This window comes from Cyprinus carpio, chromosome A21 (assembly GCF_018340385.1).
Source record: "Cyprinus carpio isolate SPL01 chromosome A21, ASM1834038v1, whole genome shotgun sequence".
NCBI classification, from domain to species: domain Eukaryota; kingdom Metazoa; phylum Chordata; class Actinopteri; order Cypriniformes; family Cyprinidae; genus Cyprinus; species Cyprinus carpio.
In genome coordinates this window covers 4,190,962-4,319,476 of record NC_056592.1, presented here as the reverse complement: position 1 = coordinate 4,319,476, position 128,515 = coordinate 4,190,962, and the positions used below count along the sequence as shown (strand labels likewise).

Below are 128,515 nucleotides of genomic sequence, written 5' to 3'. Positions count from 1 at the left end.
AATTTTTTAATATATTTAAGAAGAAAACACATTTTAAATTTTAACAATATTTTACAATATTGGTGTTTTCCTGTATTTTTAAACAAATAAATGCAGCCTTGGTGAGCTTAAGAGACTTCTTTCAAAAACATTAAAAAATCTTACCACCACAAACTTTTGAATGATGTTGTATTTAAGACAAAAGTTGAATCTGTTATAGGCTATGTCTTAGTCACCGTCGTTAAATCTGAAATTGTATTTGAATCTACATTTGACAGCAAACAAGGCTTGGGAGTTTTATGGTGCTTTTTATTATTTAAAATTGTAGATTAGAAGATTAATATTTATTTCCAATGTATTTTGTATCAAATAAATGCAGCCTTGGTGAGCATAGGAAGCATAAATACTACATGATGACCTCTAAAATTTTGGGAGATGTGAATTAAGCCACACTTACTGCAAACTTGATTGAATTTGATAAAATATCAAACCAAGTGGCACTTATCTTAAAACATTTAACACAAATAAGTTTAAGGTTTCTAAATAAGACATCATATATTGTGTTCCTCTAAAAACTAAAGTTTATAAGTCACTGAGCAAAAATGAAGAAAATTAATTCCAACTTAAATTGATGTTTTATCATCTTTGCAATAACGCCCAGACATTTTAAGAATCCAAATATAATATATTTTGTGGCCACTTTATTTGTGTGTGTTGAGAAAGTTGAGGTCAGTTAAGTTTGCAAGATTTATATTATCAATTGCAGCATTATTCCAGTCCTATGCATTATTGATTGGTGTCTGTGGAAACCATTATTGCAAGTTTATATGCCTTTATTTAACTGCAGTGTGTTCAGCCCGGATAAGACATTCAGGCTAACAACTGTGTAGATAATATAGCAAGGTATTTAAAAATATAATTAAATATTAGCATGATTCATATCAGCAGCACAGTGCTTATGAAAAGGCTACAATTTATGATTCAGTATAAACATTAATGATTGAGTTGGGTTTAAACATTTCTGCTTTTTTTATGCTGAACACATCAATATGATGATAAGTTCTTCCACAGAAATGTTTTATGATATCACTCCAGTATCTTTTAAAAAGATTTTTCTTCCTAGTGGGCTGATAAAAACCTATTGACCTTGCATCGGACGGGCCGTTCCAGACTGAGACTAGGAGCCAAGAAAATCACTGTCCTTATAATTCATTATAAACTCTGGTAAAATATATCCAGTATAGTTTATAGACCTTCCACATGAATTATCAGTGATTTAGTGTGAAGGTTTAAAAGATTAGTCGCCCAAAATTATTGGCTGAAAATGTCATCAGCTCATCCCAAATCTATATGAGTTTATTTCTTCAGCCGATTTGGAGAAATTTAGCAATACATCAGTTGCTCACCAATGGATCCTCTGCAGTGCACAATTATCATCATGTGAAACAAAAAGCTGTGTGTTTGTATGAAACAAATCCATCATTAAGACATTTTAACTTTAAACTGTTGCTTCTGGTCAAAATACGAGTCCATAAAATTATTATAACGCTTCCTCCAGTGAAAAACTCCATCCTCTGTAGTTCTCTCACATTAAAATACTCTGACATAGTTGTTTACAACTGCTTGTGAATGGTGCTTGATCTGTTCATATTCCTCTGCTAAATCAGAGAAGATGACTTTTTCACTTGCAAAAGCAATATTGTGCATAGAAGACTCATAATATAGTCGGAAGCAATGGTTTGACGTAAAAAAAAAAAAAAAAAAACTCCTTAATGATTTATTTCTTACAAACACTTGGCTATTTACTTCACAAGACATTAACTGATTGATTTGTGGATTTTTGTGATGTTTTTTTCAGCTGTTTGGACTCTCATTCTGACGGCACCCATTCACTGCAGAGGATTCACTGATGATCAAGTGATGAAATGCTGAATTTCTTTTCAAATGATGTAACAGACTACATCTTAGATGGTCTGAGGGGTGAGTAAATGTTCAGCAAACTTTCATTTTTGGGTGAAGTATTCCTTTCATCACTTTAGATTTGCACAGAGATCTATCTGATTTCTGCTTGTAAAGGCCAGCTGAAATTCATCTGCAATTTATGGAGTATGAATGCAACTTCATGTCACAGAAGGGTTGGGTTCGGCTAGATATCATTACCTTATTCATTAAAACACCCTTGTGCAGTTTTATTCATGCCATTTAACATTTAGAGCAGTTATAATGCTAGAAAGCATGACTTTGAAGCACTTTTTGTTGTATAAATGGGAGTGTTAACCAGGGTACTTTTATTATTTTATTCATTTTCAGCCCCGATGTCTCTCCGTGATATAGAAAATCTGTAATGATCTGTCTCTGTGGCTGTGAAAGATTTACTAAAACCGATTTTTCCCTGCAGAAATGTCGATTTAAACTCTGTGTACAGAAAACCTCAGATCCTCCTGCGTCGCTGCAGTTTATTCTGTCCTGGCAGGAAACTAGACACAGGGAACAGGGCTTGTCTGGGTGCTTTTATATTTATACGACTCTCTGCGTGTATGTGGCGATCTCCTCACTGAGAATGTTTCTCATGGGAACACAACCTAATTGGTTTCATCTCAGCCGGCTGTTTTATGAACATTAGCGCTCGTAAAATATCTTTATGCGTGTGTGTTTTTGCACGTCGTGTTTGGAGCATTGATCAAGCTGAGAAACTGCATATAGGAATCTTTAATGGAGTGAAATAAAGGCGGCACAAATGCGTGTTCTATTTTCTCTCACATCTATGTGTTTATGTGTGCATGTGTGTTAGCAAATGCTTTATATAACGCCATTGAGTTGCGTGTGTGTGTGTGTGCATGTGTGTTGCATGCTCTGTTTCACATATTGTTTATAGGCTTTCTGCTCTTCTCTCTGATTCTTATTTAGACTCACTGTGATTTACTTAGACTGTAGCTGCCAGACATTATGTAACTTGAGTGTTTTGATGCCATCCTGGATTGGTCACACAGATAAAGACAAACATGTCACTCTGCTGCTTCTCAAAGAGGTCTGAACATTCATTTTCAGCTTTAACCAGAGGCAAAAAGAGAGAAAATCTGCTTCAAAATCTTGAGCTTACATGATGTTTGCTGTTTTCATAGGCAAGCTTGTCTAATTGTGTAAGATTTTTATAGGATTTCTCTGCATTAGAGTTCAAAAGTTCAGCCACCATAGACTTTGCTGCTGGCATGACAATCAGTGTTGTTTATTGTGAGCTTCTTAATGTCTCTTCTGCTCACCAAGGCTGCATTTATTTGATCAAAAGAATAGTGAATACAAAAATACAAAAATTACAAAAATAGCTATATTCAATATATTTAAAAATGTAATTTATTCCTGTGATGGAAGGCTGAATTACTCCAGTCTTCAGTGTCACATGATTCTTCAGAAATCATTCTAATATGCACATTTTCTGATCAAGAAACATTTCTTATTATTGGTAATATTGAAAACAGTTGTACTGCTTATTTTCTTTTTTTTTTTGTGGATTTTTTTCAGAATTCTTTAATGTTCAGAAGAACAGCATTTATTTGAAATAGAAATGTTTTGTAACATTACAAATGTCTTTACTGACACTTTTAATCAGTGTAATACTTCTTGCTAATCTTGCTAATCTTGCTATAAAAGCATTAATTATTAAATAAATAAATAAATAAATAAATAAATCCTACCAATCCCATAGTTATAAATGATAGTTTGTGTTTTAAACTATCAGTATTTTGTTTGATTATTTATTTATTTGTATATTTATTTTTATTTATTATTTTCTTTTTACGTCAAATTGGTTTACAGTGCAAAATGCTATCGTTTGAGAGGGTCTGTGAGTTTGAAGCATCACTGAGGTGTTCATCTAGAAATAAGGGATGATGTAAGACCCAATATGCATTTAGAAATGTTTGCAATCCGTACTGACTTCCTTCTTCTGTGAAACACAAAAGAAGATATTTTAAAGAATGTTTCAGATGTTTTTGTCAATGCAGTGAAAGTCAGTGGGGTCCAAAACTACACTGGACTCCATGGACTTTCATTTTATGGATGAACAAAATTTATTTCAACATATCTCTCTCTCTTTTGTGTGTGTGTGTGTTCCACAGAAGAATGAAGGTCATATAGGTTTGGAATGACATGAGGGTGAGTAAATGACGACAGAATTTTCATTTTTTTGGGTGAGCTATCCATTCACATTTACTTTACTCAATCCTAATTTGATTACATCAGTGCTAGAGATCAAAAGTTTTTTGGTACATTTGGGAAGCGTTTTCCCTGTAGAGATCCATTACGGATTCAGCGGTGTCTGTCAGGGGCTTAATTTACTTCCTCAGATTTAAAAATATCTCTAATTATGGTTTGACAGACATCATGAAATGGGGTGACCTAGTTAGTGTTAACATCTGCATATTAAACGAGCCGCAAGAGGAAAAAAAATCTGTTTCGGACAGACGAACAAGGAACAGAAGAATCATTGTGTAAGAGGAAGAAATGTTTCCTCGCTTGTGAAAGAGAATGAAAAAACTGAATAATTGCATCAAGTGCGCGCTGTGTTTTGAGTCCTGACCTTTTAGAGAGGATCAGTCCTGCCTGTTAGAACTAATCTCAGCACTCATCTCACACACACACATACACACACGCGTGCACCCCAGAGCTTATCACTCACAATAAACAGATCAATACAGAGATCAATATACAAACATCCACACACAAGTGAACAAACACTCCCACACACAGGACAAAGTCTGTATAACAAACAAAACACAGGCCTAATTACATCCAGAAGGCTGTTCAGATACTAGCATGGCATCACTGGATAAAAGCTGCAATGCTACTAACTTTACATGTTTCATGCAGTAGCAAGAACTTTATTGTATAATGTTTTTAACTATTATTAATTAACTAACCTAATCAATAATTATCATTTTTTATATGATTTAATCTTGAATAATTAAATGCATTCTAAATTGCCGTCTCACTGGCATTTGAAGCACAAAGCTAAGTAGAAATAATAATATATTTAAATAATAAATATTTTTCTTAAAAACATTTAATGCCTTTTCCTAAAATAGCATTTGTAGCACACAGTGTTAATCACTAATTTTTAATCAATTAAATTAAATTAATTATTATATTTGATATAAAATGTTTAATAATTATTATTAAGAATCAATAATAATTATTTAGTTTAATTATTAATTATACTTAATATTATTTTGTGTGAATATTTAAATGTCATTGCAATGGCATTTGTAGCATACAGCATTAATATTTATTATTGATTATTAATCAATAATAATTATTAAAGCTAATTATTAATTATTATGTCCATATATTTTGTTACCATCATGCAACAGGAAAGACAGGAGTGGAGATGATGTGTGATTTGGCTGCTCAAACCATTGTTGTGTAATTCTCAACTTTACCGTGTGATTAAGAGCTCTCTGCGTTCTGACATTTACACTTCCTTTCCGAGTCCTGATATTCTTGTTAAAACCAGTGAAACATGAAGGTGTAGATAATAACTCCAATAAAAGTTGGTTAGCTTTGAACTTAGAAAAGATTTTCAGTATGCTGAGCTTTATGGATTCACAGCCTGTCAGATAGTGTTTTAATCATTTCATACAAGCTCCTCCTGACTTCCATAGCATCACTATTACTATCGCTCATGTATGGTTAGTTATTTGAACAAACCACCAACCCTAAGTAGCCTACTAAAATTTGGTGCGTTGCTAATCCTGCACGGATTTTTATTTTGAGTTAATCAGATTTGGTTATTTTTTTTTTTTTTTTTTTTTTTTTGTACTTTGTTTTGATGAGTGATGAGAGAGAATTTTTTTTTTTTATTAAGAAAATTTCTTTTCTTGTTCTTAAAAGAAAACATTATTTTCTTTGCGTGAAGAATATTTTAAGAACCTTAAAAAAAAACATGGAACTGAAAGGCTCACCATGGCAATGAAGAGTGTATGATTTCTTTGTCCTTTTCTAAAAAATGCAACTCAAATTTATGTGAATTCACCACAGTTCTCCAGAAATTGATGTGAATTCACCACAGTTTTCTAGAGTATTGTTGTTTTTTGTAGGTTTTCGAGATATTTTTTTTTTTTTTTTTCTAAGGTTGTAATTTGTTATTTTCTTTTTCTTAAGATTGGAATTAGAATGTTGGAATTGAAAAGAATGTTCTTAAAAAGAATTGTAAAATTCTTAAAGTTTGAAAAACCTTCCACTTGTCCTAAACATCCACAACACTCTCTATTACGGCAAGTTTTTGCACTGACAACCACCACCCACATCTCCACCAGAATTTAGATGTATTTATGATTTAGCGGATGATAAATATTACAGCGTACACTGCTGGAGCTGTCAGTCACAGATCAGTCCGGTGGGCAGGAGCTTGTGTGCTTCAGGTTGCTCTTGATTGGCCTCCAGAGCTGTCAGTCATCAGCGGACATTACACAGTCTGAGCGTAGAGCACTTGACCTTGCTGATTAGAAGAGGCTGTGTCTGCCTCGGGGGAGCTGAACACATCTGACGAGATCTTAATGAGGCCGTTCACCTCGTCAGGATCCCTGTAATGTGAACCTTGACAGCCCTGGGAAAACACTCAGACATACTGTACACGCACACAGTTAGTGAGATCTGTTATTTAGAGATGAAAACGGGCCAGTCACTGACGGCTATATGCCAACATGACACCCACATCATGCTGCATGTGGCCCTCATGCATATTCGTAATGATCCAGAATGTTCCACATTTATTTTTTGCCAAACTTTCGCTGTCAGCCCCTCGTCAAACTAGACGGATGCAGGCCAAGGCATCCGTGAGAAATGATGCATCTGTGTTTCTCAAAAATATAAGCATCAGGTTTGAAAGTGCAAAAAAATAAAATAAAAAAAAATGTAATTATGAGATCTTGGTTCTGGATTCCGGAATCTTCTTTATCTCATTTTCAATTGTCAATCTTGTCCTACATACCACACTCTCTTCCTTTTCTCTCGCTCTATTTTTAGCTGTTCTCGTTTCTGGTGGAAAGAGGAAGAGTGAAAGATGGGGAGGACAAATTGGGAGAAACAAAGAGTTTCCTCTTCATATTCATTTTCTTTTTCTTTTTCAGTTTCTTTTCTCTGCCATCTTTCTTTCCTCCCGTCTGTTCCAAATGGAACCCAAATGTAAAACATACTTTATATTTTTTATTCATTTATAATGTTATAAAAGATTTCTATTTCAGCATGAATGCTGTTCTTTTGAACTTCCTATTCAACAAAGATTTATGCGAAAAAGTCTATAACAGTTTTCACAGAAATATAAGCAGAACAAAAGCTTTTAATATTGATATTAATGATAAATGCTTCATGAGCAGCAAATCAGCATATTAGAATGATTTCTGAAGGATCATGTGAAACTGAAGATGCTGAAAATTCAAAGGAATAAATAGCATTTTACAATAAATTACATTTATTGCATAAATTACAACAATTTTTACATTTTACTGTATTTTTGATATATTATTTCAAACAAAGGAATTATTTTGTTTTAATGTAGCTCTCCGTTTTTCTTTTTTTTTTTTTTTTTTTTTTTTTTTTTTTTCTCTCCAGTTTCTCAGTCACAAATATATCCAGACTCATCCCAGTGTACTTGCTCATATTTCTGTTTTGGTGCCACAAATGTGTCAGCACATGGTGCTCTGTGGTTAGGGCAATAAGAAAGAAAAATGCTGGGCTTGCTGCTTTACTGCTGATGGTAAATTTTCACCTGTCCAGTAACTAGCCAAAAACAGATTTTTCTTGCATTTGGTGCTTGGTGAGTGTTATTTTTAGACATTATGTGGGAATGATTTTAGGAGGAAAAATGTTAGTTTCAGATATAACTCTTTCGCTAATGTTTTGTTAATGCTCAATCATTAAAAAGGGTTAGTTACAGTTAATTTTTATTGGTGAATCTCAAATAAACATCATGATGAGCATGTCTGGGTTTTTCTGCAGCCGATTCCCGGTCATAATCAGAGTCGATTGTCTGTAAATCAACAAACCCATGTCTGCACTATTTATGTAACAAATGTAACTTCAGAACATGAACAAAAACCAATGATTGCTGTTCTTTCTGTTAGGAACTGATTTGCAATGTCTCACATTGAACCACAGCTAATTAGCCTCTTTAACATCAATAAGCTCTGCTTTAGAACCCCACAACTGCAAATTTGCCATGTCTTGTAAAAGTTTCTCACATTCTCTTCATTCCGTTGGTGGAAACATGCTATATGGAGAGTCTCTGCTATTAAATCCCTTGTTTAAAGCAGTAAAGGCTGTAATGTTCTGGGTGGCTCTGAACTCTAGTACACCTTTATAATTGTTCATTCGTGTTGGACAGAGGCTGGGACTGCACTCGGTCACAGGCTAGAAATCTCTCGCCTGTAATTTATTCGATGTTGGTGTTCAATAGTCATTAAAGAAACTAATTGGGAGAGCTCCAGCAAGTAAAGATTGAGTCTCTATTACACAGAACGAGCGGAAGGGAGGAGCTGGAAAAGATGAATATGTGATTAGTTTCTAGATGAAAACAGAGGAGGTGCTACAATTATACTGCTACAGTATAATTCTCTTCTGGTTTTAGCATTATTGTCATAAATATATCATGATGCAAAAAATCCTAATAATTCTAAAAGTGTTCTGTTTTTTTTTTTTTTATGGAATATTATTTGCTATTTTCCTTTAGATTTGAGTGATTTGATTTTAGGGCGAAGTGTGAAACAAGCAGCTCTCTCATTTGCAGTATCCGTCTTTGTTGATTGATAACGTGTGTGTTCCAGTTTTGTCTTGCAGATGGAGTGCGTGTGTGTTCAATAATTGATGTTGAACAAAATGAGCAAATGGTTTGTCGAAGTCTGTGTGGAATATGTCATTGTGTTCGTGTCTGTGACGCTTTCGATTACTACGATTTTTTCAGCTGTTGCCATGGGCAACACAGATCGGACAAATGCGAGGAAAAACATGAGGGTTCATACTCGACCCCATTCCACCACACACACACACATTATTCCTTTCATTCCCCTTGGAATATACTGGAAATTAAATTTTCAGTGTTTTTTTTGTCGGTATGTGCAATAAACAAAGACTCAGACAGAGAAAAGAGGCATTAAAAACCTGAACCGAAATGACAGGACAATATAAACACTGCAGACTCAGTCACAGTGTATGTGTGTGTGTGTGTGTGTGTGTGTGTGTTCGGCATTCTTATTTGTGATAGTGATTTCGTAAAGATTTTCTCTTTCTCTTTGTTTGGGGATCCGAATGTCTTCTGTTTTCTGTCTCTATAAATAAATAAATAATATGTTGGCTGCGGTGAAAAACAGGCATGCAGAAGGAAATAATGCATTCAAAACTCTCAATCAATGACTGTTTACTGAACATATTGACCTCGATCTCTCTCTCTAATTTGGGACAAGTACAAAGATAAACAGTGATAAACTACCTCTGTTCCCGTCCCTAGTGAGTTCCCTAACTAGAGAACATTTTAGGGCATCATAGGCACAAAAGCTGTTCCAAATTAGTAATAAATGATAAAATACAATGATTTTGGATGTATGTGTACAGATATGGCAATCCCAGAATGCAACAAGCTAAGTGAAAATATAGTATTAATCCATAATGCCTTACGTAAATGTTCAATTCAATGACGAATATGCATAAAATAGATCAAACTATTAAAAATGACTATCTATTCTTATGCTTATTAGAGTAACGCATTAGCTGGTCGTGATTTTAACAGACTGGAGTCTCATGTAAAGTGCATGTCATTTTAAACAGATTTTTGATTTGTTCACAGAAGCATTAAATGTATTTCATAATTATTGCTGTATAAAATCACCTTGTTTAAGAGATGTACCTAATGAGCCGCTGTGCAGTTGTAAAATGTCCATGTTAGTTTATATTCTCACTGGAGCTGAAGAAGTGTGTTTTGTGTCAAATGAAGTGTGGGACAGTTAATCTCTGACCCATGATGCATTCATCCTGCTTGGTATTGATTTGTTTTGGATAGTCAGAAACACACACACACACACTCACACCAACAAGCTGACTGAGCAATGGCTGAGATCGATATGAGTTCAGTCATTCAGTCTGGAAGGAACCAGATCAATACAACACAGGACATATTAGTCATGTGGAAACAGAACAACACAACACACACACATACACACACACACACAGCCAGGAACACACACACACACACACACACACACACACACAACATCATATCCCTAACCAGTTCCCTTCAACATGAACTAAGACTTTAGTTCTTTCATTAACATCAAACTGGCTTCTACAGCTGCTGCTACTACGACTGTAAAATCAAATGAATCTAGGATATTTTATACATTTCTTACATTCTTAACAGAGTTCTGAAAGTTTGTAATACAGTTCAAAGTTGATCCCATAGTCATTTAGTGAGAAAATTTTAATTTGGAGAATATAAACATGCATTATTGTTATTATTGTTATTATTATTGTTATTATTATTCACATGAGATCCCATATTCATTTAAGGGATGCACCGAAATGAAAATTCTGGTCCGAAACCGAAAAGTCTGGATGCACTTGGCCAAAAAAACGAAACCGAAAATGCTTTGTAATGGTTATTTATTATTTTATTAAATAATATAAAGTAATTTTGGTAGACTTTTTAATTTAACTCAATAATTTGAATGATACTGAATAATAAAAAAAAAAAACACAAGCCACTAAAATAACCACACTTTTACTGGAAGTAATAAAACTGGACAGAATTTATATTAATGTTGGTAACACCTTACTATAAGGTTCGTTAGTTAAAATTAGTTAACTACTTTAGTTAACATGAACTAAGAATGAACAATAGTTCTTCACCATTCATTAATCTTAGTTAATGTTAATTTCAACATTTACTAATGCATTATAAAAATCAATAGTTATGCTTGTTAACAGTTAATGCACTCTGCATTAACATGAACTAACAGTGAACAACTTTATTATCATTAACTGGCATTAAGAAAGATGAATAAATACTGTAATAAATGTATTGTTCATTGTTCGTTCATTAGGTTACTAATAGAACCTTACAGTAAAGTGTTACCTTAATATTAAATATCAATATAATATTTTTATTCACTTCTATGTAACAGAATCAGATTTTTTTGTTGTTGTTGTTTTTTTTTTTTTCCAAATAATGTAAAGTTTTTTTTATTATGGTAATTATGGTATGTGCAATACTTGCAGAACTAATGTAAAAAGTCCTGTTTTAGCCGTTTAGTATAGATTTAAAATTTTAATGCTTATATAAGGCTCTGCATGGTACAGTATATGTATAATTTTACACGTCGCAATTTACGCTCTTCTCAGACCGAAAATTCAGGGGTGACAGGGCATCCCAAAATTCATTTTGAGAGAATTCTTTAGCTGTTTTAAAATCTTTTAAAAACATTCTTTTTTAGGGAAGCTTTTATTTGATTGTTTTGTACTCTATCCTTTTGCATTATCGCTTTGTATAATATTATTTATGTTTTTTCTTTTATTATAATAATTAAAAGTAATTTTTAGGACTACAAAATAAAAATTATTAAACCATAATTCGTCCGAAAACCGAAAATACCATCAGTCTTTTGCCGAAAATTCGGTGCATCCCTAATTCAGAATATTTTTTTTTTTTTTTTTGATGAAGTTTTAATTTAGATTTTTTAGTTCTTAATTATGTCATTCTGTTCACCTGAGTTTTCATTAATTATCTCGTTAGTCCCAGTGTTTAAATACCCTTAATTCCTTCTAGCCTCAGTCTGTCTTGGTTTGCATTTATGTTTGGTTGTGTTTTAATAGTTCTCCTGTGTATTCTTTTTGTGACAACCGAACCGTGACAACAGCAGCATTATTATTACTAATCAAAGTGGATCCTATATTCATTTAAAAATAATAGTTTAATTTGGAAAATATGAATGTGAGTCATTATGAATATTTGAATATAACACGCATTATTATTATTCATAATGTAAGTTCAAAATATTCTCTAAATGAATATGGGACTTTAAATAACAATAATAATGCTGGATGGAGGGTGTGAATATTTATTCAGTCTGTTTCCTCTGGATTCCATTGGGATTCACCTCCGTTAACACATCAGCATTACACTATTCCACACACACACACACACACACACACACACACACACACACACACACACACACAGAGCTGCCCATAAGAGCTCATACAGTGATCCTGTGACCGTGTGAATTTATTCTAAGATTTTTTGACCAAACATGAGCAGCGTCGAACACAAACTCTCTAATGAGGCCTGTGTAAGAACAGCTGGTTCTTACACACACATACACACACACACACGCGCACACACACTCACACAGACCCTCTCTAATGAGTCCTGTCTCAGAACTGTCACCCTGAACTCTGAAACGCCAGCTGAGGAATCGCAGCAGACGGGAATGAACCATTTTTAACTCTGTATTATTCCGCTGTTCCTTTTCCCTTTTGTTTAAATAAGAAATAGTATTTCTTTTAGTCTGTAGTGTGGAGTTCAGTCACTTTTTTCAGGGCTTCTGAATATTTTATTAAGGTAAATTTAAGAGTTTTTAAGACAATTTAAAGAACACAATGTATTAGCAACACTGAAACTTTCAACCAATCTCCATTCATTTTTAATTCATTTTACAAAAGAAACATATACTCGTTTTGCCATAATTCCAATGTGAAACATCACTTTTAGTGAGGTGAGATGGAAGAAGTGAAACATTTAATATTTCACAACTGTTTAACTATAGATCCAAACTAGTCAAAATTATTCTCAGTTGAAAATATGGTATAATTTATGTGATTCATATAATTCCTAACTGAATGTGATACAAAATGTTTTCGATTTTTCACATATTAGGCATACAAATAAGAGTGCATATTTTAAAATATTATTGCTAAATATCTCGAAATGATTACTTGCCAACTAGAATAACACCTAATTTCTTTCACTATTCCATTTCTTTATGCTTTTATTAAAAAAATAAATAAATAAAAAAGGTTGAGAGTCTAGATTAAGGAGTGTATGGTTAGGGTTAGTGTTACATAAGCACATATTATGCAGCACAGAGTACATGAAGGTAAATGCGTAGGTAATTTGAAGGGTTTAGGGTCCAGGGTTGAAATGACACAACTGATACTCTCTCATTTCAGTCTGATCTCAGAACTGTATCCTTGATCTTTTGCATCAAAATACAAACCAGAAATAGCTGTTGTATATCATCATGTCACATATGATGTTTGTACCACACGTCACTTTCTAAAAAACAGCAAACAAAGATCAAGACTGAAAGATGGAGAAAAGCGCCACGGGCAAGATTGTTTTGCTTTTAAACTTTTCTGTAGTTGTGAGCTCCTTGAGCTGAGACTATTTTCAACAGCATCTTTTTATCATTTCACAGGCTCATATGACTGATAAAACGGAGGAGTGACAAAGAGAGCGAAGAGGCAGAAAGAAAACTTGAGAAATGACTGGGAGAACGACACTCTGAAGGTAAGAAATTCATCTGACAGATAGAGAGGCGCTGAGACTGTGTTGATAAGGTGATGGAGGGATTGTTTTTGGAGGAGTGCGGGTGGAATGCTTGGAAGGGAAACATTGTGGAGTGCTGATCATGACTGTCAGGATTCTGTGTGTTTGTGTCTGTGTGTGTGGGACTCTTGCTCATTAGTATAGAGGTTTAAGTTTAAACCTGTCAGTACAGGGTGACGGCACACTCACCCACCCGCCCACAATCACACTGTCAGTTTAACGAAGAGAATGAAAATATTCCTTACAAGAAAAATATGAAAATAGAGAAAGAGATACTAGATAAAAAAATAAGAGCTCATCATGGAGGAATATTAGCTAACACTACCTGTATGACAGGAGAATTCTGATGTAATTCTAGTTTAAACATTGTGTGTGTGTGTGTGTGTGTGTGTGTGTGTGTGTGTGTGTGTGTGTGTGTGTGTGTGTGTGTGTGTGTGTATTATTGTATTATATATTATATAGTATTATTAAATATTTCATGTATAATTATAATAAAAAAAAAATATTACAATTACAATGTTCCATAATTATGTAGTGTTATAAAGTATCTTTGTTTTAAGGCGTTTAATTTATTTCTTAGCAAAATATTAATATATATTTAATTAACGACCTTATAATCATGACATTATATACATTATAAATTTTATATATTAAATGTTTAATTATTTATTAATTATAAATTATATAAATGATAAAGGTAATATTTAATATAGAAAATATTTAAATTATAATGTACCACAATAATGAAGTGTCATACATTATTTATTTATTTTTCAGCAAAAATTAATTTATATTTAATTAATTGTGACCAGCATATCATATAATTAAATTAAAATGTTATCAATTAACAGCATAGTTCAAATCCATCCTCTTGTAATTGTTTTGGAATATTTTTGTTCTGTGTTGCATTTGTTTCTTGTCTGTTCTTAGTTTGCTTGTTTCTTAATTCATGTATGATTTTTATTTTGACATGCCATGGATTTTTTAGGTCTATTGTGTCTTCATTTGAAAGGTAGAGCTCTTGAGTTTTCTGACAAAAAACAAGATACAAGACAAGAAACTTAAAACTTGGAAGATGACATGACTAAACCTGACTTGACTACTATTAAAAGCTCATTAAAAGCTCATTCATTTAAAGGGGTCATATGATTTTGCTAAAAATAACATTATTTTGTGTATTTGGTGTAATGAAATGTTTATGCGGTTTAAGGTTCAAAAAACACATTATTTTCCACATACTGTACTGTACATTATTGTTGCTCCTCTATGCCCCACCTTCTGAAACGCATCGATTTTCACAAGGCTCATCTCTCTGAAAAGCGAGGTGTGCTGTGATTGGTCAGCTATTCAGTGCATTGTGATTGGCCGAATACCTCAAGCGTGTGACAGAAATGTTACGCCCCTTACCATACTGTGATGCCCTGTCCGGCCGGAGTGACGAGACATAAACATAAAACCTATTATAAATGTGATATAAACATGATTTCTAGTCGTATCCTCTTTTGGAAGGCCAAACAAAGTAGTTTTGCTTTCACAGTGAAACACACAGCGTCTATATGAGATGACGGTGGAGGCAACAACAATACTACAACGAGAATAAAAGGTACGCCTTCATTCTTTGCGTGAACATCTGGGTGGTGTTATGCAAATCTTCCTACATAGTGATGTAGAGATGTGGGGCTGTGTTAGAATGAGCCGTTTCAGGGGGTGTGGACGAGTCTTAACTTTAATAAAGAATATCTCTTTGGATTTGAGTCTTTGTAACTTTACAGATCTTCTTTATGCACCAAGAGCTTGTAACACTCCAAAGAGAAAGGAAAAATTGAAATCGCATCATATGACTCCTTTAACACTCTGCAATATGTAATTTTGTTCATGACACTGAGGAGAGAGAGAGAGCAGAGGTGAAGGTTTGTTGACCTCATGGTACATGCATAACTCTTCTCTGTCCTGCTTTCTACTAAAGCTAGTGTGTCTCATTTCAGGAGTTCAGTGCTATAAAGATCCATTTAATCTGTCTATCTGCTGCTGCGGCCTCTTTCTGTCCTCATTCACTCTCGTGCTGAAGTGGAAAACATGGTCAGCATTACCATCTGTGTTTGCTGAGGATCAGGTGGGCTGTTTGCTGCGATAAAACGTCTTCTAATCCTCCGGCTGCTCTTCTCAGAGCAAACAAACTGAGAGGAAGAGAGGAAGAGGAAGGGAACAGGAGGAAGAGTGTGTAGCTTTTTCGAGTAGTGATGGTCAATAAATAGTTGGTTAATGATAAATCAGTTTGGAAATCGAATTTATGAATGTGCAGCCCAACAAAATAAACTTTACCTGCAGTGGAATATAATATCATATATTTTATAATATAACAATACAGTAGTTTAAATGATGTTTTGAAGCTTCCATTAATTCGAAACATGTTAGTATCGAGAGCTTGGGTGTCTCTTAGAAATTAAAGACTTTGAGTGATTTTGCTTCTATACAACAGTTCAGTGAACAAGAAGATTATTTTGAGTAACTTTACATGAAATATTTCCAATTACTTTGTCTCTTTTTGCTCTGTCAACAAAGCCACAGCTGTACTGTTGCAACACACAGTAATAGAGTTTTGTTTTTAAATGATTCAGTGCTTTTGAACAAATGAAAGACTCAAAGGTTAAGTTATAAAAAACAGTCTTGTTTTGAATCTGTGACTTATAAATACAGTCTCTTGTTGCAATCCTGAGCAAATTTGTGTTTTTGAACAAATCAGTTGAGTGAATCATTTAATGACTCATAGAGGCAGTCACTTGTTACATTTTTGAATGAATTGATGTTTTTGAATAAATCGGTTGAATGAGTGATAAAGACAGTCCTTTGCTGCCACCTATATCGATGTTACTTGCAGAAAGAGTCACTGACAATGTGATACAAATAGAAAAAAATCATCAAATGATAATCTAGCATCTAGTATAGCATACTTGACAAAGTGGACCTGACCGAACAGTATCTCATCCAAAAATATAGTAAAAACAGTAATATTAGGAAATATTTTTTAATTCAATTCAAAGTAACTGTTTGTCTATTTGAATATGTTTTAAATGTAATTTATTCCTGTGATTAAATCTATATTTTCAGGATCACTACTCCAGACTTCAGTGTCACATGATGCTTCAGAATTCATTTTAATATGCTGATTTACTGATCAAGAAACATTTGTGATTATTATCAGTGTTGAAAACAGTTGTGCTGCCTATAGTTTTTGTGGAAAGGGTGAAGCATTGTTTAAGTATTTTTTGAATAATAGAAAGTTCAAAAGAATAGAATTTATTTGAAATAGAAATCTTTTGTAACATGTCGTAATGTCTTTACTGTCACTTTTGATCAATGCATCCTTCATTAATAAAAGTATTCATATCAGGGTTTTACGAGAACAATTATGCCATGACTGTGACCAGCTTCTTTGACTTGTTTCAATTTTTAACTGTCAGAACTCACTCAAACCCCTTGACCTGCCTCGTCGGGTTAATTCAGGATTGTTCAGCAGTTTTTTGCCTTGTTTCAGAGCTGTGATCAAGACAAACTTTCCTTCGTCTCTCATCTTCTGATGATGCAATTTCTCCATGACACAAAGAGCCTTCAGTTTTCATCAAGAGATCTTTCACTCCGTGAGGAGCAATTGTTGTACGACATGACAGGAACAGGAGAAGGAAGAGGAGATGACACCTCATCTGCAGATGAATAATTAAAAAACAGATTGATCAAAGTGGGGCCAAATGCACCCTTTCATTCATCTGTCATTAACGCCAGGTTTGGCTTCTGTAATAATTCATCTTTTTGTTCTCTGGCTGCGTAACATGGACGTTGATATTCTTGCTCCAGGGCTCATCAGAATGTCGTATTAGGATCCTTAAAAGCGAACTGAACCTCTTGACAGCGGCCGCGTCTCTCCCAGTGAGATCACATCCCTCTGCTTCATCTCACGTTGTTTCCTGCCTTCGCAGACTTTGACTTTGAAAGTTCAGAAATGCAGCATTAGGAATATCAGCCCATCAGCTTCACTCTACTTTAAGGAGAGGAAGAGTGTGATTCAGTGTTAAGGAATGAGACGAAAGCATGTGCATGCATAAGTGGAAATGTGTGTGTGAATTGGTTTTTACTGTTCTCAAGGTCCAGAAAATATGTATTTATTAATAACTTCTAAATGTACTTCCAGTGGACCCTAAATTAAAATTCAAGGTGACTTTTAACATGAAGATATTTTTGATGCACTTTTTCACATGCAGATAGATTATTAAGTTATTTTGTTGGCCTTGTTTACTTTTTAATGCAAGTAAAGGGACATGGAATGACAGACACACGGGCTTTATTTACAAGTGACAGGTGAGTGTTTTATTATTTGACTAGTATTGTTATGCAGGTGTAGGTGGTGCGTTGATAATACTATGGTGTGTAGTTGTCCAGCATTTTTACAGTTTTGCTGCTGTTGACGCGTGAATGTCAGTAGTAGGCCGCACCACCTAGTATTCAGGTGTGAAAAAAAAACGTTTTCTGTGAGGGGTAGGTTTAGGTGTAGGGCGATAGAAAATACAGTTCCTACAGTATAAAAACCATTACGCTTATAGGGAGTCCCCACAAGGATAGTGAACCAGACTATGTGTGTGTGTGTGTGTGTGTGTGTGTGTGTGTGTGTGTGTGTGTGTGTGTGTGTGTGTGTGTGTGTGTGTGTGTGTGTCCGGAGCATCACGAACTCACTCGCTAGCTACTCACTACCAGAATCAGCCCATTACCCCGTAGTAATGAAATAACGACATAAAGAGCCATATGTTAATCATCCTTGTGTTGTCATAATCAGTGCAGATAATTCACTTAACACTATTTCATGTCACAAACACGGTCACGGTCCGGATGAGGTGTGTGATACTAGTTAACACATTTTCTTTATTGAATCTGAGTTTTGGTTTGCTGTGATGTCTCAAAGCTTACACTTATGTAAGTGTCACTGCTTCACTACTGTGTGATAGATAGATAGATAGATAGATAGATAGATAGATAGATAGATAGATAGATAGATAGATAGATAGATAGATAGATAGATAGATAGATAGATAGATAGATAGATAGATAGATAGATAGATGAGCTTAATCATGTGTGGTTTGATTGTAAATGAGTCTCTGAGTCTCCAGAGATGAACATCACACAGAGACTCAGTTGAATTTACACATCAGACGCGTATCTCCTCCTGCACCTCTCTCGCTCTCTCTCTCTTCTGTGAGTTCATCCCTCCTTCCACGGGCTGTGATAGAGAAATGTTCTCTGGCTTCTCACAATGTGAAGCACATTCCTTCAGTTCACTTCCACAGGTACTCCTGGCTGTAATATCGTCAAAGGTGCACTTTTCATTTCAAAGCTTTCCTCTCTCTCTCTGTGAGAGTGATCACACCCCAGTGTCCTCGCTGTGTGCCTTCATTTCAAACACTCCTAAAGGCCATGTTGCTGTTACAGCTCTATTCTTTCATTCATGCTGTAGCCTACATAAATTATAGCAACCTGTATTTCTGTCCTTCATGATCATGACGTCCTCTCTGCTTAGATCACTGGCGTTTATTATTCTCAAGAATAGAGTATTAACAGAGTATTAACAGGAGCTTAAAAATGAACTAATACTGGCATACTGTCTACTATTTTTATTACATTTAAGTGAAAACGTATGCAACAATAAACATCTCAATAATGCTGTCATTACTTTGAATATAATTCAGTTATAATTCATTTTACAGTTTTGTGTAAAATGCCACAATTTTTTTTTTTTTTTTTTTTGTAAAATACATTAACTACATTTTTTTTTTTTTGTGAACTGACGAGATACGAGATTGACTTTCCTTATATAACATCATGTTTTTCACAAGTTATTTATTTACGTCTTTCTGCAATAAAAACGCCGTTTTAGGTATTTTAATATTATTATAATTTTTTTTTAAATGCCTTAACTATAATATATTTTTCTAGCAAAGTGAGATATGCACTATGAGTGACTTTCCTGAAGTAACAACCTGCATTTGAGTAAACATTGCAAGAGTATGAATATTATGACCCAACAATAACACCTTGGCCTTTTTCATTAAAGACAAACTAAATGAACAAGACTTGTGACCCATAAGAAGAATTAGATGAAGTTTCCTACTAACTGTTAAACTGTTAGGATCAGTAACAGCGAGCTGTGTGATTCTGCTCTCTCAGAGCTGAGGCACACTGATGATGACGTGCCGGATATGTTAATATTCCCTGCTTCAGCGCTCCGTCCTGCAGTCGGGGCTGTTTGAGATGGATCTAGGCCAGTGACACTGGGCTCTTGAGAAAAAGACTCCAGTCACTGAGCTGTGGGTTATTACAGCTGTCTGTGTGCACTATACTATCTTCAGTTATAGAGAAAGATCTTGATTCGATTTAGATTTAATATTGGGCAGATAAGAAAAAAACTGTATAAATCATTTTTCATCCAGAGACTGAAGTTACAGCATGTTGTACTTTGGTTAGGCACAAGCTGTACTACCAGTTAAATGTTTGGACACACTTGCTCATTCTTATTTTTTTTTTTTATTTTTATTATAACAATAGTATAGTTTATTGGTTATTTTTTTTTATTTTTTTTCTCTATATATATATATATATATATATATATATATATATATATATATGTATGTATATTTTTTTTATTATTATTATTATATATATATGTTTATGTTTATGTTTATATATTTTGTGTTTAATATTTTCATGAAAAAAAATCTGGTCTTAAAAATAAAAATCTAAATGTGATTTGATGGTTGTTGGCTAACAATTTATTTTGCAGTTTTAAAACAAAAAATATTTCTCAATTTTTTTTAAAGATATGGTGAATTCAGTTACATTGTAAATTTGAGATGACTGGGAAAAAAAATGTTCCAGTTAACCTGAATAATTAATATATTTAGATGTATCACAGCTATAAAAAAATATCAATGACTTGTCAGAACTCTATTTTTATTATTATTATTATTATTGTTTGCAGTTTTTACATCCTTGGTTTGTTCTTCAATGGTGGTGTCCAAAACTCTTAAGATGATTGTTTTATAATGTAAGACTAAGATATAAAATAAGAAATATTTCAGTGTGACTAATCAAGTAAATGTGTTTTTCTGTGCAGGCGGTCAGATGTTCTTGTTCCAGTGAAGCACAGGATCCTCACTGGATCATCTCAAATGCTGCAGGACATGATCATCAGGTTTGTTCGTGTCAAAATACTCACCAAAATAATCTCATACAAGGATCGTTCCAGCTTAATGGAAGTCACTTTTGGTTTGTTTCAGTATGCATCTCATATGTTAAGAAAAGCTTTTTCAGGCTTTGTTCCAGATAACCAGTGATATGCTTAAAATTTCATTTCACTCGAGTATGTCACATGTCCATGCGCCTCCTCTTCTGCATCTCTACATAATATATCACAGTGATAACAGTTATCAGATATAAAAATGTATATCTGATATCAGATATATATATTTATCAGATATCAAGAACACTACTGGTATCAATTAACATTTATTATTTTTAAATAATACAATAAATATACTACAGAGAACATGGGCTTTGGTAGAGAGTTACAACAAACATCGCTCTCTCTCCATTTCACAATGAAGGACAGGCCTGTTTTCATCGGAGCACTGAGAGGATGTATCATACGGCTGATAAAAAAAAATGTGGCTGTGGGAAGAAACATCAAGAGAAAGCTTAACAATTTCATGCATACAGGAAAGTTTTAATGCTTCAAAAGACATACAAGGGTGGGTGGACACAGTAAACCTGAATTTATTGACACAAAACCAATATCTCTTCTATCTTCTCGTACACAGGTTTGACACGACCGCAAAAACAAACAAACATTACAAAAAAAAAAAAAAAAAAAACAGAATAAACTTTATTGGCAGCATTACTGCTGGTTTTGAAATTTACAGAAGAATCGGTTGAATTTGTTTTGTACTGAAAAAGTTGTGTCAAAACTGCATATTCCATGTTGAATCCTCTTAAAAGAAACAGTTCAAGTCATATTTAATTAAAAATTAGAGCAAGATTTTGCAGTAGCAGGACTAGTGTTCAAAAAGCAGAACAAACGAGTGCAGGAAAAGGTCTAGTGGCAAAAGATGATAGATGAATAAAAAGATGGCTCTAGTCAATGACAACAAATTCTGACAGGTGAAGGAATATACGCTAGCACAATTTTGTAATGTACAACATACTTGAATTATCACACAAGACAATCTGATTCTTGGTCTTCAAGTCTCTTAAATGAAGAGAAATCTCTTTGGAAGGAAAGCTGAAATAGGCAGTCAAGTTAACTATTCATTCCTCTAAGCGTTTTGGTTAAAATATTCACAGAACCCTCCAAAAAGATCTAATGAAAAGGTCCCAAGACTAATTCTCCGGAGCGGTTTTAGTACGTGAAAAGGCGTTTTATTTCCAATGCAACAGCTCTCGCTTCTGTTAACTAGAGTAACACTTTACATTACAGGGTCCATGTTAATCACAACAGCATTAACAGTAATTGTGCTCTGTTTAACCATTTCAGATCATGGAAATAGACATTGTAATGTAAACTTTGAGCTAAAGCCTTTGGAGGACCATAAAAGTACATAAATTATCTCCATGTAATACTAATAATCTGGACATTGTCAAACGTGGTGAGGAATGATAACAGAAGAAAAACGTGTTCTCATCTATAAATGAATATGATTTTACGGCATGCATAAAAACACTTCCCCACCTCGGGAAGCAAAGCTAGGACTTTGACAGAAGACGTGGAACCGCTTGGGCATCACTGCAGAGCCGTTTTCAATTACAACAAACAAGTACAGGAAAAAAGGTATATATTTGTAGCACCACAGACAGAAGGAAATAGCACCTAGTTTACCGATATTGTGTTTCCTCAGTGTGATGTGTGCTCTTCTGATACAGGGAAGCACAAATTCATGAACGTCAGATCAAAGATTCCCCTCATGCACACAGGTCGCGATCTCACAGACCCATGGAAGCCACTTCAACACGACAGGTAGCAAATTAATGCTCACATTACGGCTGTTTCTTACTTTTATTGTTGTTCTTTAAATTACAAAAAGATGTTGTTCACATCTGGAATAAGACATTTAGTTGCTGTTGCAGTTGCTTTTTTGTCGCATTTTAATCATTTCCTTTATTTTCTCTTCTTTAGATTCACTGGAAATTTCCTCAGGCTCTTATTTGGGGGGTTATTTTATTTTTTTTTAAAAGTGTTTTCCAATAACCAGCAGCTCTGTCCTTATCGCTCAATGGGTTCACATGCATGTTTTGAAGCCAGAACCAAAAAAAAAAAAAATCACTTCACCAGAAAAAAATATACAGAAAGTACTTACAAACATAGAAAAAAAATATTTATATATATTTATATATATAATCACCATTCCAGGGAATGGAAGACAAGTATGCACAAAAAAAAACAAAGCTTAGAAGTAGAAAGAGGAACAACATAAAACCCAAGCAAACAAACCAATGGAAAAGTTTTCTCGTACGAGAAATGCCGAGCCGGACGTGCAAAGAGCTACAAGTCCATGAACAGGCGGGAAATAAAAGGATGGATCTAATCTGTCTATACAGCCTGTGGGAGGATGAGTGTAAAGTGGGCGGGGCTGGGAGAGACATCCAGTTTCAAAACTTGCATGTGATGCAGAGGGTACACTGAGGTTAAAAAGGTTGCTCTGTTATAAGAACCCATTGCTTAGACATCCATTCTTTCTTCAAAATTCTTTTATCCTTACTTTGGTATCTGTTGGGTTTGTTTGGAAACACAAAACTTTACAAATAAGTCGTCCTATTTCTTTCTTGTGTTTTGTTTTTCGGAGAAAATGAATATGTTTTGTTCTCGCGTGTGCTCGCTGAGCAGTCTTAGCCGATGAAGCAGGCCGGTCCGACCTCAAAGCCGAACTTCTGCGTCGCTCCGCCGAAATCGTTGAACATAATGTCAACAAATGGTACCTGCTCCACTTTTGGTGTGTTGATCTCAAGAATAGTCTTTTCATAACCCTTTTTCAACTGCGGGAGGAAAGAAACGGAGCATTACGAACATCGCTTGTGAGAGTTTTCAGTTTAAACTGAAGACTTTAGAATTCGGAAACACATACTATTACTAATTTTACAATGACTTTTAATGGCAGAAACATTAAGTTAGTATGCACTTCCGAATTCAGCAATATTTCTGGCTCTTACCGCACATCCGTCGACGGCGGCTCTGATGTGTGGGTTGTTATCATAAGACATCTCCTCATCATTGGAGCCCAGGAAGCGGATGGCTTTATCGTAAGAGTCCAGTTCCTGGTCGTACCAAACCACTGATTGGTAACAGTTGTAAGTCAGGTTCTGCCGAGCCGTGGCACTGAGTAAACGCAGGAATGTCATCTGGACCACTCCGATCGGATTGCCCTCCGCATCCACGTACGAGAGCTGTGCAGACAAACAGACAGCAGTGCTGTATAGATAAAAGCTGGACAAACGCCCCCTAGAGGTTCTGCTGAAAACTACACATCACACCCCTCTGGTGCTACACTATTTTATGATCACTGACTATTTTGTTTTTAATTTGAGTTTAAAAATCTACAATAGCAATATATATATATATATATATATATAATAATAAATAATAATAATAATAATAATAATAAAAACAGTTTTAAAAGTGGTGGTATGATGTGTTTTCCCTGATGAGACCTAATATTTTTTTTTGCATCTTATTTAGTTTATTGTTTTTTTTTTTTTTTTTGATGAATAATAAGAAAAAAGGAGGAATTGTTTTTTTTGTGGTGAAATTGTCAATAATTTTTAATAAATACTTAAGTATAACAATTATGTATATCAGTGTTGCCAAGTCCATTGGGCTACTTTATCACTGTTGCCGCGGGTTAAAGCAACCCCGATAACGTGATATTTAGCCCCAGGAGTGTGAATTTTACCAGGGGAACCCCGCCAAAAACGGAACATGATTTTTAATGGGGAGCTCCCCTCGAAATGCAATTTGGCTAGTTTTGAGTAACGATTGGGCAGGTTTTGTTGTGAACACCTGGCAACCCTGATGTATATACACTTTTGTTCAAAAGTTTAGGGTCATCAAGGCTGCATTTATCTGGTCAACAGTAATATTTTGAAATATTATTACGATTTCAAATAACTTCAGTCTTCCATGTCACATGATCCTTCAGAAATCATTTTAATATGCTGATCTGGTACCCAAGAAACATTTCTTATTATTATCAATGTTAAAAACAGTTGTGCTGCTTTGGGATTCTTTAATAAATATTAGGTTCAAAAAACAGTATTTATTTGAAATATAAATCTTTGTAACATAAATGTTTTTACTGTTACTTCTGATCAATCCAATGTATTCCTGCTAAAAGCAGATTAACGTTTATATATGGTTAAAACTTTGTCTCTAAACACAGGCAAGAGCACAAAGCTCTTTTCCCAGTTCAGTTCTGCTCTGCATGTATCAAACACCAAAATTCATTTACACATTCAAAAATGCAAGATAAACTTATTTTGTTACAGACTCCACTGAAAAATATCACTAATATATTCAAAAGAGTTGTGCTGGTTTATATGCAAATTCTCCCCTTGTGGTGTGATGCAACATTTGCATTACGGAAATATGCAAATGTTTTGTTTTCATTCTTGAATATACCAACCCATGTTTAGAAGAAAACTCCTTCTCCTCTGATCCACAAACACACACATGTGACTGACTGAGAGAGTGAGCGCATGCTCCATGCACACACACACACACATACACACATCATTATATACTTACGATTAGGAGGTCCTCTGACACACTTATACGCATTGACTCTGCATGCATGCATGCAACCCACCATGAGCACCTGCCCAAGATCACATTACCTCATGATCACAGCTGAATGTCAAGAGAGACTGAACCCAGAAGCTCAGTGACTGAGAGCCACCATGGACACAACGGCTCTGTTCCAAACACTAGTGAACGTCTCTGTCTACCTTCTAAGGCAGCAACTTATGTGAAACAGAACCCACAGCAGGGTTATTATAGTTAACAAAAGGTATTAACTAAAATGAAAACCATAAAAACATTTTTGTTACTTGAAATAAATAAATTACTAAAATGAATAACAACTATGTAGACATGTTAAAGTGAAAAAATAAAAAACTATTTTAAATATTAACAAACACTATAATAGTTTATCAATTATGTCAAAATAACATATAGTGGCTGATTTGAAACGTTCTTCTCTGGCAGCAATTTAAATATAATCAAAATAATCTTTGTGAAGTGTGACGCAAGGACTTCTTGTAGTCTTTTTCATCAAGTTTACTTGTACTTTTTACCTCTGAAAAAATTATTTTAATATTTTATGGTTAAGTAGCGTTATGTTAAATACAACATAGATTTGCACAATAAATAATGTTAAGTTTTCACATTATTTTACCTTAAAATAATTGTATTGTTTTGTTATATCTTATGATTTATGCTGTAAATGGAAACTTAGTCCAATTAAAATGTTAATGTTAATTAAATGCTGCATTTGGACTTTTTTCTATTGACAATGCATTACTCACTTGCCTAATGCCTACAGTTGATTCCAATACAGCATGTTCCTAGGCTAATGACTTGATACTCTACATGCATTATGCTAAATAGTGTTTTTAAAACTGAACTACCTTTTCAATACTGAAAAAAAAAAAAAATCCCTCAAATCTATCCACATAATTTTGACTAAGCTCATCACAATGCAATCATCTTCTCTGCCAAGGATTCATGCAATCCTATAACAAGGTATCAGGAAGCTGTTTGATACAGCCTTTGCTTGTCCATTAATGTTATTTACCTGTAGGTGAGCATCTCACTAGCATTTGGAGCAGAACAACAATCGTGTGTTAACAGACTCAGTCACTTCAACGTGATTTTCTCACAGAAGATGGGTTGGATTCATCAGTCAGGCCTTTCACATCAACAAATCTAAAAATTCTAGGGTAAGTTAGGGTTTATGTCAATCACTTTTTTGAGTGTTTTTTGCTATGGAAACAGACTGACTGACGTCTCCATCCAAAGACCTCAGATTACCCATAAGTCTGAGCAAACACACTTTTTGCTGCTGTTCTGATGATGACCATGCTCAGCCACGAAGGGATCTGAAAAGCATGCAGAAGCACGGGCCGTCAAGAGACCGATGGTCCGGAAACACTGAGGATCCGTGGACCCTCGGTACCGAGCCCGTTCACACATGCATTCCTACTTACCATGGACCCTCTCTTGTAGCGACTATACCATGTGCCTGGACTGTCTTTGGGCCAACGAGCCATTTTGCTCTGTAAAATAGGAGACTATTTCAGGAGGACAAGAAAGAGGAGTCACTCTTACCAGTTTACCACGTTTGAATTCACTGAACCATGACCCTGGACTCTCCTTCCCCCAAGAGGTGAGTCTGGCCTGTGAGAGAGAGAGTCAGCTAGAGTCAATACTGCAGACAGACAGACAGACAGACAGGAAGAAGCAGGTAGCCTATGGGAATTATTTTGATCTGTTTTGCAGTGTAGTTGTCAATCTGCCCAAGGCAGAGGCTTTCACATAAGACACGATCCTGCAGACAGTTCGCAACTATAATCCAATTATAATTATATTAGATATATTAATATAGAATAATTAATTTTTTTGCTGAGCACATGAAAAAATGCCACTTAAAAACCTAAAAAAAAAAAATTTGCAAATGAAAAAAAATTTAACAAAAAAAAATCATATTATTATAATTATTATATAATTGTTTTTTTCTTTGTAAATACAAAAAATGTCACCTAAATTTTATTTTTTTAACAAAAAAAATATAATAATAATATAATAGAATTTTAATATATGAACAAAAAACAATTGACTGAAAAAAATACAATGTGATTTAAAAAAAAAAGTAAAATAAAAATCAGAAAAAGTACTACTACTACTGTTAATATAATCAAAACACTAAAATTTACTTGAAACCTAAGTGTTTAAAAAATATGAAATGAAAACTTGAGCAAAAAATTCGAAAAATGAGCAAACGACAAAAATGTCACTTATAAACCTAAATAATAATAATAATAATAATAATAAATTAAAGTACTTTTTTGCAGGATGAAGGGTCCAGTAGTGTTCACATAATTTAATGCAAATGCAAAACAAAAATTTTATGATACATTATGATACAGGTTTTGCTGTCATCCTGAATCACCAAAAAACCCCAAAACTCAAATATGACCAACAAAAATCATTTTTGAGGGAATTTTTGCATCTGGTGTGAAACGGTCCGTCGGAATGCAAGGGTTGGTTTGAATTTAAAGCTTGCACTGGTAAATATTTGTGTTAGGTGAGAATACGCCTGAGGAAGTTGTTTGTTGATGTCTGCATCTGCTGGTATGAAGAGTGAACCTGTGGAAGAACTGAAGTTAGTGCTGAGAGTCACCTTCACACCCCACTGAGTGATTTTCCATCAGTGACGCTTCTGAGACTCATTAAGGCAAATAACTCGTCACATTGTGTGCAGAATCTAATGCACAAACATCATTAAAGACTATGATACAAGAACCATCATTATATTCAAGAATGATAATTCTGACTCGTTTTGAGTTGAATAGCTGGTATAGACCTTATTCTGATTGAGGGGAAAAAAGTACAGGTCATTCAATAAGCCATTCTGATGTGCATGGTATGTCTTTCCATAGATTTCCAGTGGAAAAAACCTGAAGACAGTGTGACATTGAACAGACTGTACCACTATTCCTCTCTGCATGTTAAGCTGAACAATTTCTCTCTGGAGGTTTTTCAGGAATCCATGGACTACTAACTGTGAGTTGAATCTAGTGTGTGTTTGTCTTAAGTTTGATATGTGATGGTTTTTAAATTGTTGTTGTGCTTTGTGATTCATAGATCAAAACTGTTTTACCCTAGATCTGGACTTGTGGGAAGGGAAGCCGTCCCAAAGTGTTTTGCTTTGTGGCTGTCAGGAGAACATTTCTTACCCCTTCACTCTTTTTATCGGGGAAGATGCAGCTCTCTCCACCTGCTGTGAAGTTACAGTACACTTTGAAAGAGTCTCTGGAGCAGCCCTGGTTCGGATCAATCCAGTATTCACCTGAAAACAGAGAAACAAGGGCCATCATAAGCTTTATGTATTATTTTTTAATCAATGTTTTAATCTTGTGATTTGGCACTTGATATGCCAGTTAATTGTAAATATTTGTATATGTCACAGTTACGGAGCCCCGCACATGACATGCAAGAAAAAAATAAATAAAAAATGTGGGCATGATTTTTTAATTTGTTACCTTGATTTACAGTGCGCACAATTTAATAATTTGTTCCCTCATGTTAAGTAAATCATGCACTCTATATAATAATTTGTGCCCTCATTCTAGGTAAATCATGCACGCGTTTTAATCATTACCTCTTAACAAGTGCTGGTGCTTTATTCATCTTCAGTAGGCTACGTATCGTATCTGCATTCTTTATGAACAGGCTAAACTTAAAATTAAACCCTATTAAAGTGCCTCTGTCCAAAACATGACAACATAACATCAACATTTTTATGAGAATGCACACGCAGACAGGAAGTACAACTAATTATTTAGTGCACGCAATTTACCTAAAGTGAAGGCACAAATTATTATATCGAGCACACGATTTACTTAAAACAAGGAAACAAATTATTAAATCATGCGCACGATCAAGTAAATCAAGGTGACAAATTAATAAATCGTGCCCACCATTTTTTTTCTTTTATGTCATGTGCGGGGCTCCGTACACAATACATGTAACTAACGCCCCCAAATTAAGATAACGTTAAATTATGAAGACAATTTTTAATTAGGGTTGCAAAGAGTTAGAAAAAATATGGTACATTTTTGGGAATCAGTTAAGAATTTTTGGAAATTTTTCCAGAAATTTACCAGATTTTTTGCTGCTTTGCTACCCTAATTTTAATTAAATTTATATTTGTAAACAGGTTTTATGCTATATCAGTATTGCTAGATTTTTTTTTTTATAAGCATCATCACTTTGGGTGTTGCGAGAATGTTTTGGATAGTTGCTAGAGTGTTGCAAAGCGGTTGCCAGTTTACTACTGTAAACTGCAAAACTCACCATCTCAAAGTTTGGACGGTTACTTGAGTATTGTTAGGCTGTTCTAGGTGGTTGCTAGGAGGTTGCTTGGCCGTGCAAAATGCATCACCACAATGTTTGAATGGTTGCTAGGATGTAGTTTGGTTACTAAGGTGTTCTAATTATTTGATAGGCTTTAACTAGGGTGTTGTGGACGGTTGCTAGTGCTTCACATTTTCTCTTTATGTAATTTTTCATTTGCATCATAGGTACCTTCTGTCTATCTCTGTTATCTCTTTGTTTTTACTGATGCTTTGTTTAAAACGGTCATTAACATGTTTGGAAATGTGTGTGTGTGAGTGAGTGATACACACCATCTGGGAAATCAGGGTGGCACAGCTGCAGGTCTTTGCAGGTGCGGGCGGGGTTACTCTGTGTGCCCAGCGGGTTTTTCATCTGTTCAATCTCCAGTTTGAGAGAGTTCAGAGAGCCGAATATCTCCTCCATGCCGTCCTCATAGTCTTTGTAGTTGGCGTCTCCAGCGTCATCCATCATCTGGCTGGCGTCAATGTTCCTCTTTGCCCGTTTGGGGCTGGACTGGATAGGCAGAGGGTGGATGACATCACCAGGTGGACCCTAGACGAGAAGACATCGGTCAATATTCACATAACATGCATTATTTAGAGCACATGTTAGTGCTGCTTGCTCATGCAAAATTCACCATAAAAATGTTTGGGTGGTTGTTAGGGTGTTGTAAAGCAGATGCTAAGGTGTTCTTAATGACTGCTAGGGTTTCCTGGGTGGTTTCTAAGGTGTTGCAAAGAGGTTTCTAGGCTGTTACTAAATAACTTTAAAATGTGAGTGTAGGTTTGTCATGCAAACCTTGTTACTTCAATGTTAGGGTGGTTACTAGGGTGTTGTTAAGCAGTGACTAAGATTTTCTGAGTGAGTGTTGTTTTTTTTTAGCTGGTTGCTAGGGTGTTGAAAGGATGTTTTGGGTGCTTGTTAGGTTGCTGTTAAGTAGTTGCTAGGCTGTTACTGGAAAATGTGAGTGTAACCCACTAGGGTTAATATAGTGTTGATAAGCAGTTGCTAAGGTAAGAGATTTACAGTATTGCTAAGATGTTTTAGGTGGTAGCTAGGGAGTCACTAAATTGTTGGAAATTTTTTGCATTGCTTGGCCATACAAAATTCAGACAATGATTTTGATTACTATGATTTTGCAAGTGGTTGCTAGGGTGTCGTGGGTGGTTGTTAGGGCATTACATTCTCAAAGCTTCTAATCGTTTCCTATTTTATGTCTCACTCTATAAATAAAAATCCCTGATAATAAAAACTACTGTAATAAACTTGAAAAATAACCGTATCTAAGATTATCCATCTAAACAATTTACACTTTTACACTGACATTAAACACAGGCATTTCTCTCTGTGTCCTGAAGCTGGGTTACTCGGTGTGTGGGAACCGCAGCTGACACAGTCTGTAGATGTGAAATATCAGGTTTTCTCAAGGAAGCAATATGCACTGGATCTCTCAGAGGAACCTTAACAGATTCGCTTTACACCTCAACTATACTTACGTAACATCTACTGCAGAATCACCTGTTTAAATATGCGCTCATCTCACAGAGGAACAACTCGTTTGTGTGTTTAGTTTCGCTTTGTTTTATAGTTTGGTTTAGTGCAGTTACGTACTGGAGGTCCAGGAACTCCCGGCTGTCCAGCTTCTCCCTTCGGTCCAGTCTGACCCTACAGAGACAGAACCAAAAGAAGGTTTAGGCAAATCAGAGCTACTTAAAGAGGATAAATGAATCTGCTAATTAAAATACTAATTAAATGAACAAGAATGATTATATAAGAACATGACTAACTTACAGATGATCCTTTAGCACCTTTAGGACCAGGAGGACCCTGAACAGAAGTGAAACATACATATGAATCACAATTATGAATTATATTTGTATATAATCTCCTCTAAAAAAAAATAAAGATTATAATTAGAACCAAAAAGATGGAGAAACTTTTTAAAGTTTTCTCTCTTTTTTTTTTCTTTTTTTAGAAAACCATTATGTAGAAACCAAAATACTGATTTTAAGAATCCAAAGATTTGCAACTCAAGAACCTTATACAGGCAATAAAGAAAAAAAAAATTTGCTGCACCACTGAAAAACTTTTATTTTTCATAGTGTACATAATAAAGGATTAAATAAAAAATGGTACCGGGAGACCAGGAGGTCCAATGGGTCCAATAGGTCCAGCAGGCCCTGAAATACCCTGTAGAGAAATACTTAAATATTGAAGACTGCTTTATGAAAATCTATTAAATTAAGCAAGTTTATACTAGTTTTTATTGCTGTATGTCTGTGAACATGTTCCATACAGTGTCTCCTTTAGGTCCTGCAGTTCCCTGTGGACCCGGCAGCCCTCTGTCTCCCTTCTCTCCCTGTTCTCCTGGAGGTCCGATGAGTCCAATGAGACCAGGATGACCCTGAAACGAGCCGCTTGATTATTAAACTAATTAGTAATGAACATACTGCTTCATAATCACTAGCAAGAGTTCAATTAATGTACTTGACATGTAAAGTCATTACTACAGCTGTGTTCCAAACACTAGTGAGTCACCTACCAATTAATTAAGAGTATCAAAGATGAATTTGCTTCTCTCACCTTTTCACCTTTAATACCAGTATCTCCCTTCAGTCCTGGCAGTCCAGGAGGACCCTGAAAGAGAGAAAGATAAGAAGAGCGAGGACTGTAGATTGTCTTTTACGACTATAATGAACTCATTCTCAGAGGAATATCATGTCGGTACCATCGGTCCAGGAGGTCCATCGGGTCCAGGAGCACCGGGCAGTCCTTGTTCTCCCTACATCAGGAACAAACAGATCCATTTATTAACACAAAATCACGCCTTAGACAGAACTGTATATGAGATCTGGTGATATAGTCTTGTGGTTGAAAGAGCGATTTTTACTCTATTTCAAGAAAAAGAAAAAATATGAAATGTTATTATTATATTATTATGAATGAGATACATAAAGGTTTTCCCACTGTGACATTATTTGTCGAGGCAGTGGCCATTGTTTTTAAAGCAGCATGAATTAAAATGCTAGGATGTATATAAACTTTACAACTTATAAATAAATGTTAAAGTATATATATATATATATATATACAGTATATAATATAATTTTTTGGCATCATAAAGAGCATAAATATCAATGCTATTTATGTATATAAACTTTACAACTTATAAAATCATTAAAACTACACAAATTTTTATTTTTTTATTTTTTTTGCATTGCATTGCATTGCAAAAATTGGATTTGTTTTTTTATTTTAATTTTAAAACTTTTTAAATCTCAAATCTACAGGTCCAGTTTCTTTACTTGCATGTGTATATGTGTATATAGATATATGATATAATAATAATAATAATACAAATACTAATAGTAATTTATTCATTTAAAATACTAACAAACAGTAATTAAATAGTATTTACTAAATAGTAGATTACTAATAGTAATTTAAATAATATCAAATATTTGTCACATTGTAGAATTTTTTTTAAATATTTTGTTATCTTGAAATAAAAATTTTAAATTTACAGCTCCAAATTCTTTATGCCCTATATATATATACAGTACTATATATATATATATATATATATATATATATACACAGAAATTTTAGAATTTGTTTTGATTTTGTAGTGAACTATGACCCGGGTATATTATTTACAAGGCTTTGTGAGATTCAGCAAATACATCTAGTTAAACTCTGACATTAGGACCTAATGAGCTGTGTACGGTTGTCAGGCTGGTCCAGTATCACTCACCACTGGTCCAGGAACACCTCTCAGACCCTCGGGACCAGGCTTTCCAGGGCTTCCCTGAGGACCAACTGGACCTGTCTTTCCAGGTGGACCCAGGAGACCAGATTCACCCTGATTCAGACACACAAAACCATTCAAACCATTGCTGTAATGTATTTGTGACTGTAATAGCGCTCCAGTGCATGATTGTGTGAACATCTGCATATTACCTTGGCACCCTTCTCCCCCTGTCTTCCTTCAGGTCCAGCAGGTCCATGAGGTCCCTGAAGAGAAAAAATGAAAATTGAGAGCCATATATAGGTATTTTTAGTTTAATCCTATTAATATTAATGGCTAGTCAGAAATATTTTTGGCTGCTAATTATATATATATATATACATATTTAATGCAAATGATATAAGCATTGCTCACTCTCTTTCCTGGAGGGCCAGTGGGGCCAGTTTCACCAGTAGGTCCAGGGGATCCCTGAAAGAAACAAATAAACAACATTATAAAAGCAGCAAACATTATAAAACACACACATATGCATGCAGCCGACACCAGAGATGTCAAATGGTTGTGTTTAATCATACTCACCGGCTGACCAGGCTCTCCATCATCACCCTTATCTCCAGAAGCACCATCCAAACCCTGTAGAGCAAAAAAAAGGATGCTCCTTCCTTAAACAATCTGAAAATATATTTGCAATACATACATTTAAACATTAATAATACTTACATGTGGACCAGGCTCTCCAGGAGGACCAGGATCACCAGGGAAACCACTTGGACCCTGAAAATCAAAGCATTTCATGCACATTTCATACAAAATGGTAATCACACTTAAAAATTCAAAGGATTAATAATAATAGCAAAATCACAACAGAGGCATAAAAAATAAAAATAACATGCATAAGAAACAATAAAAGCAAAGAATAAAAATTATTACTTTTTTTTTTTTAATGTATTAAAATTGTAAAAAAGAAAAGAAAAAAGAGGATAGAGAAATAAGATACAGTACAATATTAAAAAGGTTTGGGCACCTCTGTTCAATAGCATATAGCAAATGACATACTATTTTGCATACATAAATGTCCAAAATTAAAAATGTTTTGTCCAAAATTTTAATTCTGTATTATTTTGTCTAATTAAAAATAGTTAAATAAATACATAAAACAACTAAGGGAATTTATGCTTCATACTGGTGTAGTATGAAATATTAATTTTGAGGTTTGCTAAAGACTACATTTAAGAGTGTTATTAAATTATTAGTGTTTTTAAAGAATAACTTTGATTGAGCATTAGATTTTAAACAAAATATTTTTCAGACACCAAATAAAGCATTGATGATAAGAACGTACAGGACTTCCTTTGGGACCATCATCTCCTGGTGGTCCTTTTGGTCCGGGGGGACCAGCAGAACCAGCGGGTCCGGCTTCTCCCTTTTCACCGCGCTCTCCTCTTGGACCCTAAAACACACACACATACACACCAGATATGAGATATGTGTGTTGTTCTGAGAATTTTAGCAGTGAAGTTTTAGAGTTTTGCATGTGCAAGTTTGGTTTTTTTGCCGTACTGGAGGGCCGACGTCTCCTTGCAGACCTGGTTCTCCTGGTTCACCGGCGTCTCCCTAGAGAACAACAGAGAGAGATGTAAGTAAAGCATGGCAGGGCTCTTTTTTGTCCTCAACACTGCAGAGATTTTGTCCACTGGACAGAAGAGCATGTCTCGTCAGCAAATCTGTTTTCCTCTGCAGAGCAACACATTCTAGCGTGAAAATCTGCACAACATCGATATTCAGACAAACAAACGTCCTTGATGATGACCAGTTCCATCAGACATCAGATGAGAATGGAATTATACTGTATGTTTCCAGACACTTCTGTACGGAAGAGGATTAAGACCAAGCAATAATTAAAAAAATTCCATCTCGAGATTAAAGCCATTGTAATGCGAGATTAAACTTGTTAAATTTCAAGAAAAATTTCGAAATAAAATGTTAAGGATAAAGTCGTTGTATTTTGAGATAAATTTTTTTATATTTCAAGAAAAAAAGTCAAAATAATATGTTGAGAATAAACTCATAAAATTACGAGAATAAAGTCGAAATAAAATGCTGATAACCAATAAATGACTGATATTAAAATTCTATACTATTTAGTGTAAATTAATATTTTTAAAATTAAATTACTAAATAATAAATTAAATGATTAAATAAATGGCCATAATTAAACAAATAGTCTAAAAAAAGAAAATAAAAACAAACTGAATTAAAAATTAAATTATTATTAATTATACTATTTTTTCTAAAAATAATAATAATTAATAATACAAATAAAGAACCATGTAAATAAATGTCTAAAATGAATAGTCTATATTAATATGTCTATTTGTCTAACATTTTATGTTATTGTTCTTTTTTGCTTGATATCAATAATGAAATTAAAATGCTTTACTATTTTGTCTAAATAAAAAAATAAATAGTTGAAAATAAATAAATAAGTAAATAAATAAATTATGTACTATTTAGTCTAAACAAACAAATAATTAAATACATATATAAAAGGCTGAAATTAAAATTCTCTACTATTTTGTCTGAATTAAAAAAGAAACAATAACAATAAAAAAGAAACATCTAAATAAATAAATGACCATAATTAAAATTCAATATTATTTTATCTAAATAAAAATAAATAAATACAAACAAAACAATTGTTTTATGCTATTAATGTATTTTAGACTTTGAGATTTGTTAATAAATTATAGCGTTATTCAATTAATCATGCTTTTTACAGTGTTATTAAATTATTAGTGCTTTCAAAGAATAATCTAATGGTAAAATTAACCTTAGTTAGCACAATTAAATATCCCAATTTCCACTGATACTGATTCAAAAAGTAATAACAGTGCTGCTTAGCAAACCACTAATAAAACATTATTAAATCAGTCAGTTTGTGACATTAAACATTCAATATAGTTCATCCTCCCCCTCAGATGCGGATATGAAAGACCAACATCAGTTTAACCATAAATGTGCTTTCTCTCATGCTGATAAACACGAATATGAGTTATTCTCTCTGCTCTTAGAGGCTGTTTAAATGTGTGTGGATACTTCTGCACGTCTGCCATACTGAGGGATTAAGAGTCTCTCAGATGCTCTGAACTGCATCATTCATGTGAGTGTGTGTGTGTGTGTGTGTGTGTGTGTGTCAGACTGAGGTATCTTTCTCTCTGTAGTGGGATGAGAGGTCTGTCAGAGTGAAGTGCAAAGGTAAATCTTCCAGACTAACAGCAAACAGCCTTGTCTCCAGGTCTCATTCTATCATCTTTATCTGTTTTCTTTAAGTCCTCCCCTCGTCTGTGTTTTTCTGGGTCATTTCTCTGGGCGAAACTCCTCTCTAAGCAGAACTGAAATGGGTCCTTGGTTCCGTGGGAGAACAATAGTGCTGTAGTGCCATATTAAATAATACTGACAGTGGCCAGGGCTGAGGTGATGGAGCGCAGTCATGTGAACACACGGCCTGTTCGCTCTGCTGAGACATACACAGAGATACAGACACTCACAGCTCACTGTCACACTCCATAAACACACACACACACACACAACCAGAACTCAGGATAAAACCTCAAGATCACTGCACTGGAGGTAAAGCATAGCACAGAACTGAATGCTCTTTTGTAAAGTAAAGCAATGCGCTACTTTGGAATTTATACCATAATACCTTACCTTTTCCAAGTAAGTAAATCATGTTTAATTCTTTAATGGAGAATACAATCTCTCGTCACACAGGCAGAGTATTATTTCACACTGATTAGATACTGATGCAAATTTGCTGGTCGTGAAGCTCAAACCAAAGCATCAGAGAAAGCGTGTTACACTTTTTGAGGATATTCATATATGAATGGCTTATTTACAGTCTACACATTTATCTTTCAAAAACACTCACAGACACACAGGCAAACACATACACGTACACCGCTTTAACTCTAGAGAGAAGCTACAGGAAAACCTCAGTCACGAGAGACAGATCCTGAACTGACTGAGCACACAATCACACACACACACACACACACACACACACTGGGGTAATTACTGGCGTATTCTCCCTCAGATCAATAAGGCACCGGTTTCTAAATTCAAATAAAATGTTAGTGTTTTGTTCATGACGCGGATGCGGATCACCTTTTCTCCCACGGCTCCTGGGTTGCCGATTCCTCCTGGAGGTCCCTGTGGTCCATCGGCTCCTGGGGGTCCGGAGGGGCCTCTGGGGCCAGGAGGGCCTGGTGGACCCTGAGAGAAAAGTCAAGAAAATACAGAAAGAAAACTCAGTTTCTATTGGAGCACATTTACGTTTTACCAAACTGACTGTATAGATGAAGAACTGTACCATCTGACCGACGTCACCAGTCTCTCCCTTCTCACCGGGGGGTCCAGGCAAACCCTGCACACAAACACAACCAGTTAAAACCAACTGCAACTCATATTATCCAGTCAGATCCTGCCCAAACTACATAAACAACACAACCAGTTAAAATTTTCTGTCATTGATGAACAAATTTGTTGATGAATTGAAAAATGTATTATATTATGGACTGTGGTGCAATAATTGTTTCAGATGGTGATAGATCTAATCACAAAAAAAATAAAAAATAAAAAAAAAATAAAAAAGATTTAAAATTGTTTTTTTATTATTTGTTTATTAGTTTAAATTGGTTTAATTTGATGTATAAAAATAAATTTAAATGAAAATCAATAAAACTATATAGACATAAAAAATAATAAAAATGAAATTGAAAAATGAAAAAATCTAAATAAAATTATGAAATAGAAACTACTGTATAATAGTACATCAAATATTTTGTTTTGTACCAAAGTAACAAAAACTATAATAAAAATTTATAAAATATGTATAGACATTAAAAAATAATAAAAATGATAAAAACAGCTTTATGACTAAAATATTATTAAAATTTAAAATGAATTAAAATATACAGTATGAGTGGTAATTGTTTAGATAAAATCAATACATCAGTTTAATTAATAAATAAAATGAATTAATACAAATTAATAAAACTATGAAAGTACAGTAAAGATACTAAAATAACCCTGTTTTACACGTTGACGTTCTGACCTGAAGGCCAACGGGGCCGGGTGGTCCTGGGAAGCCTCGTGAGCCCTCATCTCCCTTCTGTCCAAACAGACCCTGCTGACCTCTGGGACCTGGCTCTCCATCAGCACCCTGCAGGGAGGAAGTGACATCACTAGCACCACTTATACCACAGCAAGACACGCCATATGAGAAATGGCTGATTTCAGTACTTACAGCCGGACCCGGCTGACCCGGAGGACCTTGGCTACCCACTGGACCTGGAGGACCCTGAAGAATGTCAAAAAGAAGGAGAAAAAAATAAATGAGAAGAAAGAAAAAAGCAAGCAAGCACAACTCATTGATTTTCATAACAAAGACAACATCTATATTCATAACCGCACAGTGGTAATAACAGAATGAATGACTGCCATGGGAGAACAACACAAACAAACAGACAAATCCAAACAGGACTCATTGAATAAATTATGTTCTTGGACTGAATTGTAATGGAAATGTAAACAGTAAATTCAGAGTGACTCACCTGCTCGCCCTTGTCACCTTTGCTTCCCTTCTGTCCCGGCTCTCCAATCTCACCCTGCCACAAAAACACAGCATTTACATATGCAAATATGTCATATCTAAAACAATATCTAGAAAATATCTAAAAAGGTGACATGATACGATTATACAAAAGCAGTATCTGTTTTCAGTTTCTGAAAAAAAAAAAAAAAAAATTCTTCTGCTCACCAAGATTATTTGACAAAAAACAGTAAAATTGTGGAAAATTACAATTTCAAATAGCTGTTTTCTATTTGAATATGTTTTAAAATGTAATTTATTCCTGTGATCAAAGCTGAATTTTCAGCATCATTACTCCGTTTTCAGTGTCACATGATCCTTCAGAAATCATTCTGACACTCTGATTCGCTGCTCAAGAAACATTTCTATTACTATCAGTGTTAACAAGAGCTGTGCTGCTTCATTTTTATGAAAATCATGATTTTGTCAGGATTCTTTGATGAATATAAAGTTTAAAAAAAAAACAGAATTTATTTGAAACAAAAAATGTTGTGACATCATAAATGTCTTACTGTCATTTCTGATCTATTGAATGTATCCTTTCTGAATAAAAGTATGAATTATTTCGTACAAAAAAAATCATATAAATTTTGAATGGTAATGTATTCATATTCATATGGTAGTTACATTAAAATTCCAAGGAAAATCAAATAACACAATGAGATCACCATTGTATATGTTGGGAAAAAAACAACAACATTGTATTAACATAGTACATGCCTAAAAACATGGTATTGCCAGGCTAATTAATAACACTCTACAATATATTTTTTAGACTTTTTTTGTTGGTGAAGTCAGTTATTAGGAATCTAACATTGTTATTTATTCCTCTGACTATATTTCCCAGAAGGCTTTGCACCTGTCACACATGGCAGAGCTGACACGCATATCCTTCAAATATCGCTCACACCTTAAAACTGCCAATGCTAACACATGTTGGTGTCACACACACCAACACACACACAGATCTGTGTGTGACACCAACATGTGTTAGCATTGGCAGTTTTTGTGTTAGCATTGAGAGGTGTGTGTAGGTGTGTGTGAGTGTGTCACGGTGATGTCATTTCCCTGACACGTTCACCTACTGTAAGTGTTAAATTAGATCAGTTCCAATAAGGCAAACTGCATATTTGATTCCCTGCGCTGTTATATCACTTATATTTCAGTATCACACATATTTCTTATTTGAATGTGACATTGCTAAGTTGCTATTCCACCGGTTTGATACTCTAATATACACAAACACAGAAAACACCTGGTATTTACTTTTCTTAAAAAAGAACGAAATTTAATAACATGCTAACTTTGGATAAATTATGAGTTTAATAGTGATTAAATATTAAAATAAAATTTAAAAGTGTAGTATTTCCAGTACCTGTCAAAAGTTTGGAAACATCATGATTTTCAAATGTTTTACTGATGTTCAGAATGATTTCTGAAGATCATGTGACACTGAAGACTGGAGTAATGATGCTGAAATTTCAGCTTTACATCACAGGAATAAATTACATTTTACAATGTATTCAATTAGAAAGCATATATTTAAATTGTAATAATATTTCACAATATTACGTTTTTCACTGTATTTTTGAGCACATAAACACAGCCTTGACTTCATTAATGTATACCGTATTATCAAAGCGTCATTTATTTTTTTTAATTTGGTCATGCATCAAGCAAATATCGAACCATCCATTCATTCCTCTAGAGAAAATATTGATCAGACAGCTGAGCGGTTTGATCTATGTGTGTGTGTGTGATGTGACCTTCACTTTTCTTCATCCTGATCTAATCATCAAACAAACCCACCAGATTCAACCATGATCATCAATTACATGCCATGTCTCTGTCCTTAATTCATTCATGTCACTTCTCAAACCTTCTTCTACCACTTCTCTTTCTTCTGTACCTTATCACCATCCTCTCCCGGGGATCCGATGGGTCCGGCCGGGCCTGGAAGTCCCACAGGTCCCTGAATACCATCTCTACCAGCTGGGCCTTGAGGTCCTTTCTCGCCCTAATATGAGAGGTTGTAGTTGGATATTTATAAATATGGAGCTAAACAGGTCTCAGAAATGATGATGGAGCATGTTTGAGGAAGTACTCACAGGTCCACCTTTCTCTCCAGCGGGGCCCGGGGGTCCTTGAGGTCCGGGTCGGCCAGGGAGGCCAGTAGGTCCAGCTGGGCCAGCAGCACCACGTTCACCAGGAGAGCCCTATGAATATGCAAACATGAAATTTCATCACTGATTTACTTGCAACAACTGCCATTTGCTACTGAACTCTTGATGATCTGTTTGATTAATTATGCATTTGTTCTTCGTACAGAAATCGTACAGAGGTGTTGACAGCTGGCATGCATATATGATTTTTAATGCAGAAATAAATGCTGTGTTTTCAAGATATTGATTATATAACTATGCATATTGCGACATTATATAAGATATCAGTAAATCTGAATATTCACAATCCTGCTGTGAAGTCTGCATGAAAAGAGAGAGAAAAGAGGAATAGATAAACCTTTTGATCATCTTTAATCATTTATAAATATGCACTAGTCAGACATTTGGACACAACTACTTATTATTTGACTTTTTTATTTACATTTTATTTGAATGGTAAATATAAAAATCTATTTATGATCATATATAAAAATATTTTTTTACAATATTTAATATAAATATTAATATTTGAGCATCTTCTTTCAACCAACCTCATTAAAAACACAGTTTAAGATGTTCACATGTACACTGCCAATCAAAAATTTAAGGTCAGTAAGATTTTGTAATGTTTTTGAAAGAAGACCTTGCTCACCAAGGCTTTATTTATTTGATCGAAATACAGTAAGAATAGTAATATTATTAAATAAAATAACAGTTTTCTGTTGTAATACATTTCTTTAACAATTTTTTGATGAATAGAAAGTTTAAAAAACAATGATTATTTGAAATAGTAATCTTTTGCAACATTACAAATGTCTTTGCTGTCACTTTTGATGTATTTAATGCATCCATATTATTGCAAAAGTATTATTTTCTTACTCATCTCAGACTTTTGAATGGTAGTGTACAGTATGTTGAACACTTGTTGATGCTTTTTCTGCACTATTCACACTAAAGCATAAATTAAATAGTTTACAAAACTCATTTCTATCATTCGTATGTATAAATAAACATGCATTCAGTCAAGTAAGTCCTAATGTTTGACTGGTACTGTAGATAATACTGTAAATCATCCATGTCATACAAACACTGTACTCACTGAAAACCCAGTGCGTGGAGTAAAAGGATAAAAGAGAAAGAGAAAACAAGGTAAACAAGCAAAATACAAAGCAGTTGGAGAAAAGACAGGCAAATAGAGAGAGCATGTCTACTTACAGCGGGTCCAGGTGGCCCTGGAGGTCCTTCATTCCCTTTCAAACCTGCTGATCCCTGCAGAGAGACACATAAAACTGCTGAACGTACACAAACACATCCAACTCGTTTGATGGGTAGAGGTGACACGGGGATGTACTATTCATACTGAACAACAAACTAAAAAGCTCAAAGCATAAAAAGAGAGATGCTCGCCTGCGCAGAATTTACGAGCGAGTTACACAAAGTTGAATAATTATGGATAGGCATATTTCATTCGTGAGACTCACCACAGGTCCTGGTAAGCCTCTCTCGCCTGGGAACCCTCTGAGTCCTGGAGGTCCATCTTTACCTGTGGGTCCTGCAGGACCTGGATCTCCCTATAAAGACCAGATATGATGTAAACCGGTTTTGACCAATAGATACTGAATTTGGATCTGTGTATATGTAACTTTATTGTGTGTAAATGTTGACGTGTTTGGCCTGAATTTGCTGGCACCTTTGCTCCTTCTTTCCCAGCAGCTCCAGGTAGACCCTGTTCACCGGGTGGTCCTGGGGGTCCAGGGTGGCCTCGCTCTCCCATTGGTCCTGTCTCACCTGTTGGTCCCTGAAAAGAAAGAGAGATGGATTATGGGTAAGGTAGTGAGCTACTGTAGATGAATCTTTGGGTCGACAGTGAATCGATTCAATTGACGATTAATAATGAATTAATTCACAAGAGATTTGCAAATTCCCGAGTTTTCAACATGATTTATTTATGCATATTGCTACTTTAACACATTATTATTAATTCAAATTATAAAACTGACCTATGGTTTTTAATGCAATAATAAATATGAATGTATATTATATATCTTATATATTGTATAAGATATCTGTAAAATCTGAAAATTAAAAAATGCTGGTGTCAAGACTGCATGAAAAGAGAGAGAAAATGTCAAATAAACATTAAAGATAAATCTACAATAATTTTCCTTGACAATTATACACTAGTCAAACTACTTATTATAATAAAATAATAACCAAAGAAAGCAAAGTACGGTATAACCAAAAAAAGTGATCAAAAATCCTGGAAAACATACATTAATAAAGATTCAACAGGTGTTTCAAAAAAATCAGTGCATATGCAAATTATGTGAAAATCAGATTATATGCATCCATTTGCATGGCAGAGCATGTGTACTATGTGTACGTCTATATGTGTGTGCGTGGCACTGTTGAAACCTGTGCCCACCTCAACATTTGCATAAAAAGTAGAATATCATGATTGCTTATGAATAATTTATTACCCAGTCAGTGCCAACATCTAACCGCATAAACAAAAGCATGTCAGGAGACAAAGCACAGACAGGCCAACAAACGGCCCGTATGTAACCTAATGGAGCCATTGTGATTCCCCGGTGACAACCTTAGGACACCTTTAAGATAATCTAATGAGCGAGTGATGGCTGGTGACAGCCTCATGAATATGTAGCACGTGTGTTTTGTGTCTTCCTGTGTTTGGTATGCTTGATGGAAAGATGGGTGTGTTTGTGGTGATGCTTTTTTGTGTGTGGTGCTTTATAATGTTTTATTCTTCTGCAGAAGGTACAGTAGATGCAGCATAGTGATGCAGCCCTTTTATTTTATCATTTTCATGTTTCGAGGTTTCCTTTTTTTCAAGTTTTAGTGTTTATGTGCTTTTGTTATGTCACTAAGTCATTTTTATTTCAGTTTTTTCATTTTAATAATTCAGCTTAAACATTTATTTCAGGATTTTTATTTAAGTTTTTGTCATTTTAATAATTCAGCTTAAACATTTATTTCAGTTCTTTTATTTCAAGGCAACATTTCTTATTTTTAAAAAAGTTTTTCATCTAATATTTATATTTTATTTTATTAAGTTTATTTTAATTCCAGAAAATTTTAATAGTTTTAGTTAACAATAACAACACTGTCTGAGTTTTAGTAATTTTTGTAATTCAGCTTAACATAGTCATTTCAGTTATTTCATTTCAAGGCTACATTTCAAATATATTTCATCCCAAAATCTAATAATAAAAAATATATATATATATTATTTAGCATGTATATATATATATATATATATATATATAATATATAGACAGATAGGTAGATAGATAGATAGTTTTTTCAATGGGCCAAACATTTTATGATATTATTCATGAGATTCAGCCTTTTTTCACCCATGTTACTAACCCATTTTATTGGAATCTTACTAAAGGCACTATTGATTGCGTAATTCTAGAATCATTTCGAAAATTTGAACTTCAAAATTCTGTATTCCACTTACCTGAGGTCCGACAACACCTGGGGGTCCGGGAGGTCCGGTTTTACCTTGGAAACCCTGTCAGAAGAAAATACAAGAGTTTATTGCCGTAAGTGTGTGAATGACAGTGTGTGTGTGGTCATATCAGATCCCACTCACAGTCTCTCCTCTCTGGCCAGGGTGTCCGGGCAGCCCGTCCTTTCCGGCAGGACCCTGAAAACGAGAGAGAGGGACAGAATCAGGACAGATGATTGGATGAAAGAGGGATTTCTATAGTTATTTCTACAGAGTTAACGTCACTTACCGGTGGACCCTTAGGGCCGGGGAATCCAGTAGGTCCCGCTGCGCCTAACGGACCCTGTAAGGAAGGAAAAAAAGAGAGTGTTCCGTCTCTCTCTGAAGCAATAATCAATACTTTGGAAGGATTCAATTATTATTTATACTGTACCCGTTCACCGGGTGGTCCTGGGGGGCCGTCGCTTCCTGAGTTGCCCTGTGAAGGTGGCGAGGAGAAGCAAATGAGAAAAAGCAAGTTAAACAGAACGTTTTAATATTTCAGAATGTTTGTATAAATGTCCACACAAATGGGATTAATTATTAATAACGTAAAACTTATGCTTATTGCCTGATGTAAAGAGTGCCATTAAAGATTTTTTGACTGATAAGTAGATTGGTAAAATCCCTGTTGCATTTGAATTCGTTCCAGCTAAACCATGGAGACAAACCTTGCATTTTGAAATGTAATAAGAGCAGCATTTGCCCCTGTTAACACATTTAACTTTCAGAGCACCACAAATGATGAAAGAGGTTTAACATATCCTGAAGCCTGAGATGTTTTCTTTCAGTCAGTCAGGGTGTGGGGTGCTTTTTCCTATTTGTTTTATTTTGTTGTGAAAAATTGTTTTTTTATTGATTGTTTGATTGATGGATGAGATTTTCTTTGTGTTTTTAAATTTGAATGTTATATTATTTATTTACTAAGGCAGAAGACCCCTGAAAAGGGCTTTGCCTTAATACATCATCATTATCTCATTTAATTATAGAGTTTCACGAATACAAAACAGAGGTAAAAAAGGACAGCCTCACCTTTGGTCCTGCTTTCCCAGTTGGTCCCCTCGGCCCTCTTTCACCACGGGGTCCCTATAGAAAAGATCACATGAAGTATGAGAAAGCAGTTTGTGAAATAAGTCCTAAACTGATCACAAGAGGGTACGTATCATTTGTTTTTGTCCTAACGTTGTTGTCTTACCGTAGGTCCTCTCTGTCCTCGGGGTCCTGGCTTCCCTGCTGTCCCCTGTTTGTGAGAGAGAATAATATATGAAATAATAAAAAATAAAAAAAAATCCTATTATTAGTTCAGTTCCCTATTATTACTTTTCTTATTTTATTTTTAAAAGATATTATGTTATAATGAATAAATTATAATAAAATAAATGTTATAATAATTAAACTGTGCATTTTGTTAATAAATATTAATTTAATATATTTAAAAAAAATATTTATTTAATAAGTTCTAATAAAATAAATATATACATATGTATATATATATATTTTTTAAGTTAACAATAATATATAATAATTAAACTGCATTGTATGAACAATTATAAATGTAATACTATTTTTGTTTTAATAATAACATTTATTATTTCAATTCAGAAGTAGAGATAACTAAATAAATGTAAGCTTTTCAATTTTCACGCTTCACGTACCGTTCAAATGATCTTTTCAGCAAATTCAGTCATTAAAAAGAATAAAATCATTATTTGTGTCATTTCAACAAAACCATAAGCAATAATTCTTTCAGCCTAGTAGAACATTGTGATTAATTTGATTATCTGTAGATTATATTAGCATCTCTCCATCTCATGAATACTTCATGCAGATAGTAATGGCAGAACACAGAAAGTTTTACATCAACAAATGAATGCAGTCTGAGATTGTGTGTGTGTATTTAATGGCTTGAGAGAATAAGAGGTTTTTGGATTATAATGTGTTTATGGGAGACTGCTTTGTCTTCCTAATGGCAGCCGGCTGCTGTTCTCAGCTTAAATGTGATGATATACAGCCAATAAAGCATGGGTGCAGAGAGCTGGGGGTTTACTCAGGGCCTTTCCCAGCTTTTCTATCGGATAGTACACACACTACAGCTCAGAGACTGTTAGCTTCCATAAACTGAGATAAAACCCCTGATTTTACTTCTAATTTACTGTAGAAAGCATAAGTTGAAATGATCAGTTTTATTATGTACTTTATTTTATTTTCTATTTTTTTGCCATTTTTATTTATTCTGCCTGAAATATGGTATGACATCATGGTGAGTAAAAGATGATAATTATAATTTTTTTGGGGCAGTGTTATGTAAGTTTTATTCATATACTTATTATATTTTTATTGTTATTTTGAATTAACTTTTTTCTTTATATTTTCAGTTTTCTTTTTAATTTTAGTTAAATGTTTGATTTTAGTTTAAATATGACTATTTTGGCTAAGTTTTTTGTTTATTTTTATATTTTCCATTTTTAATTTTAGTTTAATGTTTAGTGGTTTTTTTGTTAGTTTTTTTTGTTAGGATTTTCAGTTTTAGTTTTTATTAATGTTTTTCTTTTTTTTGTCATTTTTATTAGCTTTTATATTAAAATTTAGGCTAAATTTATTTTTTATTTCAGTTTTAGTTTTAGTTATTAATAATAACCCTGTTTGGGGTCAAATGTTCCCTTATCGGTGATTATGAATTTCTGAATTGCATTGTATTGTATAACTTGATATCACATGACAGAGAATAAAAATCTAATTGGAATAGAGGTAAGCTGATTTTCTGGCTCACTTTATAAGATTAATCAAATTGCATTTATTAAAATGGTTTATATTACATCTGACATACATGTTATATTATATCTTTTGTATTATATTAGCCTAAATGATCACCCTGCGTTTCTTTCTCAAAATTCGAGAGAGAAAAAGTGGTGAGAGTTTTTTTTTTTACTACTAAAAAAAAAAAAATAATTAATATAATAAGAGGAGAAAAGTGTGGGCTTGGGGGAAAAAAAAGAGAGAGAGAAAATCATATAATTACAGATGTCTTTTTTACACACCCTCGTGCCTTTCTCTCCACTGGTTCCTTGGAATCCCTGGAATCCTTGAGAACCCTGAAAAGGGAAAAGAGAGAGAGATTAATTCACAGGTCCATCAAAGTGAGGAGGGAGAGAGGGATAAAAGCAGGAGAAGAGAAGAAAAGTGCTGTTGCAGCAGTGCATGCTGGGTCACGGTCAAATGGAAAGCTGACACCAGATGGCATTATGGGTAAATCCACTTAGCTTTGATCAAGAAGTTCAAACATGTCTGCCTTCCAATCCCACTCTAATGCATGCACGCACACACAACCTTGTCCTTCTATCAATACATGCACACACTCGAACACGGCTGCTGTGGATGCTGGGTAATCACAGGCAGACCGGATGTATTTACCTTGGGGCCTTGTCTTCCTGGATAACCGGGCAACCCGGGTACACCAAGCTTACCCTAAAATCAAAGTACACAGAAGAAACATAACTAATCAGTGGTGACAAAACACTGACAAACTTCACGATGCATATATAGATATACACTCACCTTCTCTCCGGTCGGCCCGAGTGGTCCAGCATCTCCAGGTAAACCAGATCTTCCTTTGGGCCCTTCAGGCCCATCTTCACCTCTGGGTCCGGCGGCACCAAGTTCTCCCTGAATACATTTGGAGTATATAAATGAGACCGTGTAGATTTCTAGATTTCCCTTTTTTTTACAGGCCTGTCCCGATGAATGACAGTAAATCACAGCTCTATGCCAGCCAATCATATCAGAGCTCATTTACATTATTTTAAGTTTACATTAACATTGACTAATATAATAACTGGATGTATAAATAATAAAAGTGGCTTTCAGGGGAAAAATACATTAAAAAGCATAGAAGAAATTCCTCAGTAAACTTCGAAGTGGGGCTCAAGATGACTTTAAATGTTATAAAATAATACAAAACAAGCTTTAAAATGAGCTAAAACAACCAAAGATTACAATATTGTCTTTATTTACCTCACCCCCATTTTTCTGGAATGCTAAAATTTAATTATTTGAAATAATTAAATTATTTAAAGCAAACTTCCAAGGGTGTTTCATGATGTCTTAATATAAGACAACAAGCTTTAAAATGAGCTAAAACAACTAAAAAGTAAGATATTTATTCAAATAATTCACCCCCAAAACCTTCTGAAATATATTAATTAATGAAATTTATTATTTTAAATAAAGAAATTATTCAGAGCAAACTTCCAAGATGGTGTCAAGGTTACTTAAAATGATTTAAAGTAAGACAAAACAAGCTTTAAAATAAGCTAAAACAACTAAAAAAAATAAAATAAAAATAAAAAAAAAAGCAACAACCAAAAAAAAAAAAAAAAAAAAAAAAAAAAAAGAAGATATTTCTAATTTAATTCAACCCCAAATTTCAGGAATTTTACAATTTAATAATTGTTAATATTTAAATTGTTTGAAGCAAACAAGGACACCAATATTACTTAAAATGTTTTAAAATAAGACAAAACAAGCTTTAAAATAAGCTAAAATTACAGTTGTATTATATTTTAATTAAGTTGTTTTAAGCAAACAAGGACACCAATATTTAGATATTATTATATATATATATATACTATAATATATATTTAAATTTAAAATTTAAATTATGCATTTAGCAGACGCTTTTATCCAAAGCGACTTACAGTGCATTCAGGCTATCCATTTTTACCTATCATGTGTTCCCGGGGAATCGACCCCCAACCTTGAGCTTTGTAACGCAATGCTCTACCACTTGAGCTACAGGAGCACTATACACACACATTTATATATATATATACACACACAAAACAACTTAAAACCATTTCTTCTACAATTTAACTTTTTTATTTATTTTACTTATTTTAATCTCCTAATTTCTGTCAATTAAAAAAGGAGGCGCCTTTGAATATTATTGTGACATTACAGTCAAAAAGACTGAGAACCACTTCTATAAATGTATATATCATATATGTATGTACAGCCTTTTTAGGATGGACATCTTTGAATAAAAGACCCTAGAATTTAATCATGAAACAAGTTTGTGTGTTCAGTTTGTGTTTGATGTTTTTGCCACTTTAGAGATATAATGGGCAAAGATGGGCACGTGAGCAGCATGGGAATAGTGAAGTGTGTGCATGGCATTAAACAAAAGTAAATGGTAATTTGGGACAATGGCAAAGATGGGCACGTGAGCAGCATGGGAATAGTGAAGTGTGTGCGTGGCATTAAACAAAAGTTTGCTTAGTACAGACAATAGTGAAGTGTGTGCGTGGCATTAAACAAAAATAAATGGTAATTTGGGACAATTTACCCAGCATCGCAGCTGAGTCAGCAGACTTTATAACGATTTATGGAGTCTTCAATGACAACAATTCTTGGCATTTTGTTTAAAAAACGTCTTTGAAATAGACTCAGCAGCGTGTCGTCTGGGGATATGTGATCACTAAGGTGTTTTTAGCACATTTCTATGTGGCTGAATTCACAAGTTATAGTCCTTGGGGTCTTTTTTTCTGTGTATGTCTATATCTGTTCAAATCCCAAAGCAAGTATGAGCAAAAGTAATAGTGATGCACCACTAAATATAGACCCACTGTGATATATGTGCTTCCTCAGAGATGCTCTGAGAATTAAAGATCGACCCAAGTGAAAAGAGAAATCAAATCCCATAATTCTCCAGAGATAAAGCCAAATACAAATAACCTCTTCAACCAGTGAATAAGTCTCTTACCCTGTCGCCTTTGATGCCCATATCTCCCTTAAATCCCGGAAATCCGTCTTCTCCCTGAGAAAGAAAGAGATGAAGATATGACACTGAGAGCGTTGCAAACTTCCTTTTGCACATAATACCCCATTTTTGACAAATGCGAAAGGACCGATCTCCATGGCAACTGCTATTTGCCGAGGCCTGATCTTATTTTCCTGCTGCACTCTTGCAGGATAAAACATGTTAATAGCCAAAGTGAGAAGGTCAGAAATGCATCTTGGAGTACACTGGTTTCCATATTCAGAAGCAGAAATGAAACATTAATGATACAGGAGCAGTGCATTAGCTGTCGGCACACACTTATGTCACAACAGCTCGTATCCAAACGGACACAGTCACACAAACACACTCTGAAATTACCTTTTCACCCTTGTTTCCTTTCAGCCCACGGACTCCATCAGCACCCTGTAGATAGAAAGAGCGAAAGAACAAAAGAAAAAAGATCAGCGGAGTCCATCAAAACTTCAAACCCCTGCGACTGACTCACTGTCTCACTGTCTGTTTTGAGCCTGGTAAGCCACTGGACTCTCTACTGTCTATGTAATTACAGTATAATAAACAATGGATTACAATAGTGCATTTTAATTGAATTGCACATTTTTTAATCTATGCATTTTGGCATGAAATATAGGTATATTTATATTAAACAATTATCTTGTTTCATCTGCCATTTTGGCAGACTCTTCACAATGCATTCTGTTATTAAATTTTCCGTGAAGACTGACTTCTTATTATATTTTAAGAGAGAATTGTATTTTATTTCTAAAATCAAATAAAATAAAATAAAATAAGAAATAGAGAAATGTATTCTCATAATATTCAAATTGTCTATATGGAATATATTTTTTATAACTAAATGGACACAAAAAATAGTGTCAGATCATCTGCACTGCCTTACATTTTATCCAAAAGAAGTTATCTTAGTAGTTGTCTTTGATGCCTAAAATGCTGTCTAGGTAGTCAACTTTTGGAAGTTTTGGAAGATGGCTATAAAGTTCAGATGATGATGCCTCAGGGAAGTATCAGAAACATTAGCAGGGTGCCGTCTCTGTTTCACTATAAGGAAAAAGCTACTACTAAAAAAAACTTACTAATACAGAACTACAATATCCACTGACCAATGAGAGATCATTATGAGTGCTGCTATGACCAATGAGGATAAAGAAACACCTACCTTTACACCTCGAGGGCCAGGATACCCGATCGGCCCCTGAGGACCAGGAGGTCCCTGTCAAACACAACCAGTCATCGATGGAGTTATTGATCACATCTGAAGCTAGATTTGTACAAGAGAGCTGTCTGTAAAGAAACTCGTCGGATAGAGGAATGAAGGATAAACATGTACCAAGTTTCCTTTCTCTCCGGATGGTCCTTCTTTTCCTGGATGGCCCTGTGTTTGTGACACAAAGATAAAGAGAAATGACAAGTTATGCTGAAATAATTAGATATAAAGCCATGAAATGTGTAGAGAATAGGCCTCGCGATCAGATGTGAACAATGTGTGTCTCTGAAGAACTGCCAGGCAGATCACTGTACTGTAATTATTAATACAATGAAATCTCTCTGAAACGATGCAGCTTGAGATGATCAGACGTGAAGCGTGTGTGTGAGTGTGTGTGAGTGTGTGTGTGTGTGTTTCCCGGACTCACCGGAGGTCCGTCGGCTCCTGGCACTCCTGATAAGCCTGGTTTTCCAGTGGGACCCTGAAGAAAGGAAAACCAGCATAAGCACTCAATCCATTAACACTCAGCACACATTTCCTGTTTCAACACACATCCATAAAGATTATCCAGTAGAGTGATCAATATGTTAAAGTGGGCAGTGTGTACTGTAGTAGTGTTCATTTTGTCAGCTAATTTAGTCTTAGTCCTGTGTCAAATGTAACTTTTAGTTTTTATCATATTTAGTAAAATTGTTTTAGTTTTAGTCAAGTTTCAGTCGACTAAATGACTAAGAACAATTTTTTTTTGGTCACATTTTCGTCTTACTGTACAGTATAATGGTTAAAATTCTGAATATATATATATATTGCTAAATTTTAATTGCAATGATTGTTGTCATTTGGGAAATTTCTTTTTACATTTCATCAGAAGTTGCTCTTTCACTGATAAGCACAAATCAATAGAATATCGACTCTTATGTATGGTTTATTCGACCTCATCTAACGTTAGTATAAAAATTTATAAAGGCTAAATAAACACCAGACTTCAGATATACCCTGTCTACGTTATAAAAACTGTATGTAACAAAATCTTACTCTTAAATATTATAACAGAGAAATTCCTAATAGTAATCCCAATAATTACATACTGCATTAATGTTTCTCTTTTTAAACAATGGCAAAAAGACTCATTGCTGCACAGAGGTTGCGTAAGTAACATTATAATCGCAACCACTATCACAAACAATACAGTCGAGATCCATGACAGAACACAGACTGCTGAATGACGCTTTCATTTAAGTAGAATCGCTCAAAAGAAGATTGCAGAACTCCAGATTATTTGTACAGTACTATATGTCTGTGTTTTCAGATCACGGCGCCACTACTGAGAGAGAGCGAGTAAATGCATAAAGCAAAGAGTTGGGCAGAGTATGTATCCGTTTAACAGAAAAGGTCTGATCGGGGGATTTGAGGTCTTGATATCTGGCAACCGCAAACATGAACGCTCGCATAATAGAGTCTTGTAAACAAACAAAATTTTTCAACAAAAATAAAAAGGTTTTTGTAAAGTTTTTGTTCTTTTAACTACATTTTTGTCTTGTCTTTTTTCGTCAACGATATTGCATGTTCATTTAGTCTGAGTTATCATTTAATGACCTTATTATTGTCTCGTCATCTCGTTTTCTTCAGGGGAAAAAAACTCATTGACGAACATTTTTTGCCATAGTTTTCGTTAATGAAATTAACACTAGTGTGTAAAAGGGTTAATGACAAATATTAATGTCCAGAATGATGAAAATCAAACGTGTCAAATTCTTAGATATGTAAGCTTTGTATTCATACAGGGTTGAAAAAACTGTGTATACTATTTTCAGCAAATATTTTACATTAATCACTATAAAAATATCAAGTGGTGTAAGTAAGAAGTAATAAAATGTTCACATCTTTATCATTATTTTCAAATCACATAATTTCTTGTTTTATGGTTTTCTTGTCACATAACAGCAAAATGGCTTTAATTTGGTGGTCAAATATTTTTCAGTTTTATAATAATAAATATTTTTCAGTTATATAATAATAATAGTAATATTTATATTATCATTTTTTTAGTTTTTTTTTTTTCATTAATAATAGACAAAAATAAACATTATCAATAGACACGCACACACATGCACACACACACAAACTCTATATAAAGGCTTTTAATCCATTAACCAGAGAAGCATCCATTGATCATCCACTCATGCGATCTCACCTTCTCTCCTGGAGGCCCGATCGCTCCCTGAGGACCTGGAAGTCCCTGTGGAAGAGGACAGAATTAGAGGACATTAACTGGTTAATAAGTCAATGACGGGTGGGTTAGACAGTGTCTAAGTGGGCGTGGCTTGATGAATACCTGAGCTCCGGGGTTGCCTTGTTGTCCTGGAGGTCCTGGCTCACCCTGAGGACCCTGATGAGTGAAAACAGAAGCATAATAAAGTGAATATGTGTGTGTACAAGCATGTTTGTAAATGCACAAGTGTGTGTGTGTGTGTGTGTGTGTGTGTGTGTGTGTGTGTGTGTGTGTGTGGTGTGTGTGTGTGTGTGTGTGTGTGTGTGTGTGTGTGTGTGTGTGGGTGTGAGTGTGCGCGCAGACTGTGAGTGTGCGCGCTTGCGTGTGTGTGTGTGATGTCCGTCCATACCAGTCACACCCTAAAATGATAAAAGAAGGATCGAAATAAATGAAAACTAGTTTAACACATTAAAAAAATATTCACACATTTTTATATTCTCACATTTTAAAAAAATATTAGGACATTAATAATTAAGCTGTATTTTCTTACATAAGTGAATAAATACCATGAAGGTTGGTGACTTGACTCATGAGGTCATTGACTCTTTATTGTTGTTATTAGTATTGTTATTACTTTATACACACACAAATATATATATATTCCTCTTGTATTTTTTTTTATGTGTGTAAAATATCTAAAATAGAAATAAATCATTAAAAAAAAAGATGAAGTTTGTACTTACAGGAGGTCCTGGAGGCCCTTGGGGACCTTTGGGGCCCAACAAACCACGAGGACCCTGAATAAGAGAAGACGGAGAAACAGAGAGTTGTGTTCAGCTGAAAGTGTCTGATAAGTGGGTAGCATTCGCCCGGTCATGTGACCTCAACATAATTAAAACAGCTTTTTCTATGGCACTGATATGACTCCTCATGTGCCTTATTTTAAACATACTTGCCTAAAGTACTATGTATTTCTTATTTACATTAAATAAAAATAAAATAATGTATTAAATAAATAAATAATTTTTGTTCAAATAAAGCATTTAAAAAATGAAATAGCTATAAATGTTCCATTTACGCACAATATACGCACAAAAAAAGCATTCACCCAGTCATATAATCTCAACATCAATAAAACTGACTTTTTTGTACCACTTAATTTTTTGTTCATCTTAATCTGCTTTTTTTTTTAATTTGTTTTATTTTGTACTTATTTGTTAATAAGTAAAATAAAATACTTTTTTTAAATAAATATTTTTACTTAATATAATAATATATATTACAAATATATATTTAAAAATAAAATAAAATAGCTATAAACTGTTCCAATTATTTTAAAATTTTCAATAAATGTTCAAATAAAATAAAATAAAACAAAAAGGTATATTGTGATCACAACGTGAATAAAACAGCTTTTCTACGCCACTAATATGACTCCTCATCTCATGTGCTTCATTTTAAACATGAGTACTATTTATTTCTTATTTACATAAACTAAAAATAAAATAAGAAAATAAATAAATAAATAAAAAATAGAAAAAAGAAAATAATGTATTTAGAAACAAAATAAAATTGATATAATCAATAAATGTTCAATCAATGTTAAAATAAAATAGTGTTAGCCCAGTCATATGATATCAACATGAATAAAACCTTTTTCTATGTCACTTAAATGACTCTTCATCTCATGTGCTTCATTTTAAACACACAAGCATACCTGTCAACACTCCCGTCTTCCCCGGGAGTCTCCTGTATTTCACACCCATCTCCCAATTTTAATATCGGACACAGTGGGAAAAAATGATGTTACTCAGCACATTAAATCATAACGGCACAATCGCATAGTGGAGGCACAGGGCACAAACTGCCATTACCAGGGAAACCACTACATTTCTGCAGTTCCGAAAGCGCCACCTGCTGGCAGTGAATGAATGTGCAGTTTTCAATAGGTCTTCTGCTATATTTGTTCAGACCAAAGCAGAAATCTGCCCATATTTTTATGACCCATATATTTATATGTTAATAAATTAATAAGATTGTTTGATAATTAATAAGATTATTTTTTCATGAATATAATAATTGTGCAGGTTTTAAAAAAGTCCTTAAAGTCTTAAATTTGATTTGAAAAATCCTGCAGATACCCTGACCGTACCTCCACCCCCAGAGGTCAGATTTTGGTACCCAAATGTTGACAGGTATGCACATGAGCCTAAAACACTATTTTTTTTTTAGGTATAAAACTTTTTTAATGTTGAAAAACATACTTTGTGCATTTTCTCAGACATAACTGATTGTGTTTATGTGTATATGCAAGAGCAGATAAAGTCCCTCTCAATCTAAATGGTGAACATGGAGCGCCCCCTGCTGGACAGAGTCTTAAACTGTTATATTAACTACTGCTTAACTGTCTGAACATTTTCATCTCCACTACATTTTCTGTTTTTTAATGTTTCTCTCACTTCACATCCACAACAAGCAAAATGCAGTGGACACCTCAAAAAAATGTGTGGCGTGGATTTGTTGTTTCACTCCATGCTGTGTTACGTAACACTATGATCTAGTGGAGAATAACAGAGGATAAGAGGATAAAAGAGCATGCTGGGATACGGGAGGAAATATGAACTCACCGATTCTCCGGGCAGACCTCTGGGTCCGACCTCACCATCATCACCCTGAGATACAGGAAATGATGTCATCATTGTGATCCATTTAGAACAATAACACAGATGATGAAGGGAACGGGAAGGGATTAAAAGAACAAGCTCTTACTCTTTCTCCATCCTCTCCTGGAGGCCCAGGAGGCCCCTGAGGACCCGTCTCACCCTACAACAACCACAAAGACACACTCATTAGTTTTCATAGAATGAATCACCTTCCTTTTTACATGAGTACTGCCAAATAAATAAACAAATGGATTTTCAATTTGATCGCATTTAAAATTATTTTATTAAAATTGGCCAATCTGAATCATGTATTGCAGAAAGCCATTTAATAATAAAATAAAACTCTAAAGTGTTCCACCTATTTTATTTTTAAATGTTCAATATATGTTAAAATAAAAAATGTATTTGAAAATAAAATATGTTATAAAATAGCTGTTCACCTAAAGTGTTTAACCTATTTTAAAATGTTTTTTTTTTTTTTTTTAAATGCTTTTACTGCCAAATAAATACACAACTGGACATTAAATGTTGATCTCAAGAACAGGGCTATTATAGTAAACTGAAACTAAAATCAACCATAAAAAAAAAAATATATCGCTAACCAGAAAAAAACAAAATATAAAAAAATCTTTTCAGATCATTGCTCATTTTAATTTCGTTCAATTTGACGTATTAAAAAAAATAAAAACTGAATTTTTTTTAAATAAAAACAATATAGACACATTAAAAAATACAAAAAATGACAAACAAAATTACTAAAACTATAAAATATAAAAATAAAAACTGTTTTTAAAAAAACTAAAAAGTATCTTAATTATACTAAAATAAGATTGGATAAGAAGCTGTAAAATAAAATAAAATAAAATAAAATAAAATAAAATAAAATAAAATAAAATAAAATAAAATAATAGTATTCCACTTATTTTAAAATGTGTTTACCCTGTGACCCTTTTCTCCAGGCAAACCAGCGAGCCCATCGAATCCTCGGTCACCCTGTGAAGCACACAGACAGGAAACAGTTCAGAATGGCAGGATATTAACACTTCATAAATAAGAAACAATTATTCACTACTGTAATTTGTCTACATGAAATCAAAGTTGACCCTTTTTACTTTCTGTCATCTTACTGTGCACAGTTCATTATTGTATGTTATGCTAAAAGATATTTGTCTAATGTTAATCTCATCAGTTTTACCTTTGGTCCCGTCTGTCCAGGCATCCCTCTAGCTCCGTCTGAGCCGGGTCGACCCTAAGCCACAGAAAACATTATTCACGTTCATAAATCTATTTATACAGAATGATCAGGTCAATAATAATAACAACAAAACCCAAACTTACCCTTCTGCCAGGCTTTCCAGGTGGGCCATGGGATCCCAATGGACCACGAGGACCCTAAAAACACACACACAGGTCTCAGAACAGCTCTATCCTGCATTAAACTGTCTTCAAATACTCTCAAAAAGCTGAGGATTGTGGGTAATCTGTGACGCCTACCTGAGGTCCTGATTCTCCAGACTCTCCTTTCAGTCCAGGCACACCAGGAGGCCCCTGGGAAGATCAAATCATGCATGAAACACTATCAGACTCATCATAATATCATAGATATCATCATTTCGACAGACTGAAAACAGATCTACAGACATACCAGAGGACCAGGACGGCCTGTCAAACCCATCGGTCCAGTAGGACCCCTCATCGCCAGCTATATATTAATGACACAGAGCGATTAGTTTGCATAGAGATGCATGTGTGTGTGTGTGATAGATATAGTGTGTATTAATGTAAGTGTGTGTTTTTACCCTGGCCTGCTGCATGATGGCTTGCATCTGAGCCTCTTGGGCAGAAACTGCAGGACCTTTATGTCCGCTGTCCCCTCCTGTACTCATGCGGAACTACAGAAACAGAACGGTACCAAACTATCAGCATTCAGACTGAAAGAAATATGTTAGACATGATAGCATGAGTGAAAAGTGTACCATCTGTTTAAGAATGTACTATATATGTTCAAATAAAACTAAGTAAAATGTACTTGAAAATAAAATGTTTAAATACAAATGTAAAATAAATATATGCATTTATTTTATCTTAATATTAGCTGGATGATTTGTTTTGGATGCTGGAATAAGTTGCATGCTACACTCAATGAGTGGCATTTATTTATGGCAATAAATACAGTTCATTTGCATAAAATACTATTTTTTTAAAAAAATCTGAAAAATTTTCATTATAAGTTCAAATAAAACAAAATAGTTCAAAAGTATTCCACCTATTTTAAAATTTTCATTATATGTTCAAATAAAATAAAATAATGCATTTAAAAATAAAATTGTTCCAAAGTTTTAAAAAAGTTCATTATATGTTAAAAAACTAAAACAAAAGAATATAAAATAGATATAAAGTGTTTCACCTATTTGAAAATGTTCAGTATATTTTCAAATAAAATAAAATAAGATAAAACTTTTGAACACTGCAGTAGTGTACTGTACGTACTACATAAATAAATAAATAAATAAGTAAATAAATAAAAATAAGTGTGATAGTATGTAATTCCAAATGTTCCCTATAGCTGAATTCAGACTAGAATACCACACTTATGCAGTTATGTGTTTCTGTGCCCTCCTCTCTGTGCATGAGTCAAATTGATCAGCACTGCCATCTGGTGGCTGAACTCAATCACTACACTTCCAAGAGTAAGAACACCAGTTTCTAAGTGAACCTTTGCTTCATGACCCTGAATTGATTTTCATGGGTATTACTGGGGCGGTGAGGAGAGGTAGTGTTTAGGGTGAGGTTTAATTACAATCACATGTTGACTGTAAACACATATGCAACATGGACAACATCATTTTTAATGTGGTGTTCAGAACATCTGGATTTGCCATGGAAGCATTCCAGAACCCTTGACTTAAAGACATTGTGAAGTCGATACACGTTCCGAAAAAAGAAAAAAAAAGCTGTATTGGAGTAACAGCTGGGAAAGAGGAAATTTGGAATAGTTGAGAGTATGTGGAATTTGCAAAATGTCTCACTGCATTAACCAGAGTGTGATTGATGGGGGATCACAGCAGCAAAGGGAGCATTATGTTTCTGATATCTCTTGGACATAATTACCACTGTTAAACCACTCTGAAAATAAATCAAGCCAGTGCAAGAACTAAAGGCTCTAAACATTCATAATGACGCACTGCAGATCTTGTCAACAGGCTCAAACTGATCTCAGTACAACGCAACGGGGCTTTAATTCTAAAAGCTAAAAGATGTGCAAACGTGTATGAATCAGTTGTCTGTGTGTCATTTTAATGTGTCGTTTTTGTAAGTGTGTATCCAGTAATTGTGCTCAGATTTACATACAGGCAACATCAGGACAGTCCCTGGAGGTCCTGGAAGACCATCAGCTCCAGGCAGACCAGAGCGACCAGGAGGACCCTGTCAAAAGAGCAAAAGATTATGGGTAATTCATTAAACATCACTGTGATCATTAATAAAACCTCTTTCAATCAGTGCAATCAGGCTCTCTAAAGCTAAAATTAAAATGTAATTTTGTACAGTATGGTGAAATGCATGAAGAAATGTTCAGGTCATATTTCACCCTAAAATAAAAACAATTAAAATTAAAAATTTTAAATATCTTTCTTTTTTCATATATATATAAATATATATATATATATATATTTATATTTATATATATATAATATATTACTATAAAATATATATATATTATATTTTTTTTTTTTTTTTTTTTTTGTTTTTTTTACACAATCATTACTTTAAAATAAATATTAATTAGTTATAATGATTTATGCTTATAATTGTAGTATACAAATGTAATTTAAAATTTTTAAATATTTATTTTAAAAAGATATATATATATATATATATATGTATATATAGATTTTATTTATTTTTTTATTTTTTTGAATATATGACCTGGACATTTCTTAGACATTGACACTGTTCACAATTTTACAAACTTGGACATGTTGCAGAACACAATTTTAAGTGCTGCTGAATGTGTTCAATATCTTGTTTTTGTTGTCATGGTTACTTACCCTCTCTCCGGGATCTCCAGGGCTACCTGGGGATCCCGTTGAACCTGGAGGACCTGGGAGACCCTAAAACAACACAACGGTACTGTCAGAAACACATATAAAGCCATCGCAAACACACAAACACACATGGGTGTTGGTCCGGTGAGGTAAGACTCTGGATCACTGCTGGACTCTTTCCATTGCTCTATTTCTCAAACTCATGTTGTTATAGTCCCTAAAGAGCCATCAGATCCATCAATGCTCCAGCTGAGAGAAGAGTTGCTTTATAAAGAAGTAGGTCAAGAATGAAACTGAAGAAACAAAACAGACATACAGCTGTTTAGCATTGTCAGCAATAGTCACTGGGCCTAGAAAACAGTTCAGCTTTCCTAGTTACTAGCTCACTTTTCCATCAAATAGTCGTGTACATTACTATTTTTTATGGTGCAATGTATAGCACAGTCTTGCTCTGAAGTAGCTTTGGTAAGTACAACTCATTTTAGTGAACCAGCGAATCAGTTGATTCAGTTCAAGTGATTGGTTTGGAAGAAGGTTAGTTTTTTTATGAATCAGTTGACTCAGATGATTCAGTTTAAGGAATCAGGTTCAGAGGTTTGGAGGTTAGTTTTTTTATGAATCAGTTGACTCAGATGATTCAGCTTAGACTTACTGTGGGACCCTCTGGACCAGGTGGGCCTTCAACCAGCATTCCCTACAAGAACAGAAAAACACAAACACATTAGAGTAACAGCGTAAACACAAGCTGCAACATCAGTATACACAGCTTTGGTGAAAATCATTTACATTTGTGTGGACTGTGTGTGTATGTGTGATCTGCACCAAACAGCAGCATCAGGAAATCTGTTAAAGCACTGTTTCGTGCCAGAAAAATACTTATTTTTTTTTAATTAGACTACATTACCGTAATCTTATATTTAGTAATAGAAATTGTCGACTAAAATAAATAAATAAATAAATAAAAACTTAAAAAGCAATGTTTTTTAAGTATTTTAAAATTTACAATTTTTTTATTTTAGTTTAGGTTTTAGTAATTTTGTTATGTTTTTGCATTTTTATTATAATTTTTTTATATTTCTATAGCTTTTTTTGTAATTTTAGTACTGCAGATTAAAGTTTATTTATTTCAGTTAGTTGCCAAGGCATTCCTAATTTTTACATTTTAAAAAAAAAAGCTTTTTCATCTAATATTTCAATTTTACTGTGTATTCTTCATAAGGAATCGATTCTAAAGTCCAAGAGGATTTAAAACCATCACAGTCCGTTAAATCATGCCTCAAAAATATTAGACTCTGACATAAAAGCACAAAGTAGAATTTTCATCCATGAAAAAATCTTGTGAGTGACAAAACTGTTGTAAAACAGGCAATAAAGAGGATACAGTTATACTAATGAACTATTTTAGTTTTCGAAAGAATTGTATGTTGTTAGTCGCTTTGAATAATAGCGTCTACTAAACGCATAAATGTATTCATTAAACACTGTTTATTAAACATGGTGTAATATATTGCTGCCTTTAAAAGGTAAAAGTCTGAGAGTGTTTTAGACACTGTGTATTGTTTAAACATGCAAAGATTTCCATCATGGCACATATGTTTGGGAAAATCATATTAAATCGGATCAGCTGTAACCAAATATACTGCGATAAGTATCAGGACATGCGAGCTATTTTGTCTGGAAGTCATCAGTCATGATCAATTACTTATCAAAATGTGCTTGCATGAGTTGCGTCATAACCACAACAGCGCAACTATCTCAAAAAGCATATGAAGATTGAATTATAGTCACTGAGAGGTCCAGAGCCCAACGTGCAGGATCATTACATATGCAGAGCTCAGCCTCACTTAAGTTCCAGAGAACTTTCAGATATAAAAGAACAAACAGCATTTGTTTGTTATAACATCTTGGTCTAATCTGGTGCTTTTTAAAGATGCTGTGGGTCTTAGCTCTGTCCCGAAGGCATCGTCCGAGTGTGCTGTCGTGGCAGTGGGCATGTTCGCTTTGTTTTGGTGCGTTTCTTACATGCCAAAAAACACAGAGTGGACAAAGTGAGTGTGTGTGTGTGAGCCGAAACGAGAGAGAATGTGGGCGCTTGCAGAAAGAAGCATATGATTTGAGCATTTTTCTCTCTGCACATGGTCATCCTTCATTTAAACCAGCTGTCCTGGTCTGCATGTTTGTGCTTTTCCTGGACTCTGATCTTCTCATTGATCTGTTCTTGCATCTCTGTAACAGCACACTAAAAAAAGTCAAACCACCGTGTCATTTATTTGAAGTGCATTTTTATATTGGTCTAACTGAAAAATCATGGTTTCATGTTCCGTTTGTCTTCGAGTAAATAACACTCCCATAAAAGCTAGCATTAGATTCTGGCATATACACCAACTAAATAGTAAGACTGTAGAAGTAACCTGTGCTTCACTGCGACACTTTCATTTCCATCAAACAAAAATGTAAGATATAGAGGATATTTTATGCAAAATGATTTTCTTTCATTCCTTTGTCCATTGTAATGTAGATCTGTTTATGTTTTTTGTTTTAACCTGTCAAATTTGAGTATTATTGTTTATTTGGGTTCTGAATTCGTTTTTATTATTTTTATTATTATTATTTGTAACTGGTATTTGAACTTTTTTCTGTGTTGTGTTGAAATTATTGTGGGTTTTGTTAATTTTTTGTACATAACAGAAAATATTATGCATAAAAAGACATCACAATAAACATAAAGGTCTTTTGAAGTTGTCTAAACTAAATTAAACATTGACTAAAAAATGTTTTTAGTTGTATCTACTTTCATATTACAGCTAATTTAGTTTTGTTTTGGTGAAAATAAGTTTTAAAAAGTCAAACTAATTTTATATGGACATAATAACTTTAAGTAACATAACATGTCTTTATAATAATTAAATTTTTAGTACTTTATAAAAATAAATATTGTTGATTAGTATAATTAGTTGATAATAAACCAAGATGTGGTTGTCTCCCGCTGAGATTGCAATGACATTTGTTTGAAGTCTCACAGCTGTTAGACATCAAGAGCCACCTGAGCAATAGAGACTGTATACAAAGACAGACAATCATTCCCAACATGCACATTTAATTGCATGGTGAACACATCTGTGAATCTGAAAGACTGTAGAGTCTGAAACAGGAGTGACTTGTTCCTTTAGAACTAAAAATGCAAATCAGGTGTAAATCTAAATTAATCCGGGACAGGCAACTGATCCACGTGTCTCAGTCTAAGCTGTTGAACATGTGCATGAATGCAAAATTGGACGGATGTGAAAGTGAGCAGAAGATGCAATAAATGCAAGACCACACTTGGAAACCTTCCTTTGGTTTGTGTCTATAAAGGTTTGTCAATATGCCAACCACCTCAGGAAAAAAACTTCTATATTGTCATTCATCTTGTGCTCTTTATATATACATTTATATTAGAGAAGAAAACATGAGGTCATAGAAGACATTTTGTTGATTGCTTGGTTTCTATTTACATCATGAAATCTCACTAGTTCAAAATCCTGCTATACGTGTATATATATAGATGCTGCTCTTTTGAAATTTCTATTCGTCAGAGAATTCTGAAAAAAAATACATATCATGGTTTCCACAAAAATATGAAGCAGCACAACTGTCTTTAACATTGATAATAATAAAAAATGTTTCTTGAGCAGCATATTAGAATGATCCTGAAAATTCAACTTTGCATCACAGGAATAAATTACATGTTAAAAATCTTACAAACCCCAAACTTTTGATCAGTATGTATCATATAGTAAGTGACACTTACGGGTTCAATGATTGCAGGCTCTCCTTTTTGCCCTTTCTCTCCTCTCAGTCCATCCACTTCAGAAACACAAACTCATTTTAACTCCATCCAGATCAATGTATATCAGTGTAAACACGATACGGATTATAACAGGTAATAAATGCAGTTCATAAGGTAATTGCAGGTAATAAATAAAACAAACAATTCTGACAACTTGCTATGGTAGATCAGCCAAAAATGAACTATACTTCACCCTCATGTTGTTCAAAGCCTGTCTGACTTCTGTGAAACACAAAGTGAGGAATTATATTGAAAAGAGAGGGAAGTACATTCTCCTTTTGTGTTAAACAGGAGAAAAGTAAGGCATACAGGTTTGGAACAACATGAAGACGGGTAAGTGAATTATACCTATACGTTTGCACAGAGGTAGGCGGAGCTATAGGTCACCTGTCCGTAGATCTCGTCAGTCTCGGCGGGCAGCGCTTTGTCGCCATCAGGGTACAGTTGGTCATAATCATACATCTTCTCCAGGTCTGCATCGGTGTAATCCGTGATGGACTCCTCCTTAAAGCTGTCGATATCGATGGAGTCTGTCTCTCCACCGATTCCCCCCTGTCCTCCCGTGGCAACAGACCCCGCCCCCACGCTGGCCCCAGCACTGCTGGATCCTCCCCCAACTGAGCCACTCGAAGAAACAGATCCGCCCCCTACAGAAACAGATCCGCCCCCTACAGAAACAGATCCGCCCCCTACAGAAACAGATCCGCCCCCTACGGACACTGAAGTGCTGGTGCTGCCGCCGCCTCCTTCCACGGTATACTCTCCCTCTCCGTATCCTTCTCCATATCCCTCTCCATAGGTCAGATCCTCACCGTACAGGTTATCATCATAACCACCATCAACCTACACATTAGACAAACACAAGGCTTCAGATATCATAACCCTTCATAACTCGATGTTAGTGCACTGGATGTAGTATTCTAGTATTTTCAGTGGTGATTCTCATTAGATTCTCAATCCCGTAGTACAATAATATTACAGTTCTAAAACAGGCTTTATTTTCTTTAAACAAAATTTTAAGACTTTTTTCAATTTACAATATAATTGTTTTTATTAACTGGAATGAAATATAACCTGGACATGTTCCTGACATGCTCTAATGAAAGAGAATGTTGCAGTGATTGCAATAATAAGCAAAACTTGCAAAACATTTTAAAGACATTTAAAACACAGAAAATTCTTGAAATAATAAAACAAAATTAAATTAAATTAAATGAGACTTTATTCCTGAGTTTAGTAAACTCCACCTCTGTAAAATAGGATATTTATGCATTATTATACTAAACAATGCAGTAACTGCAGTAAAACTTGCAAAACATAAGAAAGATATTTAAAACATAGTTTTAGTTGTATATTTTTTATTTATTATTAAAAATTATATACTATATTTAATAAAATCAAATCAAATAAAAAGTTATTACTAAATGTTACCAATAAAATCTATTATATCTGAATTAGACTGGAGTTTCCACCTCAGCAAAATAGGACCTTAATACATTATACTAAACACTAAATATTATATATGACTGAATTAATTCTCACTTAAAAGTGAAACTGTTTTGGATAACTAGTTCCAATAAAACTCACCGAGGTAGAGCTGGAGCTGGAGCCAGTACTGACTCTAGAGCTGGAGCTGGAGCTGGAGCTGGAGCCAGTATTGACTCCAGAGCTGGAGCTGGAGCTAGTAATGATTCTGGTGCTAGAGCCGGTGCCGGAACCGGAGCTGGAGGTTCCATTGTGAATGACTGTGGTGGCTGAATGTACTCTTCCACTTCCTCCTCCTCCTGATGATGATGATGTGATGATCCGCCTGTCCAGGTCTCCCAGTCCCATATCCACCTCACTTCCCAGTCCCATATCCACTTCTCCGCCGGCACCTGTGTCTGTGCTAGTGATGGTGATGGTCCGGGAGCCATCAGGCCGTGAGGTCGTCTCGTCATAATATGTTTCGTATCCGGTCTCGTATCCGTCGTAGCCGTCATACGTTTCGTCGCCAGTAGTCGTGGTAGAGCTGGATGATGAAGATGATGAAGAGGAGGATGACGAGGAGCTACTTGATGAACTGCTGGAGCCTCCTGTTCCACTAGTGATAACTGACGAAACCACACGACCGCTATCCGGAACAGACACCTGGTAAACACAGTAAACAGACACTGTTTTAGAATAAACAGTTGAAAATGAATGATCAGATGAATGCACTGATTTCTTGATTCCATTTCAATCCAGCTGATCCCATTTAGGAATATTTCTGTTACAGTGTTTTTTTTTTTTAAGATGTAAAAAAAATGTATCTGCAAATTAATGCTGGGAACTGAACTACTGATGGTAATCTTGAGTAATAGTGCCGCTCCACATTTTTATTTATTTATTTTTTTTTACTTGCAAATATGAAAAATTATAGAAGAACACAGTTTAATGTTGAGTTTAGAAATCAATATGAAATTGTAATTACTTACTTCACCCACTCCTAACTACTATGAATTATTTTGTAATAATTAAATTCCATTTTCGGTAATTAAAAAAAATAAAGCTGACATAAAATAATAATAAAATAATAGATAAAACATAAAACTTACAACTAACTGAAATAAATCAAGTTTAAAGTGAAGTATTGAAAGTAGTGAAAATTTGTAAAACTACAATAATTAATGAATTAAAAACTACAATAAAATAAATGAACTAACTTTAAACAGAAAAAAAAAATCAAAGGCACATAACAAAATGGCTAAAACTTGAACTAAAATTAAAATGAAAACTTAAAAAAAAAAAAAAATCATTCAAAATATATACAAAACACTACAACAGTACACTAAACAAAAGTACTTAAATAAGGCTGACCGTTAGGTCTTCAGTTTCGGTTCCAGTCGTTTCATCGGTTGTCGTTTCTGCGTCCATGTCCTCATAGTATGGATATTCGTAATAGAAGTTATCCTCTGTGTTCTAAAGATAAATGTTGAATATTGAGTGTTAATAAATTAAAAAAATACTGTACTATCACCAGTGTTCAAGAAAAAAAAAAGCTGCCTAAAATTTGTTACTATTATGAATAGTATCTATAGTGTGTTAAGAGTACATTTATTCATTTTTAGCTTTCTTAGTTCTTTTGCAAGTGCATATGGGTAGTTGGCAATCTTCCATGTAGTCTCATGGAATGAGATCATACACACTGCATGCATAATAATTATGTTTGAAAAATGCTTTTTAAACTCGTTTCAGATGGAAAACAGCACATCCTACCACATACTACCCACAAAGACACAAAGCTGCACATGGATCCATTTTGCCAATATGAGAAATACAAAAAAAAACGAATGATTTCTGAGCCTGTGGACATGAACATGAGTTGAGTAGAGTCTCTCAAGAGTCTCTCAAGCATAGACATCTTGTTATTATGGTAATTATGACAGGATGTGAATGCATCATATGTTAACATAACTTGTTTTCTTTAACAACCTCAACAAAAAAAGCACAGCCATCATTTTATCTTCAAATTTATATTTGAGTGAGAGCAAATATACAGTATATAAATATATATTTGAATATAAATTGTTTCATATTTTCTATATACTGTATATATGTGTGTGTGTAATGTCAAGTAGGGATATGCCGGTATCAAATTTTCCTGTTGCGATTAATTGATAATGTTTTGTCACGGTATGCGGTATTATCACGGTATTGAAATTAAGTTTCAAAAAAGTGGTCATAATACAGTGAAACAGGTTAAATAACTTTTTTCTTATAACAAAAATAACTGAACATTTAAATACAATAAAGCAATACAAAAAATATATTTAAAGTTAAAAGTTTTACACTGATTAAAGTGCAAAAGAACTTTAAAGACCCATAGGTATCACTTTACAATAAGACCTCTTTAGTTAACCTTAGTTAATGCATTGACATTCACAATGAGCAATAGCTACATTTGCTACAGAAGTTATTAATCTTTGTTAAAAAATACAAGTCTTAGTTCATGTTAGCTCATTAAATAACAAAGTTGCAACTTTTGATTTTAACAATGTGTTATTAAATATTGGAATACCTAAGATTAATGAATGTTCAGAAGAATTTTTCATTGGCAGTTTGTTAACTAATGAAGCACTAATGTGAGGTGTGAATGAACAATAGAGAATCAAAACACTTTCAAACAATATGTAGGGCATGTTGTAGTCCAGATTAAAATGGAAAAATTTTATGAAAATATGTAAATATTATTTTATATTATTTAAATGTTTAGAAAGTAGCAGCTGCTTTTATTTATGGAGTTTCCAGGGTAATGGCTGCATTTTCTGCAGTTTAGCGCCATCTGCTGTCAGAGAGTGAATGTGCTTTCATTCAGCACGTCTCTCACGTGTTCCTCCATGTGCTCCTCATGCGTGCTTGTTTACATCAGAGCTCACAAGCATACAGCAGTATTGTGCATTTTGACCAGTTGATGGGAAAAGTATTCTTAAAATGCATTCCAAATTCTGAATATTTTGTAATATATAATTATTCTCGGTATTTAGAAGTGCCCACGATAACAATATCGTGCATATTCATTACCGCGATATATCGCATTACAGAATATCGGCACATATGTAATGTCAAGTATATGATATGATATGTAGGACATTTCATTTGTATTTATTAATTTTTTTATTTTACTGTACTGTTTTTTCATTCAGACAGGTCTTCATACTCTCATTCATGAGTTACTCATGGGATGCTAATTAAGCAATTCGAGCAGCACTCTTCATTTAATAGACTGAAATTCCCTGAGAAGAAAGAAGAAAGGAAAGGAGGGATTTCCTCCGACTGAGTCCAGTGGAAATCCATGTTCTGGATCTAGCGAGAAAGAGAAGAACGTGAAGAATTCCAACCACTCGCCGACCTCTAGCTCGGATTCACCGTTCTGCCTCTCTCTTCCTAATTCCCACACATTAGCAATGGATAACTCATCACGTTTTCATCTGTAAAGATGTTTCTCTGATACTGAAGTGATGGACTGGTCAAAGGTGCATGGGGTTTTCTTTCATATTGCCCCCTACTAATACCCCACACTCAGATTTACAGCTCCTGGCACACACAAAACTGAAAAAGGTGAATGTGAGGTCAGCAGAGGGTTATTTCCGTGCCAACATGCTGACATCAAATCCCTGAAAGATGTAAAAGTCCATGCATGGCTGAAGACGCACCACATGCTGCAGTCACATGAATATCATTTCGTTTTACAGGCATAGCTCAGAGATAACTTTACCATATATTGGCCACAACAGTTTTTCAATAGAAAGCTTAATTTTCTGAAGATTACTGAGAGCTGTGTTTTAATTGTTGATTTTTTTATTATTTTTTTTTCATGTTCATGTTCCTGAATATCAAATGTGACCCTGTACAACAAAACCAGTCTTAAGTCACTGGGGTATATTTGTAGCAATAGCCAAAAATACATTGTATGGGTCAAAATTATAGATTTTTCTCTTATGCCAAAAATTATTAGGATATTAAGTAAAGATTTTGTTCCATGAAGATATTTAGTAAATTTCTTACTGTATATATATATATTAAAACTTAATTGTTGATTAGTAATATGCATTGCTAAGTACTTCGTTTGGACAACTTTAAAGGTGATTTTGTCAATATTTTGAGTTTTTTGCACCTTCAGATTCCAGATTTTCAAATAGTTGTATCTCTGCCAAATGTTGTCTTAGCACAACAAACCATACAGTACATCAATGGAAAGCTTATTTATTCCCTTTTCATATGATGTATAAATCTCAATTTTACCCTTATGACTGGTTTTGTGGTCCAGGGTCACAAATGGTCGAGCATGATCATGAACGGCAAGGTCCTGGGTTCAATTCTCAGGGTACATGCATATATGCAGGATTAAAGTTGGAAAAACATTATTTCCAAACACAGTCAAATACACATTTATTTGACAGGGTCAAATAATTAACAGGCTTCACCATTCTTCTCCAGTTGATTGATTACATTAAGAATAGCAAATGTTTTTTGTATTACATGTTTTCTGAAATGTCATATTTAAATATGCACATGAGGTGTTATTTAATTAAATATGAAATTATATACAGAGTTTATACAGAGGGAATTTTAGATCTATAAATCAGAAAATACTGTCAACAGCCAGAAAAAAAAACATGTTTTCAGGAATAAAATGTTTTATAAAACCAGACGAATGATATATGAACAAACCCTTCAGTAAAAACCTTCATAATAGAGATAGGAATAAAACTGTAAAACTTGGTGTGTGTAAGTGCTGCTGAAGTGGAGAAAGAAACTCTCTGCCTTTAAAGATATGCATTTTTACTATGTTTTTTAAGAATAAAATGTTGCATAAATCCAGGCAAATGATATATGATCAAACCTTTCAGTAAAAACCTTCAGAATATGGTTAGTAATAAAACTGTAAATTTTGGTACATGCAAGTGCTGCTGAAGTGGAGAAAAAACTCAACAACCTTTAAACATATGCATTTTTTACCATGTTTTTAGGAATAAAATGTTGTATAAAATCAAGCAAATTATATACTGTAAGAACAAATCCCTCAGTAAAAACCTTCAGAATATGGTTAGTAATAAAACTGTAAATTTTGGTACATGCAAGTGCTGCTGAAGTGGAAAAAAACTCAACAGCCTTTAAAAATGTGCATTTTTACCATGTTTTTGAGAATAAAACCAGTCAAACGATATATGAACAAACCTTTTAGTAAAAAACTTCAGAATTTAGAAATGAATAAAACTGTAAAGTTTGGTGTATTTGCTGCTGAAGTGGGATTTTTTTTTTTTGTTTGTTTTTTTGAGAACTTTTAAATTGTGTGAAAACGACCTTAAAAGATATGTATTGTAATTGAGATCTAAAAGACACAAATAGATAAAATGCAATAAAATAAAAACTTTAAAGTATTTTGAATGTTTTCTTTCTAAAACAACACATGCCTGAAAAACAATGTTTTTGCCTGTAATGTCTTGCCGTAAACATTGAATCCACCAGAAACTCCAACACTATTGACAATATTTCAGTTTTATTTGTCACATAAATGTGAAGTGTGATTTTTCGCCTGTCATTTGCATTAAATTCAGCATTTCTCCACTTTTTGACATTCTCACCATTCGTTTTGCCCCGTGGTCTATCCCACAATTCCCTCAAGCCCACAGTTTGCTCAGCTCCCACAGAGAATCAATTGCAAACATTTGGCCATCTCAAACATTATTCAGCTTAAACTATTTTCTCATCTGTTTTACATGCTAAATCTCTCAGTCTTTCATTTAATGCCTTCTCTTCCTCTCTCTGTAGTGCTCAGAGGATATTGGCATCCGAGTGAACCCAGATGGACGGAGACTGAATATGAAGTCAACTGACCCCATGAAATAAAGATGGGACTTTTGTGGTTTTTAGTCCATGTCTGCTCATATATATTTTGGTATACTCATAAATGTTAACATAATAATCATTTTACACACTTAAAGGGATGCTCCATTCCAAAATGAAAATGTTGTCATTAATCACTTACCCCCATATCGTTCCAAACCTGTAAAAGCTCCGTTCATCTTCGGAACACAATTTAAGATACTTTTCGATGAAAACAAATTCCTTTGTCAACGGTCTCCTCTGTGTCTGTCCATATCACTGTATGCTGTGCATGCTCTTCTGTGTCATCCGCGGCACAAGGATGCGCTGTTTTATTTCAAATCAAGCTAAATACACATAGAAACAGCGCATCCTTGTGGCGCGGATGATACAGAAGAGCATACGGTGATATGGAGAGACAGAAGAGACCATTGACAAAGGAATTATTGAATAAAGTCGTTATTTTTTTTTTCTTCGCTTACAAAAAAGTGTTCCCGTCACTTCATATAACCCAGATCGCACGTCTGATGGCAGATGGAGTATTCTGATGACGACTTTCATACCTTTTATGGACCTTGACACTGTTATTTATTTGGCAGTCTATGGGACAGTCTCAAGCCTCCAGGTTTTCATCCAAAATATCTTAAATTGTGTTCTGAAGGCTAACGGAGCTTTTACGTCTTTGGAACGACATGGGGGTAAGTGATTAATGACAAAATATTTATTTTGGGATGGAGTATCCCTTGCATGATATTTCTACCAAAAAGATTTGAATATGAATTTTGAATTTTATTTAGTGACAAAATAATGACTTTATTTATTTATTTTATTTTATTTTTTGCATTATTACTATAAGTGCAGAATTAGAATTGGAAAAAGTTTATTTCCAAATTCAGTCAACTGAATACATATTTGTTAACCCAGGCTGAATTAACTGGAATTAAATATAGTAATTATCTATGTGATTAAAGCATCAAATCCACTAGAAACGCACTATTGGCAAATTCTAAAGTTTTAATTTGTCACATAAAAGTGAAATGTGATTTTTTGCTTTCTCGTATTTCTACCAGAAAGACTCAAATATGAATTTAGCATTTTATTTAACAAAAAATAATGCCTTCTCTTTACATTTTTTACGTTATTAAAAAAATATGTCAGCAATACTGATTCGGAGCACTCTACAGGACAAGACCTGCTTCAGCACTAAACGATAAAGATGGAAAAAGCCATGAAGAACGGATACGCCTGAAACACACACACACACACACAAGTGTGGGCAGGTATTATTACTCCATTTTAATTTGTTTCTCATTCCAAAGACTGTATGAAAGCTGAATAATGTATAAATAGTCAAACAGTGCATGCTTTGTGCTGTCAGATATGCCAACTGTAACACCAAAACCAGATTTCTGAATAACGGATCACCATTAAAACATATCTGTTACTAAAATGGCATAATAATTGCTTGGCTAACGTTATGGTTTTATTTTTGATTTAGGATTTAAAAGTGCTTTGGGTGTGCAAACACTCAATAAGATGTTCTTGACTTCAACAGAGCTGATTTGGACCAAAGCAAGAAGGTTATTGCTCGATCTACAAGGAACACATCTCTGCTGTATGTTTTGGTTTGGTTTTATTCAGAGGATTCTGGAATGCCCTCAGTGCTCCTCCATCTCTAAAGGGAATGAATCGTGGAGGAAGTACTCTACATGAACTTACATATTCATCAGTGTTTGGGTCTTGGTTCTGGGGCTGTTCGGGTGCAGCAACCTCACAGTCAGGGCTGTAGTGCTCACAGTAGTCAAACGCAGCACGATGGTCTGATACAATCATCAGCTGCTGGATGTCACCCTGGAAACAAAGAAACCAGCTGTTAGAACTTCTGAAATTAGCATGAAACAAATAAGGAGAATTGACATATCTTTGTACTTGATACAGGCCATGTAAGAGACAAATAAGACAGAGGGCCATCAGAGAGAGTAACATTTCTACTTCCTATAGGACACCGTGAGGGTGGATGCCATATTTAATTTGATGCAAATAAAAATAAGGCTATGAAGGATGGAAGTACAGTCCATCCAATGCACAGTTAATAAACAATTATATGTTATACGGCATACAAGGCTCACATTTACTAAGTAGTGTGATGTATTTAGACTCTACACAAAGTTAATAACAGGCAGCTAGAGCTAAGGTAATATTTTAAAAGAGCTAGGTAATAATAACATAGTTCCACTGTATATATATTATGTATATGTATATGTATATATTATGCATAATAATGTATAACATTGTTATTAATAATAAAATAACATATTATTGTAATTAATAATATAAATATTATAAATACAGTTTACTATTTATTATATAAGTTCATTTTATTTTTTAAATGAACATTTATACACATGGAACTATAAATAAATATATAACAAATTCTAAAAATATATGTAATTCTAAAATATAAATGAATTAACCATATAAATTAATAATATTAATAATAAATTAAATGCATTATTATTAATGATATAAGTTACTCTACATACTTCATACTTCTACCATATATATATATATATATATATATATATATATATATATATATATATATATATATATATATATATATATATATATATGTATATATACTGTTAATTGATTTTAAGTCATTAAAATATACAATTAAATGTCATTAATTATATAAATATTATTCATTAAATTTCTGCCTTCAGTATGTTGCCAAATAATGAGATCATTCAGATTTCAAATGAACATATTTTCGGAGAAAAACCGAATACAGTTCTTGCAAAACACATGCATCTAAAGATGTTTTAATGCAGCACAGATTCAGCAGGAATGACGTTCACTAATTAAGTCATAATCATTTTATATAGCAATTTATTATGTAAGTCAGATCACTTCAGTTACTGCTCAGACTGATTATACAGTAAGTGTTTGGAATAATGCAACCGTCCAAGAATCGTTAACAGAAAGTAAACGGAATAAGAACTGTTCATGATTTGCCAACCCTACAAATGAAATGTATACTAATGCATGAAAAAACATCTACAATAATCACACAAACCGAACGAGCTGAGCCTTCATATGAATCAGGAAGTCAAAACAGCATTATGTCAAATTTAACCAAAACTCAACACATAGAAACAGGAGAGAAATAGCTGGGCTTTCTGCAAAACAGCTGTATACTTTTTATTCAATAACCATGGTTTTTGGAAAAACAATGAATACAGTATGGAAAGGTATGAAAACACCTGTTGCAATATGACAGGAAACACAGATACACACACACACACACACACACACGGTGAAAGTGGGTCACAGTCTGGGAGGAGAGAGTTGAGTCAGAACCTGAGTGGACACTAAAACTGTCCAGTCGAATTAGGACATAATGACCAGCAACTGTACACTTAAACACACACACACTATGAGACAGAAACATTCCCTTCCCATCTGAAAGGGTAATTTTGTGTTTTACTGACTTCGCAATACATGCTCACTGCAAAACAATAATCCACTTGTCCATAATTACTATAATTTGAGAGCATTTCTCTCTCATTCCCACATGCACACAAACACAAACACACACAATCCTTTCAATCATGACCTGTATAATCTGATTCAAAAACAAATGACTCTTTTGAATTAGTCCAAAAAAAAAATGGACAAATATTAAAACCATTAGAGTGTTTATATCAGCAATTGTTTTTGTTATATTCAGTGATTTTTAATTGATGTAATCATTTAAGTTTCGAGAGTTAAAAGTTGTTCCACTCATCATCATATGTGTGCAACTAAATGAATAAAGCATTATTCAAAAGCTGACATTGCATCATCATTGCAAAAATAGCATTGTTTCATTCCATTTGTAAATGTCCAGGAAGCACCGCACTGATTTATTATACCAGTCAGATTACTGTATCAGCCTAATCAGTGACTCTTCTTTGTTATACATGCACAAATACACATTTTTCCCACAGCGATCCGAGGAAACTTGTACAAGCAGGCGGAGAAAATGTGGGCAAAGTGAGTGTGAACTCAGGAAGATGAATGTCTGGAACTGACACAAGTTTAGAGTCAAACATGGAGAGACTAGCGCCCACACATACACACACACACACACACACACACACACACACACGCATTATCTAATGGAGGAGATTTAAATCATCACGTGAAAACAGAGAGAGAGAGAGAGAGAGAGAGAGAGACCGCCGCACAGAAGGCTCTCCAGGCTGTGTGGAGATTTGGCTGTGAGAGCTGCCAGACAGAATCAGCACAGCAAACACAAGCGCTGCAGAACATGACCCACAGAGAATACTGCAAAACAAAATGCTTCTGGAGTCGAGCAAACAGCAGAACACAGAGCTCTAGAGGACGCACTGCATAACAGAAACATAACTTTCATAACTCTGGTGCAGGGGCACATGCTCTAAGTTATGATTTAAGCAAAATATGTTTAGCAAGGAAGCATTAAATTGATCAAAAGTGAAAGACATTTATACTATTACAACATATTCTATTTCAAATATATGATTTTTTTTTTTTTGAATTTTTTTTTGAGAATTTTATTTTCTTTTGTGTAGATATATATTTTAATGTGGGATAAATGAGGGATAATTAATTATTTTTTAATAAACAATTGCAAAGTGGAGCATTAAATTTTTCACTCTGTGTATCAAAAAAAAAAATTTAATTTAATAAAAATAACTAATTGTTTAAATGAGACAGATGGGCCTGGATTCTGACTGTGTATTACAGATGATAAATCTTTTTGATTAAATCATTCATTTTTTGTGATTAGGCATGTATGCAAGTGCATGCAAATGAAATTATTAATTTATGGCATTTACAGAAAAGCACTACTAATACTATTCAAAAGTTTACTGTCAGTAAGATTTATTTTAAATTCATACATTTACTCAGCGATTGAAAAGTGACATTAAAGACATTTATGTTACAGATTTCTGTTTTAAATAAGTCGATCACAAAATCCTGGTCTCCACAAAAATATGAAGCACAACTGTTTTCATCATTGATAATAAAAAGAAATGTTCTTGAGCAACAAATTAACATATTAGAATGATTTCTGATTGTTTAATGTTAATGTGAAGATGAAGACTGGAGTAATGATGATTAAGATTTGATCACAGGAATAAATTACATTTTAAAACATATTCAAATAGAAAACAGTTATTTGAAATTGTAATAACATTTCACAATATTCCTGTTTTCACTGTATTTTTGATCAAATAAATGCAGCTCTGGTGAGCAGAAGAGGCTTCTTTAAAAAAAAATTTAAAAAACACTGTTAGTAGCATCAGCATCTTTCCTGGTTTCATTCCCTGTTTTTGTTCTCTTTGTCACTCATGACATTTTCCTGTGTCTTTACTGTAGGAACAATGACTGCAGTCATTTCTCATTGGCTGTTGCTCTGGATTGTTTGCCAGTGTAAACATGTGTTTGGACTTGACACCAGATTCAGATCCAAAATCCAGAGTCTCCTAAATCCACACACATTTCAAACCTTTCAAACCGGCCCAAAACACACACACACAGACAAATCTACTGTTCTTAATGTAAATTAAATATAATCACCCAGCGCTAATTTTAGCACACACTGACTCTCAGCCGAGGCAAATTACCAGACATCTGTTGACAAGTAAGCTTTCAATTATCATTTCACCACTATTTCATACACATTCACATTCACATTCAGATGAGCCCTAACCATAAAATAAAACTTTGAGCAGTGCTAGAAAATACATACTGCTTTATTAATCCCTTAAATCAGGTCTGTAAAATGATCCCTTGGACTTTCTGCATCACACCAGATTTGAACATACAAAATTTCTGTTAGCATAGCGTGCGAGGAGAAGAGCAGCAGAAGCAGAAGAAGAGCGAGAGACACAGAGGTGTACACAGACGACAGATCTATTCTGGGATTTCTGAGAGAAATTTATTACATTAATGTGGGACAGAGAGAGGGAGAGAGAGAATAATAGACATTGCATTGTCAGCAACTTTGAAATACGAGCGTCTTTTTCGCCAAAAGCTCCCCACATCTCTCTCTGGAGTCCGAACTAACTGTTTCAGCAGCTGCCTGTGGTGACGTGCACAGCCAAAACACTGTAAACGCACACATGTTTCAAATGTTTCAAAACAACACAACTTTTTCTAAATTAGTGTCACATGGCTGTAGTCAACAGAAGGGGGCGACAGATGGCATTGCTGCAAATTAGTAAAAATGAAGGAACTATCCCACACTTTTCTGGTAGGGAGCCCAGAGTACAACTCGTTCCCTTCAGCACTCGAAAACATCTCGATCCCTCGTTCTGTCCTGCCATATTTCCTTTTAACACAAATGCAACATGCTTACACACACACACACACACACACACACACACACACACACACACACACATGGACTGGATGAATCTCATGAAAACATGTCTGAGTCATATTACAGCCCAAAATCACATATATAATTAATTAATTAATGGTATCATTATATTATTTGTCTTACTATATATATATCTATTCAATTAATATTACAATTATAAAAAATATAAAATTATAAATATATCATTCTATAAATATACAGTATAAATTATAAGGATTATAATGCATTATATTAACATACATATACTTATACACATACATATTGTTATTATTATTATCATTATTATATAGGTAAATAATAAAAAATATATAATAATAATAATAATAATAATAATAATAATACATGTATAAATAAAACTAATAAATTATAACATAATAATATAAATATATAAAAATAAATATTAATTAATAAAAAATATAAAATAATAATATTAATTATATTATAATGATAAATATTACTATCTATCTATCTATCTATCTATCTATCTATCTATATTATATCTATATTACAATAAAAGCAGAGGACTTTTTTATTATATTTATATATTATTATTATTCTTTTTATTATTATATATATAAATTATATATATATATATATATATATATATATATATATATATATATATATATATTTATGGCAGTCTTTTGAGTTTTTCTGTAAATTATCATAAAAAAATGTAGACACAATATAAAATATCTTAAAGGGGACATATGATATGATTTCAAGTTTTCCTTTCTCTTTGGAGTGTTACAAGTTCTTGGTGCATAAAGAAGATCTGTAAAGTTGCAAAGACTAAAGTCTTAAATAAAAAGAGATATTCTTTATAAAAGTTAATACTCATCCACGCCCCCCTGAAACAGCTCATTCTAATACGCCCCCACATCTCTACGTCACAATGTGGAAAGATTTGCATAACGCCACCCAGATGTTCACGCAAAGAAAGAAGGCGTAACCTTTGATTCTCGCTGTAGTATTGTTGTTGCCGCTGGCGCCACGGCATGGAGACGCTGTTTCGTTGAGAAACAAAACTACTTTTTTTGGTCTTCCAAAAGATGACGCAACTAGAAATGAGTGGTTAAGTTGTATTTACAACACTGTTCCAGAACAGTTCCACCCAAATATTGTGTGCAGCGGATTTTATGGAGGACTGTTTCCTGATCCTGGGAGAGAAGACTACAATGCCGGCTGTTCTGACTCACAGTCTGTAAGTACGTTTACATATGTAAAGGATTTGCCATTGATGATTCAAACAGGAGTTTTGAGCAGTGTGCAGCGGTTATCAATTCCAGTCCTCGCGCCCCCCTGCTCTGCACATTTTGTATGCCTCTCTTTGTTAACACACCTGATTCAGATAATCAGCTCATTAGAAGTGAGCTCCGTGCATGAACTGTGTGCCGATTGACACAGTGTTCATTGCTCCCTACTCCCTGAGCAGGGGAAATCTGTTGAAGTTTACCTCACTTTGGAACATTCATTCATGGATTTAAATTCACATCTCACACACTTCAATGCACTTTGAATGGAACATATACATTTGTTTCAATCATGGCGGAATATTCTGTGATGTCCACTTCACAGGGCACTTCACGAAGCCATAAGAGAAACATACAAAATGTGTAGAGCGGGGGGCACGAGGACTGGAATTGAGAATCGCTTGTGTAGAGTATCGCTTGTTGTTTGTCGTTTCTCTGATCTTAAATGCAGACATGGTTTTATGTTTAAAAACACAGTATAAGTCATTATAATCAGTAATTATGTCCCCACTGGATGCAACAAATGGCTCATTTGTAATGGTTTTTATTGTTTTTGTCTTGTTAAGCCGGTGTTTTGAGCTCATTTGTAATTCAGAGTACGTTAAGGGTTTTGTCTTGTTGCGCCGGGACACGCATAATTCCGCCAATCACAACGTACTGGATAGCTGGCCAATCAGAGCTCACCTCGCTTTTCAGAATGATGAGCTTTGTAAAAAATGACGCGTTTCAGAAATGCGGGGCATAGAGGAGAAACAATAATGTACAGTATGTGGAAAATTATGTGTTTTTTTAACCTTAAACCGCATAAACACATTTCATTACACCAAATACACAAAATAATGTTCTTTTTAGCAATATCATATGACCCCTTTAAGAGCCCTTTTTAAAAAAATGGTGAATATCGACTGATTTTGTAGTTAAATATGACCCAGACATGTTCTTGACAGTCTGTGTTAGATTCACCCACACAAACAAACTCTATCCGGTCTAACTGGAGTTTCAAAGCTTCAGGTCTTGTACTTATTAGGTTTGTTTAAAAATGACATCATCGCAGCTGCTTATGACCTCATCAGCCCAAGACACGGGAAATAGGCCACATGTGATCCGCATTAGAACATGGACTCATGCTGTGGGAGAAATTGCAAAAGATTTTAACAAAGCAGCATGAAACGCTCCACAAGAGCGACTGAATATCTGGGCAAACTTGAGACCACAACTGCCACATGCAGATGCTCACACGTGTGACGGTGTTCACACACACACACACACACACACACACACACACACACACACACACACACACACACATCCAGGCAGCGTCTGGCCATTCTCAAGAGTAAAAAAAAACCAACCACAGAAACCAAACCATCCAATGACATAAGTGCGCACACACACACACACACAGTGGCAGCATCTGGAGACCTTTAAGATCATTGCCAAAAGTAACAGGCATGTCTACCACTGCATTTTCCCTGCGTTCCTTTTGTCCACCAACCCTCCGTCAGCATTCACTCCTTCATTTCTCCTTTTCTTCATCACTCACCTCCACTTTCACGTCTCCATTTAATTATAATGGAGTCTCTGACCCTACAGCAAAAGTTTGTGGTCTTTTATGTTCAGCTTCTTTTACTGTAGCACTCAATGATGGATTGATCAGACTGTGTTTTCAATATGAACCATTATAACTTTTAATATGGAACGCTGGGAAACTACTGAACTAAAACATCTGTGCAATGTTTCTTTAATGTTCTCTGTCATCAGGGCAGAGAAAGCTTTTTTATACTATTTACATACAAATATTACATATTTAAATGTTCGTTTTGTCATTTAAGCAACACAAAACAGAATTGCAGAACATGTAGGCAAATATAGTTATTGTAAATTAAATAAATAAATAGTTCAAAAGTTTGGAGATTTTGAATATTTTTCAAATACGTTTCTTATGCTCACAAAGGCTGTATTTATTTAATCAAAAATACAGTAATACTGTAAAATATTGCTACAATTTAAAAAGAGCTGTTTTTATTTGAATATATTTTAAAATGTAATTTATTACAGTGATGTAAAGCTGAATTTTCAGCAATATTACTCCAGTCTTCAGTGTCACATGATCCTTCACAAATCATTCTAATATACTGATTTACGGCTTAAGAAACATTTCTGATTATTATCATCAATGTTGAAAACTTATGCTTTTAAATGTGTTTGTGGAAACTATTTTTTAAAATAATAGAATTTATTTGAAAGAAATCTTTTGCAACATAATGTCTTTACTGTCACTTTTGATCAATGTAATGCATCCTTTATTTATTTTTATTTTTTAAAAAAACAAACAAAAAACCTTTGAACAGTCGTGTATACAGGAAAAATAATAACCAATCATATCACAGCCTAACACATTTCAACCAATAAAATCCTGACTCATATTATCAAGTCCCACCCCCTTTATTTTCTACACATTTTGTTCCACTCAGAAACATTTTACAATGCATCACATTATAGAAGTTAAATATCTAGTGATTGCAATTTCATGTCTTTATGTCAACTCTCTTGCCTTTAAAAGTGCTGTTCTCCATTAAAAGTGAAATTCGAAACATTAAGCATTTCTTTCTTTAAATATCTTTCTTCCTCTCTTGTTTTCTACTTCAGTCAAGTGAGAGAGAATTATGATACAGATCAAGCAGACATTTCAACCACACTTCTGTAGGATTTGTACCTCAGAGAGAGAGACCCCCCCCCAAACACACACACACACACACACACACACTTCTGCTGACCTGTACATGTGCTGTGGAAACCCCCTCAATGATGTCAGCAGACATGAGCCTCAAACTCCTCATCCTGACCAGAACTTTCCACAAAAACATCACCTTTGCCTCTATGTGTGTGAGATATTTATGCACTGTTAAATATGAAGCAAACTTTTCCATCTGATACTTTACATATGATTGATAACTGTGTGTTGTATTAGTGTGTTGTTTTATAGTTTGTTTTATTGTTTAATTCAATAGTCCAAAAGAGGTTTTATAAATCATAAATAGTGTCCCACACAGCTCTGGGGAGTGAATAAAAGCCTCCTGAAGCGAATCGATGCATTTGTGTAAGAAAAATATCCATATTTTAAACTTTATAAACAGTAATCTCTAGCTTCTACTAACTGTCTTTAGTGGGTTCACAATAGTTCACAACAGTCTTTTGGACTATTGAAAAAGAACACCCATTAACTGCCATTATAAAGCTTGGAAGAGCCAGGATATTTCTTAATATAACTCTGATTGCATTTGTCTGAAAGAAGAAAGTCATATACAACTAGGACAGCTTGAGGGTGAGTAAATCATGGGGTAATTTTCATTTTTGGGTGAACTATCCATTTAAATAAATATTTTGGAGTACTTATTTCAAATAATATGACGTTTACTTATTTAAGAAAATATTATTTCAGTTAAGGTCACATTTAAGCAAAGTTTCACTCAACTGGTGGTTCCGATAGAGTTTCAGCCTGATGGTAGCATTAAAAAAGAAGCATAAAAACACATAAAACACAAACAATATTTGCATTTTAATTAAACAGAACTATTTATATCAACATTGTCCATTACCACATACAAATTTAGTATATTCATAGTCAAAATATCTCTCATCTGCCATCTTGGATGAAATTGTTGAGTTCATCCCAATGCATTCTGGGACTGTCTTCTATTAAGTATACATGCTCTTGATTTTAGCCAGAATGAGACATCCTGGAAGAAAGCACCATTTTGTACCATTTTATCTTCTATCATGTTTTGAGAAACAGCTAGAGAAATTTAAGCACACCTAAATTAACCCAATATTGCTCAACAGATCTGCTTCATGAAAATAACACACTCTTTTTGTTTGATTTTGAGATCCCCTCTTATTCGTCTCTTCTCTCTGTTTATTTTACAGGTCCACAGTGAAATGTGTCAGCGTTTAAGAGAATTGAATTACATGTGCAGGCTCTGAAATGAAATATGATTTCGCTGTGTGTATACGGCAGGGGTTTGGTTAAGGTTCTGTGGTGACTCGGTGTCTCGCTCTGTGGAAAAAAACACACGGCTCTTTCCATTTTCTCCAAACACTTTAACTTCAAACAGAAAGGTAGACCAAACCTTAAAGACACATCAGCAATCCATGAACCCTGTGCGTCTGCGGTCAAAACCCTCGGGATGAACACTAACATTACCTACAGTCCTTCTGAATGACTCACATCCACTCACAGACTCTTCCAATCCCACAATCCTTCAGCTTTTGCTATCAAGACACACCAAGATCGAACAAACAGCAACAAATTCAATTTTCGAAGACGTTTTGGATTTGTATGTTTCTGAATGGAATTGCTTCCTGTATACTGCACTGTACACTGCAAAAATTGGTGTAGGATTTACTTTGAAACAACTTTCACTCACACCACACTTCACATGTACTGTATAGTTATTTTAAACGTTTATGGTTAACCTGAATATTACACAGACAAGCATACATGACAGTCTATAAACACTTGTGCCACAGGGTAACCCTACAATCTTACATTAGCACTACATAACCACGATGAGTTGCTAAACAAACACTTCTCCACTGGACACAGTCACAGAGAGGTGCTGAAACACTTCAACACTCAGTGAAGACCACAGACATATGTCCACACATCGCTGCTGAAGGCCCACAACACACTGACAACAAGAGCAAAGAAACACAGCCCAACACAAATGAGATAGATCTATCTACCACTGGATACCAATTTTTACTCTTAGACAGCAACGGCTGAGTCACAAAAGTGCAATAAAAGCTCAAGAAACCTCTTAGAAGATGCTTTGAGAAGATGTGATTCCTCCTTACCTCAAACACCTCCTCATCCAGGATACGTGTCCCAAAGACCACGATGCCTTTGGTGTCGATGATGGGGTGAGGGCTTCTGGATAGCGTCCGTGTCACCTTTTTCTTACAGTCCAAAACCAGAGTGATGCTCTGTTTGTGAACGCTGATCGCCACACGGTGCCACCTGACACAAACACACACTCTGTGTCACGAAAGAGGGTCAATCAATGTCAAATCCGTCTGTCATCCATCTATACATGTGTCTATCCATCAATCATCTATTATTCTATATCGTGTTCTATCTATCTATCTATCTATCTATCTATCTATCTATCTATCTATCTATCTATCTATCTATCTATCTATATCGTGTTCTCTATATCTATCTATCTATCTCATGTTCTATATCATCTATCTATCTATCTCTATAGTGGAAGGTTAAGGATTTTTATAGTCGAATTGGAATTTTCCAATCTTGCGATATTCGACTGATAGTCGAATCAATCTTTGGGGGCGGGGCAAAATAAGAGTCAAGTCAGACATTCGACAGTCATAATTACGTTAACACACAGGGAAAATGTGTAACGGACACCTCGCAGATACAAACGGTGTAAATAGTGTTTTGTATTTTGATTAAAAGATAGTTAACATATTTTTTACAATATGCTCTCATTATAACGTTATGTAGCCTATATGACAGTAGTTATCAATGTTATGCATTTTTGTTTTGAGCTGCACACGCTGAAGATGACCAGTAGAATGAAGCAGCAGGTTTTTAAACAATGGGATTTAAATCGTCAATTATCTCATATAGAATACACTTCATTATTTATACAACATAACGTTAATATTACAACTTACAGGCTATCTATCTATCTACAAAATTCCTATCTAATGCCCTGATGCCCTGAATGCATGAACGTGCCTGAATGTGTCAGAAACATGGCAAAATGCATCTATCTATCTGTTTTAACTATCTATCTATCTAACTATCCATCATCTATCTATCTATCTATCTATCTATCTATCTATCTATCTATCTATCTATCTATCTATGTCTTGTTCTAACTATCTATCTATCCATCTATATCTTGTTCTGATTCTATTTTTTCCATCTATATCCAGTATCCATCCATCCATACCTCCATCTAGAATACCCTTCAATTATTAATACAAGCTATCTATCTATCTATCTATCTATCTATCTATCTATCTATCTATCTATCTATCTATCTATCTGTCTTGTTCTAACTATCTATCTATCTATCTATATCTTGTTCTGTCTATCCATCCATCTATCTATCTATCTATCTATCTATCTATCTATCTATCTATCTATCTATCTATCTATCTATCTATCTCTTGTTCTATCTATCTATCTATCTATCTATCTATCTATATCTTGTTCTATCTATCTATCTATCTATCTATCTATCTATCTATATCTATCTATCTCTTGTTCTATCTATCTATCTATCTTATCTATCTATCTATCTATCTATCTATTGTCCATATATATCTATCTATCTATCTATCTATCTATCTATCTATCTATATCTTGTTCTATCTATCTATCTATCTATCTATCTATCTATCTATCTATCATCCATCGATCTATATCGAAATTATTGAAATATGGCAAATGTAAATATCGCGATATGCATATTGCAATGGCGTGCGAAATCTGAATCAATTAAATAATAGGCTACTTAAATCAAAACGTTTTTACTAAAAACTTGATTTTTACTAAAAACAAGAATCATTTAAATAATAGGCTACTTAAATCAAAACGTTGCAAAAGGTAGAGTTATTAAGTCCAATAAGTTGCAGAAAACAACTTTCACTGTCACCCGTGTGACGGATTAAATACGTTGCACATCAAAGCTAATAATGAAAACCAAACACACTAAATCCTAACCAGACATTACGTAACCGGCCCTGCAGTTTCCATTGTCGAGAAAATAGTGACTGACAGCGAAATGCTGTGACAAAATCACACAACATATTTCATATTTATTACACAGCTTGTGGTGTGGCTTACTTTCCGTCCGCCAAGTTGACGCCTCTGAAGAGCGGGTAGTCCTCTGGGCCGGGTTTGCCCAGGTGATCCTCGTACAGGAAGACAGGAGCGCGTCCCACCTCCAGACCGAGCTGCTGGATGCCCTGTTCATTATACACCGACAGCAGGAAGGACTGACTGCCTTTCTTTGGTCTCACCGTCGCCAAGATGGAAAAGTCCTCAGGAAACATGGATGCTAAAGAGGGACAGGGAGTTATTTTTGGAAATCAAAAGTGTTTTGGGGGGGTTTCTGGGCGCAAAGACTAAGGACAGTGTGTGACAGCGCATTACATCATGTCTATGAGCAGACAGACGCTGTCAGGTAACAAAAATAAAGTGTTTAACATGGATAAGAGCAGAATGGAAAACTGTTGGATCTCTGGCACATCTTTGGGAAACTCTGTAACAATGTATGTGTGTGTGTGTGTGTGTGTGTGTGTGTGTGTGTGTGTGTGTGTGTGTGTGTGTGTGTGTGTGTGTTTGTAACTGTGTTGATAAGAGTCTTGGATCTACTGGGAAGGAGTAGAGGGAGCGAGAGAGATGGCGAGAGTAATGAGGAGAACAGCTGTTCCCTAAGAGACATTTTATTACTTTAATTCATCTAGCAGAGAGAAGAGAAGAGAACAAACACAGAGAGAAAATCACAAGTACAAACAGAGAGAAAAACAGATGAATATGAACATTCTGTCACTGTTTACTCAACATCATGTCGCTCCAAACTATGACTTTCGTTCTTGTGAGGAACATAAAATGTGATGTTTATTGGAATCTCAGATTTGACTCTTTTCGATACAATAAAAGTGAATGGGAACTAGAGCTGTCAAGCTCCAAAAATGCCAGAAAAGCATAATAAAAATATCATAAAATTGCTCCACATGATTAGTACATTAAAGTCATTTTAAAGAAATTAACACTTTTATTCAGCAAGGATGCAATAAATTGACTAAAACTGACATTAAAGGCATTGATAATGCAAATGATTTCTATTTCAAATAAATGCTGTTATTTTAAACATTCTATTCATCAAAGAATACTGAAAAAAGCAGCACTACTGTTTTCAACATTGATAATATCAGAAATGCTTCTTGAGCAGCAAATCAGCATATTAGCATGATTTCTGAGGGATCATGTGGCACCGAAGACTCAAGTAATGATGCTTTGATCACAGGAACAAATTATCTATTCAAATAAATTCAAATAGAAAATTCTAGAAGTTATTTTAAATTGTAATAATATTTCACACTATTACTGCTTTTACTTTATTACAGCAAATAAATACAGCCTTGGTGAGCAGAAGAGACTTCTTTCAAGAACATTAAAAAATCCTACAGACCTAAACTTTTGAATAGTGTATTTAAGACCAAAATGTAATATTTTATTTGCTTAAAAATGCACACTTTGTGTCACTGCCTTTAACCCAGATTTCATATTTGAATCTAAAACTGACAGCAAACAAGACTTGAGAATTTTATGGTGCTTTTTTGAAGCTTGAGAGCCCCTGGATCCTGCCTGGAAAAGAGCAGATTTTAGAATTACATTTTTGAGTGAACTGTCCCTTTAAGACTGAACTTTAAGTCGAGTGAAACTTCAAAAAACAAAGAAAGAGAAGGGAAAAAAATGTCAAATTAAACAGTCTCTTTCTAAAACGAGAAAAACAGACATGACTTCTGTCGCGCGTGCCGCGCACACACACACACACACACACACACACACACACACACACACACACACACACACACACACACACTTACACACAACATGTGCCAAACAGATGCCCACTGCCAGGACGTCTGGGAAAATCTAGGCTGCTTGGACAGGAAGTGAGTTTTCCAGTCATCCAAAAGACAAAGCATCCATACATCTGTACAGTAAACACACCTGCTGATTACTGCAGTGTTTAGTGTGTTTATGCCATTGTGTTGAAGAAACACTTTAATAAACTGCACAGGTTTAGAGTCGTTACCGGAATTCAGTTACATGTTACTAAAAGGTCTCCTCACAGCCTTCCCGGAATCCCGTCTCCATGTCTAACACCTCCTTTTTCTCCTCTGTTTATGTCTGGAGATATTTTTTGAGTCTTCAGATGTGATTCTGCTCAAGTCACACCATTACAGACCGTCTACATCTCTAAAAACCTCATAAAACACGTCTCATAAAAAACTAACGAGGTAATCATCTGAATCGTCCTCTGTTTCATTTTTTGCTTTTGCTTACATTAAGAGCTTAATTTCACACACTGTGTGTATAAATGTCCAGAAATGAAGAGATGGCACCAGACAGTCCTCAAGATATTTAACGTCTGACTGAAATGGAAATGTTTTAAATCAAAGGGAGGTGTTTATCTAAAAACAAGCTGTGCAGAGAAAACCACTGCCACTGAAAACAATCTTAACTTAAGTAACAGTCAATGAACAAACCAATGTTAATTTAATAACTAGTTATTGAGTTTTTATTGATGTTTCTTATAACAATCTTGATTTTTTTTATTATTTATACATTATTGTTTTTTTTTATTTTTGTTTTATTTTTGAACAGTGATATTTTAGTAGTAATTTTGAGTTAATTTTAGTATTTTATTTATACATCTCTCATTGTAGTTTTTACTTAAATAAAATGTAAACTAAAATATATAAATATTTATTTCTTATATTTTACAGTTTTCATAAAAATTTTAAAATTTACTTTTAACTAAAGTTTAAAAAGTAATTTTTGCTATTAATTTAGTAGTTTAAAATGATGTGATTTAATAGATTTCTCTTTCATTCTTCATTGTGAGCTAACATCACGCAAGTCTGACGTTTTTACTCTTTTTACAATTTTTTATCTCACAATTTTTCAAATAAACATGCTTGAAATTAAAAAAAAATAAGAAATATGAAAAAAAAAAAATTGTTATTTAAAGTTTATATCAAGCTCATTTTTGTAGAAACTAGAATAACTAAGAAGTATGAAAAAAAAAGCATTAAATAAAATAAAATATGAAAAAAAAAAATTGCGAGATATAAGCTCAGATTTGTGAGTATATTGTAAGTGTTGTGGTTTTTAGTTTTTACTTTTGTATAGCATATATTCTTTATCATGAAATAGCTTTCTAAGAGATTCTATACTAGTTCAAGTGTGAAGTGAAACCATTTTCTGCACCACAGATTACTTAAAATGTTGCAGAGGATGAGGACAGTAAAGAGAAAAGAAGAGTTCCTGGTCATTTCATGCAGACTACCTCATCTATCAGCCTTCTCCAGAAAACCCTGTGACATGCATGCATATGTGTGTGTGTGTGTGTGTGTGTGTGTGTGTGTGTGTGTGTGTGTGTGTGTGTGTGTGTGTGTGTGTGTGTGTGTGTGTGTGTGTGTAAATAAAATTTACATGTCACTTTTATGATTTAATGAGGTTTGTTACATGCTCACTCAAGTGTCATGTTCACATGCAAGCACCAGCTTTACACACACACACACACACACACACACACACACACAAATACACATGACAACAAGAGATGCTCTGTGCTTTTGTCCTGGTTTCCTATGTTAAACACAGGGCTGAAGGTCAAAGTGCGAGAGCCAAGGGTCATCACTCTGGAGACGAGGTCTCCCATCACCAGGGCGATATGAAACAAAACCAGAGTTCAGAGAGGACATGATATCTACGGTCTCATCTCTGCCTTTCCCTCCAGTCAGAATTAGGTCTTTATGTAGAAACCTAAAGGAATGCTGGAGTCTTCAGACGCTGAGGAATCACATTACTGCACTCCTGGATCCCTGCACTCTCTACCTGATCAAACTACTGGTTATGCCTTATCTTAAACTCATTCATTCATTCATGCATTAATTTATTTATTTTATGTTTCCCTTATAAATAAATAAATTTATTTTAGGGCTGTCAAATCGATTAATAGTGATTAAACACAACTAAAATAAAAGTTTATGTTTACATAATATATGTGTGTGTACTGTACATATTTATACCTATATTTAAATACACATACATACATGCACATATTTAAGAAATATATGTAATACATATTTATATTTATATATAATATAAATCATACATAAATATGAATATTTACATGTATGCATATGTATTTATATATATATATATATATATATATATATATATATATATATATATATATATACAGTACACACACATATTATGTAAACCCAAACTTTTATTTTAGATGCAATTAATTGTGATTAATTGATTTGACAGCCCTAATTTATTTATTTAATTAGATTAAAACAAAAAGATCAGCATTAAACATGAAGTTTTGAAGTAGAAAGACTGAAAAAAAATTTATATAATAAACAAATAGATAAAATAAACAAATACATTTTATCTTTAACTTATAAATAATTACAAATTAATTACATTAGATTAAAGCAAGTTTCTCATTTTGAAATCAGAATTAAACATGGAATTTTGAAATAGAGACTGAAATAGCATTTTCTTGTAAACCGTACACCAATATTCTTTCTTTGTCTTATTTACAGCTTTGAAAAATATTTTTTTACAGTGTAGCCTAAACTGGTTTGCTGACCTTTAAACTGGTTTTCCAGCTTGGCAAAGAGCTCAATACCCCTTTAAAACCAGCAAATCAGACCAGGTTGGGAGACCAGTTAAGGTTTGGCTGTTTTTTATCGCATATCCATTTTATAGCCATAGTCTCTGTTTTTCATCATGTCTTTCTAGAGGTTTGGCTTTCCACCACATTTACAAACCATCACCAGAACTCCAGTGACCTATGACCCTCTATGTTACCCTGGAGACACTGCACAAAAGGAAGACAATGGCCTTATGGGTATGGGTGAGGAGGAGGAGAGAGACAAGAAGAGGAGGAGGAGTTATGAAATGATGAAGAAAAAAGAAAAGGAACTTCTTGGCATTGAGAGATTTTCTGAGCCAGCTGCATGTGTGTGTGTGTGTGTGTGTGTGTGTGTGTGTGTGTGTGTGTGTGTGTGTGTGTGTGTGTGTGTGTGTGTGTGTGTGTGTGTGTGTTTGTGTGTGTGTGTGTGTGTGTGTAAAAAGTAAATCCTGAGCATCTGAGTGAAAAGTGTACAGAGAGAAAGAACAGATGCATTGTATTTGGAGCGATAGATGATTCATTTCTTCCATATGTCTTCATTCTGCCTGTACGATTCTCAAGCAGTTAGGCGTGTGTTTACTTAGCTGTACTTAAGGGACAAAATCATCCCCAGAAGTGAGTTAAATCTGACAAAACCTCCCTTCTGAGGACAGCTGGGGACATCCTCAAATCTAAAATGATTCAGAAATGAAGGGTTTTTTTTTTTTTAGAATTAAGACAAAAACAAATATGAATAAGCATAATCAGCTGAAACCAAATGCAACAGAAGTCAATGACAAATCAAATCCACTTTAAATAAATGTGTAAACATTGGACCTACTATACTGAGCTGCCTACTAAGGACTTTTGCATTCATTCATTCTTCCTTCCTTTTTTTTTTTTTATAAATATATTACATTTAAAAAATAAATAAAATAATAATAAAATAAAATATATATTTTTTTACATTTTTCCTTCATGTTTAATTTTATTTTATAATTAAACTAAAATAATAACATAGTTTTTTTTTCTTTTTAAATTGTTTCCTTTCATTTGTTTCAATGTAATTTATTTTAATAATAAATAAATACATATTTATCTTTACCTCATAATTAATAAAAAATTTAATTACATAAAAATTTTAAACGTTCCACATTGAATAAATATTTCCTTCTCCAGTAAGAAAACGAATGGTATAGTGCATTAGATTTTTGGGGTATCTTAGAAGGCAGTATGTTTTCCTATATGCATATGCTATAAGTGTTCAAAACAACCTCTGCACCAGTAACACGCTTATGAAGCTTAAAAATAGTGTCTATGTAGGCAGCATACTTGAGTCTGCAACACAGTCAGTGTGATCTGAAGTAAGAGAGTCTTACTTCAGTCTGACTAGTCTCATCTAGTTTAGTCTCATTATGCTGGTATTGCATCTCTCTCCTCGTCTGCCTCGTCTCTCCCTCCTTCCATCAAATTCTTGAGATTTTCAGAGTTCCTTTCAAAAGGACAGTCTAGGGCATCATGACTATACGGCAAGTCAGAGAGCAACATGAACAGTAAGGCCCAAAGTAATATCATGTTTTTATCCACATACTATATATATATAGTAAACAGTCTGGCCAGTAAACTAAAAAATGTACTAGCCAATGGTGATTCCATTGCCCAGATGTGTGTAGAGGGTTAATTATACAGTCTTCAGAGGATGAGAAGATGAAAGAGTTTCTGAAAGAGTTATTTAGGGCAGAGTGTCTGTGTGCTCTGAACAGACACCAACAAACCAAACAATGGAAAGATGGGGAAGAAAAGTAAACAGGTGCACCTGTGTGTGTTTATGGGTTCATGCATGCTCACGTGTGTGTGTGTGTGTGTTTGTTTGTGTGTGTGTGTGTGTGTGTGTGTGTGTGTGTTTCAAAATGTTTAAAGCTGTTAAATGTGTGTGTGTGTGTGTGTGTGTGTGTGTTTGTACTCACAGGGGTAGAGTTGTTTAGTAGGAGCGCTAAGCTGTGCATCTTTTGTGACTTTGTAGGCGACATCAGGCCCTTTTGATGACTTCCGGTGTGTGCAGAAGCCTGTAGTTTTCGATACACCATCTGGCAAACTGTGAAAATCTAAAATCTTTAGGAGATCGGCTGGCTCAGCTGCAGAGAGAGAGACAGAGAGACGCAAAATTAGTTCACAGCTATTTCAAGTTACATAAGAAAATCAGCAATTAGCTTTTACGCTTTAACACAGTCTATGATAAATAATATTATATTTTATTATATTATACTTAAAGAATTTATCAAGTGAAAAAAAATCTGATATATTTGTTTCTCTATATTACAATGTTATTTTATATTTTCACATTTTTTATATTTTTATTTTTATTCATTATTTTCATTATTAATTATTTACAAATATTGACATTATTTGGACAATAAAAGTTAAGGTATCTTTAAATAAATACAGGAAATACATGTAAAATAAAAACATTTTTATTGAATTAAACATGCACTTAGCATACTATCATGTCAGTATGCATGCTGAAAATGTTATTATACATTGTATACAGTGCAGTATGTAATAACACAATAAACTAAGCCATTATGCGCACAAAACCACAAATCTGTCATTAGCAACCTAAAGCACCAATAGAACGAGCGACCACAGCTCAAAAAACCTAGCCAAGTGTTTCATGTGTTTAGAGGTCGGCTGACCAATCAAAATCACACACACACAACTTTTCCACTCTCTCTGGTGGAGATATGGAGTGAAGACCACACACAGTTCATCCGTCCACTGTGTGACAGGCTTTAAACCCACACACACCACACACACATTCATGGTAAAGTGTCTGTGTGTGTTTAGGTGATCAACTTGAGGAGCAATTTCATTGTCTGAAAATCACCTCCAGCTGTAGCCTGTTGCAGTCACTTGAGGAACACACACACACACACATCCCTGGTCATTATCTTAAACACATCTTATTTACATGATGACAGAGTGACAGAATGAATCAGACAGACAGTGTTTATCATGAGCGCTCTGATTCTGATCAGGTCAGTCTGATTTAGTCTAAGAGAATACAGTGCTGAGTTGCTGCAGAGTGTTTACATTTTTCCTTGAGTTATTTATATAAAAGTCTGCCTGTTCTTTTCACTGTTGCTCGCAAAGAGCTCCTTCAAAGTATATTTGGATCTGAAGCGTGCAACTTTAAAACTGAAGCGTGTCAACTGAAGCGTTTGGTTTTCAACATGAAACCAAAGTTGACCCTATTTACTCTTTTATTACACATTCCTGGTTTAATTCTAAATGATTTTGTATTATATGTATATATATATATATATATATATATATATATATATATATATATATATCACTCAGACATACTACAAATAACAGAGGTAAAATGTGAAGTAATGACCAACTGACTTAATTAAAAAAAAAAAAAAAAATTTTTGTTAATAATGGCATTAGCAATGCTGAAAGGATTCAATTACCAGGAACTGCATAAGATTAATAAAATACGTAACTTGAATGCAACATAAGTTGCAATAGATAAAAGTGTCTTCCAAATGCATAAATGTAAAAGTAATTTCAAAGTATTAATAAAAGTTACAATAAAGTGCTAATGAACAAACTACAAAATGTTCAGGAATGACATGAAAGAAAACATAAAATAATAATGCACATTATGATTATACTCTAAACACATGCAACCGGTCTAAATAGAATTATTACAAGATTAATTCACATTCAACACATAGACACATAACAATATAGACTAGAGCAGATTTTGCTGTTTGATGTTGTTTCCAGACATTACCAAAGACTCTAACTACAGATCATTTGATTTTAGTGTGAATTAATGCACACCATTTGTAAATCTGCTTATTTTGGCAGATGTCAAAGCTCATGTAATTGACTTTGGCAAGCGTCAGATAAAAGCATAAATGTAATATCAACAGACAAGATCATGTAAACACATTTTCACAATCTGAGGAATTTACTAGTATACATCATCACGAACGGGACGCTATAATCAGAGATGACTCAAATTAACGCATACTAAAATTACACAGCAACTACGATAATTACGCTATAATCTGAGATGATTAAAATTATTGCATTATAATGTTATATTGTTAGTTTTCTATCATGCGGAGCTGTGAAAGCTATTCGACCGTCCCTGTCAAAGTAGCAATGAGGTTTGCCAAGGTAAAACATCGCTATGGTTTAACAATAAAGGAATGCTTTAATAAGCTGTTACATATATATATAGGTCTTAAAATGACACACTTTACCAGTTTGATGATAATGTGGAGTGTCAGTCAAAAATCTTAATTTAGATTTAGCAGATTACATTTTGTTATCATTTAGCAAGCTGTGGGAATGAATGCCATGCCTGAACTTCACACTTGCAGAAGATATGCTGTAAAATTTGCTGGTTAAATATCAATAAATGTGGTAATAGTCGGTAATATAAATGCTTTAAGGAAATAAAGTCGTACATATACTACACAAAAAGACCAAATGTTTTGCTACAGTCTGTATATAATCAACTATGTCTCATGTAAACACACCCAGAGGCTGCTTGCATCAACATTTAGTGGGAAAAAATACGAGCACTTGCATGCAGAGCTAATATTTACCTCAGTTTATATATATATATATACTGTATATATACACATATATTCTTAAGGATGTTTAGGAGGAAAGCTGTTTTTGTCATTCGCCAGCTCTAGACCCACAGCAGGGGATCAAGACCTGCAGACACACTGTGACCCAGTAACCCACTTACAGAAGTACAGCATTAAAAAATAGAGAACTCCTTTAGACTGCGCATCTATACAAACCCTCTTAAAATTGTGTTTTTTGTAGCACATTTTGCTGCAGGGTACTCTAAAGATTAAATATATCCATTACAGGTGCAATTTGGGATTGTTCAGATTTTTATTTATTTTTTATTTTTTTTGGAAATGTCTCTTCTGCTGACCAAGGCAGCATTTATTTGATAATAAATACATTAATATTGTGAAATATTATTACAATTTAAAATGACTTTTCTATTTGAATATATTATAAAAATGTAATTTATTCCTGTGATCAAAGCTGAATTTTCAGCATCATTACTCCAGTCAGAAATCATTTTAATCTGCTGATTAGCTGCTCATGAAACATGTTTGATGAACAGAAAGTTTGAAATAGAAATCTTTTGTAGCATTAAAAATTTATTTACTGTCGCTTTTGATCAATTTAATGCATCCTTGCTGAATAAAAGTATTAATTTCTTTAAAAAAAAAAAATTCCTGAACATCAAACATTTGACCAGTAGTGTAAATAATATTTATATTATATATAAATATGTAAATGCTTTTAGGTTCTAATCGGAATTAATCTGAATTAATTCTCAGTGGTGACACAAATAACTAGAATAAACTAAATTTATTAAAAAACTGATCTGGTCTGATTTTCAAAGTTTTAAATTCTACATTATTGCACCAAATTGCTGTTGCTTAGCAACTGTAAACTGCCTACAAATAAATAAACTATATTAGCTGGTAGAAAATAAATTATGCTGATCCTTATTAATTTCAAAATTTGGTGCCTTTTATTGCTGTTGCTGCAATTTAAAAAACCAATAAGCAACTCAAAAAAAAAAAATTACTATAGCAAAAATCACTGTAGCATATTAACTTAAGTAGCTTAAGTTCACATTTAACCCATTCAGGTGGGTATGTGTGTGAGTACATATTAAGCCATAAGTGAATTTGATGTTTTACTACAGCTCTGGTTGAGTGGAATCTATCAACATCCTGTAAAATGTCATGTTAATATCACCCACACATACAGGACCTGCTCAGGTGAAGCACTCGGGTTCACCTTACAGCCACTCAGCAGGAGTGTTTACACTGTGTGTGTGTGTGTGAGTATGTGTTTACCCTCTTAAAGACGAGTCCCAGAGGAGCACAAACATCACCTGTTGAGATTTACTCTGTCACCGCAGTATTTCCCTCAGCAAACACCCTACAGACCACAGCTCAGGTGTGTGGAAACACTCCATTCATAAAAGCACACTTACAGGAAGACCTATTCCTTTTCCTAAACATCAACCACCTCACAGACATTTCCTGAGATGATTATAATCAGCCAAAAATGTTTGCAATTAAAATACACAGGAAATAAGCATTAATCAAAAGAACATAATGACTAATCTCTCCGTCTCCCTCAGCATTAAACAGTATTGCGTTTCAGAGCCAACTTTTAATTACATATTATTGACAGCAAAACAGATGCCACGTACACAAAAAAGAAAAACACATCAAAACAACCAGATCCAAAACCACAAGACACACAAAATGCACACTGCTTTACTCACTGCACACACACACACACACACACACACACACACACACTCAAAAACAAACACACACACACACACACACACACACACCAACTACTCCTATTCTCAGAGATCTGACACTATCTGAAAAAGCTGCCCGAGATATAAATGTTCAAAACTAAAGGTTAGTGACTTTTTGCTTTAAAATGTAACAAATAATTGTGATGAATGTGGTGAAGTTAACATTAAGTATGCATACTGTGCTGTAACTAAAAAAAAAAAAAAAAAGCACATCTCACCTGAACACACTTAAGTTTTACCAAATGCTCCAGTTCAGATCATAACAGGTCAAAACTTGACTGTTTGATCACTTTATAAATGTTTAAGCTACTCAAAAGCTCATTAAACCAAATCATACTGAATTAAAGAGCTTTGCCCTAATGCTAATATTAGATTTGAATTTCCTGAAGGAAATAACATAGCTTCCAAAGCAGCAAGAAAAATGTGAACATTTTAAGCAAGTCTACATTTCTTAAGTTTGTATAAAATGACATTTTGGTTTGTTGTATAAAGATGGATACAGGTTAACAAAAACATACGCAATTCTATATGCAAATAAATGCAAGAAAAAAGAAAAATCACATTTCAGTTTTCAAATACTACATACATTATACACTATATATATATAACAAAGCAAAGTCTCTGTATCTTTAAAGTTGCAGTGTGTTATTTCTGTTCCACTGAACCTCTTTTGTGGTTGACCTCTCGCTAAGAATGAACCCATCACATGATCCCATCCTGGATCTCCATCACAACATCATGAGAATCAAACAAATGTTCAGTGTTCAGCACAGAATGATGTTTGGTTTCAGCAGAGGGCGGCCGATCGGCTCTGAGCTTCAGCTCTGCTGGGGTCACTGAGGTCATTCTCTATAACACGAATCATCATTTTTGACCCGCACTTGAGCATTAAATGCATAATTTTTTCAATATGCATGCAGGGTTGAAAAACAGTTTGGATCTTCCTCACTGATTTTGGCTGAGTCCAGTTGTGCAGCTGCTCTTGAACACACAATCATGAGACACTACAAACACACACAGGAAGGTGAATGGAGGAGACACAGGAAGACAGTTGGCAAGATGAATTCTCTCTCTCTCGTTCTCTCTTTTCCCATCCTGAGACAGTGACCAGACTGACTTATTATTTTTAATCACAAAACAACAGGAAATGGATGAAATAAGAGAACGACACACATATTTTTTTCCCAGACACAAGTCCATGCATTTATATTTTTCTAAACCTCTGACCTTAAGTATTAAACTTAACCACTGTCACACTCAAAACACATTAGTAATTATATAGACATACAGAACACCCTAGCAACCACTCAAAACAACCTAGCATCCCACACAAACTCTAGTTTACACGAATATTAATCATTCTGCTTGTATTGATCAACATAAATAACAGAACCAACCAGCACAATAACAGTATAAGAGGAACATGTTATAGTACAGAACTCCTAATCCGAACACATGTACAGTGTGTGTGTGTGTGTGTGTGTGTGTGTGTGTGTGTTATTTTGTGTGTGTGTGTGTGTGTGTGTGTGTGTGTGTGTCAGTCTCTCATACAGATAACAGTGAGTCTCTGTTAAATGGAAAAATTGACTCAACACAAAATCAGTCCCCTGAACACAATCAAACTTCTCATTTCTTGTCCTTGTTCTACAAAATATTTAACATTCACACTTCCAAAAACAGATTTTTGTACAGTACAGTAATACAGTATATATATATAGAAAGAGAAAATTTAAAAGTTATATATACAAGTTTGAAGTAAGATGGGTTGTTTGTTTTTTTTTGTTTTTGAAAGAAAGAAATTAATACAAACTATAAAAAAATACATACTATGTGGTTGCTAAGGTGTTCTGGCCAGGGTGTTACTATGTGATTGCTTATGTGTTCTGTGTGCTTGTCAGGGCGTTGCTATGTGGTTGCTAGTGTGTTCTGAGTGTTTCCAGGGCATTGCTAAGCAGTTGCTAACACAATTTGAGTACTTGTCAGCACACTGCAAAGTGGTTGGTTGTATATTCTAATGTACTGTTGCTATGGTGTTCTGATTGGCTGTTATTGGCTGCTAAGTGGTGTCTAATGCATGTCTAGGTGGTTGCTAATGTGTTCTGAATGGTTGTTAGCACACTGTTATGGTATTGGATGGCTATCCTGTCGCTAAGGTGTTCTGGGAGGCTGTTAGGAACCCTGTGCTGACAGTTTAATGATAAGTCAATCTGAGTGACTGACAGCTCCTCAACCAACAGCAGCCAATCAAGCGGGAGGAGTGCCCTGTTGGTACACCAATGGTGATGGCCATCTATATTATGACCTCAGTTCTTCCACATGCAGGAACTCAGTGTCCACCAGTTGACCTTTGACCTGGACAGAGCTATAATGAGTGGGAGGGCAGGGTTCACAGGGTAAATGGGTAAAAATGCAGGTGCTTTGAGTTTCTTAAGTGACTTAAGTATGTTTCCTGTCTTTCAGCATGCAATTAGACTTGTTATATATATTTTCTTCTCTCTCTCTCTCTCTCTCTCTCTCTCTCTCTCTCTCAGTGGGCTGTTTGAAGTGCACCATAATGGTATGGTTTGGTCGTATGGTTAGGCTTTGTGGTGTTCATTGGTTTCCACTAACAAGAGCAGCAATCAAGACCAACTGATTCAGCAAAAACCATTTCATCCATCTGCAACATTCATACACACACACACACACACACACACACAAACTAAAATCACTTTTCATCAGATTTCATTGTCTAATAAGGTGAAAATAGCTTCTCTTTCAGCAAAGAGCATGTGTAGAGTTTTTCCTTGTTGAACAGCTCACGTTCACTGACCGAATGGCTGGCTGGCGTTCAGCGTGTGCATTAGATGCTGGAAACCATGACTCATGTGGTGCTGTACCACAGTCAATTTTGATTGTAGAATTTTTTCTAATTTGGTGAGGTAATGCAGGTATGTCTGAAATATTATTAGAATGCAGCATGCATTGCTTACAGTTTCATCAAACACAAATTTATTACAAAAAGACACCACTCACTCACTCATTAAAAGCATAACAGAACAATCAATTTCAACTACAACTTCATCCAAACCAATAAAAACCAGCTTCATGCTAAGATCAAAGTACAAATCTCCAGCACAACAAAAGTACTTAGACAGTACCTCAGTACAATGAGAAAATCTGATGGAAATACTACAGTGTTCTGATTTAAATTATGTGACTGAATGATTACCATATTCATGTACCATGATGTTTTAAATACATACTATGTTACATAATATAATCATGGCATTATGCTCGTAATCATACTGTAGTATTATCATAGTACATGTTCAAACAAAAACAGTATTACCACAGTATCATGTACAAAAATATGGTAAATGTCCAAAAAAGCATGGTCAATCAAGGTAAATGCAAAAGAAACATGGTATTTTCACAGTATCATGTACAAATATCAAGATATTATCAGGGTAAATGTCAAAAAAGCATGGTATTACTGCATTACCGTACATGTCTAAAAAAAAACATGGTAAAAAAAATAGTATTACCACTATACTATGTACAAAAACAAGGTATTACCAGAATAATATCTACAAAAAAATATATGTTATTAGCATCATACATGTCCAAAAAGCATGCTATTTTCATGGTATGTGTAAAAACACAGTACTACCAAGGGTAAGGTATTACCAAGATAACATCTAAAAAAATATATGGTATTACCATGGTAAATGTTTAAAAAAGCATTGTAAAATCATGGTATACACAGTATTACCATGGTATCGTTTACAAAAAACATGACCAAAAACCATAGTATAAACAGAGTAACATACAAAAAATATGGTATTTCTTTGTTACATTTTACAAAAAACATGGTAATACCAACAACACTGTAATTGTTAATTTAACTTTAAATTTAAATTTAAAGTAATCGTCTTTTATGTTAATATTCTGTTGCAATTATATCTCCATTACAAAACCAAAATCATAAATGCTGAAAAATAATACATCATAAAACAGCTCATCAAAGACATCACCACAGTTTCATTAACATGACTTCAGTAATATGTGAAACGACATATTGTATATTGCCAGATTATTACAACTCTGGAACAAAAGCCTCTCTATTCACTGCTGAAGCGTAAGTGAAGTGTGTGTGTGTGTGTGTGTGTGTGTGTGTGTGTGTGTGTGTGTGTGTGTGTGTGTGTGTGTGTGTGTGTGTGTGTGTGTGTGTGTGTTTAATTCTTTCTGGAGAGAGCTGAACGTTTTTGCGGTTTATGTGGCCAGATCATAATATGCTACTGCAGTGAGAGAGAGAGTGTGTGTGTGTGTGTGTGTGTGTGTGTATGTGTGTGTGTGTGTGAGAGAGAGAGAGAGAGAGAGAGAGAGAGAGAGAGAGAGAGACAGACTATTTTATATTCTCTGTACGAGGCCAGTGGAAGGAATGTCAGCTTTCCGCGCACCACTCCAGAATCCTAAAGTTCTTCTCGCATGTCTGGACCTGCAGGGTTCCCTAAACATCTCATGAATAACCAACTGAACACTATCAATCACTCATTACCCACTCAATAACCCAGGAAAACCTGCAGCTATTAACAAAACTGATCATTTGCATGAGCATATTCTACGTGTGCAGGGTCAAAAGGGAGCTGATGATTCGTACTGGATCTACATGTTGATCAGCACAAAACTACTGCTATAGTATTTGTGCATTTCATGTGCACTAGGAGCGGCACAATTTTACTGTCCTCACTAAAAGCGGAAATGTTGCACTAAGTGACAAAATCACAGACAATGGGAACATACTTGATAAAAAAAAATGTTTTAAATACATACAGAAAATATGATAGTCAAAACAACAAAACAAAACAAAACAATTCAAATAAATTATATTATTAAATTCAATTCAATTCAATTAAAAGGGCACATACAGTATGATGGTCATCCCTTGGATGTAAAATAAAATCTGGTACATATGATGGTCATCTCACATCTCGAAATAAAATAAAGTAAAATAAAATAAAATATATATGATAGTCACCTTTAAGAAGTAATTAAATTCAATTAAATTCGATTAAATAGAGTATATATGATGGTCAGCTTCAGGAAGTAAAAATACAAAAAAAAAATAGTCATCTCTAGGATATAAAAATAAATCAAAATAGGGCACATGATGGTAATCTCTACGATGTAAAATAAAATAAAATAAAAAGACATATGATGGTCATATCTAGGATGTAAAATAAAATAAAATAAAATAAAATAAAATAAAATAAAATAAAATAAAATAATGGAAATGTGTGTGCTTGTTTGATATGTACAGTATAGCAAAGCATTGTAAAAGACTTAAACACACACACATGAGAGTCAAGCACGTGACCTTAAGCGTACAGCTCAAATGAAGCATTACAGGACCAACTGCTGCCCTCAAGTTATTCCCCATCCACAGGATAATCAAAACCTTATGAATGCTCAAAGAGGCTTTGAAAGCTCATGTGTACTGACCCTTACAAACATTTACCACAGTAGTCATAGTTTCCAACTTTCCACAGAAATACCTACAGATTTTGCTACAGAAATTGCTACAGATATTGTAATTGTGGTAAATTGGTATTTGTGATTATTGGCCTACAAAAAATAAAACCTACAAAACAACAAACACTGTTTGAGAGAGATCCCTTATCATGCACTAGCATGGAAACAATGGTATTTCAGCAGAAACTATGCTTCTCATGGTACATTTTAGTTTGCCTAGTTTTGGGTCATTATTTGGATGAGGGATCCAGACATCTGATGTTTTGTAGTGACGTGAACATTTCTGAAGCACATGAATGAATGTTTTTCATCTGTTTGTCACAAAAAGCCTCTTCTTTCCATGAGATGGAGAGATACATCAGCAGTCACTCAAATAAAACCCAATAAAAGCAAGAGAGAGCTGCATGTGTGTGTGTTGGTCATAAACCCCAGGCAATCCCATAATTCCCTGTTTCAGGGTCATGAATGTGGCATGTGAGATTGTAGGGTTCTTACAAGCCACAACTGAGGTCACCACACACACACACAAAACTGCACAATCTCACTCAAGGACAAGCATCTCAGTTAAGTGATGTTCGTACAGACAGAAGTTTATAGGGACAAAGCGACAGGAAGTCACTCATTTTCACTGGCGATCTGAGATGACACGAGTGTCAGAGTCTGTTGGCAATGCAACAAAGCTGATCAGAGATTCTCGATCTCAACTCGATCTCACCACTGTCAATGTATATCATTATAAAGGGGTCATGAACTGCCTTTTTTATTATTTTGTACTGTTCTCTGGGGTCCACTTATAATGTTATCAAGATTTTTACATAAAAAACATGATAATTTAGAAGTCATAGGCTGTTTTACAGGACGTTTTTATAGTACAATGACCTCTTATATGTCAAAAGATCAGGGGAATTTTGATTTCTCAGTTCATGTCCCCTTTAAACAATGATATGTGGAAAACCATTTCAGAAAAATTCTAAGTTTGATTCATACATCACGTATATGGTTTCTGATATCAACACTTATTTGCTATCATTTTGAAATGATAAAGCCAGTTACACAGTCCACCGATAAGCAAAATTATTTTTCTTAATCAGAATTTATTTTATTTTTGTCATGTTTTCAATACATTTCCCAACATTATTATATCATATTATATTATATTATTTTATTATATAAAAAATTGGATAAATATATTACAGCCATGTAATTTTATTAAATTAAAATTAAGGCATTGAATTTTTTTATTTTAATATAATATTAGATCATTTATTAATTGTTTTTATTAATATTACATATTTTTATTATATAAAAATATAGATATATATATATATATATATATATATATATATAGTATATATATATATATATATATATATATATATATATATATATTTTATTAATTGTTTTTATTAATATTACATATTAACATTGCTTAATTATTAATTATTTTTAGAATTTCTTTATATTATTTTATAGTATATACTTTTTGATTAAGGATGTTTTGATAGTTCTCCTGAAGGGAAAAAGATTTGTGTGATTTTTTTTTTTTTACTATACAGTAAGTCATCTGGCAGTAGAAATGCCACTCACTCCATGACCTTTAGTGATAAAATCTCATAATGCAAACCATATTTTTCATACAGAACATGACAAATTCTTTTTGAGATTGTTTACAGTGTTTGAAAAACATCTAAAACACACTAAAGCAAAAACTTTGAATAACAGATGGACGTGTCCCACCCTCTCTTTCCATCTCACAGACGCATAAACACACAAATAAACAGATATGCATGCATAAACCTACAAAAAAACGGTCAGGTCAGTGGGTCTGCATGCATACAACTGCTTAAATAGCAAGATTTGTGCACATACAAGCTGTTTTGTGATTGGTGTGAAGTCAGATCACGTTTTGCGACCCTCCATCTCACTTGATTCTGTGTGAGGAACGTGTATTTTTCTTCTGTCTTAATGAAACGGTATTTTATTCCCTTTGCTGTTCCACGGCAAGGGGAGGGAAAAAAAAACATCTGGAAGACATTTTTCCTTTTTTCCCCCTTTTTCTCTGGGATCAGCAGACAGCACAATGACGGCTATAGCTTCCAGATGTGAGAACACAAACTCTCGCTCTCACTCGCTCTCATTGCTCGAATCCCAAATGCCAAGAAATAAAAGAAAACCAGTGATGCTGGTCCATCTGTGGCTTTTCGCTGCAAAAACACACATATCCCATGATGCTCTGGGGTGCTCTAGTCATGCTGACACAGAGTTAGCGGCTCTAGAACAGGTATGTAGGGAATGTTATTCTAGAAGAAGTGTGTGCACATGTGTGAGCTTCATGACAGCCCAGGGGAACCTCAGGCCATCAGAGGGGTGCCACACACACACACACACACTGACCCACACAACACACACACAGCCTAGACCCCCCCAAAAATTATTCGTCCGTTTAAACAGCTCTGTGAAAGCCCATAGCATACAGAACAGAGCAGACAGAAATACAATACTCAAAAACTTCAGCTCTCAAACTCTGAGAACCAGAGATCTGAACACACACACGCATGCCATGCATGGCAGAAAACAATGTGTGTGTATGTGAGAGCAGCAGGGGTGGCGGGCTGTATCAAGACCAAGTGTAATACGGAAGACTAAAACCCGTCCGCTCCCCATGATACTGATACAACTAGACTGACTTTATAAAGAAAACGTGAGCAGAAACCCCTGCAAAACAAACCACTATGGTGCAATGAATTTGCCAAGGTGCCCTGAGAAGTTTTAGAATGTTGCTATGGGGTTTCTAGGGTGTTCTAGTTCGTTACTAAGGAGTAGATATGCAGTTGCTAAGGTGTTCTTAGAAGTTTTCGAATGTGGGTGTTCTAGTTCGTTAGGGTGTTCTGTGTGGTTTGCTAGGGTGCTGGGTTTCTAGGGTGTTCTAGTTCGTTACTAAGGAGTAGAGCCATAGGAATTCTAGGGTGTTGTATGTGGTTGCTAGGGGGTTGCTATGCAGCTGCTAAAGTGTTCTAGGAGGTTTTAGAATGTTGCTATGGGTTTCTAGGGTATTTCCTATGGTTGCTAGAGAGATTGTATGCAGTTGCTAATGTGTTCTGAAAGGCTTTAGAATGTTGCTAACTTGCTATGGGTTTCTAGTTGGGGTGTAACAGTTCATATTATTCACGGTTCAGTTTGTATCATGGTTTTGGTACAGTTCTGTAAGTTTTGTGTGTCTTCTAGCTCTTGAATGTTTAAACTGGCAAGTCTTAAATGAGTTTAATTTAGACACAGATAGCAACGTTTGCTGGTCAGGTCTCACCTGCACACGCATGCTATCAACACGGGATATCTGACTGGTCATATTTGGGCATACGGCACTCGCATTGAACAAAGTTTACAAAGAGTGACTGTTTTTTCACTGCTGTTGTTGTAATGAACTGCGAAGCCAGCATGAGTATCCATTGACAGAAACATACATTAGCCAAACTCTGTCTTTTTTACGTGAGGTTATTTTTAACAAACCATACTACAGAGATGCGTTATCAGATTTAAGTTGAATCGCAGTGCAAGTGCATAACGAACCGTTGGTACAGTTTGATTTTTTACAGAGAACCATAACATCCCTAGTTTCTAGGGTGTTCTATGTGGTTACTAGGGAGCTGCTATGCAGTTGCTAAGGTGTAAGGTGCATACCTCTTCATGACAAGTTAGATGATTTAAGGTTCAATTCAAGTCATGAACAGTGATAAGTTACAAGTAAACACTTAAAGGGGTGGTTCACTGTTTTTTTTCCAGGCTTGATTAGCCGTTTTTCCACTGTCGGGCCAGAAGCTCCGCAGTGCTTCACTAAAACTTTACACGCCTCCCAGGAACAACCAACAAAGAGAAGTTATCAGAAAACTAATAAGAAATAAGTCACTGGAACTAGCGCAATCACAAAACGAACATGATAAAAGCGTCTGTTTGTTTGCATGCTTTGTTAAAAATTTAAATCCAAAAGCATTGATGTTTTATAATAATAAGTGATACATTGGTCATAATGAATTAATTAATCGGGATTTAAAATTAGTCACACAGAAATAAAGCTGTATGAACATTGCCTACCTACTTATTCATTCAAATCTGTTTCTGTTTATTTGTAGTCACAGTATAAACATAAATTTTAGAAAGAATGATCATTTCTATATTTTAATAAAAGCTCCCGAACAAAAATTATTATATTTTTATGACATACGCGGAGCTAAACGAGACTTATGAAAGACAAAATATATTATTAAATAAATACATGATTGTGGCGTCTGATTTCTTCAAGCGGTCATATTTAGCATGTTTAGCTACTATGGTAATGTTAATGGCTAGCATGCATCGCATGCATCGCGTGCATCTTTTGCATCGCTTATAAATATTTCTGCCTTGTATGGTGATCATAATCCACATCGGATCAGGTTATTTTAAACACTCGCTGCTGTCTAAAAGTAAGTTTTGAGCTAAAATTATTTGAAAAGTCTTTAATGCTGATATTAGCTGTTAACTTTATGAAATGATCCGCGGCACTAACGCTCTCCAGACGCGGAGAAACTCTGCCTTTGTTCATAACGACTCCTCTAGCCCCAGTTGGCCCACTTTGGCCCAAGCTTTTTGTCGGGCCAAAAAAACCTGGGCCGTTGGCCCCAAGGAAGCACCAACGAGGCACAATCAAGCCCCGGAAGTGACAGTGGAAATGCGACTGGCCCTGGCACACACTAGCATGCCCGCTTTTGGCCCGACAGTGGAAACGCTGCAATTGTGTTTATGGGGTGCAGTCTAATAATAAGTCATAGACTGCCAAATAAATAACAGTGTCAAGGTCCATAAAAGGTATGAAAGTCATCATCAGAATACTCCATCTGCCATCAGACGTGAAATCTGGGTTATATGAAGGGACGGGAACACTTTTTGTAAGTGAAGAAAACAAAAATAATGACTTTATTCATCAATTCCTTTGTCAACAGTCTCCCCTGTGTCTCTCCTTATCCCCGTATGCTGTGTATGCTCTTCTGTATCATCCACACCACAAGGATGCACTGTTTCTACATGTATTTAGCTTTGATTTGAAAGAAAACAGCACATTGTTGACAAAGGAATTGTTGAATAAAGTCATTATTTTTGATTTCTTCGCTTACAGAAAATGTTCATATAACTTAGATTGCACGTCTGATGGCAGATGGAGTATTCTGACGACGACTTTCATACATTTATGGACCTTGACAGTGTTATTTACTTGGGAGTCTATGGGACAGTCACAGGCCTCCCGGTTTTTATCCAAAGTATCTTAAATTGTGTTCCGAAGACGAACTGAGCTTTTACTGGTTTGGAACGACATGGGGGTAAGTGATTAATGACAAAAAAATTATTTTGGGGTGGAGTATCCCTTTAATGCTTCGTTTTAAAAAAATGCATTATTTTTCACATAATATACCTTTATTCCACACAGTCCCTTCTCTGAGAAACGTGCTGATCATTTCCTCAGAAAAAGGCGATGGGCTCTGATTGTTTAGCTAGCCCAGTGAGTTGTGATTGGCTAAACTGCCTCTAGTGTGCGTCTAAATGTCCCGCCCCTCACCTCAGCACCATGTGCTCCGGTTGCGTTGTAAACAATGGCGTCGTTAATATCGCTTAACAGTTTGAGCCCGATTGAGAAGCAGAGGATATTATTGAAGAGGATCGTACAGAACATGTGCAAGCATGGCTTTTAATGGTAGGCCTAGGTTTTTTGTTTGTTGTTATCTCATATTTTTAGATACGCTGTTATTTGTAAATGCTACTGCTAATGTTAGCTTTTAATATACTGTTTTATCCTGATTAAAGCTTTAATACAGTACGGCAACTGCACGCGTGTCCATGTTTAACGCTTCTCATAGCTATTTGAAAATGATGTGTTTGTTTAATTGGAACATTTCATTTGTTGTTGCTGAGCTCAATAAGAGAGGAGAGAGAGAGAGAGAGAGAGAGAGAGAGAGAGATGCAGAGCGAGAGAGCGGGGGGGGGGGGGGGGGCAGGATTATGAACCGCTGCACTGATTTTGAAACTTGTGAATCTATTAGAATCATTAAGAGACAGAATCGTGATTCATATATGAATAGATTTTTACGTGCACCTCTAGTTTTCTCTTCCTCTTCTCTAAAGCAGCACAGCATGGCCTTGCCCCCTTTGCTGCCTTTTCCCGAGGGTGGGGTTTATCTGGGTCACGAACCCAGAAAGTAACTTCTTGTAGTCCCTACCAGCCATTTTTGTAGGCATAAAACTGCCAGAATTTTGAAAGAAAGCAACATTACACACTAACCAACATTAAAAAAGTGAAATCGTAATCAACCACCCCTTTAATACGTAGGTTTAGTGTTAAAATCATTAATCCTACATATACTACTTTTCAAAAATTTGGGATCACTTTGATTTTTTAAGAAAGTAATAATTTTATTCAGAAAATGTTGCATTGAATTAAAGAACATAAAGATGTTTATAATTTTACACACTTTAAGTATAAAATTTAAACACCATCTCAAGACACTTTTTCACTTCAAAACAGTGTGAAATGGATCTTTGTCTGTGATGTGTCTTCCAGACGCTGTGTCTCGGGGTGGGACACTGTAAACCTTTGGGGTGGTCATAATCTGAAGGTCACCACCCACAGTATGCCACCTTTAACCTCTGACCCCCTGACCTCATCTCCTGTAGGTCTGCTCTCAATAACTACTATAACTCACCTCCTTTTCTCCCATCAGTCACTTGTTTTATTCCACTTTATTCTTGTCTTTTCTCTCTGAAACAGGCACATACATGCATGAACACTTCTCAACCTCCTTAAGATTCATTTTAGCAATTCAGACAATTCAATTCAGTAAACTGCTTCAGAAAATGATTCACAGATTCATTTGATTCATCACTCAAGTTAAATAAATATTTTTAAATACATTATTTTTCAGTTGTAGATCTTTCCGACTATTGCATAGTTTCGTGAATCTGAACTGAATCACTACAATAAAAGGTTTTAGAATTTTCTTTATAATTTATAAATAATTGATTTCATTAATACATAATATTATATTTTAATTTATATATTTATCCATTTTGTATTTTTTGCAATTTAATTTATCTCTTGTCTTCAGTATGTGTGATAAATATAAGTGACTCCAGCAACTCCAGTGAACTTTATGTGTGTTTGAACCCAGCAAACGTGGGTCAGGGTTTGGTCCTCACATCTGAAAGAGGCAATATCTGGTTTTATAGTGTGTGAACTGAGACCTTAAAGGTTTCACCAACTATCACCCTCCCAAATGCGGCTTTAGATTGAAGGGAAACTTGAAACACTTTCAATCATAAAAACAATGCAACTCTAAAACACATGCTATAAAGCACAAACCACACAAACCAAGAGGGAAGAAAACTTTACTTCTAAATTTGGCCACAAAAACAGTACTGTCTAATACAGAACAAAACGTACAACATTTCTGCCCTGTGATCTGGAGAGCTGGACCTCCTACACACTGAAGGCAAGTACAGGGTCGAGGGTTGGTCTGGTCTGGTCTGGTCTTACGTAAACACATCGAAAATAATAACTGCTGACACGGTAACTATTCACATACTTCTACTAACTTTAAAAAGTACATCCTGTGCTTTCAAAGAAAAGTTAATGCTTTTAAGTATGAAGCAAACCAGCACAGCATATATACTATATTGTCCTAAAATTACAGATTGATGCAAATTTGCAAAGAGCACAAAAACGATGCGTTCAGCATGCTTCAAAATATGCACGCTTCAAACATATTTCAGCATACAGTACTATGACCTGGAATGAAATAATCCTAATACCCTAATACTAATACTAAATAAGATTAAAAGTATATGTAAATATGCATCAATGAATTTTGTAGTATGCTATCTGGACTCCTTGGACTATTTTCTATGATTTGAGACATGCTAATCTTTATCTTGCATACTGTATAAGATGGATAGAATGCAAACAGAAGCAGATATGCTGCATCATTCAGCATCCTATTTTCAACACTGACATGCACTTATATTAATTGCATGCTATATAAGACAAAAAGTGTGTGAACAGATGCATATTGCAAAACTTTGTCAACATTAATATAATAGACAGTATGAAAAAAGCCACATACTTCAAAAATCAGCTGTAAATCGTACACCACCTATGCATACATATTCAACATACTATCTTTTTAAGTAATGCATTCATCTTAATATTGCATGCTATGCAAGATAGTATGTGAACAGTTGTACTTCTGCATACTATAATATCCAGTTATTGTACTGACATACTGTGATTTAAGAAGTTTACATAATATTTATTATGGAGAGCATGAGACTGATACACACATAAAATCCATCATAAATACTATGCTATCCAGTTACTTATAACATACCATTTTAAAAACACTATGATTTGTCATACACTAACTTTAATATTGCATGCCATATCAGATACTAATATTGCATGCTATATCAGTCACTACTGACATACTAATTTCAGCATACTCTCATTTAGATAGTTTACTCTTAATCTTGTATACAATATAATACAGAGAGCATGAGACTGATGCATACTTAAAAAAATCCATTGTAAATACTATGCAATCCAGTCACTTTTGAAGTACTATGATTTTAGTTGCACAAATCTTAATATTGCATGTTATATCAAATAGATTGTATGTGAACTGATGCATACTTGCATACTATGACATCCAGTCACTACTGACATACTAATTTCAACATACAATGATTTAGGTAGTCTGCTCTTAATCTTGCATACAATTAAATGTGAAGAGCATTAGATTGATGCATACTTTTAATATCCATTATAAATTTATGCAATTATGCAATTTAGTCACTTTTGACATACTATGACATTAGATGCACTAATCTTGCATGCTAAATAAGAGCGATAGCATGTAAACAGATGTGCACCTATGGCATCCAGTCACTACTGACATACTATTTTCTGCATACTATGAATTTAACTCTTAAACTTGCATACTACTTAATATGGAGAGCATGAAACTCATGCATACTTAGAAAATCCATCTTAAGTAGTATGCCATCCAGCCAGGCACCTTTAACATTACATTTTCAACATATTATGATTTGGAGTGTACAAATCTTAATCTTGCACACTAGTTAGTATTCAAAAGGGGATTCTGGGAGTTTGATTAGGCGGAAAACCCTTCATTCTCTTCCTGTTGGAACTGGAACTGGAACTGGAGTGGTCTGATTTCTCCACAACGTTAATATTCCTCTCAATGATTCTGACTGAATCAAACACTGAATGAAGAATTGGGATGGCTGAAATGGGCAGCTTGCTCTCATTACACGAGAAACATTTTTGAAAGGCTCCAAGGGTGTGAAAGTTTGGCTCCAAACATTCCAGAGTTTCTCCTCTCATGGTTTTAAGGGTCTGCAGAACACAATAACGAGTAACCAAAACCAGACAACACACGGGGGCGATAAACAATCGTTACAACATGCCATTTGTTAAAAAGAATTCGTTTACTCTCAGAAGAGAAGCACACACCCAGCAGACTGGATTAGCGAGGCCAGTCCACTGAGAGTGTTCGTAAAACACTCATAAAACAGCACTAGTGTGAGTAATAAAGAAGAACAGCCCTGCACAGGAAGTGCAGCTGCATCCCCTTCAGCCATTTTTGCCTTTTCAACTTCTGTCTACTGTGACGTAAAAGCACCGCTGTATCCCACAACGCACCACTAGTCCCACCACTATAAACGCAGCACATCATTCTCTACCTACAGATCCCATTCGGTTAGTCCCGCCCACTGCATGACATCACCATTAGACCACGTGTCGTGGAAGCAGTGAGCTTGGCTGACTGACTCAGCTTCACAGCTCGATAAAGTGCTTCCCTGCCAGTCTGGCTGCGGATCAAGTCCACCATCTTTTCTACATTACCCCACTACACGTGTGCTCTAAAAAAATTGGAAGCATTTCAGAAATTAGGTAAACTATATAGGGATCAGAGCTGTATTTAGAACAGAGCCCAAAGCATTCTAGATTGCAACTATAAATTTCAGTCTGATGTGACTCTGAGCATCTTTCTAGTGTAATTTACTCAAAAGATGCTTAGTGACAGATGTTCTTAATATATAAAGCAATCAATCGAGTTGATGAATCACTCCAATTAATTCAGCCTTGACTCATGCAAGCAAAAGTGATAAAGTTATAACAGTTAACAGTTATAACAGACTCCTAAACTTTGAATGAATGGCCTACAAGTGCAACAAAAAAAAACTTTTTTGGCTGTTAAAAACCAGTTTCACACCATTTGACCAATGAATTTCCATGATTTTTCCAGATGTTCATGATTTAAATTTTCAGAGCTTAACCAGATTTTTTTTTTTTTTTTTAATTTCTATGACTTTTCCAGGTGTGGAATTTAGAGTTTTAAATTCCAGGTTTTCCATAACCCAAAAAGGTTCTTGAGTTGCTATAAGGTTCTTTGGAGAATAAGAACCTCTTGATGTTTCATTATAGGGTCTTCAGATCAGTGTTGTGCTTTCTAGAGAATATCTATCCAGATTATAAAACTGTTTATGATCTAATTGGAATCTTGATTTTTAAGAGTCCATCCGCTAAGATCATTGCCAGATTCATTCTTTATTAAATACTGTAAATCAGCATGTTCTTCAGAAATTCCTGGACCAAAATGTTCTCAATAATTCCATCATTATAATGAGCAGCCAAGCAGCCATGACCAGACACGAAGCTAATCACACATGCGGAGCAGAATTTCCACCCCCTCCCTCTATCCCTCCCTTTCTTTCTCGCCCTCCAGCCTGAAGAAAGAGAGAGAGGGGTACTCCCTGGGACAGGCTGGAGAAACGAGGAGGATGAGAATAAGAGATCATATCCTGTCTGCTTTTGCTCTGTCCTTACTGTACAAACTAATAACTCAACACTATCAAATCTGAGTGTGATACAGAGCTTCATAATGACATGACACTAAAATCAGGTGTCAAACAACTAATGCAACCATAGAAAGTTGGCTCTTATGTGCTAAAAAAAGAACACATTTTTATGCATATTGCATGCATGATTTAAAAACAAATATTGAGTTTTAATTAATGGCATATTGCAGATGATATCGGAATGTATGTGATTTGATAAATGCATGAAGTTGCTCTCTACAGTAACTGTTCTACAGAGTCTCCTGGGTAATTCCTTCTATAAGTGGTTTACAAGATAATTGCGAGCTTCACCTCAAGCATCTCTGATCTACTAGAGCAGACACGCGGCGACTCCACCCTGACCCACTGATGTTCTTCATTACAGATCATCTACCAGAAGCCAAGACATTGCAACTAACGAGCATTTATGTGCATTTATCTATCTGTTTTTTCAATAAACTGAGACGACAGCCAGAGTGATGGGTTCATTTTATGAGCCTATGAAAAAAAAAAAACTTCTCTCTGTCTCTCTCTCTTTCTCTCCTGGTGTGTTTCTCATCCTGCATATTTTTCCAATTACGTTCTGCAGTCAGCGCGCCTGCTGGAGGAAAACTACTTTCTGCCAGATCCCCTAAAAAGCATGTCAAACATCTTCCAAAAAGTCTACAAAACCCATTCTAGGTTGTGTGTTCACACATCAGCATTGATCGTAATCTGAAACCAAAAGGGCTCCTGATGTCATACAACCCTAAAGATTCAGCAAAGAAGAATTAGGCTGTATAGTGCTTAGGTTCTTCAGATCAGTGTTTTGGATTCAGGATTCGGGTGAAACATCAGTACATAAATGGTTCTCTAAAGGAACTTCTGAAGGTTCTCCTGCGACATTGGTTCTAACTGAAAAGTTTATAAGTTCCACCAATGACCCTTGACCATCTAGGCTGCCTTACAGATACCAGAACCAATACTATGAAGTGAAGAACCTATAATGCAATATGAAGAACCGTAAACAGCCGCAAAATAACCACTTAAGAACCTTTTTTAGGTATGCATATGAAATCCTGGAATATAGATTTCTACAATTGCGACGCAATTTACTAATTTGCATAAGAATAGCGGACGGGGTGCAGCGCAAACGAGCTGCATGCATGCCACAATAGTTGATGCATCACGATATCCTCATGCAGCGGTTGCTTTGCACGGGAAAACTTCCCTGATTCCGTTATGCGCTGCTGCTCTAATGTTTCCCCACAAAAACGGAACTTCGGACGTCCCTAGTTGAAAAATCCCACTCTAGGGCCCCTACCATCCCCGCCTCCGGTCATTCCAGTCCTGGGACAGCGGACTGACCGTGAAACGCACTCGCGCAGGAGAACCGCAGCCCCGGGAGAGCGCGGCCCGTGGCACAAAGTAACAGTTTGGAAACAGCTGATTCGCCGCTTACCTGCGCTGACTCGTGAGGTGACAAACATCAGGAATACTAGGAGTACCGAGAGCCGCACCTCCTTAAACCTCCGCTTTACTTTCCATCTGATAGGTGTATCCATGACCACCTGCGCCCGTCCTGACGCGAAGAGTTCGGTTATATTATTATGACAACTGCTTGATATCAGGACAGAACCAGTTACCCAACAGTCCCGGAGAGAGAAAGCGCGAGAGCTCAAAACCTCTCATGCAGCCATACGTTAATAAAGTCCTGCGGGAACATGCAGTGGATGGATAGATGGATGGATGGATGGGGCACCTCTCTCCCTTCTGTTCTTTCTTTCCCTTCAGTGCGCTGCAGTGATGCCCCCGTCACTGAAACTTCACGGAGCCAAAGTGGGGAAAAAAACTTCATTCACACAGACTGTCAGTCATGCGGCGAGCGGCCAATCGGAGAGCAGCGCCCAAAATGCGCGGCTTCTCATTGGTTAGTGCTGTGGGTAGGCGGGAGGTTTACAGTGTGGGACTTAATTTACTCTCTCTCTTTCTCTTTTTTGTCTGCAAGATTTGAGTGCATTGCAGACTGTCTTTTAGTATTTTTGACTAATCTAATTTGATGGGTGTAGCAGCAGAAAGTTTTAAGGGCAATCCCCCAGTTAAAGGACCCTTGTTAATATAATATCATACATAAATAATGCAACAAAAAAACTGTCTAAAATTAAATAGGCATTGTAATACTAAAAACACATATGGAAAACTATACATATATAAATTAAAATGGATTTTTCATCACCTAGAAGGGGGTTATTTTTTACAGTAATGATCACCTGATTGCTTGCAACACACCTGCTTACTAAAATAAATAAGTAAATGCATCTGAAATATTGATTAGATACTAATATTCCTTTTGACCAACGTAAAGCACTTGAATTGCCATTGCGTATGAAATACATAAATAAACTTGCTTTATCTTACCTTGCCTTGTGAACTGTTCTAGCATAGGAACAGTGCTGTGAATGGGAGCCAGGGTTATTCCAAGTTGATCCTAAAATTAAAGTTTGCAGACTATTTTAGGGCTAAAACGATTCAGGAGCTCCTGACGTAAGCGACAGCTGAAGCCCACAAGGCCACAAGGGTGATGACCTTTTGACATGGGTCCGAATGTACAGAGGGGACGGGAATCCTGTTCAGGTTACATGTAAAACAAAATGAAAACCAGTTACTTCCCTTACAAATCAAGCAATCAATCAAGTATTAAATAAATGCATGAATATACATTTAAAAGTAGGTAAAAGAGGTGCAATATTACAATAAACTCAGTTGCAGTTTTGTGTAAGTTAATAGATATGGCAATATCCGTATTATATAGTGCCAGTTTTATTAGACAACTAGATTAGGAAGCCAGCTATGGAAGCAAAGACATGCAGAAAAGAAAAAATGTATGAGTATATGGGAAATAATTTTGAATTAAGTAGCAATTATATGGGAAGTATATTAATTTTGTCTTTGGGAACTGATTGGCCCCATGACAAAAAAAAAACGAAATAATTAAATAATTATGATAATAATAGTAATTCTGGCTACAAATCTATTTAAATATATGCTAAATATATGTTGTAAACTGTGAAGCTCAATTAAATATATTTTTTGAAATTTAAAATATATTTATTTTCAACTTTCATATATTAAAATATATTTCAAAATGTATTTCAGTGGCAAGAAAATACATTTCCAGTCTTATGTTTTGGCCTTATTCATTATTAATTTTAATTCAAATGTGTTATATATTCAAGCAAATATATACACATACATAAATACAAACATATATAGTTTTTGGGGGTGTATATATATATATATATATATATATATATATATATATATATATATATATATATATATATATATATATATATATATGCACGGGGGTGGGGGGTATGGGGGATAATGAAAGTGGGTGTTACATACCAGAATGAATTTGTTAGAGGAAAGAGGATGAAAAAGTAAGATGGATTCATGATGTCAATGAAAAGGAAAGTCATTTTAGTGGCAGAACATTTGATGAATGATTATAAAGACTAAGATTTTCTTTCTTTGGAATAACATGGACTAATCAATCATGTATAGTATGACCAGGAATGTTCTTGAGAAAGTAAATTGGGTAAATTTTGATTTCATGTTGACTGTGTCAGCGGTGCTATGATGACATCATATTGTAACTGAGCTGAGGTTTACAGTACAGAATGACGTGTTCACAGAATCCCAGGCTCATATAGAGCTCCAGGTTACAAGCGCTGTATGCAGTGATGTCTCACTCCACTTCAGGTTACGGGAATGTGAAGAATGCAGCTGGTTTTGTGCAGGGTGTCCGTAAGCCAGCGGGGGGCAGACACTCCTGTACAAGCCTGCAAATCACACATGCACACACACACACACACACACAAAAGAGCCAAAATTAAGACTTGCTTTAAATTAATAAAACATTTAGTTTGCTGTAACCTTTTTTAAAAGAAATGCATTTCTGGAAGAAAATGCAAGTGATGCTTGCCGGTGCACATGTTACTTTGATACTAGTGCATTTCTAACATTTTATTACATACAATTACAGTATTTATTGATATTTTGAATTAAATTTTATTTTTACATTTTTAGTTTTCATTTGAATTTTTTTCTGTTTTAAAACAGAAAATATATATTTTTCCATTAACCTTAAAACATGACATAATGCGATGTACAGGGGTAAAAGACATAAAACATTGATTTAAAAATCCTTCATATTAGAGAAAGTAGAGTAGATCCTATTTTTTGTGTCGTTTAGTTTATGTTTTTGTCCTTTGTTGGTTTTCGACATTTTTATAATTCTATTTAGCTTTAATCTATTATTTATTTCAGCTTTCAGTAATTTTAGTACCTCAACTTCATACTTTTTTTAAAATTAGTTGCCAAGACAACATCTCCTTCTGACAAGTGCAGTCTGTTCTGATTGGCCAACTGACCAGTGCATTGTGATTGGCCGAGCACCGCAAGCACTTGTCGGAAATGTAATGCCCCTTTCCATAATCGCGAACTTCATCTTTCGAAATAAATGTAAAGACGCTTAATAATATCCTTAGTTTTACCATCAGTTAAAGCCCGAAAAGGGAACAGAGTTGCGTGACAGACACAGTGATGAAGCTCTTATGTGTTTGCAGCCATGGACGGTTAAGACAGCTGACTCCACTGTGTGACCCTCTCTCTCTCTCTCTCTCTCTCTCTCACACACACACACATACATACGGATGCACACAACATGCAAAACTGCGCATTTGAACAGTCAATAGCAAATACTTAAACTAATAACAAAACATACTTACAGTAGCTGATTCAGAAGCATCAGATTGTCGTAGCAAAGTCAGAATGACCTCCTCCTGGTTCTCGAAACGGTCGCCCAAAAAATGCGTTGCTGTTCTGTTGTAAGTAATCTTAAAGCTTCCTAAATGCATCTACTTTCGGAAGGCCAAATAAAGTGCTTCTGCTTTCGTCTAGAAACACAGCATCTCCCTGACATGACTGCTTCAACACTAACTGCGGTTACTGAAACCACACCTTCTTTCTTTGTGTGAACATTTGGAGAGCATTACACAAATATTTCCACATAGTGACGTAGAGATGTGGGGGCGTGTTAGAACGAGCCATTTTGGGGGGTGTGGCAGAGTCTTAACTTTGATAAAGAATATCTCTTTGGATTTGAGACTTTAGTCTTTGCAACTTCAGGGATCTTATCTATGCACAATCATCTTGTAACACTCCAAAGAGAAAGGAAAACTTGAAATCACATCATATGACCCCTTTAAATTGAAAAATATATATATTTTTTTCATCTATTTTTGAATTAGATTCAATTTTCTGTATTTACTTTAACTTTGTTTAAATGTTTAGTATTTTTTAGTAAACATTGTTGTCATTTTTATTAGTTTTTTTAAATGCCCATATATAGTTTTTATTTTCTGTTGTAGTTTATTTAGTACACCAAGTTAAACTAAATGCAGCTGTTTATAAGTTAACATTTTAAAAGTTTAAGTTTAAAATAAGTTTAAGATATTTTATATTTTATTTCAGTTCATGTTTATAGAATTTCAAGTAAAACACACACACATATAGTTTTAGTTTTGGTTAGCTATATTAACTTATTTAATTTAATTTAAAATTCAGAGACTAAAAACAGTATCACTTCTATTATAATTTGTATTGTGTTCAGCTCTCATTGTGGAAATTGTTAAAGGAGAATGTTTATGAGTTTCAGATGGTATAAGAATGAGTTCAAAGCATCACTGTCTAACCGCACACACACACACACACACACACATGGCAGATATTGACGTGATTATGCTATATACAGTATAGCTTTCATAATGCACTCTGTGACTCTTTATGGCAGATGTCCTCTCTCCGTCTCTCTCCGTTACATGCCGGGACACACCAGCACACATTCCTTAGCTGTGATATGTTCATCAAAGCCCGGATCACTCCGCAGGATTGTGGATCTTCACACATGCACAAGGAACATATGAATACACCACACACACAGCAGGGGCCACGTTTACGTCACACAACGCACATATTTACACACATACAGACGCATACATTCTTCCCAGTGTCAGAAATCACTGCTGCCTCCTCATCCATCCATCATAACGCTTCAAACGAGAGATTGATGAAAAGCCATTCAAAGCTGGCCAAGCAGGCACAGACACACACTCACACACATATTTATCAATATATTGGCACTAAAACACCCAAAACAGAGAGTGAGATCTATCTATCGATTTTGGAATACTATGGGGATTTGTGAGACCAAAATCCAATTTGCGGTACAATTATAATGTGTGATTGCCTCTTATAAATATATATATATACTATTTATTCTTAAACAATAGTATAAAAGGTTAATTAGGATATATTCAGCCACTTTTGACACTGTTTGTCATCTCAAAAGTTTCAAAAAGTGGCCCAAATGTAACCTAAATTCATCTTACATGCTCTGCATATTTATTAAAGTAAATACATTTTTTTAATGTTTTTGAAAGAAGTCTCTTCTGCTCACCAAGGCTGCATTTATTTGATAAAATACAATAAAAACTGTAATATTGTTAAATAATATTATCATTTAAAATATCAGTTTCCTATTTTGCTTCCTGCGATCAAAGTGTTTTCATCAACCATCTTGCTGCTCAAGAAACATTTCTTATTATTATCATCAGTGTTGAAAACTATAATATTTTTTTCCAGGATAGAAAGTTCAAAAGAACAACATTTCTTTGAAATAGAAATCTTTTGTAACATTATACATGTATTTTCTGTCACTTTTGATTATTTTAATGCATTAATGCATGTATAAAAGCATAATTTTCTTTTTCTTTTTTAAATCATACTAATACCCAAACTTTTGAAATATTTACTTTTTAAAATAACATTTGAAATATTTGAAATAATAAATGAAATATTTATGTTGGTATAACTGTAAATTCATTGTTTGTTTTTTTTCTATTTCCTTTAAAATGTTTTTCTTTCCCTCATTATTTCTAATCAATGCAATGAGTGTGGACTGAAAACAAAATAACATGCTGCTATTTTCAGAAATTATAAACTTTTTCATGTGAAACGCAGTTGCCAGATGCATGAATACTCCATAATAACCCCCAACCCAAAATTTGTACTTAACATTGGTCAACATGTCGCAATTTATGGCACAAAGCTGGGCTGTGATTGGTGCAAATGATCCTGAAAACATTCTACAGCTCCTGTGGTTGTGGAGGAAAACAAAATAATTATGAACGCACAAAGGGATGAGAGACAGAGAGGAGGAGACAGAAAAATGAACTACGAGAACTTAAAAAAAAAAATAGTAATTTGTATATGGAAAGAATCATTGAAAAGAAAGTCAGTGTTAATGATTGAAGGATTCAGCCAAAGTACAGTAATGTGTAAAGAGATACACTTCAATCCGGCAATTATTAATTATGGAAAAACCAGAGTTACTAAACATGACCAGTAGAAACAAGCCAGTACAAAACTCATAAATGTAAACAATATTCATCACTGCATTTAGTGTATTAAGCCACTAATACAGCTGCCCTTTGCTTGGATAAAAGCAAAACATTTCAATTCAGTTCAGATTCATACTGATTTTTTTTTTTTTCAATCACGTTAAACATTTAAAGGCCATCCAAGAGGTAGATGAGTTTGTTTCTTCATCAGAAAAGATTTGGAGAAATATATGATCGCTTGCTCACCAGTGGATCCTCTATATTGAATGGGTGCCGTCAGAATGAGGGTCCAAACAGCTGATAAAAACATCACAATAATCCACAAGTAATCCACACCAGTCTAGTTAATTAACATCTTGAGAAGTGGAAAGCTGTGTGTTTGTAAGAAACAACATTATGAAAACAAACCTTATGGCTAATATAGAGGTAACTTTGGCAATAAATGCCTTCTTAAGCAATTAGTGTTCAGTATCAAGCAGTATGCATAACAGAAAGTAACAAATCAGCATACAGAAGAATGATTTCTGAAGGATCATGTGACACTGCAGACTGGAGCAATGATGCTGAAAATTCAGCTTTACATCACAGGAATAAATTACATTTTAAAATATATTCAAATAGAAACAGTTATTCTAAATTGTAATAATATTTCACAATTTTACTGTTTTTGCTGTATTTTTGATCAAATAAAGGCAGCCTTGGTGAGCATAAGCAGCTTCGTTCAAAAACCTAAAAAATTCTTGCCAATTGTAACTCCAAACTTTTAGGAGTGGGAATATTATTAGTTTATTGTGAGCCTTTAAAGGCATCTCAGATAGCTAGTTGACTGTACTGTATTGACTGTACTGACAGAACTGTCAATCGTACACAAAACAAATAAAACGTAATAATATTAGACTGAATAATATTAGACATTCCCTCAGGTACTATCAGCCAATATAAAGGTTTTATGAATCAGTGCTTATTAATAAATCTGCTTCTGACTGCATTAACTCAGGTGAATTTAAAACGACGAGCACATATAGAATTAGTTTTCACACATGTTCTGTCCCGCAAAGAATTTGATTTGGACTCAACACTTTCAGATCAGGACAGATCATGCACCAACGCATGTTTATTCAGAGCATACTTCTTATTTCTATTTTTCATCTGTTCAAACATTATGCAAACAAAATGCAAAGTCTTGAATCTACTAAATGCATACATACTTTTAAACATTTTTAAATGGTTGATGGTGCAATTCCAAAAAAATGACTTATTTCAACCAGCGGTTCGTACCTCCAGGAAGCATTAAAGTTTCCGTCAGGATTATTTTGAGTAATTCAACCTTACATGTTCGGGGTTTTTAATTCTTTAAGACTTCTTCTTGACAATTTTTCATCTTTCATGATCATACTGCAGACACTCAAATGTTTAATTTTTCATGCTTGTTATTTAATTTTTTTTTTTAAATAAATAAATGTAGGCATCACAATTGTATTATTATTATAATATTATTATAATTAATTATATGAAAATATAGATATTTAGTGTGATATTATATTATAAGTGCTTTTAAAGATTAATTTGGTGGTGGTCAAAATATAAAAATATACAGAAATGTGCATACACATTTAAATATCCAATATCAGCTGATATTTTAAATATTAATGAATATCAATAACTAAAAAGTACTAAATCCAAAACTGATATGGTTCCATTATACTATGCATCCATAATAAAGGTGTATATCAGATCAGAAATAATCTGGCACTTTATTTATTAAAATATGATTAATAAAAACAGTATAAAAAAGTATATCTTACAGGATGTTCATAAAAAGATAAAGTCAGTCATTCTCAGTTTTGACAAAGAGTTTATATTTGATCATCTTTTGAAAGCTTATCATATAGATTCATTAGCAGACCAAATAGAAAATTTTTGATGTTATTTCTAGCAAGAAATCAATATTACAGTAATTAAATATTTGTTTACTTTTCCCCAAAACTCATTCTATTTTGTTGTGGATCATTAAACTGTTACTCTGCCTGTCCGAAATCAGTTTCGTGAGGTGCCTTCGTGCAAAAACGCTCCCTACAAAGTCATTGCCTGATAAGCCAGCAAGGCAACAAGTCAACAGCCTAAGCTTTAATAGACTTTTCTATTAAGAGAAAGTGAAATCATTTGGTGTATCAGAGCTGAGGTGCATCAAAATATGGTTGTCTCATTTACGTAAAAGAACAAAATGAAGAAATACCTTGCAGAAATACCAAAGTATGAGTTAAAATCCACTCTATATTTATATATTTGTGATAAAAGAACTAATTAGATCTAATTTGAAACAGGCAAACATCAATGAAATTCTCCATTGTCAAGAACGACAGCCTCACAGTGTAACATATGTGACACCTGCTCCACAGAACCAGTCTTAAGTCACTGGGGTATATTTGTAGCAATAGCCAAAAATACATTGTATGGATCAAAATTATAATTTTTTTCTTTTATGCCAAAAATCATAAGGATATTAAGTAAAGATCAAGTTCCATGAAGATATTTCGTAAATGTCCTACTGTAAATTTTTATATATTTATTTTTTTATTTTTTGTTTGGTTGTATGAGTGGTTAAGAACGGACAACTTCAAAGGTGATTTTCTCAATATTTAGATTGCTTTTGCACCCTCAGATTCCAGATTTTCAAATAGTTGTATCTCAGCCAAATAATGTCCTATCCTAACAAACCATACCATACATCAAAGGAAAGCTTTCATATGACGTATGAATCTCAATTTCAAAAAAATGTACCCTTATGACTGGTTTTGTGGTCCAGGGTCACATATAGAACTTGTGACTGTTTTTGTTTTTTGCCTGATCTGAAGTTCACACATAAAAGCGCTGTGGCGTGTCATGTGTGATGTTAATTGAACATGTCTCAGTGTCTGCCGCTCCACCCTGTGTGTTTTTAGCGGTGCAATTAAATCTCACATTGTTACAGCACTGATCTCAGGGCAGTTTTCCTGTGTCTGTCCATACTGTATATATACAGATTGCTGAAGCGACAGAGGCAACTTTGTTACTGATTTCTTACCTATTTAAATGTTCTTTCTGTTCACATGTCATATATGTATGTACCAAGAGCTCCTAAAAAACACAACAAATTCCTTTTGTGTTTGCACACACTTTGCGAATTAAGCTCATACTGATTCTGACCAGCAGTTATTCTTCTTATTATTATTCTACTCATCAGCATCACAGTCAAACTGTGTGAGCGGAGCTTTTTAGTGTGAACTGAAAATCTAACATGAAAGCATAGACAGCTGCCACCTGTGATGTTAACTGAACACGTCTCACAGACTGTCAGCCTGCACTCCACCCTGTGTGTCCCACAGCACCGATCTGAGAACAGTGTCTGTGTTAAAACTGATCCAGAGTCAGATCCCGTGCGTTTGGTTTTTGTTAATTACGTGCTGCCACAGTCTGTGTTTTTTTGAACGGCGGATCTGAGGCTGTGTGTCGAGTAATTCGGTTTCACACAGACTTCATGTTCTTAAATGAGAGGCCATTAAAAATGATGTTAGGAGATTCCCAGGAATAGTCACATCGGGGTATATTTAGACTAAACAACTGTAAACAAGACTATATGATTTGCACACAGTTTTGTATTGCATTTAATGTAAATGTCACAAAAATACGTTCTAAGAATGTTTTTGCTAACATTTCCATGAAGTTTTGAAAATGTTATTTCTGAATGTTCTTTGAACATTCAAAAAGCCCAGTTTTTTTACTATTTGAAAACCTTTTTACTTGGTTATATTCCATTTATCAGAACATTACATTTATCATTTTGCAAACATTATGGGAATGTCAGGTTCCCTGAACATTCTAAAAAAATGTTAGATAAAAAAAAAAACTTTCCATGAATGATGTACAAGTAACATTTTGTTATACATATATTTGTTATGTATTTGTGTGTGTGTGTGTGTGTATTCATGTGTGTTATATATATATATATATATATATATATATATATATATATATATATCCACCTCAATGAACATCAAACCCACCATATAAAAGGAGTTAAATTAGGAAATATGAGCTGAATGATTCTGAGGTGAAGAGTTCTATGACAAACTGAGACTTTTTTTAATGTTTTGCTAAAGTGAGCTACTGTAAGGCTCATGAAGATTAGAATTAATGCTTCTTAAAAATTGAGAGTTGATGTGAGGTCTTTTTTTCTGCCATTATCCATTATAAATATTATTATTGAAAACAAAACATTATATTGATTTTCAAAACTGACATTCATTTTTAAGTGAGTTCAAATAATTCCTGGAGCCACTTTATCTGTGTATTTTAGGCACACGGAGTCTTCAGCATTGCTGAACTACTGTAAGGCTGCAGGAGATCATAACATTAACCTCTTCAATGAACATCAAACCCAGCATAAGAGGAGTTCATTCTGTTCTAAATGAATAAACAAATTCAGATCATCCTAAAATCCTCTTTTTCTGTGTCATTTCTCCAGATCAGTGGATGAATGACAAATCAGTCCCTGCTGAAATATTCCAGAGCATCTGCTTCATAGCAGCCCAAGACTGCGGTCAGATAAACTGAGAGCACATGCTGTTTGGAGGAATGTCTGTGACTCAGAGAACACACAGATCCTCCATAGCATTCAGGTCAGATGGTCCTTCACTTACAAATACCCATGAGCCTTTTGTGCTGCTAAAACTCAAAAAAAAAAAAAAAAAAAAAAAAAAAAACCGTCATGTTCTCTCAGTGAGTTTAAACCCTTCAACTGAATATCAGTGGAGAAGGTCAAAGGTCATATTCACAGTCAGGAAACAGCGGAGAGTGGAACTACACTGACAATGAGAAGATTTACAGCTAAAAAAAACTCATTGGTTCTGTTCTGTAAAGGCAACTATCTATCTGTCTATCTATCTATCATTCATTCATTCATTCATTTAGACAGACAGACAGACAGACAGACAGACAGACAGACAGATCTGTCTATCTATCGTAAGACAAGACAGACAGACAGATAGATAGATAGATAGATAGATAGATAGATAGATAGATAGATAGATAGATAGATAGATAGATAGATAGATAGATAGATAGATAGATAGATAGATAGAGATTCATAAAGAAGGGTGTTTCTAGCCTTAAACTTCCAGTCTCTCTCTCTCTGAGAGTGTAATGTGTGTCGGTTAGGGAGCGTGTGGTATGATGTATGGTAAATGTCTTGTTAACTTTTGGCAGCTCTTACTCGGAAATTCTGAATACAGCAGCCTCAAGCAATCACACTGGGAATCTAAACACACACACACACACACACACACACACACACACACACACACACACACACACACACACACACACACACACAGACACACACACACACAGAGCGTTTCCTTCTCCCCACTGAATGGACATATAATTATATGTCAAGAGACACTCACACAATTGTTTCCCCCAATACAAACCCACTTTTGATTACGTTATTCCCACAAAGACACGATGGGCAAAGCAAGACGCTGGAGTGCCTCGGATTGCTCCATTCAGACCTGAGAGAGAGAGAGAGAGAGAGAGAGAGAGCAAGAGAGAGGGATGGAGGTTTGCCCTCCTTCTGTACAGAGGGGTGATGGAATAGAAGGGAAAAGCCATATGGTCCAGAATCTTCTAGAATTACTCATTTTCTCAAGACTATGAACATGACCTCGAAACTAACTTTTAATAAACTTATGTTTTCAAGACCAAATTAAACATTTCAAATAAATGCACTTATGTATCATTCATTAAAACCAAATGTTGTCTTTCATTTAAACATTTAAAACCTATAAAATAAACAGTTTATTGCCCTGCTCTTAACACCAGTGAGATTAATAAATGCAAAAAAAAAAAAAAAAAAGGATTCATAAAATAAGAGAGACATTACAGGATGAAGAGCATTGCTGAATTTGTTCAGTAACGAATTATAAAAAAAAAAATAAAATAAAATAAAATAAAATAAAATAAAATAAAATAAAATAAAAAACATTAAGTTTACAAAGCTACATAGCAATAAAATAAAATGCTACACATTTAACTCCATTACGTTCTACAAAGCTTTGGTATGGCAATAAAATATAATACACTTTTTAATCAAATAAAATGAAAAATAAAATAAAATAAGAACTCAATTAGGTTTTAAATATCCATAGAGTTGGTATAGGAATAAAATAATACTACACTTAATCATAAAATATAATAAAATAAAAACACTTAAATAAAATAAGACATTTAATAAGTTTATAATGCTTTGATTTTTAATAAAATAAAATATAATAAAAACTCCACTGAGATTATGAAGCTTAATAAAATTAAATTAAATGAAAAATATGAATAAATAAAATTAAATAAAAGAAGAACTCAAGTTTACATAGCTAGGAAATATATATATATATATATATATATACATATGTGTATATATATATATACATATATATATATATATACATATATATATACATATATATATATATACATATACATATACATATATATATATACATATATATATATACATATATATATACATATATATATATATATATATATATGATATATATATATATATATATATATATATATATATATTATATATATATATATATATATACACACACACACATATACACATATGGACATGAGACCTTTTAAGGCAGTCAGTTCACTTGGTGGCATTATATTACAGGTTTCCAGTACGAGTGTCTCTGTAGTTCATTGTGTGCATGTTGATTTTTCCTAATGAGGTTATATTGAAGCACTACAGCAACAGTAGATTTTCTTCTCAGGTCTGGTTACTCATAATGGTGGGAAGTGTGCGGGTGTGAGAACACTGGTCCGTCCCCGCTGGATCTAATGTTAAAGGGGTTAATATGAGTAATATATGACTTTGTGGGTAGTGTTTGCGAATAATGATTGGAGAACACCTCTCAGTTAAGGTGAACCCCACGAAGCAGCTCCACAATGAGCCCAGTGAGGCCAGTTACAGAGCTGCGCAAGGGGGACTACATCTGTAACATGTAAAGCACCAGCTGAAAAATCACATCAGCAATTCCTGCTTGGAAAAACCAGGCCATACAAGCTTAGGGTGGTCATG

General features: G+C 34.4%; 1 protein-coding gene across 1 annotated transcript; it reads right to left on the bottom strand.

Annotated features, from left to right (window-relative positions):
• Positions 1-21,100: 21,100 nt before the first annotated feature.
• On the bottom strand, positions 21,101-115,762 carry LOC109080552 (collagen alpha-1(V) chain-like). The gene is made up of 66 exons (XM_042711402.1): positions 115,386-115,762; positions 93,057-93,224; positions 86,508-86,721; positions 84,488-84,650; positions 73,682-73,813; positions 67,454-67,555; positions 66,203-66,745; positions 65,003-65,458; positions 64,577-64,633; positions 61,439-61,480; positions 60,790-60,852; positions 60,092-60,166; positions 58,540-58,632; positions 58,386-58,442; positions 58,235-58,288; positions 58,079-58,132; positions 57,936-57,989; positions 57,680-57,733; positions 56,847-56,900; positions 56,705-56,749; positions 54,821-54,874; positions 54,437-54,496; positions 54,201-54,356; positions 54,060-54,104; positions 52,293-52,346; positions 51,989-52,033; positions 51,818-51,871; positions 51,004-51,048; positions 50,608-50,661; positions 48,405-48,512; positions 48,261-48,314; positions 47,888-47,941; positions 46,045-46,089; positions 45,882-45,935; positions 45,244-45,288; positions 45,100-45,153; positions 44,955-45,008; positions 44,820-44,873; positions 43,026-43,133; positions 42,817-42,906; positions 42,551-42,604; positions 41,282-41,389; positions 41,083-41,190; positions 39,136-39,189; positions 38,829-38,882; positions 38,637-38,744; positions 37,893-37,946; positions 37,688-37,795; positions 35,081-35,134; positions 34,863-34,970; positions 34,241-34,294; positions 34,100-34,153; positions 33,935-33,988; positions 33,733-33,786; positions 33,527-33,634; positions 32,501-32,554; positions 32,356-32,409; positions 32,069-32,176; positions 31,909-31,962; positions 31,564-31,599; positions 31,384-31,437; positions 30,063-30,324; positions 28,611-28,723; positions 26,983-27,051; positions 23,811-24,044; positions 21,101-23,636 (listed from the first exon to the last, which is right to left on the bottom strand). Exons 1-66 carry the CDS (start codon positions 115,486-115,488, stop codon positions 23,490-23,492), a joined length of 6,189 nt encoding a protein of 2,062 aa, XP_042567336.1. The 5' UTR covers positions 115,489-115,762; the 3' UTR covers positions 21,101-23,489.
• Between the last annotated feature and the right edge of the window lie 12,753 nt (positions 115,763-128,515).

Coding starts and splice junctions, on each gene's coding strand:
- LOC109080552 (XM_042711402.1), bottom strand. CDS start 115,488: ATGGATACACCTATCAGATGGAAAGTAAAGCGGAGGTTTAAGGAGGTG. Junction 45,289..45,881: donor CTGGGAAAGCAGGACCAAAG/GTGAGGCTGTCC, acceptor CCACCTTCACAG/GGCAACTCAGGAAGCGACGG. Junction 43,134..44,819: donor CAGGTGTTGTCGGACCTCAG/GTAAGTGGAATA, acceptor CTTTCTTTTCAG/GGACCAACAGGTGAGACAGG.